General features: G+C 43.1%; 3 protein-coding genes and 1 long non-coding RNA gene across 6 annotated transcripts; 2 read left to right on the top strand and 2 right to left on the bottom strand.

Moving 5' to 3' along the window:
- Positions 1-14,546: 14,546 nt before the first annotated feature.
- Positions 14,547-46,578, bottom strand: WDHD1 (WD repeat and HMG-box DNA binding protein 1). 3 transcript variants are annotated; one of them, XM_072116118.1, is made up of 26 exons: positions 46,425-46,578; positions 44,560-44,647; positions 42,683-42,794; positions 42,280-42,431; positions 41,719-41,830; positions 41,436-41,486; positions 41,260-41,355; positions 39,639-39,731; positions 38,735-38,841; positions 38,289-38,430; positions 37,610-37,793; positions 37,288-37,463; positions 33,047-33,231; positions 31,813-32,054; positions 31,494-31,631; positions 29,683-29,839; positions 27,678-27,792; positions 26,818-26,949; positions 24,804-25,030; positions 21,311-21,450; positions 21,012-21,068; positions 20,823-20,866; positions 20,096-20,260; positions 18,903-19,030; positions 17,421-17,556; positions 14,547-15,549 (listed from the first exon to the last, which is right to left on the bottom strand). In XM_072116118.1, exons 2-26 carry the CDS (start codon positions 44,634-44,636, stop codon positions 15,355-15,357), a joined length of 3,363 nt encoding a protein of 1,120 aa, XP_071972219.1. In that variant the 5' UTR covers positions 44,637-44,647; positions 46,425-46,578; the 3' UTR covers positions 14,547-15,354. The 3 variants fall into 3 exon arrangements, with proteins under 3 accessions (XP_071972219.1, XP_071972220.1, XP_071972221.1); XM_072116119.1 differs by having other exon boundaries at positions 44,560-44,639; XM_072116120.1 differs by having other exon boundaries at positions 44,560-44,660; positions 46,425-46,573.
- A 15,731-nt stretch (positions 46,579-62,309) lies between these two features.
- LOC140069891 (uncharacterized) lies at positions 62,310-86,377 on the bottom strand. The gene is made up of 4 exons (XR_011848873.1): positions 86,265-86,377; positions 83,709-83,879; positions 62,718-62,817; positions 62,310-62,629 (listed from the first exon to the last, which is right to left on the bottom strand). It is a non-coding gene; the product is annotated as an uncharacterized lncRNA (long non-coding RNA).
- Positions 65,618-83,742, top strand: SOCS4 (suppressor of cytokine signaling 4). Its single transcript, XM_072116121.1, has 2 exons — positions 65,618-65,770; positions 81,106-83,742. Exon 2 carries the CDS (start codon positions 81,145-81,147, stop codon positions 82,426-82,428), a length of 1,284 nt encoding a protein of 427 aa, XP_071972222.1. The 5' UTR covers positions 65,618-65,770; positions 81,106-81,144; the 3' UTR covers positions 82,429-83,742.
- Positions 86,378-114,747: 28,370 nt separating the features above from the next.
- On the top strand, positions 114,748-126,445 carry MAPK1IP1L (mitogen-activated protein kinase 1 interacting protein 1 like). The gene is made up of 4 exons (XM_072116117.1): positions 114,748-114,903; positions 119,924-119,951; positions 120,241-121,385; positions 124,692-126,445. The coding sequence occupies exons 2-3, from the start codon at positions 119,928-119,930 to the stop codon at positions 121,345-121,347; spliced, it is 1,131 nt and encodes a 376-aa protein (XP_071972218.1). The 5' UTR covers positions 114,748-114,903; positions 119,924-119,927; the 3' UTR covers positions 121,348-121,385; positions 124,692-126,445.
- The last annotated feature ends 8,409 nt before the right edge of the window (positions 126,446-134,854 follow it).

Raw genomic sequence — 134,854 nt, 5'->3', positions numbered from 1 at the left:
TTACTTCCAGTGGACAGAAATCTGACCATGGTCACACAGGTGCACGGCTCGTTATATCATAAAGAGTGTGGTGTGGTATAACGAGACGTGCTCCTGTGTGACCATGGTCAGATTTCTATCCACTGGAAGTAAACAATTATTGTTCCTATAGCAGGACACCAAGCAGGGATCTAGAAAACTGTGAGGAATTGATACCCATCAAGAACTTTTCACCATATAAACAATAACCTTAATTTGGTGAAATGGGAATATCCCTTTAAGTCAACAGGTAGATATCACCTAATAATATTAGTGATTAAACTATCACACCACTCACTATTACCACATACTTCTACAATTATATTCCAAAATTATGGGTTTTACAAAGTTACTCAATTCTGTGAAAAACCAGCACAAGTTTCATCTTGTAGTTCTATATCTGTTTTAGTCACTAGATGGCTCTCTACTAGAAAGTGTTTATAGGGAATAAAGTGTTTTTATGAATCAGTACATGGATGTAGTAGAGTGGTAGGTGTACTTTTGTGAACTTCAGATATTGTGGTAATACATTAAGTTATACCGAACTGCAACCTTAAAGGGAACCTGTCACCAGGGACTGCATTTTCACTAAAGACAGGTTCCAGAAGCCCATTACAACTGAAGTGCAAATATGTACTTTTGCTTTCTCCGAGCATTTGCATTACAATATGCAACATCCCCCACCGGGGCCTAGGCTTTTCTTGGAGCCTGGAGGCAGCCGGGGCACAGAATACCGGAGTGGTTGGCGATTGCGGCCTTGATGGCGCGCTGATGTAACGGTGCTTGGTATGGGGGACCGGGGGGGGGCTGTCCTACAGCCTGGCAGGTCTCCAGCAGGTGGTGTGTGCAAGAAATATGGAGGGAGAGACTGATGTACTTGTTTCTACCTGGGGCAACCCCTGAGTGTCTGTAAGATAGGTCCCTGGGTAATGGATTGGGGAGCCTGTGGTGGTAGACAGCCGTATCTAGGGATCAGACGGAGGCAATGTTGTGCAAATCAACTCACGGTTCTTTATTGAACAACAGGTAGCAGGCAACGGGCGTAAACAGTCAACAGCAGATTCTGGTACTGGAGTGGTCATCGAGAGTGGTCCTCAGGAATAAAGCACTAGGCTGGGATAATTGAGATGGAGCTGTGTCCAAATTGTGGAAGCTTCAGCTCTGTATTAGAGTCTCCTGACTCCTGGAATTAAGGTGTTCTATGAGCAGCACTAATGGTGTGCTCAACACTGACTCTGCTCACTCTTGTCCATGTGCTAAGATCAGACCTTGTGGTAAAGACCTAGGACCTAAGAGACCTGTGCTCCCACTGCACAGGGGGTTTTATATTCCCTGGTCAGGCGGTAGAACCTCTCCAATGACACTCCAGTTTACAATACAGCCACATATTTGGATAACATCTTACACCCATTTAACCATAGCTCCCAACCGTCCCGATTTTGACGGGACTTTCCAGTTTTTCTTACCTCTGCCCCGCGTCACGGGCAGCTATGAGATTGTCACGGATTTTCCCCCCAGGTCCCGGCGCTGTGTCCCCATAGTAAATACTTTGAAAGCCTGAACTCACAGTACAGAATGGCTTCTACAGACATCGGGAGGGAATCCTTTTCAGAGAAGTGTCGGGCTTAGCGGAGAGCAGGGACCACATCATCAGCTTCAGATCAGCATCTGTCCATATATGGTCACTGCATCTCCTAGGGTTCCCCAGAGCAGACATCGGGCAGGGAATCCTTTTCAGAGAAGTGTCGGCTTAGCAGAGAGAGCAGGGACCACGTCATCAGGTCAGATCACCATCTGTCAATATATGGTCGCTACATCTCCCAGGGCTTCCCCAGACACAAGCTCTTTATTTAATTAAATAAAGTTTTGGCCAGGCTGAGATTCAAACCTGGGACCCTCTGCACCATAGACAGGAGCTTAACTCACTGAGCTATAAGCCCAGTGATACAGAGCTGAGGATTTCTGGTAACTAAGAAGTGTTATCTGCCATTTACACTGTGACACAGAGATTATTATTGTAATTATTGAGACTATTATTATTATTATTATTATAAATTTTATTATTTTATTATTATGGAGATGATTATTAATAATAGTAAAAATAATAATAATCATCTCAATAATAATAATAATAATAATCATCTCCATAATAATAATAATAGTCTCAATAATTACAATAATCTCTGAGAAGATCCCTCTCTATATACCAAGGCAGTAAATCTGTGTCACAGTGTAACAGTAGTCATAGTTCTTAGTTACCAAAATTCTACACCTTGTTAATCACTGAGATTATAGCTCAGTTGGTTGGGGCACTGTGTCATTATTGTACATGGACACTGCAGGTTCTGAGTTCAAATCCCAATGAGGATAATTTTTTTTTTTATTAAGATGATTTTTATTATTATAATATGGCTAAAATTTGGGGCGTGGCCAAGGAGTGATTGGGGGTATGGCTTAGGGGGATCGCCGTGGCACGCTACGCGTGCCGCCATTTTGTCCCTCTTTCCCTTTCACAAATGTTGGGAGGTATGCATTTAACTATTGCCTTTCCAGACAGAATCTACATCTGCTATTACATAATGACCAGGTTCTAATACCTTCATAGAGGGTTCATGACTCCTTCTAATAGCTCCTGACCTGGAGAGGGCACTAATCACAACTACCAGCCTGTCTATGTATTGGCAGGGGTGTTGCATATATACCTTGCACCCTGACAGAATCCACTGTGTAGTCCTAGGGGTTGGCTTTGGTTTGGAGAAGGGGGCATGATATTAGGTAATTTACCAATATGCATCTATTAATTGTTCTGCACTGCTTTCTTGATAGGTAAAGTGAAGCCTCCTGTCTTTTACCTCATCAGCCATAAGGGTCATGTGGTCTCTAACTGTCCATGAACAATCACCCTGCCAGGACCTTATATTAGTATTCATAAATATATGTTCAAGCTCCTAGCACAGCGATGGTTCATGGACAGATAAGATCATATGAATCCATCTGCTGACATTTTATGGACGTGAATGTCTGGCTGATGAGGTAAAATACAGGAGGCTTCACTTCACATATCAAAAAAGCAGAGCAAAACTTTTAATAGATATCCTGCCCCACACACTTACACACACATTACAAAAAACATGAGGTAAATTGTCCAAACCATTTACAGATACATGTACCGACATGTACTGGAATAACATGATTGGATAGTCAGATCTCCATATGGCCTCACGGTTAGTCCAGTTGAAAGCAGCATCTAGCGTATTCCCTATGTAGTGGTCAGAGCAGGTGACTGAAAAACATTTCCCATCCATTAGGGTTAGCTTTCTGCCTCCTGTACAGCTTTCTCTATCATCTACTGGGAACAGCTGATCTCATTGAAGACCGTTCCTCAATATTTTATTCTGGAAAGCTTCTTCCATGAACACTGCTTCTAGAGTGGCTTAATTTTTTATTTTATGCATTAAAACAACAAAGAAAGTTTGCTATAATGCACATTTATAGTTGTCACACTGCATATGTGTAAAAGATTTGAAGATCAAAAATGAAGCAGAAATTGCTGCAGGCTCTTCAGGAGAAATTCCGGATGCCGAGCAGTAATATCAGGGTTTTGCGCTCAGCTTCTCAGACCAGAGAACGTTAATTTGGGAATAAACGCTGTTGTGTTCCTGCATCTGTTTGCTTATTTATTAAAGCCGCCATGAAGTGTTAATCAATATTGTTGTCCGTACAAGAGACGTTGTATCGTAGCAACACTGTCAGATCCTGTCCTGTAACCGTCCAGACATTACAGCGTGATTGCTTTGATGCATAAGTGCGTCTTCAGCTACCCAAGGCGCCATTGTTTTTCTCATATTGATATATAAATTTGTACACAAGTGGAAGTGTGGCAATTTCTAAACCCAGATGTAATGTCATACACAATCACACTGCTGTTACACGGATTATACGCCGTATCCTGCAGATACTGAAATTACAAAAACTGTTCAATACGAGTGTTTATTAGCAGATCAGAAGCAGAATCCTAGGTACATAAAGTCACTCTGCGCTCTGAGGTTTTATGTATCTGAACATAACCTATAGCAATTGTGTTCTGTATTACTTTATTAGCCTCAGCTGTTATATAGATTGGATCACATTTGACTCTGGAATACTTTAGTACAGAGAAATTTATTGTGGCATAGATCAAGGTTTTGCAGCCAGATCTTTTTGCAGTGAAGCAGCTTATTTGGTACCTAACCTTTAACCGGTTAAGGACCGGGCCCTTTCCCGTTTTTTCATTTCCATTTTTCACTCCCCACCTTCAAAAATCTATAACTTTTTTATTTTCACACGTAAAAAGCTATGTGACGGCTCATTTTTTGCGTAACAAATTGCACTTCATAGTGCAATTGCATTGAATATTCCATGCCATGTACTGGGAAGCGGGAAAAAAATTCCAAATGCAGTGAAAATGGTGAAAAAACGCATTTGTGTTGTATTCTTGTGGGCTTGCACACAGGGAGCGGCGATCCTCGGAAAGATGGCGCCGCCATCAGTTTGAAGCCGCCGGCAGCTTTGCCGGCGGCGATCAGCAAGAAAACACCCGCGATCGGTGCCGGCACCAATCGCGGGTGTTACCGGTAAGCCTTTGCTGCAATATGCAGCAGAGACTTACCGGCTATGGAGATGGCTCGGCCCGCGAGCCCTCTCCATGCATCGGAACACGACCGCCGCCGTGAATACACGGGGGGCGGTCGCGAACCGGTTAAAAAGCATAAAAAAGCAAGTGTGGGAGCGATTGGAGAGCAGGAATAATCCTTAGTGTGTGCAGTATCCAAAGTGTGATTTAGGATTAAAGGGGTATTCCCACGGAGACAAGTTTCTTATATGTACTCAGCGCAATAAAATAACAAATTCTCAAATTCACTGTTATTAACATAAATGTAGCATTTCACAGATATAAATCCAACCTGTCTCTACCAGTCCTGCTGTACACAATTTCAGTTTCCCCTATATCCGACCATGTTACTTCTGACTTATGCTCGGGCCGCCATCTTGGATTTCTGTGTCTTGTGCCTGTAGCCATGCCCCCTTCAGTCCTAGAAGGGAGCTCACAGACACAGACACTGATTCACTTCCTGGCAGGAGATTGTGAGGAGAGACAAGCTGCAAACTTCAAGCTACAAGGAGATAAGTGACCCTGGGGGAAGGGGAATACAGGCACATAGCTGTGAGACTGAGAACAGAGGTGTAGCAGAGCTGACTCTGATCTGTCTCATCTCTCTCTATGCGTCAGTGTGTTAGTATGTCAGAAGCCAGATGAAAGTGTATATACACCTTGCCTTTTCTAGGGGCCTGGAGGCAGCCGGGGCCCAGAATACCGAAGTGGCTGGTGGTTGCGGCCTAGGCACGCTAGTGTCACGGTGCTTGGTATGGGGACCGGAGGGCTGTCCTGCAGCCTGGCAGGTTTCCAGCAGGTGGTGTGTGCAAGAAATTAGATGAGGGAGAGGCTGATGTACTGGTTCTCCCTGGGGGAACCCCTTAGTGTCTTAGAGTCCCTGGATGGTGAATTGGGGAAGCCCTTGATGGTGACAGTTCTTTGTTCGAACCAACAGCAGGCAACGGCCTAAACGATTCCGTACAAATGGCCGGATTACTGGGGAGGGTCCCGGAGTACTGGAGGTGCTCATGGAGAGTGAACCACAGGAGTTGGGTCACAAGTCTGGTTGCAGATGCAGGCTGGGATGTAGCTGTGTCCAATGCTGGAAGCTGCAGCTTTAGTCCTGGTTATTCTGTGTGAGCTCACTAGAGGTGTGAGGCACACGCTGTCTCTGGTCACTCAGTGTAGAGTTGCTCCTGTGTCAGGAGCTGGGCCTAAAGCGATGTGCTCTCTAGGAGAGCTGGGTGAGAGGTGGTGGTAAAGAGAGCTTGTCATTTCCTGTCCAGGGGTCTTGTTACTCCCTCTGGTCAGGTGGTGGCTCACTCTCCAATCACACTCCAGTTCACAATGAAGCATGTAATTGGACAATAACAGTATAAATAATATTAACTAAGATTAACCCTTTGCCTATCCAGGCAGACTCTACATATTACCTCTTGGTGTACTGAATGGTACAAGGGGTTCATTCGCAACCACTCATCTGCCTCTGGAAGCCCAGATTCTGGAGCTAAATGAGCCTGTTTCAAGGCTGCGGGCAATTGACAATATGGATCGAATTTTGCTGCTCCTGGAGCACAAACTCTCTGGGGAAGATGGGTGTGGGAAGGGAAGTATGGAGGTGCAGAGTGAGGGGGCAGCTAGTTGGGTAACATGTAGAAGGTGGGGTAGAGGGAAGAGTTGTAGAGAGTCTAGTCCTGATCTGGTGCACCCCAATAAGTTTGCCAGGCTGGCGGATGAGGGGGATATCAGCTTTGGGGTAGCAATGCTGCAGCAAGACATGGCCTCTAGCAACCAGGGGACTGTCTGCTCCAGTAAGAAGGGTAATGGGAGCACAGGCAAGGTCAGACAGGTGCTGGTAGTGGGAGATTCAATTATTAGGGGAACACACAGGACAATCTGTCACAAAGACCGTGCATACCGAACAGTGAGTTGGTTGCCGGGTGCTCGGGTTCGGCATGTTGACCGATTAATGGGATTCTGGGAGGAGCTGGTGAGGATCCAGCGGTCATGCTCCACATTAGCACCAAAGACAAAGTAAGAGGTAGGTGGAAGGTCCTCAAAATGATTTCAAGGACTTAGGCCATAAGCTCAGGGCAAGGACCTTAATAGTAGTTTTCTCTTAAATACTACCTGTACCACACCAGAAAGGCATGAGTTCTTTACTGTATGAGCAGTGAGACTATGGAACTCTCTGTCGCAGGAGGTTGTTATGTACGTGTTCAAGAGCCTGTTCGGAGAGCAAAAATATCACGAGTTATGGGGAAACAACATTTGTTTGATTCTTTAAGGTTGGACTTTAAGGACTTGCGTCTTTTTCCAGTCTTGTATACTAAGCTATGCAATTCACATTTTTTGAGGCAACCTTTTTTTTCTGAGTACTGTATGTATTATTCTCAGTATGTCCAGGAAACACTGGATGAAAAAGTCAGAGGATGTATCCAACTATATGAATGTATAGTTGGACACATTATAGCCCTCCATTGTAAAGATACATACGGAATCCTCCCGACATATCCTTACAATGGAGGGAATAAATGAAGTGTGAGCGTAGCCTTATATTGTGGCAGCTGGTTGACTACCTTTTCAATTCTACATTTATACATAGACTGTATGAAAACTGTATGTTGCATAAGCTGCTAAGTAAAGAACTCTGAAAATACATTTTGCATTAAATTATGAGTGTATCATATTTCTTGGTATAATTTGTTAAATCTTCCCACACTAATTTTCTTCCATTAGCCACACTGGTGTTATTCATGTTTTAACCCAAAATAGTCTTTGCTAATTCATAGAATGCGTCATCCAAAAACCACAATGAATCCAGTGCAGCTCCTGATTTACTTTTTATAACTACTTTTGGTTGAGTTCAAAGTTAAGAAGGGTCTTTCTTGTAAATTACATAAAGTTATGTGATCTACATCTACATTTATTCCTAATTGTTGTATGTGGATTCACATTTTCTTCTCTATTTTTGGGTAATTGAGTTTTGCCTCTCCATCTTCTGAATCATCACTATGAATGGACAGCGATTGAAATAGTATTGAAAAGTCACCAATTTGCTAAGCAAATACATACAGGCAGTCCCCGGGTTACGTACAAGATAGGGACTGGAGGGTTGTACTTAAGTTGAATTTGTATGTAAGTCGGAACTGGTGCATATGAAGAAGTACAATCTGCTGGTATTGGAGGTTGTGAGTAAAAGGAGGGGTTAAATCGTGAGTTCACATCCATAACCACACCTCTGATACTAGCGGATTGTACTTCTTCATGCACTTCTGTACAGAATAGCTGTAGCTGCCCAAATATGTAAATTGCTGCATTTAGTACAGCCCACGGATGGCTGGTAACTAAGGAAGCATTAGCTGGTGCGATCTCACGCTTCCTTAGTTACCTGCAATCTCTGGCTTGCAGTTCTTTTAGTGTACTGGCTGGTAACTAAGGAAGCGTGAGATCGCACCAGCGAACGCTTCCTTAGTTACCTGTACCCCGCGATACAGCCGGCAATTACTTACAGCAGATCCCCATCACCTCCATTGTGCTCCCCGTCACCTCCATGGCGGCACCAGTCTTTAGCTCCGCCCAAGGAACCCCGTCATCACCCGCCCGCCCAATGAGAGCGCGCTGCACGTCAAGCAGCGTTACGAAACCAGGAGGTGGACCCGCCCGCCCAATGAGGACGCGCAGCCTGTCAAGCAGCGCTACTAAACCAGGAAGTGGACTGCGCATGTGCAGCGTTCCGAGTGCCCCGTTCGTATCTACGGGTTGTCCGTAACTCGGAACGCCGTAAGTCGGGGACTGCCTGTATATACAGGTACTATTAACATGAAATTCTCACCTCATGTTGGTAAAACCCCATTCAATCTGCAACTGACAAAGAAAGCAAACCATATAATATGTGTAATAATGATAAGACAATGGAAAAGTATTTAACAAATGCATTTATTACTTTGTACAATAACCTCTGTTGCAGATGCTTCAAGTATTGAGAAACTAGTCCCATGTATTGCTCAGGAAACGATTTTGGTCCACAGCCCTTCGAATCCAAAAGGTTCAGTGGGCTCCTTCTGTGTGCTCGGAGCTTCAGGCCTTATTCACACGGCCGTGTGCTCACCCAGACTGGATACTGAGCATAGCAAACGGCAAGTGAGAGGTGAATGGCCGTGCAACAAATTCCCCCAAATGTAGGAATAGATTTTGCAGCGTGACTGTCCACCTCGGTCATGGGGTGGTGATACACCATGTGCTCACCATAACCGTGATCTGGCTGCAATTTCTGTGGGCAGATCATGGAGACAATTACAGCCGTGTGCAGGGGCTGTAATTGCATCACCCATGAGGCAAGTTGAGGTGGCGCCCCCTGGTGGATGATAGAGGGCGGCAGAATCATATAGGAGTGGGACACTGTATGAGCTTGGTAAGCCAGGACATGCCGCCTTAAAATAACTATGATGGCGGCATATCCTGGCTCTGGGGCACCAGGCTGAAGGGACGCAGTGTAGAACCACTGCCAGTGCCTGCCTGCTGACTGGTCGTATTACAGCTCCCACCAGCAGCATGACACTCTTCTTGGATTAGGGCTATTGCAGAGATAGACGCCTGCCGTGGATTTGCTGACAGCAGGGACTTGTTCCTCTTCCCTGCTGTCGGCCTTCCCCCTCGGCATCTTGCAGCTTTAGAGCTGCAGAGGTACAGACCCAAATTAGCTCCGCCCCTACAGCACGTAGCCCCGTCCCCACAACATGCTTCCATGAGAGAGACAGCACTAAGGCTAGAAGACATTTATAAGCTGAGGTAAGGGTGAGGTGTCCGTGGGGCATGGGGAGTGAGTGTGATGCCAGGGAGGATGAGGGTGTTTGTATGTTGTCAGTGGGATAGAGATGGGTGTCGTGTCGGGGGGGGGGGGGGGGGAGGGGAGGGGGTTATATGAGACTTGTATAGTGTTAATGGGGGGGGGGGTGTAGTCGTGACAAGGTGCAGTGCTTTTTGGTGGGGAGTATGTGCTATTATTAATAGCACTAGAAAGTGGATATTTTTTTTTTTGCTGCACCAGATTTAGCTTTACACATGGATATTTTTGTCACATTTCTATTGTCTGTATTGCTTTCGGACATAATGTGTACTATGTGCGCTCTGCCCCATAGCGATGCAATATATTTGCTCTGCCTGATTGTGATGTAATATATGTGCTCTGCCTGAGTTGGATATAATAATAAAAATAATAATTCCTTTATTTATATAGCGCACCCATATTACAGGGTTGCTGCACAGAGTTTGCCAAATCAGTCCCTGTCCCCAATGGGGCTCACAATCTAATCAACCTTTCAGTATGTTTTTGTTTCTAGTGATCCTCCTCAGTTAGGGTGCGTTCATAAGTGACATTAAAATGCATCCCACAAAGTTTTTGGACAGCTACCCCCTTAGGGTTGGGCAGAAGTGGGAAAGGGACGTAGGTAATATCACGGATGAGCAATGGGAGAGGATACTGGAGGAGATCCCGTCTATGTCCATTAGTGAATCGGGTAGATTATCTCAAATCTATATTTTACACCGCGCTTATCGTACGCCCAAACTATTGCATGATATAGGTATCCGTCCTGATGATAACTGTCCAAAGTGTGGGGAAGCTCCCGCAGATATGGCTCACATGTTGTGGACCTGCACACATCTGTCATCCTTTTGGTCAGGAGTGCTGGATCTTCTTGATAAGGTTTTCTCTACACCTTTGCCTAGGAACATACTGCTGTGTGTGTTGGGATGCATGGAGGAGGTGCAGTTGACTAAGAGATGTAAAACGGCGGTTGGCCGCATACTCTTGGTCGCGCGGAAGACTATTGCTGCCCACTGGATACAGTCCGTTTCGCCCACTAAGGCGGAATTCCTTACAAAAGCGAATGGGCTGTTGCTAAACGAACGGGAGGTATTCCAAAAAAGGGGGAAACCGGAGAAATTTGAGAAATTGTGGAGTGAGTGGTTGGATACACCGGGGCTGGCATCACAAGCATTGCTGAGAGGTAGGATTAGCGTGAAGGGTACGAATGTCGGGGCATGAATGATTTTGTGGGTCTGGGAAGGTGCTGAAGGGCTGGGGCATTGCTCAACTTATTATGAGTAATAACATTGGGCATACAAGGTCCATCCCAGAATTGCTGAAGGTGAAGCTTTCGGGGGCCGGAACCGGGGGGGGGGGGGGGGTTTTCTTTGGTTTTCCCCAATTGGGGTACTGTTGGCACTGTAATGTTTGCCTTAAAATGTAAAAATAAATAAAGATCAATCTGATTTAAAAAAAAAAATGCATCCCAGAAATGCATGTGTCTGAAACACATTTTTACATTGTTACCATGCGTTTAGCTGGTTTGAAAGGAGTTTCTCTTCATTGTTAGAAGTATAAAAACATCGGTTAACATTTTCAAATGATGCTTACACTTCCAGCAATGATGAAAATCGCTTTCAAGCCAGCTAAACGCACAATTATATGTAAAAATGCATTAATTTCTGAGATTGCAAATACCATGTGTGAATGCACCTTCATGGAACATATACATGGTCTGGTCACCATGCCATGCATAAGTTACCAAGGATCCGCCAATACTCAATACATTTACACATCCCCCTTGCTAAAATGATCCCATACATTTACTGTAGACATCTCCATGCCATTGCCTTCTCTGCCTCCAGACTTGATTTATGCTCCTCAAAGTAAAAAAAATTCTAATGCACTCCTATTGCCGATGACTGATTAAAAAAAATAAAGAAATAAAATCATAAACATGTTAGGTATCCTGTCCCATAGGTCCCGATCTATTAAAATAGAACCTCACAAAGGTTAAATAGCGGCCAAATGTCCAAAACGGCAAAACTTTTTTTCCATCCAAAAAATCCAAAATTTTATGAAAAGTTACCAAAAGGTCATACAGTCCCAAAATAATGAATCAATAAAAAAAGATCATCATGTCCCGCAAAAAAACAACACCTTACACAGGTCTATTCAACGATGTATGAAAAAGCTATGTGTCAGAATAGAATATTAAGTACAAAAGGTTTTAATTTTTTAAAATCTAAAACATAATAAAACGTACATCGATTTGGTATCCCCGTGATCATACCAATCCAAAGAATAAATCAAAGGTGTCATTTGGAGCGTACAGTAAAATCATTAAAAACTGTGTCCAAAAGAAATTGGCACAAATGTTTTTTTTTCCAATTTCATCACATTATAATTATTGAACCACGGGGGGCATCTTTCTATAGTTCGCCTTAGGCAGCAGGGAGACTAGGTACACCCCTGGCCATGTGATTAAGGCTTTAAAGTTTGTATCGGATTCAGGTCAGATCATTGGCCGTTCTATCAGCTTTGTTTTCTTTTCCAGAAACTAATCGAGAGTTTCCTTCATGTTGCTTAGATGTTCACCCTCATTTCTCCCTCATAATCTTGGTAGATAGCAGCAGATTTTAACCAAGAATGTATCACTAAATGTTGTTGAGCAAATGTTATGAACACTTTAACATACAAGCCATGGGGGTGAGTGCATTACTGATGTACCTAGTGATTCTCAATCCTTTTGTAGCTCTCCACAGGTGATCCTGGGCTCTAGGAAAACTCTTCTCATAATTTTTTGAGTCCTCTGAAATATTTGCAGGGAGAAGCTGATTGAGGCCGGTTTATGGTGAAATTATGTTATTTCCACTTCCGGATTATGGCCCCAACAGTGCTAATTAGTAATGAAGAAATTCTTCTGTAACCAATTCCATTAGCATTTTGTTTGACAATAATGTTGCAAAGGTCTCAAGACCACTCACTGAATTTTTACCCATCATCTAGTGTGGCAAGATGGTAATGAGAGAAAAGCAACAAAAGTTTTACCAAGTGGTAGAATTGCTATGTAGTTACCGTATATACTCGAGTATAAGCCGACCCAAGTATAAGCCGAGACCACTAATTTTACCACCAAAAACTGGGAAAACCTATTGACTCGAGTATAAGCCGAGGGTGGGAAATGCATTGGTCAGTAGTCGTCCCCCCCAGTATATAGCCAGACAGCCCCCTATAATATACAGCCTGCCCCCTGCAGTATACAGCCAGCCCAGCCTGCCCCCAGTAGTATACAGCCAGCCCAGCCTGCCCCAGTAGTATACAGCCAGTCCCCAGTAGTAAACAGCCTACCCCCAGTAGTATACAGCCTGCCCAGCCTGCCCCCAGTAGTATACAGCCAGCCCAGTTTGCCCCCAGAAGTGTACAGCCAGTCCCCAGTAGTATACAGCCAGTCCCCAGTAGTATACAGCACAGCACAGCCTGCCCCCAGTAGTATACAGCACAGCCCAGCCTGCCCCCAGTAGTATACAGCCAGCCCAGTTTGCCCCCAGTAGTATACAGCCAGCCCAGTTTGCCCCCAGAAGTGTACAGCCAGTCCCCAGTAGTATACAGCCAGTCCCCAGTAGTATACAGCCAGTCCCCAGTAGTATACAGCACAGCCCAGCCTGCCCCCAGTAGTATACAGCACAGCCCAGCCTGCCCCTAGTAGTATACAGCACAGCCCAGCCTGCCACTAGTAGTATACAGCAAAGCCCAGCCTGCCCCCATTAGTATACAGGCCAGCCCAGAATTTAAAAAAAATAATAAACTTATACTCACCCTCCGGTGGCCCTGATGTGCAACGCTGCTCCCACGATGTCCGCGCGGGTCGTCTTCTGTCACATCGTCAGAAGACATAAGATGAGCCGCGTGGACATCGGGGGAGCAGCGCTGCACATCAGGGCCACCGGAGGGTGAGTATAAGTTTATTATTTTTTAAGCTCGTTGTGCTGTATTGACTCGTGTGCTGAAAAACTTGGCTTATACACGAGTATATACGGTACTGAAAGATTTAACATGGTGTCAGGACTTTCCTTTTTATTTATTTTTTTGCATCTCTCTTTTTTCAGGTGTTCAATCCTTTTTTCGGGTGCATTACCATTATTACACTAAAACTTGATTTATGGATATATAAGGTTTGATTTCTTTCCAGTGTAAAATGGATGTGTTGTTACCAGCATCTGGATAAAGAAAACCAAGTGTGACTGATGCCCCTGTACGGCTTTCTATAGTATCAGTAAATGGGTCTATGAAGCTTTTACAAATATATTGTATTGTGTTAAGACTGTGCTGCAGGCTAGCAGGTTTAACAAGACAGTCATTGCCACTAGATGTGATATTTTGGGTACTGTGATGTCAGCAGGGACTGCTGTCTGCCTCGGTTGTAAAGATTAATAATTTTCTTCAATGCCTACAATTCTTCCTGTCATTTTGCAGGCTACATTGACAATTTCCAGACATTCTTGAGATGCAATTATGCTCTTACACCTGCTGTTTACATTGATAAGGACACAGGATGTTTAGCCTCTAGTTGTTTTATTACACTTATTTACACCTCAGGCCACACCGGACGGAAGCATAAAGGACATAAAAAGGATGAAATACCCATCATGCCACTGTGAACCCACCCTAAGGTCCTACATTTCTCTCACCGCACTACCCTTAGGCCCAGTTGTGTGACCCATAGGCAAATGAGACCTGTAGCCATTTAATAAACTATTCTTAAAGGAAATTTTTAAGGCAACGATAGTTTATTGGGGAAAGGGCGTATAAACTTTTTGAAGAGAGAGCAGTGTAGGAGTCATGGGCATATAGACTGCTGCAAACCTCTCCAACTCCCCCCCCCCCTCACCTCCTTTCTCACAACACACTGATGTCAGGGAGCCAGGTAATATAAAATTAACAAGTACTGAAATGATTTGAAATACTGACAAAGGCATATTAAAATCAGCATAGCATAGGCTATTGGAACCCGGAGCCGTGTCACCAGCTAAAAATGACATATCTGGTGACAGGAAGACTCGAACATTTATAGAAATTCAGCAGTTCAGTAAAGGGTATACAGATCTTTATTTACAACACATTGAAACTGTACAAACGCTAGTGTATAAAATAAACCTACAGCGAACATGTAAAACACAACATTACATTATACAAAACTTGTATTCAAGCCACAACTACAATTTAAGAAGGTTCTCCTTGCTGTAACCCACTAAACCCTCAAAATCTCCTGTTACTTCATCGTCAAGGCTACAAGGAGACTGCAGCTGTAACCCTGTAAAAATGCAATGAGTTTTGGGCAAATGCAGACCCTGAATAGTTAAAATCAATTAGTTGTGCATCAGAAAGTCACATTGTAGCTCAGATCTAAGAGCTTATGGCAGCCCTGGGTAATGATTGCAGAATTGAGATCTAGGGGGTGACGAGTGCATGTATAAGAACAGCGCATACATATAAGGGCTCCATGTAAAGAAAGTGAAATCTGTTATTGAAGACAGTATCACTATATCTGCTATGCTCCCACGGCAGTAAACAACAACATTTTTTTTTAGCCTTGTGCCCCTTTTACACAGATGTTTCATCTCAAATGTAATAAAGGTTTCACAGTAGTGCAGTGATAGAGCTGGTCAATAGTCTTCCAATGAATCACTAGCCAGGTGGACTCTGTCCCTAACACAGGAAGATTTTGGCCACATTTTTAGCAGATAAAAGTTTTTTTATCTGCTAAAGTCATTTATGGACCATAGGTAAATTTAAAAAGGACCCATAAGCTCGAGCAGCATCTTTACAAGAATGAAAGGGCCACCGGCTATTTCTTGCTTACAATTCACAGAGCTGAGGGGAGGAGGTCGTTTCACTCTTTCTTAAAGGCAAATGCTGAAAGCTTGTTATTTGCGGACTGCTCAAAAGGTTTACGTTTTTTCGCAGCGCCACTGTGATCCTGTGTCTCGTCCTCAGGATCTTCCTGAGATTTACAATTTTCTTGCTGTTCTCGTTTCCTCTTTTTCGGATCAGCAGAATCGTCGCCTTTGGCTTTTTCTGTCCACATCTAATTAGAGAAAATGACATAGGATGTTCAGCAGCGCTCGCTCTGCACAATTACACACATACGCTGTTCCTGTAGGGGCTGTGACAATTGCTACATTTGGAGAACTGGCGGCACTAGAACAAAACCTGAAAGCACAAGAACTTCTACCATCATAAATGAGGACAAGGGAAATTGGTCTTAAAGCTAAAAATGTACAAAAGTAAACAAAGACTTTAAACTTACCAGGTGGAATAAATAACATGGTGACATTTCTCAGGATCAGTAAAATCTACTGCTTGTGTACAACTTACAAAAAATGTAAACCACACAACAGAACTGCACGAGGGTTCACAGAAGCGCCTCTGACGGTCATAGTATTGGTGGGGGGCTGTGTTAAAAGAAGAAGCCCCTTCCCAATTGAATGGAATAACTAAGTGTTATATCAGCCATATGGATTTAAACGCCACCTCTCATGAGTGTTTATCCACACAAACTGGAACAAATCTATTATTCCTGGAAGCTTTAGCTAGAAGGTGAATGTTGTAGTCAAATGATCTGCAGAGCGTCTTGAGACAAAGAAGGGTCATTATATGATGTGATTACGTATATATATATTCGAGTATAAGCCGACCCGAGTATAAGCCGAGACCCCTAATTTTACCACCAAATACTGTGGGAAAACTATTGACTCGAGTACAGGCAGTCCCCGGGTTACATACAAGATAGGGTCTGTAGGTTTGTTCTTAAGTTGAGTTTGTATGTAAGTCGGGACTGTATATTTTATCATTGTAATCTCAGCCAGAACTTTTTTGGTCTCTGTGACAATTGCATTTTAAAAATGTTGGGTTGTCATAAGAATCAATATTAACACTTAAGCTTCATTACAGACACCTGTGATAACTGTTACAGCTGATCATTGTAGCCTAGGACTAAAGTACAATAAATTACCAATATGCAGAGGTCCGTTTGTAACTAGGTGTCGTATGCAAGTTGAGTGTTCTTAAGTAGGGGACCGCCTGTATAAGCCGAGGGTGGGAGATGAATTGGTCACAGCCCCCCCCCCCCCCAACTTTAAAAAAAAAAAAAAAAAAAAAAAAAAAAACTTACATACTCCCCCTCCGATGCTCAGCGCGGCTTCCCGATGTTGGCGCAGCTAGTCTTCTGTCTTCTTTAACAGCCGGCATGGACGCGGCCATGTTTTCTTCCAGCAGGCGTATACTATGATGACACCGCTGCTGACGTCATACTATGTGCCGGCTGGCCGGAAGATAACATGGCCGCATCCATGCCAGCTGTTAAAGACAGAAGAAAGAGGAGCCGCGGGGCGAAGAAAGAAGAGGAGCTGCGCCATCGGGAGCCACGTGGAGCATCAGGCCGCCGGAGGGCAAGTATACAAGTTTAATTTTTTTCTTGACTTGTGTATAAGCCGAGGTGAGGTTTTTCAGCACATTTTTTGTGCTGAAAAACTCGGTTTATACACGAGTATATACAGTATGTACCTGAACTATGGGGACAAGTCTAGCTGTGATGATGGGACACGATTCAAGCCAGGAGAGGCCAGGATAGTGTCATTCTCTAAGTGCTCTGCCCAGTGACTCCTTATATGCAGGTTGTACACAGTGTCCAAGGTTATTTTTCTCTGTTATACTGTGTAAGAGTTTTCTAGAATAAAGGACATCTCTGTGAATCCTATCACTTTGCTTGATAATAGGTTGGTGACAGATTGTGGGTCTATGTCCTTTTGACATAATCCCTGTAAGGTTTTTATTTTATATTATTTTTTTTTTATAAGAAAAGATAAAAAATTTATGGATCTCTGTAATGCCTATATGGAAAAATGCTTTGTGTGAGCAGACACACTTATCCTCTGTTCAGAAGTATATTTTACCTACCATTCTTTCTTCATTTGTTAGTGCTCTGAAACGGCTCATGCCCTCCTTAATAATTTCAGACTCATCAACATCAGGATTCTCAGACAAGATATCCTGGCGATTATCATCCAACCACAGCTGGAATCCAGTTTTCGTCCTGAAATGAAATTTGAGATTATAAATGTATATAGATAAAATATGGTATATAGTAAAATTAAAGTCATATTTAAGGGGAAACATCTACCTCGATAAAGACTAGAAAAATGGATCACTACCAAGGTTAGAAATCTCTTTGATCTACTAGATCAGTGATGGCAAAACTTTTAGAGACTGAGTGCCCAAACTGCAATCCAAACCCACTTATTTATTGCAAGTGCCAACACAGTAATTTAGACAGTAACTTATTGCAATCTTTTTGCTCCGCGCTATACAACAGCTTTCAACGTTACTGAGGAAACCAATATTGTTGACAGAGCGAGGGAAATTCGGATTGCCTTTGGAGCTTCCCTTGACAACCAAGAGCAGGAGCTTCGATGATAATCTGACCCGTCTATACCTTCTCTCCCTGCAGTCCCAGGTAGACCCGGAAACTTCAGGAGTATCATTTAATCTCCTATCTGGTGAATTCTGTCCTGGGGCAACAGCCTGAGTGCCCACTGAGAGGGCTCAGAGTGCCACCTCTGGCAGCCGTGCAATAGGTTCGCCACCACTGAGCTTTGGTTTACAAGTATAAAACTTGTATTGAATATTGAACTTGTTGGACTTTGGTCTCTTGTTTTAACCTACTAGTTATGCAACCATGACATCAATGTAAGAGCTGTATTCAACATCCCTGCTGATGCAAGACATGAAGACGATGCCTCCTTCTGGCCTTTGAGGTTTCTATTTGTCAGTATTTTAATGTCAATATGCAGACTGTTCTAATTATCTGTGATTACTACACGTGTGTAAAGCCCATCCAAAAATCTGCTCCTCATTACAGTGAATACAATTGTCCTGTTTTTGAACAGAAGCAGAAGTCTGGAGTGTAAGGCAAATGTATTTTTGTAGATTTGGGAAAAATGTGAAGACCAGGAGCATAAAGAAGTTTGATCATCTTTATAGCCAAATATAAAGTTGGGGACTTTCATACCAGCGGTGTATAAAGATTTATTTTTCAGGCAATTCTTCATGTGTTTTGCAACCCCCTCCCCTACAATAAGGACAGATAAATGTTGCTGTTTTGTCCCTCCATCAAAATCTAGTATATTACATAATGTACAAACGCACATACTGAATAGATAAAAACTTAAATAAGACAAAGGTCATGAGGAGGCTCCCTCTGGGGGCGTTGTCTAGCCAATGGAAATCCAGGATTTCAGTCCTACCGCTTCTAAATAATTGCTCAAACCACATCCCTTGTTACTGTGCATATACGTAATCAACAGAGATATCTGTCAAATATTGTATAAAACAGAAAAGGATCAAAGGCCAACAGTAGTAAAGTAACAATCACAGACTCACTTTTTGGGCTCCGTTTTCTCTGGCATAGTATTGGTATCAGGCTGCGATGATGGATTTTCTTTTTCTTGTGTTTTCTTGCTATTTGTTGAAGATTTAGGTTGTATGTTTTGGAATAGCGTGCCCTGACCCTGAAAAATAAAAGTTTCTATATTATTTTTCCAAAAAAGTCTTGATTTGTTTATTTAAAGTAAGCACTCTTATCATCACCCTATCCACAGGAGAAGTGTCTGACCGTGGAGCCATCAAAAAAAATGGTGCCCCCAAGAGCCAAGTCTGCTCAACTAGTTCTATATTCACTTGAATCTAACCAATCACCATTTATAGGGAGGACTAGTGCGCCCCGTTTATCGTGATGGCTGGGTGTCCAAGTGTTTGGATCCATGACAGATAGACGGTATAGGATCAGGGAGAAATGTTATTAGCCACATAATTCCTTCAGATAGGATCTGTCCAGCCTATTGTTCAGTTTTATACAAATAATAAATTATACAAATTGTACTCCTCCTGAGAATAGAACTTCTTGCACACAAGTGTATGGGGCCCCATGATCCGGACTGCACAAACACCCACCAGATCATGGCCCTCAAAGAACTGGGACTTGATCACAGTGCGGTGAGCACACCATGTCTCACCAACCAGCAATCCAGATGGACCTTCACTTCAGAACCCGACTGTGTGCTACAGGTTATGGCCCTGGCAAGTACCTGGCCATGTGCACAAGGCCTTTAAACAATTTGCAAGATTTATCAAGAGGCTAAAAGTCATTAGGCACAAGTTTGATAAATCTGGCGCTGCACGAGACCAGTCTAAGTGAGTAATGCATACTGATTAATGTGGAAATGCCATGGCCTTTCATAAGCCGCACTCGTCAGTAAAGTGTCTAAAGCCTTAAAATAAATGTGGTAGCCTGCAATGTAGTTTTTTAGGTCAACAAAATGTTCCTCTTTGTGACGGCTGGAACCGTAAAGTTAAAATTTGTAGCCTTTTTTTATTCTTGGCTTTCCCAACTGTTACTCCGCCGATATCATATTAAATGCTAATGGAGCTTATCAACACAACCAATAGTTAAGATAGAAAATTTATTTTAGGATATTTTTCGAGATATCTATTTAATAAAAAAAGCAAGACTTCTGCAGCGTTTATTTCCTGGACTGGGAACCAGGAGATCACACCTCTGATGCATAATAAGTTACCTGTTTGGATTTCGCTCTCGGAGCCAGAGGCTTTATAACCAGGGAATCAGATTTTCTTGTGGCCTGGTTTCCAGCAGTAGGTGTTTTCTTTGTTAATTTACTCATGTTATCTAGGATTCGGGATGAGCTGCCTGCCAGGGCTGGGCTCCTCTGACTTGCAGAAACCTTTTAAATATAGAAATAACAGGAGCAGACTTCAATTGTAGTATATACTAATGGGGAAAACTATTCTGGGGAAAAAAAAAAAGTTTAACAAATTCCATGTGCTATACTGACAAGATCACTGACGTGTCTGGACGCTCCAATATGAGATTTCTTGACCATGACAGCATGACTCACGCCGTCTGACATTATCTAATCTAATAACATGAGACGTTATTCCCCGGTACACAAATCCAGCGGTCACAGTTCAGAGGATCAAAGCTTTACCCATCATACTGTTCTAGAAGACAATACCCCACTGTAAAAGCCATCCCATACTTTCTGGTAATTTCTTTAGCATTAGGATGGATATTTACAAGTTTCAGGAGATAAATTGGATAGTCACATAACCTCCTGTACAGACCTGGTGCATGTGAATATTCCCTAAAGATGAACACCCAGGATCAAATTAATTTATAGCAAGATCATCCTCTCACCTCCCTAAAGCCTTTACTGTTTACAGTCTATAAAAAGATGATAAAAGTAATAACATTGTCGTAAGGGTGAGGTATAGACAAGGTCATACCTTAAAAGGGTTCACTCTGCCTTGGTTGCTTGATACAATTGCACCTGTAAAGGTAAAAAAGAAAGAATTCATCACTGGATACGGCATTATCCATTAAGTTGTGTTAATAATAATAATAATAATTAAAAAAATCAAACAAAGACAACACAAGCATCAATGTTGGCAAAGGTTTAAAAGAACAGTATTTACCGGATTTTGAGGTAGGTTGTTCGGGTGAAGTGATATTCTTTCTAAATGGATTTGTTGCTGCAGAAAAGACAAATATATTAAAACATTTCCCTTTTTTAATAGGGTCTCTAGTAAATTTGACAAAATAGGTTATTCAGTCTTCATTCCTGAAACTTCAGCTGTTTGAGAAGAAAACTTCTCTCGTATCACAAATTGTAAACCAACATCACTGGAGAATCTATTCTGTACTATAAACTATTAAGACACAAAGTTATTCCATTTGTAAAATATAAGTATCATGTCTCTATGGGGAGACATACAAGTCTTTTTATTCACGCTGGGAGCTTCAGGTTGCTGATCCTCTTCGGTTTCTTCGTCGCCACAATCCATTTCCACTTCCTGTTCCTGTGCCGCTGCTCTGGAGCTTGGCCTCTCCCATTCAGTGGAAGTTCTGCTGTACCTGGAACAAAGCACACACCAAGTAGCTTAATATTCTAAATAAATGTGTTCAATTAACCATATACAGCTGAAACCAGAATATATACCAAACTATATACAAATACACATATACATGTTTTTCTTACCATCTGACATGAAATCAGAATAAACCTTTCCCATATTAGGTCAATTAGGATTTCCAAAATTATTTAAATTTGGCAAATGCTAGACTAGTAAGAGACAGAATTTTTAAGGAATGTCATTACATTCTACATAATACATTCGTGTTTGGACCATTGCCCTTAAACTGTATGACTTGGGTCAAACATTTTGGATCTCCTTCCACAAGCTTCTCACAACAGTCATGTTGTAGCCGCCTTGCTCACACATGTCTTTTCAGCTTCACCCATAAATTTTCCATAGGATTATGATCAGGGCTATGTGATGGCCACTCCAAAACTTTGACATTGTTATTCCCAAGCTATTTTGTAACCAATTTGGCAGTAGCTTCGGGCCATTGGCCATTTGGAAGACCCATTTGCTCATAAGCTTTACCTTCCTTACTGATGTCTTGAGATGTGGCTTCAGTATTGCCCCATAATGGCCCACATTTCCTAAAAATCAGTGCAATCTGCACTGTGTAGTGAGCATAGGGTGTCAGTTTCAGGATTTCTGCTCATGTTCTTCATGAATCTGCCCCCCCCCCTCTCTGCACTGCTCCAACAAAGTGAACCAAACTTCTTTCGGGCTTTGCATGATAAATGTGGCACATGGTCCGACTGAGCCCCAGAACGCCCATTTTAGTGCCGAAATTTGTATCACATGAAGAATAGTGCAACTGCGCCACAAAACAGTAGCAAGCGACACAAAATGCAGCCGGGGTTTTCCTTAAATACCTGTGCAAGCAGTTTGCACTGAAAAGAACGTGCAAAGTCCAACAGAAAACTGGTGCACAGCTCTTAGTAAGTTTGGGCCAATGTGCTTTTCTCTTGATGCATATTTTATCTGATGTGCACCAGTCCATCTATCACACAATGCTGCAGTGTGCAGACAAGAGAAGCTATTCATGAGAAGAATCGGACCAGTCAGAAGATTTACGGTCGTATTCAGGGGCAATCAAAATTGTAAACACCAGGACTGATAGAGACAGGTTGAAATTAGCATGTGAAATGCTGTTTTTTTTTTTGTTAATAACAGTGAATTAGAGAATGTGTTACTTTGATATCCTGGGTCTCATCTTCGTGGAAATAGCCCTTTAATACCCCATAGGCACTGTTCCATTAAAAAGGTTTCATGGTTTTCCAAGAATGAATGGCGCACAGCCAATTTTCACATCTGTTGTGTGCATCTGCCAGAAATCCCTTATGTCATCTATAACTGTAAGGGCTGTGAAGTTGGTGGCCATTTTGGTGGAGTCAGAATAAGATATAATATAATAAATTGTTACAATTAAATCACTGCCGTATGTGCTGAATTTTTTTTAATAAGAATTTGGAGAAATTATGGAATGTCCTATAAATGTCTGTTCTATTCCTGATCATGCTCGGTAGTGAAGTTCTTCCACAACACATCAGAGGGGAAGCAATGTCAAATTATTTTTATAACTGCTAGAGTGATCAGGAAAACTGGATTAAGTATGTTATGTATGTCCTCTCCGTATACTCCCTTCATGTGTCAGTTTCCTTTTCACGAGTTCTGAAGGAGTTTTAACAACATGATAGGCCATAAATGTAAAATATAACTGAACATGCGAAATAAGGATAAGAAATAGGTCCACATTGCAAGGACATAAATCTTAAGTAAAATTGCAACAGAAAACATACAATATGCTTTGAAGACCCAGGATACCATCTCATAGAAACAGTAGGCGGCATTTAATGCCTTCAACATGCAGAAATTACATACAGAGCTACATCCACCTGCTATGAACGTGTTATCACTGACTACACACTGTAGAGCGCCACCTAGTGGTGGTAGATAGAAACTACCAATAGCATAGCCATGGGCAGACTAAAGATGTCATTCTCTCTCAATGATCCCACATCGAACATGTTCAATATTTAAGAAATCTTAACCATATATCAAACACTCAACTAGAAAAATAAATATTCTTCAAATAAATACAATTATTGAGTGTGACTATCAAGGCCAGAAAGAATTGTAAAATTATTTCAAAAGAAAGCGAATACCTATTGCACAGTTGTTGAATGCATACCTTATTCTGTAGCATATACTGAGAGAAGAAATGTCCTGCTAAATCCATGATAAATATTATGGCTTGCAGAGAATAAGGAGACTATTGCTTTGATTAAGGATGGTGTAAGTGTTGACATGTGAGCAGAGATTATTACTAATCCTCAATCTCCTGAAAGCAGGACCATGACGCTCGCGTGCAGTGTTAGGTGAAACAATACTCTTTTCTTGTTTGTAGAGGTCTTCTTAAGAGGAGTTAATCTAATAGCCTAATCTTATCAACCACATCTAGGGATTTCTGCAGAACAACTTAGAGATTTGCAGAGACTGATAACCAGCAGGACGTCCCACACAATAAGAATGCGTTATACACCATTACACAGGGTAGAACTGTTATATTCCGCCCTCATGTTTAATATAAAGGTACATTTTTCATTTAGAGTTAAAAACACAAAGCAGCCTGTGAGCCCTCTCCATACACACGTAGCCGACATGTGACGTACCGATAATTCACATGTCGGTAAGGGGTTAAAATCAGCGTAGCATAGGCTATTGGAATCTGTCGCCAGCTAAAAATGACCTTCCTGCCGACCAGTTCACCTTCAAAGGGACCTATCAGGGCGATTTGGGACACAAAACCAGAGCTCCTTACAGATTGGTGGTTTAGGGTCCCAAAATCGCTATTAAATCGAGTCCCTCCGTGGCCGCCATTAAAATAAAAAGCTTAGTTCTTACGTTGGGCCGGTGCCCCATGCATCTGGACCATCACGCAATGAAGTTGGCAAACTACATAAACCTACTCTTTTATCGAGGCAACAGAGGGACATGATAAAGGGCGATTTGGGACACTACACCAACAGTCCATTAGGACCGGAACTGTGGGGGGTTGAGTGTCCCCAATTGTGTTTCCCTGTTAAACAGCAAAAGCCCTGTGCTCTTTACATGATGGATAACTATGATGTTCAATAGCGACATCAGCATTCTCCCATCTCCAACCACTGACGTTTTCAGCCCAGGCAGAGGTTAACACGGTTAACTACATGAGAACTGTATGGGAGCTAGCTACAGACAGCTGTCAAATTTTGTGATGATGATAATATTGAGAATGTATGTAAATGTTATTTTGCTTAATCTTTACTTATCTGTTTCCGGTATAAGGTATGTAGACCAAACAATATTTACCCAGCATTCAACCTGCTCCGGAAATCATCTTCCTCTTCCGCCTCATCTTCCTGCTGTTGGGCTGCTGCCAATTCAGCCGCTTTCTCCAGAGCCATTTCACTGAGCCTCTGGGCCAGAATGAGTCTTTTGGAGCGTGAGGCATATTTAATAGCCAGGTTCATCACGTTCTGAGTCATAAGCTCAGCCAGCTCCATACAGCGGAATTCACGCTCCAGTTTGCAAGACAACTGCAAAGGTAAAAAATTAAAAAACAATGAATGAAATAGAGATGATATATATATATCTATATCACAAACATTAATACAGGCATATATAGTATGGCATCTGTATTGTTAAAGCAGTATTATTGTATAAAGCTGAAATATTGCTATGTGATGTGAATAAAGGACCTGAATTTTTACACTTTATTAGGAAAAAAAACAGAGAGCATTCCTTAACCCTTTCACGACCCGTGACGTAATAGCACGTCACGGGTCGGCCGCGGGTGCATGGAGAGGGCTCACGTGCTGAGCCCTCTCCATAGCCGGTAAGTCTTTGCTGCATATTGCAGCAAAGGCTTACCGGTAACACCCGCGATCGGTGCCAGCACTGATCGCGTGTTTATTGCCGGCGGCTTCAAAATGATTGCGGCGCATGGGCGCCGCTATCTTTTCGAGGATCGACACTCCCCGAGACGTCATCGGGAGCGGCGATCCGTCGCCATGGTAACCTCGGGTCTCAAGAAGACCCGAGGCAACTTCGGGTTAACCCATGCATTACAATGTGCCATCAGCACATTGTAATGTATGAGTAGTAAAATACACATATACTGCCATACTGTAGTATGGCAGTATATGATAGGATCGTGCAGACACCCTAGGGTTAAAGTACCCTAGGGAGTCTGAAAAATACTAAAAATAAAAAAAAAGTAAAAAAAAAAAAAATTATAATAAAAAACCCTAAAAACTCAAATCACCCCCCTTTCCCTAGAACTGATATAAATATAAATAAACAGTAAAAATCATAAACACATTAGGTATCGCCGCGTCCGAAAATGCCCGATCAAAATATGATAACGGTTTTTCACTGCGTTTAATCCCGTAACGGAAAATCATGCCCAAAGTCGAAAATGGCACTTTTTTTGTCATTTAAAAAAATGTTAAAATTCTATGAAAAGTGATCACAAGGTCGAACAGTCCTAAAAATGATAGCATTGTAAACGTCATCAAAATCCGCAAAAAACGACACCACCCACAGCTCTGTAAACCAAAGTATAAAAAAGTTATTAGTGCCAGAAGATGGCAAAATCCCCCCAAAAATTTTTGTACAGGAGGTTTTAATTTTTTTAAATGTATGAAAACATTATAAAACCTATACAAATTTGGTATCCCCGTAACCGTACCGACCCAAAGAATAAAGTAGACTTGTCATTTGGGGCTCACAGTGAAATCCGTAAGATCCAAGCCCACAAGAATACGGCACAAATGCGTTTTTTAACCAATTTCACTGCATTTGGAATTTTTTTTCCCACTTCCTAGTACACGGCATGGAATGTTCAATACCATCTCTATGAAGTGCAATTTGTTACGCAGAAAATAAGCCATCACACAGCTCTGTACATGGAAGAATAAAAAAGTTATGGATTTTTGATCATGGGGAGTAAAAAATGAAAATGAAAAAACAAAAAAGGGCCAGGTCCTGAAAGGGTTAATTTAATCATCAGAGTACTCTCTGCTGTCCACTGTGACCCCTTATGAAGCTCTCTGGATGTTACTATAGTCCAAGGCTGCAATGATCAGCTGTGAGGTGTCTGTAATGAAGCTTTATTGATATGCATCTGTCCCATTGCAGCTAAAATTTTGAAAAGGCAATTGTCACTGGGGCAAAAAAAAAAATAAAAAAAATTTTGTCTGGAGCTACAATTATAAAATATACAGTTTCGACTTACATACAAATTCAACTCAAGAACAAACCGATGGACCGCATCTTGTACGTAACCCAGGGACCGCCTGTAAACAGAATCCTATATACTCACAGCAAACATCTTCATTAACAATTCTTGCTGCTCCTTTTCAGCTTCTGTTTTGACATTTTCATCACTTTCATAACCATTTTTAGCCAAATAATCAAGATAACTAGTGAAGATATGAGATCTCCAGTATTGCTCCTGTGAAAATGGAAAAAAAAAACCAAACATTAAATGCCAATACATATGAAATGCATATAATACAGCAACAGGAGCTGAGCTGATTTATGTTTAGTTTTATGGGAAACTGAACTACACCATTATATTGTGCTGCCTTTTAAGAGCAACTTACATACATACGCCCGTGCGTGCGCCGGATTGTAAAGTGCTGGAGAGCCGGTTACGTCACCGAGCTCTCCGACACACGCACGCCTGCGCAAATTAGCACGGCCTGTTTCCCCGTGCTAAGTTGCGCAGGCGCTCGTGTGCCAGAGAGCTCGGTGACGTCATCCGCACCTAAAGGGGTGACCGTCATCCGCACCTAAAGGGGTGACCGTCATCCGCACCTAAAGGGGTGCCCGTCATCCGCACCTAAAGGGGTGCCCGTCATCCGCACCTAAAGGGGTGACCGTCATCCGCACCTAAAGGGGTGACCGTCATCCGCACCTAAAGGGGTGACCGTCATCCGCACCTAAAGGGGTGACCGTCATCCGCACCTAAAGGGGTGACCGTCATCCGCACCTAAAGGGGTGACCGTCATCTGTGTCTAATGACAGACAGAGGCACCCATGTGGGGTTCAGGCGGGGCTGCTTGAGCCATGGTTAGGACAGGCAGGTGTCCGAGATTTCAGTCACACCGTACTCCCACCAATTTGTGTAACCCATTATCTTGACGCAAACAACATTGCAATGTTAGTAATATTTCTTACCTCCATCTGTCCCTTTTCTGTAGTAATTTGACAATAAGGAAGTTTAAAAGGTAAAATGGCCATAGCTGGCCGAGGAAGTGTGGGGGGAAATCTTGAACCTTTACATGGGATACACCTTCAATTGAAAAGAAAAGTGTGTATTACAGTATATTTCATATTTTTTCTCAACGTTTTCTGTGCAATAAAGTAGAGAACATGCAACAGAAACACCACCTGCCCCCACATCTCAAGAAAAGTTGACACCAAAAAAATCAACTCACATACAAGACATACAATAACCGGTAAAGAGAGCAGAGGAGGGTCCAAATAATGGGCACTATAGATAAAACCCTTCTGAGATTAGGTCCATCACTCTCCGGAACCCCCTCCCGTTTCCATCTGAATTGCAAGAAGAAACATATTGGGCAGCCGAGGAATATTGTAAAAAAAAAAACTTTAATTATCTGCATCTCCCTGATTTTCACAATCACACAATGTTACACAATGTGAAAAGTGAGAGGGGGAAAAAGGTACTAGATAGGTCAAAAAATCTTTCCTCAAAAACTTCATACAAAATGGTCTGTATTATGATATCCCTTCATAGGGCCACCGCCAGACCCGCACCCTCATTCTCCGTACTCAAACGTTGAAGCTAGGGCGCCCAAAGAAAAGAAATGCCCCAGAGTTATAGAGCCAGTCCCCCATTTCCTTTGCCTCTTTGTAGCATTTCCAGACAAATCTGGGCCCCTTTCCCCAGCCTTATCAGACCATGAAAAAGTCTATTGTGTAGGTAAAAAAAAACCATATCAGGCAATTCAGTACAGATGTTGTGGTATTCAGATCATTGATCAAATATATCCGGCGCCCTACAGAGGCAGGAAAACTTCTCTCTAAACTTGACTAACAAGGGCATTCGTTTCTAAGTTTCATAATCTCCTGGGTCATCAGTACCTCCAGGTAAATTTGTTAATTACTAATTTGCTAACCAAACGGAGTATATTCTCCTGTAAAACCAGGATCATTGGAAGCAGAGTACATTTCACCAGTTTAACCAGAATATAACAGTTTCAGCAAATGAGTGACATGATAATAAGCGGAAAAAAGGATTGGCACAGAGTGACACTATTCCATGGAATCCATTCAAGGATTCACAATTCCTAATAGTCACAGCCAGGGGTTGTAAATCAGGGGCAACAGGGGACATCTCTGCCATGTGCCTTCACCCACTGCTAGTGGTGCTGAGAGAGGACCACTGTCAAGGGATCTAGCAGGAAGGGCCCTATACCAGTGATGGCAAACCTTTTAGATACCGAGTGCCCAAACTGCAATCCAAACCCACTTATTTATTGCAAGTGCCAACAGAGTAACTTAGACAGTAACTTATTGCAATCTTTTTGCTCCGCGCTATACAACAGCTTTCAACGTTACTGAGAAAACCAATATTGTTGACAGTAGGAGGGAAAATTCGGATTGCCTTTGGAGCTTCCCTTGACAACCAAGAGCAGGAGCTTCGATAATAATCTGACCCGTCTATACCTTCTCTCCCTGCAGTCTCAGGTAGACCCGGATGCTTCACTTTGAAATAACGCTGAGCGTGTCACGTCCTGGGCTACCTGGGCCAGCAGGAGTATCATTTAATCTCCTATCTGGTGAATTCTGTCCTGGGGCAACAGCCCGAGTGCCCACTGAGAGGGCTCAGAGTGCCACCTCTGGCACCCGTGCAATAGGTTCGCCACCACTGCCCTATACCCACAAAATAAATTGGTCCCCCAAAGTAAGCCTTCTAAGCACCCCCAGAGATAACCCCACACCACACTATGTGCAGTTGTAGTAAAATCCTGCAATTTTCTGTAAAACATGGTTTCCCCCAGAATGTGTATGATGGGGAACCTCAACAGGACCCTTGTACTGGCCAGAAAAGTGACATACAGGGGAAAAGACTAATTACTCTGCATTTAATGATTAAATGATGAATTCTGATTAAAGGCAATAAGGTAGGTGCAAATAAAAAAAAAACGCTACTTACCTTAACTGCTGTGGATTCTCATGAACACCGACAACCCAATAGTGATCTGATTTTCCCTTGCAATGTTCCTTAGTGTTGCACACAGGGGTCCAAGTATATCCAAGGGATCGGTTCAGCAGCCGCACAACCCCCTCTGAGTCTACATAACAGGGGCTACCTGATAACACAATGTAAAAATTCATGTGAAAATACAGAGGCATCTGTAAAATCTACACATGCTTACCTATTAGATTTAGGAGATTAGGGGCACCTTTTTTGCAATCAAATTTTATGCATCACAATTGCATAAAAAGGTGCCTATGTCTATATACCCTTTAAAGTGATTGTCCGAGGCTACCGAAAAATAGCGTGGGGTCCAGTACTTAACTTGTTTACAGATGCAAAGAAGCTTCGCTCTTGGAGCTTCCGGCCGGCTTGGCATGCCCACCCATCACCATGTCACAGCACCCGATACAAAGGTGGGACAGTGGTTGCGTGGGCGTGCCAGGCTGGCCAGAAGAGCAGAGCTTCTGTGCCCTTGTATACAAATGGGGGGAGGAGGGGGCACAGCACGGAGAGTGTGGCATGGAACACCAGACCAGGTAAGCAGTAGTTAATGTATTTATGCCGCTCACCCCTGGCCACCTCGCTATTTATAGGTAGTCTCTTAGAAACTCTTTAATGCAATTATGAAAATGGGGCAAAAGTCTGCGTTCAAGATGATACATGGTTTGTTGGGGTTTAGTACAATTCTCTATGCTGTAATTTCAGTTTTATTTGTACACATCAAAATGGTAAAAATTGCTCTGGCCAATAACGCAACAAAATATCCAAAAATACAAGATAGGTTCCTTGGGTTTGTACTTAAGTTGAATTTGTATGTAAGTCAAAGCTGTATATTTTAGAATTGTAGTTCCAGACAGAATTTTTTTTTGTCCCAGTGACAATTCGATTTTCTACATTTTTTACTGTCATGGAAACAAGGATTATCAATAAAACCTTTATTACAGACACCTTAAACATGATCATTGCAGCCTGGGACTAAAGGAACATTCAGAGAGCTTCACCAGAGGTCACAATGGGCAGAGAGGTCTGTCTGTAACTAGGGGGCATCTGTAAGTTGGGGAACGTCTGTAATATTTTATCGCTTTATAATAAGAAAAACATTAAAAAATTCAATTTTCAAAATTTTTTTTAGTTATTTGCCTGCTACTTCTATGTAAAAATATTAATAAAACAATTCTACCAAATTAAAGTCTCAAATGTCATGAAAAGTAAATATTGAGAGCAGAAGAAGAACAGTACTGCGAACATTGACCTGAACATTCAGGCACCCATTACCCTTGGATTTGAAGGGGTTAAGTAGCTGGTATTAGGGTATAGTGAACAAAAACAAAATGTTCTGCAACATTGTAAATAAATTAAAATGCAGTTGGCCACATCATACCGCCAAAACGAAACGGTAAATTAATCAGATGCATTTAATTAAAAGGGGTGGACCAGGAACAGCCTACCGGATAAGGCCACAAGCAACATGATCCAGAGCATCTTCTGTCATTATTGCACAATTGCGGTTTTTCATGGAAACCATTTGTAATGTCAGACAGTTAATGAATGTCATATGATAACTTTACCAAATAAAACTAGAAGCAGAAAATGTTGTTCTGTGAATCGCTTTGCGCCACCTTGTGGCTAACTGCAAAACTACACTTACAATCAGTAACCGACCATATTTATTATGACCATAACATAAAAAACTTCTTACAACAGAGAATATTTTCATGAATGACATGGAACAAAAATTCAATGCTTTGATAACAGCCGGACATTACCTTCAGCACTGAATCCTAGCCAGGAGAGAAAACTTTTCTTGGACAGGGGAAGGGGGTTTCCATGCAGGACTTGCCTCTTTCGTTTACCCAGCTCAAGAAGCTGTACTCCAAGACACTGATCTCCATCAAAGCCAGTGGCTGTAACACATCAGACAAGGTGGATTACTTCAACATTGTTTCTAAATAGAAAGCTAACCAAGTCCAGTATATACTCCAATATATAGTAACAAGAACCTAATCCCTCCTGTGGGCAGAGAATAGGAGAAAATACAATTACAGACCACGATAAATATGAAGACTTTATAGATAATAGACCAACCTCTGTGATAAACAATGAGCAGCTGCTCTCCATGACCTGCCATACAGACAACTGGCCCGAGAAGACTGAAGATCTCCTTCTGAACACCACCTACAGTAAAGACGCGAACTAAAAAGGCGGTTGTAGCGCAGGCCACCCATCCCTGCCCCAGGCACACTGCCTGTATGTCCTCTCCTTTGGGCATGTCAACCATCCATTCCTTGCTGTTGTCCCAGGAGCTGAAGTGCAGGCACTGAAGTTTACTGTGTCAATAAAAAAAAGAAACTTAAAAAAAGTATAATAGACGAGTATAAGATCACAAAAGAATATAAACATATAAAACAACATTTACTGAAAGGTCACACTGCCAGATTTTTTTTTTTATTGTAGTGACTTTGAGAGACCCACTTTTAACTAAAAATTGTTCCTCTCAGATTCCCAAAATTCAACTTTACCTGGTATCCAAGGATGTCTATAGACGCCCACCTCGGGCTGAATCCAGCAGCTCCTCCCCATGCTTTATCAGCATGCAAGAGTAATGTCATATGACCAGAATGAGATCATCGCAGGTCCTTTAACCTCTTAACATTAGCAAACTGTACACCAAGCATATATTTCACAGCATATTAAAGCACATAAAATTACAGTAGCCTGCATGGTAGAAGTCCATGCATGTCAGATATGTGCTTGGGGTAAAGTTTTCTAGTGTTAAGAGGCTAAAGGACCTGCGATGATGTCACCCTGGTCACATGACATTAGACCACAACCCCTCCCTCACTCTATAGATGCATAGATAACAAGCAAGTTTATAACTCCGATTTTAAAGTGGAATGAGGGAAACAATTTTTAGCTAAAAGATGGGCGTTAGTTAGTTACTAGGGCTCTATAGAAACCTGCCACTAGCCGTATTTGTAAAAATGTGGTGACCGGTTCCCTTTAAGGACCTCCTCCAGACTTTCTTCATTTCTAGATCAAGTTGTGCAGGATATTTATGAGGCAAAACAAAATATATTTCTGGATTATTATTACCTGTAAATTCCTCAATGTTGCAATGGCATGTATATTACCATCAACAATCTGACAAACAGGGTTGGTCTCATTGGAAAGAGAGTAGGACATAATGATTTGTTTGATTGGATGACGTTTGCAGATATCAGTTCTTTTTCCAACATATATTTAAAACATCACAAGTATGTCTATGTGGCCTCCCTATAAGCCAAGCAGAACCAACAGGAGGCACCGTGTTAACCCTCACCTTGCCAGTTCTTCTATTCCTTCACAGGCCAGTAAAACAGCCTCCTGAGACATATCAGCTATAGTGTGGTTAAGAGTATTGGTCAAGTGCATTGCATGGTGTATGGATGTGTCATGAAACTCTACATCAATGGCATTGTCTTGTTCATCGTTGTAGCAGCGTATAACACCGATGGAGTTCCACATCTGAAAAAGAAAAAAAAAAAAGAAAAATACCACCAACACAGAAATGAAAATTATGCAAAAGTATTTTAAAATATCAGCTTGTCTCAACATACAGAACAGGGGCATCCTTACCGTGGGTACAGAAAGTGTTCAGGTCCCTTTACATTTTTCACTTTGATTCATTGAAGCCAATTTTTTTCTCATTAATGCACAAGTGCTGCTTCTCAGTAAAAGACATAAAATGTAGATATTTTTGCTTATTAAACAAGAAAAACTGAAATACCACATGGTCATAAGTATTCAGCCCCTTTGCTCAGTATTGAGTAGAAGCAGCTTTAGAGCTAGTACAGCCATGAGTCTTCTTGGGAATGATGCAAGTTTTTCACACTTGAATTTGGGGATCCTCTGCCTCTTCCCTGCAGATCCCCTCCAGTTCCCACAGGTTGGATGATGAGCATTTGTGGAAGTCATTTTCAGGTCTCTGCAGAGATGCTCAATTGGGTTTAGGTCAGGGCTGTGGCTGGGCCAGTCAGGAACGGTCACAGAGTTGTTCTGGAGTCACTGCTTTGTTGTTTTAGCTGGGTGCTTAGGGTCAATGTCTTGTTAGAAGGTCGAGGGTCCAGAACACTCTGGAAGAGGTTTTCATCCAGGATATCTCTGTACTTGGCCGCACTCATCTTTCCTTTAATTGCAACCAGTTGTCCCATAGCATTGATCCTGCCACCAGCATGTGTCACTGTTGGGGTTATATTTGGCAAATGGCAGATAATCTTTTCAGACCAGAGAAGATTATTTCTCATTGTCAGGGAGTCCTCCATAGGGTTTATCAATACCTAACTCACTAAGGCTCTTTTCGCACGATTACTTAGTTTGTTTGGATGGCCGGGTCGAGGAAGAGTTGTGGTCGTCCCCAGATTGTTCCATTTAAGTATTATGGAGGCCATTGTGCTCTTAGGAACCTTGATTGCTGCAGAAATTCTTTTTTGAGTTAAAGTCAGCATGTTAAACATGAGTGTCACAGCAAATGGTCTGTATACTTACGACCAAGAGATATCACAGTTTTTCGTGTTAAATAATTAGCAAAAATATCTACGTTTATGTTTTCCTCTATCAGAGTGTACATTAATGAGCAAAAAAAAAAAAAAGAACTCTTGATCTTACCAACTGGCTGCACTTAAACAAAGAGTGAAAAATGTAAAGGGGTCTGAATACTTTCCGTACCCACTGCACATAAAGTAGTTTTCACTAGGACAATAGGTACGTATTATGACTTCCATTATTCACTTAGAGTACTGTTAAGGAGATCGCACTGGTTTCGGACGCCATCTTGACTACTGTCCGCCAGACATGTTCACTGACCACTGTCCAAGTAAATTCATAATTCAAACTTCAGTTCTTTTTTATTAAAGTCTGCCTGTAAGGATTTCTCCTTGACACTTGTTATACATAATTGTTCTCCTTCTTATCTTGTTCTCTACATTATATTATGATTCTGGAGTCCGCTTATCTTCTTCTTCTCAGGAAATTAGTATAAACATTATCTGTGTACAAGGTCCCTGAGAACTGAGCACAATTAATTAATTTTTTCCCAGAATGTGCTGATGACCAATAGCTTTGCAGTATACTATTCACGCCTCTTTGATTACTCTTCTGTCTGTGATATTATGCATTTGAGAAATTAAACGGGAGAAGATCTTTACATACACTAAGAGACTGACGTGTGTCTTGGTTTTATGTCCAAGTTCCTGATAACAGGACAACCATGAAATGGTTAATTAGGACTCACCTTACAAAAGTCAAGAGGGCTGTTGGTGCCCTGCATAAAAAATCCCTATCAGTACCGTATTAGTCTATTTTGGCACCCCAAATCCACCCTCGCAGCTGAAGCATCATGCATTCACCTCTAGCAATAGAGAAGAGTGAATTTATAAAGATTTTCTTGATACAAATTCTCTCTCCATCTGGTACATTGATAAAAGATAGGAAAAAAAACAATACTCACCATCTAGTCAAGATTTCTTTTTTATTAATTGAAAAGCATACTCTATGACACTATCGAGGCTGGAAGAAGTGCCAGAAGGGGCAAAATGGCTGTTGCTTCTGGTGTAGACAGGCTCTGTTATGCCGTGTTCCTCCCCCCACCATTACACTAAATGTTTATCACAAGTGTTTGAGTATGCCTTTCATTTAATAAGAAAGCAATCATGATAGACTAGATGATGAATACTGTTTTTCATACCTGGAGTCAATGTACTATTTGCAGCTGTACTATATGAAACAGAGCCCAACCTATGTCTAAATGAGCCCTCTCAGTGCCTTAAATGCGCTTTACTGTACAGAGAAGAAATGTAAAATGGTCTGGAAATAAGAGCTATTTCTCTATACCATTTGAATATCTCTTCATCTATCTGATCTATTGAAACCTGCAGCACAGTCCCGTGGTGATTCGTGTCTAGTTGGCAAGTCAAATTTTCTGTTTGACACAGTGTCTCCCCTCAGGGTCGCTCATTGAAATTTCATGTAGGCCCCTTTGCGTCTGATTCTCTTCATAGTATGATCACATCTCAGATTTTGGGAAATCCACAACAAAATCAAATTAATGAATAAAATCAGAAGCCACTGTAGGGTCTTCTTGCAACCCGCTTTGTCCACTTGATGTTGAAAAGTAGCGACACAGCTTATATTCTGTGCAGATTCCAACATGTAAATACACACTCACACTTCACAGTTGAAGAAAAAGTAGAATGGCACTCAGCATATTTCTTCTTCCTTTATTAGTAAATACTGTAAACACGGGGAGGGTAGGAAACATGCAGGAAATCACATAATTACAAGTGAACTACAACCATTTCATGTTTACGTCGCAAGTCAACCAGATGAAGCGCCTCAAGTGTAAAAGGCTGTAGTTCACTTGTAATGTGATGTCCTGCATCTTTCTTAGCCTCCCATTGTTTACTTTTTAGTATGTGAGTATTGTCTTAAAAAGGATCAAGTACGAAGAATTACGGTGAGTCCCATTCAACTTTTTCTTCAACTTAGAAATGGACATTATTTTACGTTTGGAAAAGAGCACCACCATTACATTGCATGTCCTGATATGAATGACAAGAAAAGGGAAATTTGCAGGCTTTTTAGGAGTATATATACGTAATTTCCACAGGCACTCTATTTTCTCTTCTTTTCTCACTGGGGGGAGGTTTATCATTAGATTTTGAGCAGTTGTCTATGTTAGACTGGCAGGTTTCCACCAGTCTGATTTATACTGTATGTGTATGTGTAGTGTTATAAATGCCTTCATCTGCGTGTGCTCTATGCGAATAGACTGCACCAGTCATACTTATGTTTAACATCTGCTCAATATCTGCCTTTTTGCAATGTTTTAGCACAGGAAATTGTCAGATACCTCAAACATAAAATTGAGCAAAAACTTCCCCCTGTAGTAGCAAAGGACCCACATACACCACCTCCTATGTGGTGTAGTTTTGTGATTAAATTTGCGTTCTTTTGAAAATTCTCAGTTGATAAATGTGGGGTTCCCAACTTGTGGTGTATTTTTCTGCCATTGCGCAACTTAAGAGCTGCAGTTTTAAATACAATTATATATATAAAAAAAAAAAGAGCTGCAGTTTTTTTCTCGCAAAAAAAAACCGAAAACCCAAAAATTTGTGACTATTATACGCCAAGAAGCTACATAGGACTATTGATAAATCTTCCCACGGTTTTCTGTTCCAGGAGGCCGTTTTATGCACAACATTCCTACAGGAGTTTGCAGAAAAAGAAGAAGCGGGTGCACAGGCAAATGAAATAGGAATCAAGCCTGCAGGGAATACATACAATTGGCCTGCCGTAAAAATATCTACTGCATTTCCTATAGGTAAACATGGTTAATAAATATAAAAGTGAGGTAATTTAGAAGCAAACATAAAAGTGTGCTACAATTCTAATGCATTTCCATAAGTTCTAATCAACTTAGACAGAATTCTGCATTTAATGAGTTACCTTTTTAGGTTGCCAAAGACCAAGTCAAGCATATAATGTTCTAAATCTTTTACAATGCTGGTCCTCTCTCATACTTACCATGAAGCGGTGTAAAAGGTGTGAGGGGGTAGAGCCCGACTGGAAAGGCTTTTGAGGAGGTGTTGGCATTGGCCCACTATAAGAAGGTTTGTAAGGATAAGCTTGCGCCTTAATAGACTGATCGTCATCTACTCCTTCAGGTTTCTCAGCATCACTGGCTTTTAAGGATGGAACATCTAAAAACAAGCAGGAAAATGGTTGGCCGAAATAAGTTTTGCAAGCATACATGCAACCCATTGTAACCCATTTCAATTTAGGAATACACCAAGACTAACATTTCCCATAGTTATAACTGAAGGAGTTGCAAATGTAGGCATTTCACCTAAAGAATTATCATCATCCAAGATGGCTCGTTTTTTTGCATGACCAGAAACCGGCATAAAGTTGTCATCGTCATCATTTCCTTCGGAAGCCTGATGATCAATCATATCTCCATTTAAGAAATCTTCATTGTCATCATCACCATCAAAGAGGTCGTCATAATCTTTTGTTGCAGCACTTGAAACCTACATAGCAGAATTAAACCAAGATTTAACCATCACCCAATTTAAAATTAAATGTGTCATTATTAAACCCAATGGAGCCTCTGAATATAGCTGTTGTATTGTGCGCCTGTGGGCTGGATATCAAGTCTGACTAAGGTTGAGGGTGCAGTCACACGTTCCGTCAGCAATGCATTTTCAAACACAGTGCAATCGGAAGGGGAAAGGCTTGTGCCTTTCACATTTGCGTTCCCTCTGATCGGTCGGTAACTAGCACCATATCTTTTGCAATGTTTACATGCACAAACATGTAATGCTCGTTACCAGACGCATGCATTTCCTCTGAAATGCAGATGCAATTGGCACTGTTAAGATTACATTGCGTTTCAAAAGGCATCGCTGACGGAAAGTGTGACCATACCCTCTATGCAGACTTTATAACCCCCCCCCCCAATAGATTTTACATTTTATCCACAAATTGCAGTACCTACAACATCCAAACAGATGAGCATAACTTACCTTTGTGCTGGCTGACACACCACCCCCTTGGCAGACATGCTCCAGAACTCCTAGATTGCCCTCACTGTCAGTATAAGCAACTTGTGGCAGCTTTGGGTGCCATGAGAGACAACAGACTGTAAACCCCTTATCATGTTGCACCCTGGTGAAACAAAAACACAGAGTTGAAGATGGATATAAAACAGGTATACTATAACAGATAAAAGCTTTATAAAAGCTTGGTGTCACTGAGGATAAAATAAAATAAATAAAGGTATTGGATATGGACTGTAATATATCTAACAATCAGCATAGTAAAAAGTTATGAGGAGTTTATGCACTTACTAGTGGTTGGGATGACAAAAGTAAAAATCCCACTGCTAGGAACTTCATTTTATGAAATGGAAACACCTAGATTGAAGCTCTTATGCCTTTAATAACAGGAGAACATATAGGTACTGCATTACCTTTCCAAGCAGGCTTTGCTCGACACATTCCAAGCCACAATTCGGCCATCAATACTTCCAGCTATAACGAACTGTCCACATGGAGACCAGGTCACCACATTGAAAGGCTGAAATATTATTTAGAAAAAGTTCCGATTTAAATCGTGTGCAGTTAACACAGCGTCTGTGCTCTCAAAATGAAAAACAAAACAAAACAAGAAGCACGCCGCAAGCATAAACTGAGCCTGAGTTTTTCTGTCAAACACTATGAGCAGTTTCCAGGGGTTTTATATGCACAAATTTGGTAAGCTAATAAAGTGAACCCAACTCTGCCCTGCGCTCTCCTCCACTATGAGGGTGACAGTGTCAGCTGGTAGTCCACAGTGTCAGAACCCACCATTCTGATATTAATGACCCTATTGAAAGGTCATCAGTATACAGGTAAATTTTGGCTGCAAGTTGAGCATATGCCAGCCAACCTACAGAAATGTAACCCCTTCCTGCCAAAGCCTTTTTTTGTTTTTGCGTTTCCATTTCTTACTCCCACTTTCAAAAAATTTCTTAACTTTATTTTTTCCACTAATTGTGAAAAAAAATAACAATAATAATTTTATTAGATAGAGAGATATAGATAGATAGATCTCAGAGAGTGTGGCAGCACTCAAGATACGGCTGAGAACAACTCAGGTGCACATCCCAGGACCTAGACCAGGGTCCATACACATACAAAAACACAAAAAAAATGGAAGCACTCCGAGATTCAAAATGTGGCAAAAAACGTACTTGTTTATTCACACGTGTCAAGGCTATACCCACACACATATTAAGCACTAATATATACCACAATACCAATATTCCTGTGTAAGACTAAAACAGGAGACACGCCTTTTGATCTATGAAGAAATTAAAACAACGTAGATTTTACCTGAGTTACAAAGTCATCAGATAAGGTAAAACTCATCATCCAAGCATCCCTCTCATAAAACTGAATTGTTTTATCAACTGGTACAGCAAGCAACTATCGAGATAAAATGTAGTATAAAAAATTTAAAAACACGAAGAACCAAAGACAAACAAAACAATGCAAATCTTCACCATTTTTTATATTTTTTTATATACAGTGGTATGAACCTTTTATGAATTCCTGGATGGCTTATAGCATTGTATTGATGTATATGGTGATATTGTTATGTTACAATTAAGCACAGCTACAGACAGGAGAGGGACATTACCAACTCAGGTATTTATGACATATCCATTTCATATATGAATTACACATACCTCAAGAACAGAGGTCTATTGATTTCCCCATCACTCATTTTTAACCCTTTAATGACCTCACCCTTTTTTTTTTTCATTTTTCACTCCCCACAATTAAAAATCTATCATTTTTTATTTTTACACGTAGAGTGCCATCTACTGGAAAGCGGGGGAAAAATTTCAAAATGTTGTGAAATTTGGGGCGTTTTCTTGTGCGCCACAAATGACATGTCTTCCTTATTCTTTGGGTTGGTGCGCTCACAGGGATACCAAATTAGTATAGGTTTTATAATGCTTTCATACATTTACAAAAATTAAAAACTAGAGGGTTTTTTTTTATATCTTTTGGCATGTTTAAAAAAAAAAAAAAAAACATTTTTTCATATTTACTTTTACTATTTTTCATACTCCCTAGGGTACTTTACCCCTAGGTGGTCCGATTGATCCTACCATATACTGCCATACTACTGTATGGCAGTATATGGGGATTTTCCACCTCATTCATTACAATGTGCTGATTGCACATCATAATGAAAGTGTTAAAACGAGACAGCCTCGGTCTTCGGAAGACGGGGAGCAACGATCCTCGGCAAGATGGCGGCGCCCATCTTAAACCCGCCAGCAGCTTTGCGGGCCGATCGCGCGAGCCCTCTTCATGCACCCGCAGCCGACCCGTGCTATTACGTCACGGGTCGTGAAAGAGTTAAATAGGAATGGAGAGTTTGGTTTGTACGACCACCACTATCACTGGAGCACCAAACATAGCCAAAGATGTTGTGATCTGAATGGAGTGTGAATGGTCAGTTCAACCCCCAATCCATTCAAAGAGAGTCAGATTTCAGATCGGGACCACATCTTTATTATAACCTCAGCACTGGCAGGGGTTTTCCCACAAAGAAACTTACTGATCAGTGGGAGTCTCAGTGAGACCCCTACAGATCACAAAAACGAGGGGTCCGATGGGGTCACACGTACCTCTGTCGGACCCTTTGCTGCTTCATCGGACTAATGAAGCAGACGGCCGTACATTAATCTCTAGGGAGCAGAATAGTCATGCACGGCCGTCTGCTCCATTAGTCTGATGAAGCGAAGGACCGCTCCTTTTCGTAATCTATGGGGGTCTCAGCACTGAGACCCCCACTGATCAGCAAGTTAGGCCTTATCCACGGGATAGGGCCTAACTTTTCTTTGTGGGAAAACAACTTTAAAGCTTTGGTGCTGCGAGGAAGGTGGAGAAAGAAGGAACCGATATAGATGCCATTTTTAGAGTGCCATTATCAACTCACCTTTCCATTCTTTGGTTGCCACGACAGGCGGCAAATTGTCTTGGCATTGATAACATCATTACATTTTGGTAAAAGGGACAAGTTTACTTCGCAAACCTAAAAAAGTAATGAACTAAATTAGTTACACTATAGGATCTTTCCAACTGTGAAGATGTTATTTCAGTGCACACACTGACCTCTTCTTCAATGTTCCAAATTCTTACTGTACCATCACATCCGGCAGAGGCCTAGAGATTAACAAGCTTATTAATATCATATATACACATATCCATAAATAACACACTATTTTACCATTTTATGTATTCCATAAAATGGCAATAGACATTGATGATGGAAAGTGCAAGGGACTTCGATTCTACATCTCCTAGCAGGAGATAAACCAGGACAATCTAGTTTATTATTGCTGTAAAGAAGCTGTAAACTACAGGTTTCTAGTGTGAATAACAATTTAGTACACACCAAATACTCATCCTTGGGATCAAATGCAACACTTAGGACAGGGGCGTTATGTCCACGTAGAGTCTTCTGTACACTACTGTCATCCACCTGCACAATTTTGATCAAGAAATCCCTACAATAATAAATTGGAAATAAAAATTACAGTTACTCTATAGTTCCTATTTATAGACATAAAATTATGCAAGACATTGAAGCATGCATACAGCACTGGAAAGTTTTACTACACGGTGACCACAAAACAACATTCAACAGAACATAATTAAAAAAAAAAAAAACACAGGCACATAGGGGGGGCATTTATTTTAGTTTTTTTATATTTATGATGTGTCAACGCCAAAAATGTGCCTCCAACACTTATTTGGGCGCAATTTTTGGTGCATATTTAGACCAACTAAAAGCTGCTCTACCAAGTTCTATTTCACCTTCATGAATGTGAATTCAAGCACTTTTCACTTTTCTATATATAGGTAATAACAGAAGAACAATGAACAGAGTTATAACAACTGTCTATGGGGAAAGCAAAATAATATAAAATAATTGAAGACAGGAAAGTATTATTACCCTGAACCAGCTGCAATTTTGGTGCCATCAGAGTTGAAGACCACATGATTGGCATTGGTGGTGAAGCGCGTCAAAATTCCATCTGGATCCCCATCTGGGAACGTGTGCATCTGAACTGCATTGTCGGAAGATGCAGTTACCACTTTTCCATTCTGACAAAAAAAAAAAACCTATATTACAAGAATATATATAACATTGTCTAAAAGTGCAACAGAGAACAAATGCTGCTTTGGTGTCCCAGTGGCATGAGCAGCGGGGCGTTTTCTTACATTCACTGATATAAGATGTCATTTTCCTGGAATGTCTTGTCTTAGGACTATGGGTTACAAGTGATACAATTACTAACTTGGACACTTAAGTAAATAATTGGTTATAGCAAAGATACAAATTAGAATAAGCTTACTTTTACAGCAAATGAATAGGCCTTTTCTCCAACGCTGATGGACTTTGGGTCATCATCCTCTATATTTTCCCAGACCCGAATGTCTCCATCACTGCCGCAAGTCACTAGATAGCTGAGAAGCGTGCATACAAAATCTTATTATCTGCAACACAGTCATCTCATTTACATGTAAACTATCCCCAGATAACAAATGCACTAGGTCACTGATGTGCCTAGAACAGACTGAAGATACATTTCTGTGCTGAAAGAACAGTGTAAGGGTGCTTTCACATTGGGTTTGTTTTTTCACATCCGGTTTCATTGATTTTAGTGGATGCCTCCCTGAGCCATTGATTTCCGTAGATGTTTTTACACTGCTTCAAACGCATCCGTTGTGCATGGAAAAAAGTTTTGAAACCTGTTCATTGATTTTCACTGATGCGGATCACGGAGGGCAATAGAAGTCCATGGGTCCGCAGGAAAAAAAAAACCTGTTGAAAGGTCAGTGTTTTTTTCACTGATGAGGCTGAGAAACCAGATGTTTCCAATAGTAAACCTTTTTTTTTTTTATTGTGGACGCAGACACAAAATGAAAGCAAAATGGAGACAAAACACAACGGATACTGAGTGTCAACTCCTTTGTGAAACCACCCTAAGTACTCTTCTGGATACCTCCAGCTACAGCTTTTTGGCATCTGAGATCAACGTCCAAGGAGAAACTCAGATTCTAAATGGACGTGAAGGCTTTGGAGACAAAGTATATTTTCAATAGTGTATTGCAACTGGTAGAGGTTATGAGAGATATAAAGAGAGAAACCTACCAATAAAAAGCATGTTGGAATTAATGGGCTGACCACGATTGACTTTCATGATTGACATGAAGTTCCTTTGTGTAAATATAAACCCAGGGTCACTATCAATTGCAGCCATGTCAAATGTGACAGTGCAGAATAAATACCACTGTAATGGAGGGAGAAAATCCCTTTTACACAAATGTATGCCCGGGTGACCCCTCCCCTCTCCATAGAGATGCACACGGGGAAAGATAGGACATTTCCTATGTTTTTCACATGTACGGAGAGGTACAGTGCCACACGTGTGTAGCATCGTTTCGCTCCGTACGGCAACTGCCGTCTATGGGGGACAAATATACAGCCATATGTCCCTCATACATTCATGTGAATTGGGCCTAAGCTGCATTCACACGAGCATGTGATTTGTCCAGGCCTGTATTTCCGTGCTGTATGAATCTGAAAATATGTGACTATTTTCATCCATATGGGCTGGCAAATGATGGCTGCCTGACTATTGGCTGGCTGATAGAATGCACTTCTCACTAGTTCTGGATACTGCACGTATATACGGAAGCATTTGATGCATAACTGTATGCAGCCTGTATTTTACATGTTCTGCATGCTCCCTAGAAGTCTATGGGAACAGAAACACTGGAGAAAATAGGACATGCTCTATCTTTTTATATGGCTTGCTTACGGTACAATATGGTGACAATATGGCCATATAAATGAACGGCCGTATTGCCCATTGAAATGAATGGGGCTGTATGCTACCCGTATACACGGCTATTTTCATACATTCGAGTGAATGCAGCCTAAACCCCAGGTTACAGTATAAGGTTTCTATCATACACCGGTTATGATCGCCATAAGCTAGCCACAAGAACAGTCGTCATAGAGCCCAACATGTGTTATACCATATCTGGAAAAAGGCTAGAGCATGCTCTATATTTTGCCATCCGTATGGCAGGGCTATACGGCTCCCTACGGAGAGGGGAGGGAAGCGGCGAGGAGAGGTCACCCCACCCCTTCTCCAGCAGGTATGTACGAAAGGGGTCCAAGCAAGATTCTTATTAAAATACACCAATAAGTCAATTTCTTTACCTTCCCGTTTCATTAAAACAAACGTCCGTGTGACCTTCGAGGTGGGCATAACGCATAGGCTTCTTCTCAGCAGGCATATTCTACAAAGCTACAAAAAAAAGCTATCAGAATACAACAAATGTAGTTTCTATACTGTACCTACAACAATCACACTGCTACATGTAATTTTTTCACCAAAGATCACATGGCTGCTTGTATTACAGCTAATAAAAGTGAACTTGGTTGTATTGTCATCTGCAACTTGCTGAGAGCAAAAAGAAGTACACTCCTCGGAAATCCAGCAAGCCGGCATTTCTGTTGACTATAATGTTGTTATATCTTCCGTATAAGGTTCCAATAGACCCTTATTTACCGGCATTAGCTGTGATGCAAGCACCCGTGATGTTTGTACAATTTGATTCTTAATCTGGGGATAGGGGTAACCGATTGGTGTTACATATGTGTATCACTGGTAAATGCAGTCCTCTATTCTTCAGATCATTTGGGGGGGTCTTGGCAGATCAACTTCCCAACAATTCATTCATCTACCTATACTGTAAATAAGGTAAATGTAAAACTTTATGAACTCCCTTGAAGGGGTTTCCAATATTGATCAACGACTCTTCATAGTTCATCAATTTTAAAACAGAACACCCCTTTTGTAAAATGTGCGAGTATGACTTGTACCAAATATTAAAGGACACCAGTCATCAGGTCTGTGTCACTTGTCCTGTCACTACTACCTGTTGGAGCAGCTCACAAGGATCCCATCCCAGCCTTTATCTAGTCAATTCATACATTAATCATTGTAAAATCATCTTTTCATTATTATGTAAATGAGGCTGATGTCACCCCTGTTACCCCTCCCCTCGCTCATGTCTGTGTGTAATGTATAGTAAAGCATAGTGTCTGTGCTGTATCTGCTGAGTTCTCCTATACACATGTGTGACATCAGACATCTACACAAGTACCTGACATGTTCTGCTATACACATGGCTGCCTGGAGCGGTTGTATCTCTCTTATACACATAAGCTGGACAGCTTGAATATGATAATGACTCATTGAACATCTCACAGGTCATTTGCAAACAGGCATGTAGAGGGACAATGAAGGGATAGAGGTAATGCTTTCTAATGGCAGTTTATGAAAATATATTTAGTTTAGGGGGTTAATTTGCCTGACGAGTTCTCTTTAAAGGAGTTTTCCCAAAGGATACGGCCTAACCTGCTGATCGGTGGGGGTCTCAGTGATGTGACACAGATCACAATGTACCCCCATCAGGCCCTTTGTCACTCCCCATCAGCTGTTCCGCTCATCTCATGAAACAATGAGGGGGTTGACGGGGGACCATTGAACACCCCTCCATTCTTGTTATCTGTGGGAGTCTCATCACCGAGATCCCCAGCGGCCTAACTTGTGGGAAAAACCCTTTAAGTCTTAAACGGGTAGTCCAAGTTATTCAAGTTTCCCCATATCCATGGCGGGGGTCCCAGTGTAGGTATTCCCACAGATCGATAGAACAGGGGTCCTTGTACCCCAAATAATCAGAGCAGCCGGTCACACATATTGCTGTTCTATTTATCACTATACAATCAGATATGTCTGTCAGTTCCAGGCAGTGAATGGCACTCCACTCATTTGGAGAACTCGAGTTCTCCCCCATCCAGTAGCCTGGGATAACATGCTTTGACTGGACAACCCCTTTAAGTAATTTCTTCAGGATATTCACCCATGAATAGAAGCGTGGAAAGAACTTTTGACAAGTGACATCATATACTGCAGAACGGCTTGTAACCTAATACATAATTGCAGAATAACATATATGAGATATATGTCACACCAATACTGCACAAAACCCATAACAGCAGCCATACAGGACACCTACCGGGTAACTACGGATCCTCACTCTGCGCTTTCAACTTTCGCGGGTGAATTTGCAGCTGCTGGCGGGAACCTGTGTGACAGGGAACCGGAAATGCGTTCCATCGTGTAGCAGCGGAGCGTTCCAAACCTCGCTCCCAGAATCCACTGCCTGTATCCTGCCAGAACGAGACACCAGTCAGGGATGGGAGTCCTGCGCTGTTAACCCTGTAATTGCTGAGCACAGGTTTTACCAGCGGTTTCTACAAGGGGTCCACTGTCTTCTGCAGGATGTCATGGCCTCAGAATAAATTGTGCTTTCCTTTATATTTATCATTTATTTACCTGTCGATCGATTATGTAAGTAACGTGCAATCGCAAGTTACAGATACATGTAAAAGTCCTTAGATTATTGAGCCTCTATAAGAAAAATAATGCAGAAAGTCTTTATTAACCCTTTATTGATTTTGCATTTACATTTTAGCTGCTCTACTCCCATAGGATGCGATCACACGGTGCGTTCTTGATGTCTTTTCAAATGTATTGAAAACGCACCAAGAATGCACTGTGTGACCGCACCCATTGGTGGCGCTTTAGAATGAAGGGAAGTCTGGATACTGCACTTGTAAGAGCAGTAGATTTTCTTCTATCTAGGGTAAGGGCTGCTGTCAGCTGTGGGGGCAGATACTCGGCTTTTATTTACTTATATCTGACACCTAATAATAATGTTTATTTATTTAGCACCATCAAATTCCGTGCTTTACAAATCATGGGGGACATATACAGATATAACAATACATTACAGAGTACAAACATTCATATGGAACAATAGGAGAGAGGGCCCAGATCACAAGAGCTTACAGTCTATGAGGATGAATGGGGGATACAAAAGGTAAAAGAGCTTGTATAATGGTCTAGCCATTCTGGTGTGACTCGGGAGAAGTCCTGGAGATGTACATGAAAGGTTTGAATTAAGGTTGAGATTAATCTAATATCACTGGCCAATCTAAGAACGTGGGTTGGGCGATAGAGGGGTGCAGACACTTTCCTCCTATGCCCCGAAACCCAAATTACCTACGTCCTCTATGTTGTTAAGATACACCTGTTTTTTCTCTGATGCACTTTGAGAATAATCATTAATTGATATATATTACCTAAGTGATCTGCTTTTCCTTACAATACAGTAATTACAGTACAATATTCGTGAAAGTTTTAGGCCTATTGCCCATGAGTAAGTTTGATGTATTGAATTCAAATTGCATGCTTGCTGTAATGTCCAGTTTCTAAGAGGTTTAGCCAGACACGGCATACAATTCGAGGGCAATGGGCTATAACATTGCTGTGCAGCTACTTATTTTCAAATTGGATGTGATGTAACGACTAGCTATCAGGTCCGCAATAACCTTGGGTCTCTGATGGCTCAAGTATTGGGTCTAACATTAGGTCTGTGATGGCTCAACAGAGCATATGCCAACAACAGAATAAAAGATTTGTTAAGGTGCGGTTACACATACCCCTAGGGGTGCTTTTACATGCGGTATTCCTGCCGTGCGGACAAACCGCCGTGTACTGGAGATGAGGAGGAGGTGACCCCTCCTCCCTCCATAGGAAACAGGGGCGCACGGCCACACACTCGCCGAAAGATATAGCATGCTCTATCTTTTTACGGTGTGGGGTGCGGATCGGTGCCACACACCGTATCCTCCCCCATGCCGCTATTGCCGTCTATGGGGACGTACATGCGGCCGCATGCACTTCCCTGCAGACAGCCGTTTGAATGAGCCCTAGCTCTGCGGTTTTTATGTAATCGCTAGTGATTAGTAACCAGAAACGGATGTCTTACATTTATACAAGACATTTATGCTCTGGTTACCAATCCAAGTTGTTGGACCTCGTTCTAGGTAACCAATAAAATTTATGTTTGACAACATCTATTGTTTTTACTCATGAGGGACGAGAGGTGAAGGCCTATAAATGGCATTTGGCAGATGGGGAAGAGTAGCACAGATTTTGGATATAGAATTATGGACTACTGAATACAAATAAATAAGGTTGAGCCAAGGAAAGGACAAAGAATATGCAATGGATAAGTTACTCAGATTGAACTGTTGCATGAGTAAAGTACACCACATGAAAAAGCACATGCATCTATTTTTCATTATTCCTCATAATTCTTTTTTTCCTGTCACAATTAAAGTCATAAGGTTTCATGTCCCATGATATTTAACAATAACTGACTAAGAAGTCTGTTGTCCGTCAGACTGGTACAGGCCAGCATAATAGACTAATATTACAAAAATATATACAGTTGCAAGAAAAAGTAAGTGAACCCATTTGAATTACCTGTAGTTCTGGATTGATTTTTAAAGAGTTTTTCCAGAATAAGGATACAACAGTGAGTGTATTCGGCGGTCAAGCTACATTCTCTGTGTAGTGGTCAATCCCAGGAACTGCAGCGGATCTCCGTTCTCTGTTGACAATCCAGTGATGGGCCATTACAGTAAGAAAACAATGGCATCCTTAAAGGGGTTGGACACTCTTTTACATAATTCACCCATTTGCTTTTCTGGATAGTCCCTGAATGTTCCAGTGGTTCTGCAGTCCTGCTACTTAATGTTGTGATGTGTTCAGATGTCTTTGTCACTGAGGACTCACTGTGAGTAGAAAGACACAATAGTTGACACCATTAGGACGTCCTTCAGCAGTGAGAGAGAGGAAGTTGTATATACATGCAGAGGGCAGCATGGTGAAAACAGGGAAAGGCTGAGGGCGCATTCACCTGATGAGTTGTGTCACGTTTTTTGATGCATTTTTGACGCATTGCAAAGGCTTCAGCCTTGATCACATGCTAAGGTTACATTACGTTTCCACTGCCTCTGCTAAAACGCAATCTAACCTCAGCAAGTGATCAAGGCCGAAGCCTTTGCAATGCTCCAAAAACGCATCAAAAAACGCAACACATCTTGTGAAAACGCCCTTAAGCTTTCAAATGAGGCAAAGACACAGATACACATATATGCAGACACATGTCTAATGGAATGTATTTAACTCTCCCAACATTGCTCTTTATCCCTGTAGCGGCAAGGCCATGTTCTGGGAGGTGGCTCACTGCCATCTCTGACCCAGTATTCCCAGTTCCTCTTCCTGCTCAAGTCACCAGATTGACCCCTTACAGGCAAAGCATGGGTTAAAAAGGGGATTGTTTGCAGCCTGTGTAAGAGGCCTTGCACACAAATGTTTGTTGTGGCCGTTGTTACAAAGATAACACACAGCCCCATATATATCTAATATGGGTCCACACACACAGCTGTGGTTTCCATCATCCACATCCATAAGCCAACTGTCCCACACTTGCGAGTGTGATTAAATGAACTCGCATCACACTCGCAACACGTGCTGCCAGGATCTCCTGGCCTGAACACTGCAAACCGGGACTGGACTCAGCGTGTCAGTTCGGGCCGGAAGATCCCGGCAGCACGCGTTGCGAGTGTGATGCGAGTTCATTTAATCACACTCGCAAGTGTGGAACGGGCCTTAACCTTGTTTGTGGCTCAGGCAGTCTCTTTCAAGAGTGGACAAGTAGTTTAAGGGCTTTATCGGATGTTGCAATTTGCAGTAATTGCAGTAATGGTACATCAAAAATGCATCTTTTTTTTTTTTTTCTGGCTAGATTTGCAAGTAAAACACAATGGGGGACATTTACTATGGCGTTTCCGCCAGTTTTGTGGCGCTCTCACCACATGTTCTGCTCTCCGACCTATTTATTAGCTGTCGGGGACAGAAAAAATGCCTTTTTCCGTCTGCTCCGACTCTTCTCCGAAAAGGGGCGTGGCTTTGGCGGAGTGGAAACTCAGACACAATTACTATGTGTCGCAGCCCTTTTTGGGCGGTGTAAACTGACGGAAAGTAGACCAAAAGAAAACTGGTCTAGCAGGGACTGTTGGACACATTTCTGGTGCTCGGGACAGATTTTGTCCCAGGGACAGAAAATGGTCTCGGCGCCAGAAATGTCTCTGCACAGCTCTACAATATTAAATGTGTGTCTTCTTACCGAGAGCAGGTCGGTAACAAAGCCAATGCAGACACCGACACTGTAAGTAAATGTCCCCCAATTTGTTTTACCCAGAAAGTCAAGAAATGCATCTGAACATTCCCAATTAAAGCATTAACTCCCTAGCCAACCACCAGATGGCGGAGCATGAAAATTTTCTGGTAATTTCTTAACTGGACAAGTTTCATAGATATACAAGCAGGACTGAGGAGTCGGTAAGTTCTGACTGATTCTGGCTCCGATTCTACAGCCTTGTTCTCGATTTTATTAGGAGATCTTATTATTATTATTATTATTATTATTATTTTCTGAGGATACAGTGTTCATAGATAATAGACATAAACCCCAGTGGACTAGGATTTTTGGCCCCTCTTTACTAATGCATTGAAATACTGTGCAAGTGGAAGGATACAGTTTAGATATGGAGCAAAGATGCAGATTACTCTTTATTTACTTAAAAGAATGACAAATACAATTAGACTGTGACAATTACATATAATTCACATCTATGGGGCGCAGTTTTTCTACTCCTACCACCTTGTATCACCATATGTCCTTAGAAAAAGATTTACTTTAATAAACGCTTCAGAAATCTCACTGCTGTCTTCAGGTGTTTGAGGAATATAGAGCTTCTCCATTTACATTATCTACAGTCCTCCTGTCGTCTACGCTAGGTAGAAAGTGCATGGGTCTCGCGTGTACATGATATACATTAAACTTATATTTCTACTGAGCAAAATTTATAGCAATTAAAAAACCCATAGATTTGTAGCCCTTGTTTTTTCTGTAATGTTGACCTATAAGTTCCAAAGTGACAATTGCAACAAAGTGTTCGTACAACATACTTATATCAGCAATAGAGATGAGCGAACACTAAAATGCTCGGGTACTCGTTATTCGAGACGAACTTTTCCCGATGCTCGAGTGCTCGTCTCGAATAACGAACCCCATTGAAGTCAATGGGAGACTCGAGCATTTTTCAAGGGGACCAAGGCTCTGCACAGGGAAGCTTGGCCAAACACCTGGGAACCTCAGAAAAGGATGGAAACACCACGGAAATGGACAGGAAACAGCAGGGGCAGCATGCATGGATGCCTCTGAGGCTGCCTAATCGCACCATTATGCCAAAATTATGGGCAACAGCATGGCCATGACAGAGTGACAGAATGAAGCTAGATAGCATCTAAAACATCCAATAATTGACCCTGACACTATAGGGGACGGCATGCAGAGGCAGCGGCAGCAGCGGCAGGCTAGAGAGTGGCATGGCGACATACCCTAAATGGACTCAGGCTTCAAACCAATGGGTGGCAGAGAGGAACCAAAGGAGGTGAGCAAGAAGCGCTCAAATAATATCGCTACATGATAAAAGTTTGCCAGTATATTTTGTGGATTACACAGCAGGGTGGCGACAAAGTTAACATGGAAGCCATGAAAACAACCCCAAATTCTGCCTGACACAGCTCGTTTGATAAGGGGACCATGTATGCTTACAGTTCATGCCAGTCGCTGCACTTGCTGCCAGTCTCCTTTCGAATAGTTTAAAATAATAATAACCCTCATCCATAAAGCTCTGTATAATGCTGCACCCCCCTACCTCTCCTCTCTTATCTCAGTCTATCGCCCAACCCGTGCTCTTAGATCCGCCAGTGATCTTAGATTAACCTCTACCCTAGTGCGGACCTCCCACTCGCGTCTCCAAGACTTCTCTAGAGCTGCACCAATTCTATGGAATGCTCTGCCCCGGACTATCAGACTAATACCTAACCTCCAAAGTTTCAAACGTGCTCTTAAAACCCATTTCTTTAGGCAAGCCTATAACACTCATTAACTGCATGAAGTTTTAACTCTTCTACTAACCCGTCCTGTGTCGTCCTCCCATCTGTTATCCAGCAACCAACAGGCACCAGACTTCTCTGCAGTCCCATTCACCCTGGACCTGGTATATAAGATGACGGCTGAGTGTTTCAAGCGACAGCAATTCCATTTATTATATTTTTTTCTATTCCCTAAGAAGAATGGCTTGACCATTAAATATTCTTTTACCTCGTGTTACCCCATCATCTTCATAAACCGTAAGCTCTGGCGAGCAGGGACCTCACTCCTGTTGTTCCATACAAATGTTGTGCTCTGTTACATTACATTTGTATTTGTTTCCTATGATTTGTAAAGCGCTGCAGAATATGATGACGCTATATAAATAAAGATTATTATTATTATGGAGGCAGTGAACTAGTAGTAGATTAAAGGTGCTGCAACTATGTTAGTTGGATCTTGTGATGGAGCTGGCGCTCTGCAGCCAGGCGAGCTTTCACCAATCCAAGCCCCTGTTTCTAGGCTACTCCCCAAACAGCACTTCTAAGAACCTTTTGTATAAGATCAAGTGTAGTAGCGTTCTTATAAGTTTAGGATATGCCGGGTGAGGGGAATGTAAACAGATGCGCAAGAAGCGCTGAAATAATATCCCTAAATGGTAAAAGTTTGCCAGTATATTTTGTGGATAACACAGCAGGGTGGCGACAAAGTTAACAACTTTGATGTGGAATCCATGAAAACAACCCAAATTTCTGCCTGACACACCTCGTTTGATAAAGGGACGATGTATGGAGGCAGCTATATGGACGACTTTTGGAGGTAGCAATGGAGACAACGTGTGGAGGCTGCTATGGAGACAATTTAATTTGGATAGTGCCTGTATGTGGCAGTCCCAAACATTTTTCAAACCAGAGGAGCAGGTAGGTGGCCCTCCAGTAAAATGGAATAGATTGAGTGCCTGTATGTGGCAGTCCCAAAAATGTTTCAAACCAGAGGAGCAGGTAGGTGGCCCTCCAGTAAAATGGAATAGATTGAGTGCCTGTATGTGGCAGTCCCAAAAATGTTTCAAACCAGAGGAGCAGGTAGGTGGCCCTCCAGTAAAATGGAATAGATTGAGTGCCTGTATGTGGCAGTCCCAAAAATTGTTCAAACCAGAGGAGCAGGTAGGTGGCCCTGCAGTAAAATGGAATAGATTGAGTGCCTGTATGTGGCAGTCCCAAAAATGTTTCAAACCAGAGGAGCAGGTAGGTGGCCCTCCAGTAAAATGGAATAGATTGAGTGCCTGTATGTGGCAGTCCCAAAAATTGTTCAAACCAGAGCAGCAGGTAGGTGGCCCTGCAGTAAAATGGAATAGATTGAGTGCCTGTATGTGGCAGTCCCAAAAATGTTTCAAACCAGAGGAGCAGGTAGGTGGCCCTCCAGTAAAATGGAATAGATTGAGTGCCTGTATGTGGCAGTCCCAAAAATTTTTTAAAACAGAGGACCGGGTAGGTGGCCCTCCAGAAAAATGGAATAGATTGAGTGCCTGTATGTGGCACTCACAAAAATTGTTTCAAACAGAGGACCGGGTAGGTGGCCCTCCAGAAAAATTAAATGCATGAAGTACTATAGCAAGAGCCAGTGGGCCCTGTCAAAAAATAGCCATTTTCCTCTGCTTTACTGTACAAAGAGGAGGAGAAGGAGGAAAATGAGGAGGAGGAGGAGGAGTGGATCAATTATTCAGGTTGAGCTTCCTTCACCTGGTGGAGATTGGAAATTCTGAGAAATCCAGCCTTTATTCATTTTAATAAGCGTCAGCCTGTCAGCGCTGTCAGTCGACAGGCGTGTACGCTTATCGGTGATGATGCCACCAGCTGCACTGAAAACCCGCTCGGACAAGACGCTAGCGGCAGGGCAGGCAAGAACCTCCAAGGCGTACAGCGCCAGTTCGTGCCACATGTCCAGCTTTGAAACCCAGTAGTTGTAGGGAGCTGTGTGATCATTTAGGACGATGGTATGGTCAGCTACGTACTCCCTCACCATCTTTCTGTAAAGATCAGCCCTACTCTGCCGAGACTGGGGACAGGTGACAGTGTCTTGCTGGGGTGACATAAAGCTGGCAAAAGCCTTGTAAAGCGTACCCTTGCCAGTGCTGGACAAGCTGCCTGCTCGCCTACTCTCCCTCGCTACTTGTCCCGCAGAACTACGCACTCTGCCGCTAGCGCTGTCAGAAGGGAAATACTGTTTCAGCTTGTGCACCAGGGCCTGCTGGTATTCATGCATTCTCACACTCCTTTCCTCTGCAGGGATGAGAGTGGAAAGATTTTGCTTGTACCGTGGGTCCAGGAGAGTGAACACCCAGTAATCGGTGCTGGAATAAATTCTTTGAACGCGAGGGTCACGGGATAGGCAGCCTAGCATGAAATCTGCCATATGCGCCAGAGTACCAACGCGTAAGAATTCACTCCCCTCACTGGCCTGACTGTCCATTTCCTCCTCCTCCAACTCCTCCAACTCCTCTTCTTCTGCCCATACACGCTGAACAGTGAAGGACTCAACAATGGTCCCCTCTTGTGTCTCGCCAACATTCTCCTCCTCTTCCTCCTCATCCTCCTCCACCTCCACCTCCTCCGATATGCGCTGAGAAACAGACCTCAGGGTGCTTTGGCTATCAACAAGGGAATATTCTTCCCCCGTCTCTTGTGACGAGCGCAAAGCTTCCGACTTCATGCTGACCAGAGAGTTTTTCAACAGGCCAAGCAGCGGGATGGTGAGGCTGATGATGGCGGCATCGCCACTGACCATCTGTGTTGACTCCTCAAAGTTACTCAGCACCTGACAGATATCAGACATCCACGTCCACTCCTCATTGTAGACTTGAGGAAGCTGACTGACCTGACTACCAGTTCTGGTGGAAGTTGACATCTGGCAGTCTACAATCGCTCTGCGCTGCTGGTAAACTCTGGATAACATGGTCAGTGTTGAATTCCACCTCGTGGGCACGTCGCACAACAGTCGGTGAGCGGGCAGTTGGAGGCGGCGCTGCGCTGCCCTGAGAGTGGCAGCATCTGGGCTGGACTTCCTGAAATGCGCACAGATGCGGCGCACCTTCGTGAGCAAATCAGACAGATTGGGGTATGTCTTGAGGAAACGCTGCACTATCAGATTTAACACATGGGCCAGGCATGGCACATGTGTCAGTCTGCCGAGTTGCAGAGCCGCCACCAGGTTACGGCCGTTGTCACACACAACCATTCCCGGCTTGAGGTTCAGCGGTGCCAGCCACAGATCAGTCTGCGCCGTGATGCCCTGTAATAGCTCTTGGGCGGTGTGCCTTTTGTCGCCTAGGCTCAGCAGTTTGAGCACCGCCTGCTGTCGCTTAGCGACGGCACTGCTGCTGTGCCTAGAGCTACCGACTGATGGCGCCGTGCCCACGGATGGTAGTTCGGAGGAGGAGGTGGAGGAGGGGTGGGAGGAGGAGGAGGCATAGTAGGCCTGAAACACCTGGACCGAGGTAGGCCCCGCAATCCTCGGCGTCGGCAGTATATGAGCAGCCCCAGGGTCAGACTCGGTCCCAGCCTCCACCAAGTTAACCCAATGTGCCGTCAGCGATATATAGTGGCCCTGCCCGGCAGCACTCGTCCACGTGTCCGTGGTCAGGTGGACCTTGTCAGAAACGGCGTTGGTCAGGGCACGGATGATGTTGTCTGACACGTGCTGGTGCAGGGCTGGGACGGCACATCGGGAAAAGTAGTGGCGGCTGGGGACCGAATACCGAGGGGCGGCCGCCGCCATGAGGTTGCGAAAGGCCTCGGTCTCTACTAGCCTATAGGGCAGCATCTCCAGGCTAAGCAATCTGGAGATGTGCACATTAAGGGCTTGGGCGTGCGGGTGGGTTGCACTATATTTGCGTTTCCGCTCCAGCGTCTGGGGTATGGAGAGCTGAACGCTGGTGGATGCTTTGGAGGATCGTGGAGGCGACGATGGGGTTTTTGTGCCAGGGTCCTGGGCAGGGGGCTGACTAGCAGCTGACACAGGGGAAGGAGCAGTGGTGTGCACGGCCGGAGGTGAACGGGCTTGTTGCCACTGAGTGGGGTGCTTAGCATTCATATGCCTGCGCATACTGGTGGTAGTTAAGCTAGTAGTGGTGGAACCCCTGCTGAGCCTGGTTTGGCAAATGTTGCACACCACAGTCCGTCGGTCATCCGGTGTTTCCTTAAAGAACCTCCACACTTCTGAAGATCTAGCCCTCGCCGCAAGAGCCCTCACCACGGGAGCTTCACTAGTTGACAGTGGCGCTGATGCACCAGCTCTGGCCCTGCCTCTCCGTCTGGCCCCACCACTGCCTCTTCCAACCTGTTCAGGTCGAGGACTCTCCTCCGTCTCAGAAGCACTGTGTTCACCCGGCCTCTCAACCCAGCTTGGGTCTGTCACCTCATCATCCTCCGATCCCTCAGTCTGCTCCCCCCTCGGACTTCCTGCCCTGACAACAACTTCCCCACTGTCTGACAACCGTGTCTCCTCATCGTCGGACACCTCTTTACACACTTCCACTACGTCAAGAAGGTCATCATCACCCACAGACTGTGACTGGTGGAAAACCTGGGCATCGGAAAATTGCTCAGCAGCAACCGGACAAGTGGTTTGTGACTGTGGGAAGGGTCCAGAAAACAGTTCCTCAGAGTATGCCGGTTCAAATGGCAAATTTTCCTGGGAGGGGGCAGACTGGGGGGGAGGAGGCTGAGGTGCAGGAGCTGGAGGAGTGGGGATTTCGGTGACATGGGTGGACTGCGTGGAAGACTGACTGGTGGTGGACAAATTGCTCGAAGCATTGTCAGCAATCCACGACATCACCTGTTCGCACTGTTCTGGCCTCAACAGTGCTCTACCACGAGTCCCAGTAACTTCAGACATGAACCTAGGGAGTGTAGCTCTGCGGCGTTCCCCTGCTCCCTCATCAGCAGGTGGTGTCTCACCCCGCCCAGGACCACGGCCTCTGACCCCTGCAGTAGTTGGACGCCCACGTCCCCGCCCTCGTCCTCTACCCCTAGCCCTCGGGTTAAACATTTTTAAAATGAGAGTTATAACTTTTTTTTTTTTTTTACTTCTTTTTGTTTTTTTTTGTGTTTTTTTGTGTTTTTTTTTTTTTTTTTGAGTTTTTAAAACCAAACAATCCTATCCTATTGCTATGGCTATTTTCTAGCCAAGTATCAAAGGAAGCACACTACTATGCCAGATGAGATGACACTGAGTTATTGCCTAATAGAAATCCAACCCCTACTGAATTTTGCCACTTCGGCCTTTGCTATGGATATGTGCGCCACTAAGCGCAGAACACAGCGGTCGCAAGTCTCACTACAAATTGCTCAGAATTGGCAAGTACATGCACTGCAGAAACTACAGCCACCAGCAGATCAACCAGAAATCAAATATATAGAACGCTACTGTAGGCTTCAAGAAGCTGTTTGTATTCTCCTATGGCTATTTTCTAGCCAAGTATCAAAGGAAGCACACTACTATGCCAGATGAGATGACACTGAGTTATTGCCTAATAGAAATCCAACCCCTACTGAATTTTGCCACTTCGGCCTTTGCTATGGATATGTGCGCCACTAAGCGCAGAACACAGCGGTCGCAAGTCTCACTACAAATTGCTCAGAATTGGCAAGTACATGCACTGCAGAAACTACAGCCACCAGCAGATCAACCAGAAATCAAATATATAGAACGCTACTGTAGGCTTCAAGAAGCTGTTTGTATTCTCCTATGGCTATTTTCTAGCCAAGTATCAAAGGAAGCACACTACTATGCCAGATGAGATGACACTGAGTTATTGCCTAATAGAAATCCAACCCCTACTGAATTTTGCCACTTCGGCCTTTGCTATGGATATGTGCGCCACTAAGCGCAGAACACAGCGGTCGCAAGTCTCACTACAAATTGCTCAGAATTGGCAAGTACATGCACTGCAGAAACTACAGCCACCAGCAGATCAACCAGAAATCAAATATATAGAACGCTACTGTAGGCTTCAAGAAGCTGTTTGTATTCTCCTATGGCTATTTTCTAGCCAAGTATCAAAGGAAGCACACTACTATGCCAGATGAGATGACACTGAGTTATTGCCTAATAGAAATCCAACCCCTACTGAATTTTGCCACTTCGGCCTTTGCTATGGATATGTGCGCCACTAAGCGCAGAACACAGCGGTCGCAAGTCTCACTACAAATTGCTCAGAATTGGCAAGTACATGCACTGCAGAAACTACAGCCACCAGCAGATCAACCAGAAATCAAATATATAGAACGCTACTGTAGGCTTCAAGAAGCTGTTTGTATTCTCCTATGGCTATTTTCTAGCCAAGTATCAAAGGAAGCACACTACTATGCCAGATGAGATGACACTGAGTTATTGCCTAATAGAAATCCAACCCCTACTGAATTTTGCCACTTCGGCCTTTGCTATGGATATGTGCGCCACTAAGCGCAGAACACAGCGGTCGCAAGTCTCACTACAAATTGCTCAGAATTGGCAAGTACATGCACTGCAGAAACTACAGCCACCAGCAGATCAACCAGAAATCAAATATATAGAACGCTACTGTAGGCTTCAAGAAGCTGTTTGTATTCTCCTATGGCTATTTTCTAGCCAAGTATCAAAGGAAGCACACTACTATGCCAGATGAGATGACACTGAGTTATTGCCTAATAGAAATCCAACCCCTACTGAATTTTGCCACTTCGGCCTTTGCTATGGATATGTGCGCCACTAAGCGCAGAACACAGCGGTCGCAAGTCTCACTACAAATTGCTCAGAATTGGCAAGTACATGCACTGCAGAAACTACAGCCACCAGCAGATCAACCAGAAATCAAATATATAGAACGCTACTGTAGGCTTCAAGAAGCTGTTTGTATTCTCCTATGGCTATTTTCTAGCCAAGTATCAAAGGAAGCACACTACTATGCCAGATGAGATGACACTGAGTTATTGCCTAATAGAAATCCAACCCCTACTGAATTTTGCCACTTCGGCCTTTGCTATGGATATGTGCGCCACTAAGCGCAGAACACAGCGGTCGCAAGTCTCACTACAAATTGCTCAGAATTGGCAAGTACATGCACTGCAGAAACTACAGCCACCAGCAGATCAACCAGAAATCAAATATATAGAACGCTACTGTAGGCTTCAAGAAGCTGTTTGTATTCTCCTATGGCTATTTTCTAGCCAAGTATCAAAGGAAGCACACTACTATGCCAGATGAGATGACACTGAGTTATTGCCTAATAGAAATCCAACCCCTACTGAATTTTCCCACTTCGGTCTTTGCTATGGATATGTGTGCCACTAAGAGCTAAACACAACGGTAGCAAGTCCCCCTGCTAATTCCTCACAAAATGGTAATAGATGCAAATTAAAATAAAAAAAGTAGAACGTTATTGTAGCCCTAAGAAGGGCTGTTGGGTTCTTTGAGAATCACTCCTGCCTAACAGTAAGCTAATAGAACACCCTAACGCTTTCCCTGACCAGCAGCAGCTCTCTCCCTAGCGGCATCCAGAGACAGAATGATCCGAGCAGCGCGGCCAGCGGCTAGTCTATCCCAGGGTCACCTGATCTGGCCAGCCAACCACTGCTATCGACGTGTAAGGGTACCACGTCATGCTGGGTGGAGTGCAGAGTCTCCTGGCTTGTGATTGGCTCTGTTTCTGGCCGCCAAAAAGCAAAACGGCGGGAGCTGCCATTTTCTCGAGCGGGCGAAGTATTCGTCCGAGTAACGAGCAGTTTCGAGTACCCTAATGCTCGACCGAGCATCAAGCTCGGACGAGCATGTTCGCTCATCTCTAATCAGCAACAATCTTACTATTCCTAGGAAGAGCAGATTACACTATGAAACATAATAGAGGTCCTACTGTTGCAGGTATATAACCACAAGCACAAGTCACTGTGCTGCTGACAAATGCAGATTTTTATGTCAACCTTGTGTTACCCATTTGTAATTGGGGTACACGTACCACAGATTGCGAATCACTGGTCTGTACATGGAAAAAAAAAATAGCTCTGACCAGTGCATTGTGGCCAAGATTGCTCAATAAATTCTCAACAACTTGCTGTCCATATTATAAGTTATGTGAAATGTGCAAACTCCAACAAGTAATTTTACAGGATATTATTCTCAAATATTTCCTGATGTTCTTGTATGAGGGTTTGTGTTTCATGGTACAAGTTGTGTTTTTCAATTGCTCCATTAACCACTTAACGAGCTGAGCCAACTTCATACAAGGTGGGTGTTTTCAGCATATACATGGGTGTGCAGAGTGCTCCATGATCTGTGCCGGCTCAGTGCGCATGCGCGGCATCCTGCTTAGCATTGAGTTTGCGTATCGCTGTCCCTTGCCTCTCTGTCAACACTTTGTTACTGGAATGAGTGGCAATCTTTATTTGTTGGTCATTCCAGATTTGTATCGCTGTAAGGTAGCATGACTTTTAATGGGGTCACTGTATAATGTTTATTCAGATCTATCTACATACGTTCCTTTACAATGGTGGGTGGGCAAGTGGCTGGCATTACAGTGTGGTGGGGGAGGGGGCCAAGTGGTTGGCATTACGGTGTGAGGGCAGGGGACCAAGTAGCTGGCTTTACAATGTGTGGAGACAAGTGGCTGGCATTACATTGTGGGGGGAGGGGGCCAAGTGGCTGGCACTTTAGTGAGGGGGGGAACAAGTTGCTGGCATTACAGTGTGGGGGTGGAGGGACAAGTGGCTGGCATTACAGTGTGGGGGTGGAGGGACAAGTGGCTGACATTACAGTGTGGGGGTGGAGGGACAAGTGGCTAACATTACAGTGTGGGGGTGGAGGGACAAGTGGATGACATCATAGTGTGGGGGAAGGGGCCAAGTTGCTGGCATTACAGTGTGGGGAAGGGGGGACAAGTGGCTGACATTACAATGTGGGGGTGGAGAGACAAGTGGCTGACATTACAGTGTGGGGGTGGAGGGACAAGTGGCTGACATTATAGTGTGGGGGGAGGGGGCCAAGTTGCTGGCATTACAGTGTGGGGAAAGGGGGACAAGTGGCTGACATTACAGTGTGGAGGTGGAGGGACAAGTGGCTGGCAATACAATGTGGGGGTGGAGAGACAGGTGGCTGACATTACAGTGTGGGGGGAGGGGGCCAAGTTGCTGGCATTAGAGTGTGTGGGTCCAAGTGGCTGGCATTACATTGTGGGGGTGTAGGGACAAGTGGCTTGCATTACAGTGTGGAGGTGGGGGCCAAGTGACTGGCATTACAGTGTGGGGGTGGGGGGACATGTGCTGACATTACAGTGTGGGGTTGTGGGGACAAGTGGCTGATGTTACATTGTGGGGGTGGGGGGACAAGTGGCTGACGTTACAGTGTGGGGGTGGGGGGACAAGTGGCTGACGTTACAGTTTGGGGTGGGGGGACAAGTGGCTGACATTACAGCAGTGATGAGATGTGCTGTGATGGAATGAATGTAATGAGTAAGTATACATTCTTTTATTCTATTTACATTACCTGAGGATGGGTGAACTGAAAAAAAAATGCCATCCATTACTAGTTTAGCACTCTATTCCCATTACTGAATGTAATCTCACCATGGGAAAGTTACTTATTCTCATTTAATGTTCAGTAAAAGATGGTTGTCCTGGGAAAACTCTGTCTTCAGTCACATTTCAGATAAAACTTCACTGTCTTGGTTCTAGGTCTATTTTGACCACAATTTTCTGCCATAAAGTGTCATAAATATTGTTTGTTTTCTTGTATAGGTATTTTCAAATATGCCTAGAATTTGGTATGAAGCATCATACTGTAAATGTCCCTGGGGATGTTATGCCAAAACAGACTGTGTTACAAGTGTAAAAATACAAAATACAGATTTAACAACCACAAGTCACTGTACAACACAAGGCAGTGAGATCAGCAGCTGTCCAGCCATTGTTAGATAAAACCATGTTTTTATCACTGCCTCATAGGCCATACACCCTTTGTAAATTGTCTGTTGTTGGGACATTGAGTGACAGCTTGAATGTCAACATTTACAGTCATTCTTTCTTGTTATAGGAGATGCCCAACCTTTATTTTATCATTTTTAAAGGGTTGTCTAGATTTGATCATTTGTTACATTTCCTAAATGTACTAAAATAATATATTTATCTCATCTCTTATATCACATGACTGCTACGGCCGATACTCAACCAACTGGAATAATGCCAGATCCTTCTTTCCCACTTTTCATCAGTAGTGATGTCCAATTTGTCACTTCTGCAACCAAAGGCCTCAGCAGTGACCTTGGCACAAACAGCACATCCTCTGCTCTGCTTTGTTGACATCTTTTTTCATACAGTGGATGGAAACCTTTTCATGTCCTTAACTTGGTAGGAGAAGAAAAGAAGAACCACGATAACACTTCATGCATAGGAACCTATAATATAAGAGAACGTTTAGACTGCTCACCCTTGCGGGTTGTGCAATTCGGCACAACTCGTTAAAAGAGTAGGAATGCTGTTCTATTCCGGATCTTCTAGCGTCCATTTATTGGTAGTTGGCTGGAGATCTGGAGAAATTAAAAATTGTGAATTCACACTTTAAAAAAAAAACATAATTGGGTGCAGTTTTGTCACGATTACTCATTGGAGTAATTTAATATTAGGCCGGTTCTCCCGCCCCCTCCTATTCCCTTTTCCCTGTGTCTTATTCTTAAAGAAAACCTACCACCACGGATCTACCTAGTAAGGTAGAACCGGAGACAGGTTCCTCTAATCTAGAGTAGTATAGCCCTTTTTAGGGCTAATAAATTTGAATTCCCCAAATATTAAAATTTTCTAAAGAGGCTACTGGGGCATGGAATAGCCGGAGCTGAGGTTACACGGCGCGGCTACTCCACGACCCAGTAGCTATTTGCGTTCTGCCTACCCTGACATCTTCAGCTCGCAGCTCCTGGTAGCTGCGCGCACTCGTCTCCAAAGCTGGATTCTGTGCATGTGCAGTGGTGTTCCGTGGATTTTGTGCATGTGCTCCGGCTTCAGAGCCAGGACTGCACAGCCGGCGGCCTGCATTATCCGCATGCGCAAAACCCAGCTTCACAGACGAGTGAGCGCAGCTACCAGGAGCTGCTACCGGGGCATGAAGTAGCCGCGCCGTGTAGACTCATCTCCGGCTACTCCACGCCCCAGTAGCCTCTTTAGAGAATTTGAATATTGGGGGAATTAAAATTTATAAAAGTTATGGGCCACAAAATAATTAGCCCTAAAAAGGGCTATACAACTATACAGTAGAAGAACCTGCCACCGGATCTACCTTGATAGGTAGATCCGTGGTAGTAGGTTTCCTTTAAGTGTTGTAGTACATGTTAAGTTTATTCAGTGTATTTATTACCTTTTATTTTATAATGTTAAGGGCTGTACTACTAAACACAACAATTTATGATCTACATAGTGCATTACACCCTTTATGGTTTTTTCCCATGTTACTCCCTGCGAGGAAATATAGTAGCTGTGAGGGATTGTGAGGGTTATTCCCCTTTAAGTTTCTTAAATATACTCAGAATAACAATATAACAAATTCTCTAATGTTATTAACAAAAATATAGCATTTTACAGATACAATTCCAACCTGTCTATATCGGTCTTGATGTACACAATTCTGGTTGCCCGTAGACCCGACCCTGGATCTTCTGGGTTTAGGGTCAGCAGACATCTTACTCTTCTGCTCTCTTCCTCTGGCCCACACCCTTGTATTCCAGGAGGAGCTCACACGCACTAACTTCCTGCTGACTATCAAACAATGTTTGGAGAGAAAAGCTACAAGCTTTAGACAGGTCAAAGGGGGAAGGGGAAGGAGGTATATAGTAGAACTGTATAAAAGTGTATATAAACCTGTACCCTGATAATCTAGCGTTTAGGGCAGTGTTGGCAAACCTTTTAGGGACCGAGTGCCCAAACTACAACCAAACCCACTTATTTAAATGCATAGGGCCAACATGGCAATTTAAGAAGTGACATATTGCAACCTGTTTTGCAACGGCTTTTAATTGTATTGGCATCCTGAAGACACCAATACAATTAAGAGAAAGAGGAGAAATTCTGACAATCATTGTAGCTTCCAGGGTCCCCTGAACAGGAAGAATTGTGGGGCCCAGAGCAGGAGCTCCAATAATAACGCAGCCTTGTCTGCACCTCCTTGCTCCTCCTGCAGTCCCAGGCAGCTAAGGATGTGTAACTTTAAAATAGCAGTGATTACAGCACATCCTGGGTGGCCAAGGACTGCAGGAGGTGGTTTTGAGTCCTGTCTGGAAAATCTGTTCTCGGGTGATGGCCTGGGTGCTCGGAAGGTGTGCTCCGAGTGCCACCTCTGGCACCAGTGCCATAGATTCGCCACCACTGGTTTAGGGGTATATAACCAGTAAGTAGGTGGCGCTGCTCTTATGAAGAGATCTGTGCTGCTTAATGCATGTGAATTGATATATAATTAGTCCAGCATATATAAATGACAAAGAACATTTATTGCATATACCAAATAGTTGACATAATCAATGAGAGGGGGCGGAGTTTGGGGCGATCGCATATGCGTTTCCAGAGAAACGCATGCAATCGGGTTATTAATCGCATGCGTTTCCCGACGATAGCGGAACATGTGAACGCGCCCTAAGGGTGATGTCACACATGGGGTTTTTAGGCCGTTTTTAGTTTTCAGATCGTAAAAAAACGCATGCGTTTTTTGAAAATGCATGTGTTTTTGACAGGTTTGACCAATTATCTTAATACAAACTGGTCAAAAACGCATGCGTTTTTCAAAAACGCATGGGTTTTTTAACGCATGCGGTTTTTTCCATCTGAAAACGCACTAACTAAAAACGGCCCAAAAACGCCACGTGTGTCTTCACCCAAAGACTTGTGCACAACATCTAATGTATACGTTATAGTGTATCCTCTTTATTTATTATTGATAATACAAATGTTATGTCTTGTTTTAATCCAAATAAAATAAGACGCTACAGAGTAATAACACAATCAGGTGAAACTATTTGATTCAGGGCTCTTCTAGAGAAAGCTTGCAATTTACGAGAAATATAATTGTCACAATTCACCTCCCTGTCCCCTGTAGAGCTAACAATCTAATTTCTCTATTCCTCTCCACGCTTGTTGTCTTTCTAATAAGATCGCTCGCCGTTATGCTAAAATGTATCCATCTCAAATATATCATATCTAACTTCTATTATAATTCTATCCATCATTGCTCTATCTATCTATCTATCAAACAAGTAAAAAGCCAAAGATGTGCAAAATCAAGCAAGTAAAGGGTTAAAAAAGAAGTGCCTGCATGCCTGCAGTGCATTGTGGGAGCTGTGGGCTGCCTGAGTCTGGGTAATGTAGTTGTGTGTACAGGAAATGGCTGCTAGGGCTGTGAACTGTGGCTGCATCTCTCTGGCTGGCAGCACATATATCCATTCTATTGTTCCTCTGGCTACATAGCAGCAGCAGGATTGAATACTGGGGCCCAGACACAAGGTAAGGGGTGGCACTGATCTGTGGGGGCTGCTTCTGGTTAGACATGATAGGTGTGTTTCCTGGGTCTGCTCTCTGCCTGCCCTTGTGCTGTATAATGTACTGTAAATTATCATCACATACTACAGAGCCCTGCATGCCTGTGCCTGGACATAGGGATCCAGAGAGAGCACCCATGTCCTCTGCATTCTGTATGTATGTCCTGGAACTCTACTGCACTTCTTTAATCAATTCAATTATTTTGTATTCTTTCCATTTTGTACACCTATGTATTATTATGTGTTAGTATTACCATTGTATTAGTAGTTGTTATTATCATCATTGTTACATTTAATAATATTATCCATAGATACTACCTATCTGAATAATAGTGTGTTTTAACTATCTACAGTGTTCAATGTTCATTTATTTCTAGTTGTTTTTTTCTGTCTATAAAATAAATATATATCTCACACTATATAATCATAATTTCTCAGAATGTAACAGTTGTTATAATTAGTAACATTAGAACTTTATAAATAATAATAATAAAAGGATATGCTTGATTTTGTTTTATTTTGTTTATAACTGACCTCCTGTACCTTTAGGTAATTACCCAAACTAGGGACTTTCCAAAAGGGCTTGTTCTAAAGGGACAAGCAGACCTTTAAACTGTACACTCGGGCAAATCACTATGTTAATGTATGTGTATGGCTCCACTTCATACAACCCCACACATGCCTGAGCTAGAATTTACCTTTTATGTGACTAGTTTATGGGCTATGAATGTGAAAGTGAATGCACAGATGTGGAAATAAAACTAGATTATTTTAAGCTGTAAATGGAAGCATTGACTACACTTGAGGAACCACAGATGCAAGATTTCATGTCATTTACCAGCAATGGCATCGGAAGTTACTGATGAATAATTTAGTGTGATCAAAGTGGAGCCAAAGGCAAAAATATACATTGTCTGAGCAAGGAGGCTGCACTGCGTGGGTTTGCTAGATTGTTACAGTCCATTTACAGTCTGAATCCGTTATATGGGGGTTGTTCATCAGACTTGTTCCCTTGTCTATGTATTATAGAACATTTCTCCTTAAATGGGTGTTACCATATTAAAAAGTACTGTCATATTGTTAGAATACCCCATTGGGCTCTGACAGATGAATCCCCTTAGGTGGGTTCATATACTGGTGGTGTATGGCAGAGACCACTTACTCTTCCTCATACCAATATCTCAAACATCCTATGCATTGGCCAGGGTTATGAAACTAGCTATTCCTAAAAGAAATTAGTTTTTTTATGAATTTGTAAATGGGAAAATAATACTATTTGCATGTACCTTTACAGTTCAAAACAGGTCCCTGAGCAACCCAATATAACAATGAATATGTTACATTCTTCAGGTTACAATATAATAGTGGGGTTTATTGGGGCGATTACACAGGTAGTTTTGTTCAGCAGTGGGTAAAAATTCTGGTCTCCACAGGATATACATCATAGAGGTTATGCCATATGTTACTAATGCTATATATGGAGTATATTCTACATCTTCAAGTGCATACAAGGATGCAATTTATTAGTGAGCCAAAAGGATAATGAATGGTTTCTATTAGAGATGAGCGAACATGCTCGTCCGAGCTTGATGCTCGGTCGAGCATTAGGGTACTCGAAACTGCTCGTTGCTCGGACGAATACTTCGCCCGCTCGAGAAAATGGCAGCTCCCGCCGTTTTGCTTTTTGGCGGCCAGAAACAGAGCCAATCACAAGCCAGGAGACTCTGCACTCCACCCAGCATGACGTGGTACCCTTACACGTCGATAGCAGTGGTTGGCTGGCCAGATCAGGTGACCCTGGGATAGACTAGCCGCTGGCCGCGCTGCTCGGATCATTCTGTCTCTGGATGCCGCTAGGGAGAGAGCTGCTGCTGGTCAGGGAAAGCGTTAGGGTGTTCTATTAGCTTACTGTTAGGCAGGAGTGATTCTCAAAGAACCCAACAGCCCTTCTTAGGGCTACAATAACGTTATACTTTTTTTATTTTAATTTGCATCTTTTACCATTTTGTGAGGAATTAGCAGGGGGACTTGCTACCGTTGTGTTTAGCTCTTAGTGGCACACATATCCATAGCAAAGACCGAAGTGGGAAAATTCAGTAGGGGTTGGATTTCTATTAGGCAATAACTCAGTGTCATCTCATCTGGCATAGTAGTGTGCTTCCTTTGATACTTGGCTAGAAAATAGCCATAGGAGAATACAAACAGCTTCTTGAAGCCTACAGTAGCGTTCTATATATTTGATTTCTGGTTGATCTGCTGGTGGCTTTAGTTTCTGCAGTGCATGTACTTGCCAATTCTGAGCAATTTGTAGTGAGACTTGCGACCGCTGTGTTCTGCGCTTAGTGGCGCACATATCCATAGCAAAGGCTGAAGTGGGAAAATTCAGTAGGGGTTGGATTTCTATTAGGCACTAACTCAGTGTCATCTCATCTGGCATAGTAGTGTGCTTCCTTTGATACTTGGCTAGAAAATAGCCATAGGAGAATACAAATAGCTTCTTGAAGCCTACAGTAGCGTTCTATATATTTGATTTCTGGTTGATCTGCTGGTGGCTGTAGTTTCTGCAGTGCATGTACTTGCCAATTCTGAGCAATTTGTAGTGAGACTTGCGACCGCTGTGTTCTGCGCTTAGTGGCGCACATATCCATAGCAAAGGCTGAAGTGGCAAAATTCAGTAGGGGTTGGATTTCTATTAGGCAATAACTCAGTGTCATCTCATCTGGCATAGTAGTGTGCTTCCTTTGATACTTGGCTAGAAAATAGCCATAGGAGAATACAAACAGCTTCTTGAAGCCTACAGTAGCGTTCTATATATTTGATTTCTGGTTGATCTGCTGGTGGCTTTAGTTTCTGCAGTGCATGTACTTGCCAATTCTGAGCAATTTGTAGTGAGACTTGCGACCGCTGTGTTCTGCGCTTAGTGGCGCACATATCCATAGCAAAGGCTGAAGTGGGAAAATTCAGTAGGGGTTGGATTTCTATTAGGCACTAACTCAGTGTCATCTCATCTGGCATAGTAGTGTGCTTCCTTTGATACTTGGCTAGAAAATAGCCATAGGAGAATACAAATAGCTTCTTGAAGCCTACAGTAGCGTTCTATATATTTGATTTCTGGTTGATCTGCTGGTGGCTGTAGTTTCTGCAGTGCATGTACTTGCCAATTCTGAGCAATTTGTAGTGAGACTTGCGACCGCTGTGTTCTGCGCTTAGTGGCGCACATATCCATAGCAAAGGCTGAAGTGGGAAAATTCAGTAGGGGTTGGATTTCTATTAGGCACTAACTCAGTGTCATCTCATCTGGCATAGTAGTGTGCTTCCTTTGATACTTGGCTAGAAAATAGCCATAGCAATAGGATAGGATTGTTTGGTTCTAAAAACTCAAAAAAAAACAAAAAACACAAAAAAAAACAAAAAAAAGTAAAAAAAAAAAAAAAGTTATAACTCTCATTTTAAAAATGTTTAACCCGAGGGCTAGGGGTAGAGGACGAGGGCGGGGACGTGGGCGTCCAACTACTGCAGGGGTCAGAGGCCGTGGTCCTGGGCGGGGTGAGACACCACCTGCTGATGAGGGAGCAGGGGAACGCCGCAGAGCTACACTCCCTAGGTTCATGTCTGAAGTTACTGGGACTCGTGGTAGAGCACTGTTGAGGCCAGAACAGTGCGAACAGGTGATGTCGTGGATTGCTGACAATGCTTCGAGCAATTTGTCCACCACCAGTCAGTCTTCCACGCAGTCCACCCATGTCACCGAAATCCCCACTCCTCCAGCTCCTGCACCTCAGCCTCCTCCCCCCCAGTCTGCCCCCTCCCAGGAAAATTTGCCATTTGAACCGGCATACTCTGAGGAACTGTTTTCTGGACCCTTCCCACAGTCACAAACCACTTGTCCGGTTGCTGCTGAGCAATTTTCCGATGCCCAGGTTTTCCACCAGTCACAGTCTGTGGGTGATGATGACCTTCTTGACGTAGTGGAAGTGTGTAAAGAGGTGTCCGACGATGAGGAGACACGGTTGTCAGACAGTGGGGAAGTTGTTGTCAGGGCAGGAAGTCCGAGGGGGGAGCAGACTGAGGGATCGGAGGATGATGAGGTGACAGACCCAAGCTGGGTTGAGAGGCCGGGTGAACACAGTGCTTCTGAGACGGAGGAGAGTCCTCGACCTGAACAGGTTGGAAGAGGCAGTGGTGGGGCCAGACGGAGAGGCAGGGCCAGAGCTGGTGCATCAGCGCCACTGTCAACTAGTGAAGCTCCCGTGGTGAGGGCTCTTGCGGCGAGGGCTAGATCTTCAGAAGTGTGGAGGTTCTTTAAGGAAACACCGGATGACCGACGGACTGTGGTGTGCAACATTTGCCAAACCAGGCTCAGCAGGGGTTCCACCACTACTAGCTTAACTACCACCAGTATGCGCAGGCATATGAATGCTAAGCACCCCACTCAGTGGCAACAAGCCCGTTCACCTCCGGCCGTGCACACCACTGCTCCTTCCCCTGTGTCAGCTGCTAGTCAGCCCCCTGCCCAGGACCCTGCCACAAAAACCCCATCGTCGCCTCCACGATCCTCCACAGCATCCACCAGCGTTCAGCTCTCCATACCCCAGACGCTGGAGCGGAAACGCAAATATAGTGCAACCCACCCGCACGCCCAAGCCCTTAATGTGCACATCTCCAGATTGCTTAGCCTGGAGATGCTGCCCTATAGGCTAGTAGAGACCGAGGCCTTTCGCAACCTCATGGCGGCGGCCGCCCCTCGGTATTCGGTCCCCAGCCGCCACTACTTTTCCCGATGTGCCGTCCCAGCCCTGCACCAGCACGTGTCAGACAACATCATCCGTGCCCTGACCAACGCCGTTTCTGACAAGGTCCACCTGACCACGGACACGTGGACGAGTGCTGCCGGGCAGGGCCACTATATATCGCTGACGGCACATTGGGTTAACTTGGTGGAGGCTGGGACCGAGTCTGACCCTGGGGCTGCTCATATACTGCCGACGCCGAGGATTGCGGGGCCTACCTCGGTCCAGGTGTTTCAGGCCTACTATGCCTCCTCCTCCTCCCACCCCTCCTCCACCTCCTCCTCCGAACTACCATCCGTGGGCACGGCGCCATCAGTCGGTAGCTCTAGGCACAGCAGCAGTGCCGTCGCTAAGCGACAGCAGGCGGTGCTCAAACTGCTGAGCCTAGGCGACAAAAGGCACACCGCCCAAGAGCTATTACAGGGCATCACGGCGCAGACTGCTCTGTGGCTGGCACCGCTGAACCTCAAGCCGGGAATGGTTGTGTGTGACAACGGCCGTAACCTGGTGGCGGCTCTGCAACTCGGCAGACTGACACATGTGCCATGCCTGGCCCATGTGTTAAATCTGATAGTGCAGCGTTTCCTCAAGACATACCCCAATCTGTCTGATTTGCTCACGAAGGTGCGCCGCATCTGTGCGCATTTCAGGAAGTCCAGCCCAGATGCTGCCACTCTCAGGGCAGCGCAGCGCCGCCTCCAACTGCCCGCTCACCGACTGTTGTGCGACGTGCCCACGAGGTGGAATTCAACACTGACCATGTTATCCAGAGTTTACCAGCAGCGCAGAGCGATTGTAGACTGCCAGATGTCAACTTCCACCAGAACTGGTAGTCAGGTCAGTCAGCTTCCTCAAGTCTACAATGAGGAGTGGACGTGGATGTCTGATATCTGTCAGGTGCTGAGTAACTTTGCTGAGTCAACACAGATGGTCAGTGGCGATGCCGCCATCATCAGCCTCACCATCCCGCTGCTTGGCCTGTTGAAAAACTCTCTGGTCAGCATGAAGTCGGAAGCTTTGCGCTCGTCACAAGAGACGGGGGAAGAATATTCCCTTGTTGATAGCCAAAGCACCCTGAGGTCTGTTTCTCAGCGCATATCGGAGGAGGTGGAGGTGGAGGAGGATGAGGAGGAAGAGGAGGAGAATGTTGGCGAGACACAAGAGGGGACCATTGTTGAGTCCTTCACTGTTCAGCGTGTATGGGCAGAAGAAGAGGAGTTGGAGGAGGAGGAAATGGACAGTCAGGCCAGTGAGGGGAGTGAATTCTTACGCGTTGGTACTCTGGCGCATATGGCAGATTTCATGCTAGGCTGCCTATCCCGTGACCCTCGCGTTCAAAGAATTTATTCCAGCACCGATTACTGGGTGTTCACTCTCCTGGACCCACGGTACAAGCAAAATCTTGCCACTCTCATCCCTGCAGAGGAAAGGAGTGTGAGAATGCATGAATACCAGCAGGCCCTGGTGCACAAGCTGAAACAGTATTTCCCTTCTGACAGCGCTAGCGGCAGAGTGCGTAGTTCTGCGGGACAAGTAGCGAGGGAGAGTAGGCGAGCAGGCAGCTTGTCCAGCACTGGCAAGGGTACGCTTTACAAGGCTTTTGCCAGCTTTATGTCACCCCAGCAAGACACTGTCACCTGTCCCCAGTCTCGGCAGAGTAGGGCTGATCTTTACAGAAAGATGGTGAGGGAGTACGTAGCTGACCATACCATCGTCCTAAATGATCACACAGCTCCCTACAACTACTGGGTTTCAAAGCTGGACATGTGGCACGAACTGGCGCTGTACGCCTTGGAGGTTCTTGCCTGCCCTGCCGCTAGCGTCTTGTCCGAGCGGGTTTTCAGTGCAGCTGGTGGCATCATCACCGATAAGCGTACACGCCTGTCGACTGACAGCGCTGACAGGCTGACGCTTATTAAAATGAATAAAGGCTGGATTTCTCAGAATTTCCAATCTCCACCAGGTGAAGGAAGCTCAACCTGAATAATTGATCCACTCCTCCTCCTCCTCCTCATTTTCCTCCTTCTCCTCCTCTTTGTACAGTAAAGCAGAGGAAAATGGCTATTTTTTTGACAGGGCCCACTGGCTCTTGCTATACTTCATGCATTTAATTTTTCTGGAGGGCCACCTACCCGGTCCTCTGTTTGAAACAATTTTTGTGAGTGCCACATACAGGCACTCAATCTATTCCATTTTTCTGGAGGGCCACCTACCCGGTCCTCTGGTTTGAACAATTTTTGGGACTGCCACATACAGGCACTCAATCTATTCCATTTTACTGGAGGGCCACCTACCTGCTCCTCTGGTTTGAAGAATTTTTGGGACTGCCACATACAGGCACTCAATCTATTCCATTTTACTGGAGGGCCACCTACCTGCTCCTCTGGTTTGAAGAATTTTTGGGACTGCCACATACAGGCACTCAATCTATTCCATTTTACTGGAGGGCCACCTACCTGCTCCTCTGGTTTGAACAATTTTTGGGACTGCCACATACAGGCATTCAATCTATTCCATTTTACTGGAGGGCCACCTACCTGCTCCTCTGGTTTGAACAATTTTTGGGACTGCCACATACAGGCACTCAATCTATTCCATTTTACTGGAGGGCCACCTACCTGCTCCTCTGGTTTGAAGAATTTTTGGGACTGCCACATATAGGCACTCAATCTATTCCATTTTACTGGAGGGCCACCTACCTGCTCCTCTGGTTTGAAAAATGTTTGGGACTGCCACATACAGGCACTATCCAAATTAAATTGTCTCCATAGCAGCCTCCACACGTTGTCTCCATTGCTACCTCCAAAAGTCGTCCATATAGCTGCCTCCATACATCGTCCCTTTATCAAACGAGGTGTGTCAGGCAGAAATTTGGGTTGTTTTCATGGATTCCACATCAAAGTTGTTAACTTTGTCGCCACCCTGCTGTGTTATCCACAAAATATACTGGCAAACTTTTACCATTTAGGGATATTATTTCAGCGCTTCTTGCGCATCTGTTTACATTCCCCTCACCCGGCATATCCTAAACTTATAAGAACGCTACTACACTTGATCTTATACAAAAGGTTCTTAGAAGTGCTGTTTGGGGAGTAGCCTAGAGACAGGGGCTTGGATTGGCGAAAGCTCGCCTGGCAGCGGAACGCCAGCTCCATGCGCATCATGCGCTTCTTGCGCATCTGTTTACATTCCCCTAACCCGCCATATCCCAAACTTATAAGAACGCTACTACACTTAACTTGGTGCAGGCTGGGACCGAGTCTGACCCTGGGGCTGGTCATATACTGCCGACGCAGAGAATTGCGGGGCCTACCTCGGTCCAGGTCTCAAAGGCCTACTATACCTCCTCCCACCCCTCCTCCACCTCCTCCTCCTCCGAATTACCATCCGTGGGCATGGCGCCATCAGTCGGTAGCTCTAGGCACAGCAGCAGTGCCGTCGCTAAGCGACAGCAGGCGGTGCTGAAACTGCTGAGCCTAGGCGATAAAAGGCACACCGCCCAAGAGCTATTACAGGGCATTCCACATCAAAGTTGTTAACTTTGTCGCCACCCTGCTGTGTAATCCACAAAATATACTTGCAAACTTTTACCATTTAGGGATATTATTTCAGCGCTTCTTGCGCATCTGTTTACATTCCCCTCACCCGCCATATCCTAAACTTATAAGAACGCTACTACACTTGATCTTATACAAAAGTGCTGTTTGGGGAGTAGCCTAGAGACAGGGGCTTGGATTTGCGAAAGCTCGCCTGGCAGCGGAGCGCCAGCTCCATGCGCATCATGCGCTTCTTGCGCATCTGTTTACATTCCCCTCACCCGGCATATCCTAAACTTATAAGAACGCTACTACACTTGATCTTATACAAAAGTGCTGTTTGGGGAGTAGCCTAGAGACAGGGGCTTGGATTGGCGAAAGCTCGCCTGGCAGCGGAGCGCCAGCTCCATGCGCATCATGCGCTTCTTGCGTATCTGTTTACATTCCCCTCACCCGGCATATCCTAAACTTATAAGAACGCTACTACACTTGATCTTATACAAAAGTGCTGTTTGGGGAGTAGCCTAGAGACAGGGGCTTGGATTGGCGAAAGCTCGTCTGGCAGCGGAGCGCCAGCTCCATGCCAAGATCCAACTAACATAGTTTTAACTGCAGCACCTTTAATCTACTACTAGTTCACTGCCTCCATACATGGTCCCCTTATCAAACGAGCTGTGTCAGGCAGAATTTTGGGTTGTTTTCATGGCTTCCATGTTAACTTTGTCGCCACCCTGCTGTGTAATCCACAAAATATACTGGCAAACTTTTATCATGTACCGATATTATTTGAGCACTTCTTGCTCACCTCCTTTGGTTCCTCTCTGCCACCCATTGGTTTGAAGCCTGAGTCCATTTAGGGTATGTCGCCATGACACTCTCTAGCCTGCTGCCGCTGCCTCTGCATGCCGTCCCCTATAGTGTCAGGGTCAATTATTGCATGTTTTAGATACTATCTAGCTTCATTCTGTCACTCTGTCATGGCCATGCTGTTGCCCATAATTTTGGCATAATGGTGCGTTTAAGCAGCCTCAGAGGCATCCATGCATGCTGCCCCTGCTGTTTCCTGTCCATTTCCGTGGTGTTTCCATCCTTTTCTGAGGTTCCCAGGTGTTTGGCCAAGCTTCCCTGTGCAGAGCCTTGGTCCCCTTGAAAAATGCTCGAGTCTCCCATTGACTTCAATGGGGTTCGTTATTCGAGACGAGCACTCGAGCATCGGGAAAAGTTCGTCTCGAATAACGAGTACCCGAGCATTTTAGTGTTCGCTCATCTCTAGTTTCTATCCATGTTTCTATAATATAAGGAGAATATTCTGGACAATGTTACCAGTAGCACCCATTTGGTATGTATAGTTGCTGGATGCATTTTAGTCATGCTGAGTGTCCTACAAGTGTCTCATAGGAACACAATGAAAGTCTATTCCTTGTCAGATGTTTAACAAAGTTGTCTGGCCGTGGGTTGCGATTTCATGATTTCCTGCGTTAAATCTTGTTCTGTAAAACAAACTCTCTTCTGTAGATGGGTCTGACTCATGAATAGGCTTTTGTGGTTTAAAAGCAGCATTGTATTAGGCCTTGTATCGCGAGATAGAAAATACACTGTCACTACCTTCTAGTCACCAATCCTGGCAGCCCACAGAATCTCCTAGGCAATGATGAGAGGTTGTGTAATGGAACGCCAGTGGCACTGCCAGGTGTAGTCTCAATATATTAATCAGCAGTCAGATACCTATCATTGAGACACCAAAAACGGCAAGGCAACGTGTCGTTTGTTCAAGGCTTTAAAGGTTGCATCTATCTCTTCTATAGTAACCCTTTACCACTATCATAGTTTGCCAACCTGGCATGTTATTTCATAGGAGGTAGAGATAATTGCTCACCAGATATTTAGCATCACGCCAACTAGTTGGATTCTTCTAATCACTCAATGGTGACTTTTTGTCTATCACTCCATGGGGCACATTTACTTACCAGTCCGCGAACTTCACAGAAAGTGCATTGTCCGATGGTGCCGCGATTCACTAAGATTGTGCGGCCGATATTCTGCATGTGTTGCTTCCCTGCTCAGGTCTGCCGGAGTTCACCTTATCCTTCCTGGTGCATGTAAGTGCATTGTCTTCAACAAAATTTGAATCATAAATCCTGCACTCAGTCCGAATCAGTCGGATCGTCGACGGCTTGCCCCCCAATTTGTGTTGCATGGAAGCCGGCGCAGCTGCGGCAAAAACCGATCACGTGCGACATAATCCCAGAGCAGGCACCTGTTAAATACCTGACAAAGCTGCGCAAAAGCCCAAAAGTGGCGAACAGTCCAACGAAAGTGCGATCCGCGACCCTTAGTAAATGAGCCCGTATGTTTCTATTTAATAGAACAGCTGTTGCTAGGGGTCCCTCACTGGCATACAGTTGGGTGGTATATGTTGGCCTCTTTGAATAAGTTACCACCTATATACAGGGTATCATATGTGTTGTAGAGTTATACAGGGTATCATATGTGTTGTGGAGTAGCCGCTGTGGGTTTGCTAGTGACCGATTTGCGGAGTTGTACAGTGCAGCAAACTTGCTAGAAGCAAATCTCATTCGTAGAGCACAGCAGAAAGACTTGCACTGCAGGTTTTTAAGGTGGCTTCCACCCATTGTAACAAGCCACTGCCAATTTCCTGCAAGGGAAAATCTGTGGCGGACACTTCCCTAGTGATCCCAGACTTTACAGCATCAACAAATGTAATATTTATGGCAAGTATAAGCTGTTATATTCAACAGGCACCAAATGATCCTTTGAATAGTTATTTCCCCTTACACTAATCATTGTTGTTCTTCTTGTTCTTGGCACATTTTTGGGGAAGAAAATCCTTGTAAAAGAAAAACAAATCCCTTTGTGGGTGATGCCACGCATGGCATTTTTAGTCCGTTTATAATTAAGATAATTGTGAAAAACTGATGCATTTTCAAAAATGAAAAATCACATTTACTGTACCTTTAATCAGTCATAAATCTGTATAGAGATCCATATATTCATGGTCCCTGTCTGTCATTAGGTGGCCTCATTGACATTCCCTGCACATTCTATCTTGCATGAAGTCAGCATAAAGATGAATATTATATGACTGTGGATTGTGTAGGTGACTGGAGCGGGGATAATGGCTTCTTCTGCAGTACAAGATTTTATGAATGAGCTCTGGAGTCATTCACAAGATTTTCTCCATTCAAGGAGATGTGTTTTGTCAGTCGGTCTCGGGGCTTCATTGCCACAGACATGCGGGAAACGTTTTATTGTACGATGTGCTTTTCGGGAACATAGAAGTATTTATTGCTTGTGTACATTGCTCCTTCTTTCCACTGCTTTTTTTTTCCCCTTTTTTGTCTTGCTTGAACTTGTCTGGACTTGTAAGGCTGATCATTGCTCATAGATATTTGCATGACCATTCAACACTTTTGTTAGGGGCTAGTTAAATGTTTGATTGGAACTTTGGACCCCAATTGAAGGGATCAATGGGCCAACAGCAAAGATACAGTGGATACAAAAAGTCTACACACCAGGATTTTGTCATGTAAAAGAAAAATCTGAAAAAAATTATTTCAGAGCTTTTTTTCAATTCAATTGAAAAAAAAAACTTACCGTATATATTCGAGTATAAGCCGAGGCCCCTAATTTTACCACAAAATACTGGGAAAATCAATTGACTCGAGTATAAGCCGAGGGTGGGAAATGCATTGGTCACAGCCTCCCCGGTATATAGCCAGCCAGGCTCTGCCCCAGTGTATATAGCCAGCCAGACCCTGCCCCAGTGTATATAGCCTGCCAGACCCTGCCCCAGTGTATATAGCCTGCCAGGCCCTGCCCCAGTGTATATAGCCTGCCAGACCCTGCCCCAGTGTATATAGCCTGCCGCTGCTGCCGGACAGATCGCACAGAAGATATACAGGGGTCGCCAGAAAGGTGAGTTTAGATATATTTATTTTTTTGACTCGAGTATAAGCCGAGTTTGGGTTTTTCAGCACATTTTTTGTGCTGAAAAACTAGGCTTATACTCGAGTACATAAGGTAAATTTTTTAAGATAAAAAATAAAAATAGCTAAAATAATGTGGCATCAGAAATATGCACACCCTTAAACTGAGACTTTGGTGAGGTATTCTGGGAATTTATTTTAGTAAGGCAGGTCTAGTTTTGGAAATCTTTGTATTCAAAATCTGTCAGATTGTGAGGGAATCTCCTGTGTACAGCCAACATCAGGTCGACCCACAGATTTTGTATTGGATTCCAATCTGGGCCATTACAGAACCTGTCCTGGAGAAGTATTCTTTGGAATCTGGAGGTAAGCTATGGTTTGTTGTCATGCTGTAAGGTAAAGTTCTTCATCAACGTTAGCCTCCTTCTGCAAAACTGTACCAATATTTAGTGCCACAATTGACTAGTATTTGGATCTGTTCAATTCCCTCCTACTTGACCAATAACATAGTGTTGCCTCCATCTTGCTTCAGCGTGGGTATAGCCTTTTGCTGATGCACAATGTTGATTTTCGCACCAAACAATCATATTGGAATTATGCCTAAAAAGCTCCCCCTTGGCTTATCACACCTGAACACGCTTCCCCACAAGTCTTTGGCATATTTTGGCAAAGCAAGTGGCCCTTGAATGTTTTCTTTGTAAGAAAAGGCTTCCATAATGCCACCAACTCCTGCATGTGGTACACAACAAGTTCTACCAGAAATTCCTACAGCTTCTAATGTTACTGTAGGCCTCTTGGCAGTCTCTCAGACCAATAATTTGCTTATCTTTTCTTCACTGTTTTACCAAATTCTACTATTTTTAATTTTTTTTTTTTTTTACTGTGTTCCATGCTATCCAATACTTTTTTTGTACTCTTTTCTTGACTGATATCTTTGCACAGTGATATCTATTTGAGTTGAGTTGTAAACACGAACATGGCTTTTGTTGTAACATCAACTCAGAAAACAGTTTATTTGAGATAGCAGGTTAAGGGCCACAATGAGGTTGAAAATTGAGATGAAACTATCTACCTTGGTCTATATTTGGTTTTACATCACAAAAAAACTCTCATCTAAAAATGAAGTGTGTATACCGTTAGATCTACAATACATATGATGCTGCCAGTTTTGGTGATTAGACCCATGGTTGGGATGGGATTTTTCGGAATAAAACCTTATTGTGCTAGCTTTAGTCCTAAAGAATTGAACTATTATACAAGGTTAACCGGGCCAATCCTTCATTGCTTTTAGTTTTCCCATGCCTAATGACTGAAGGTCCTACTTTTCCTATTTTTGTTTTCTCCTTTTGGCTACTCTATAGGAGTGCTGTTCTTGGGCCGTTTTTAAACGGATGCATTTTCAGCGTTTTTTAATGTTTACCATGCGCTTGGCTGGTTTGAATGTGTTGATCTTTATTTCTAGAAGTGTAGGCAGCTTTGAAACAGATTAAAAATGGCAAAATTCATGGTAAACATAAAAAACTGCATGGCTTTTAAAACGCACCAAGAACGCACCGTGTGACGGCACCCTTACCGGTGGGTGATACCCCTGTTCCAGGAATGTATTTCTTAGCTAGTTATTTCCTTTCACTATCTTCAGGACAACACCATCATCTTCTGACAAATCTTTTGATTTTGTAAACTTAGATTTTTTTTTTGTTTGTTTTTGTTTCAAGCTTTCGCACATAAGGTTCACTCAGTTTATTACTGGAGCTTATATGATTCTAAGCTTTGTGGGAACACTATAAAATTAGTTCACAAAACGTTCTTTCTCCAGTGGATTACCAAGTGAGTCATTTCCACAAGGATGTTGGGGGTTTGGGAGCTGGGCAAGTGCCCAGTGGAATCATTTAGTGTGTCCCTTTCAGCGCAGCAGCTTCCTTATTTCTTACTGAATTCTATTAATAACCCAGGGAAACTATGATCGTGATGGTGTTTCTCCCAAGGTGAGAATCAAATCACTTATCTGCTGTTTGACTCTGATCAAGAACAGTTTTTGTTTATACCAATCACTGGTTATGGATAATAGAACACCAGGTAGGGCTGTGTTTTTGGGGCATCCTTTGTAGGTAGGTTTCCCTCTTTTATGAATTCCAAAGTGTAAATAGACCCCTGGATCTAACAGCAGCATAACCAGGCTTTATTGTAGTATTTCTTATTGACCCAATCCAAACATTTAAAATATGTTGCTGTGTCCATCAGGAGATAGAGGTACATGTGTACAGACTCTTGGTAGGCTTCTAATGGAGTCTAGGTACTACCATAGAAAGTCCTGTTTGTTTGTCTAGATTACATACAGAATTGATTCATGGTACCTTTGATAAGTAATGCTAAAAACACTATATGAATAAAAAGTTCTCCAACATGGATATCTTCCATTTTTCTAAATTCCAACTTTGTCAGGGAACTTATTATTTCAAATCTGTTCATATATACTGTATTTCCATTCTCATTTTAAATGTACTTAAAGGACATCTACCACCGTTTTCTATGTGGTATACTGTCCTATAATGCACCCTTGTTACCTGCAGGGGATGACTGAGCCTTTTTTAGCTTCCTCCAGGGCCTTCGCCTGAGCGCCTCCTGGCTCCTCCGATACCTAATTTATGCACCCCATCCCACCATTCTCAGCGGCCATAAAGCTGGTGACGTCACAGACTATGACAAGGACAGTCTACCACCGAGAAAATGGTGGTAGATGTCCTTAAAGTTGTCTACATCGTAGGCACTGGTCTATGAGCTAAACAAATGGAAATCCAGAATGACATGTATTAAACCACAGGAGAGATATGGCTGCTGATATGTTTACTCATAGAAAATTTCTATACTGGACATGATCGGAGGAATAGGTTTGTATGCTGGACTAAGTGTACTTTTACAGTAAGCAGAGAAGGGGGAATTCATTGCAACACAAGTTATAGTAGTAAAAATACAAATATAGAAAGTAAAATAAAATGACCTAAATTTTTTATCTTTTTTAATACACAGATCCTGTTGGAATCCAGAACAGTGACCATCTTCTTAACCATGGCTGAAAATATTGAAGATAAACTTGGTGACCTTGATGTCAGGCCAAAGAGTAGTCGTAGCCGCAGTGCTGACCGGAAAGATGGATATGTTTGGAGTGGGAAGAAGCTTTCCTGGTCAAATAAAAGTGACCATGTGGCTGATGGTAGCGCTGTACCTACTGCAGACAAGGCAGAAGAATCTCCAAAGAGTCAAGAGAGAAATCATAGTTGTTCCTCTATAGAACTTGATTTAGACCGCTCGTGTGGACATAAGCTCTTAGGACGATCTTTGAAGCAGAAGCTGCAAGATGCTGTTGGTCAATGCTTTCCCATAAAAACATCCAGCAGCCGTCACCAATCTGTATTGTCTTCCAAAAGGAAAATTCATATAAGTGAATTGATGCTGGACAAGTGCCCTTTCCCTCCTAAATCTGACCTGGCCTACAGGTGGCATTTTATCAAAAGACACACTGCTCCTGTGAGCCAGCCACACACCCAGTATGTGGTTAGAGAGGTTCCTAAGGTGGAAGCATTAGCCATGGATGAGGGGGAAGAGGACCGTTTGTCAGAAGGACAGGTCTTGACTTGTGAGATAAATATGGGCATAGTTGAATCAGTGACCACTAAAGCCTTAAGGGGTAGAAAGGAGGACAGTGACATTGATTCAGACGATGAAGTCCTCACACTTTGTACTAGTTCCCGAAAAAGGAATAAGCCCAAATGGGACGCAGATGATGAGGTATTTCAGGCTGCAACCCCACCTAAGTATCACACTCAAATAGATTATGTCCATTGTCTGGTTCCAGACTTGTTCCAGATCAATAATAACCCGTGCTACTGGGGAGTCATGGACCGATATGCAGCGGAGGCCTTATTAGAAGGAAAGCCAGAAGGGACATTTTTACTAAGGGACTCTGCACAGGAAGATTATCTGTTTTCTGTAAGTTTTAGACGTTACAGCCGCTCCCTCCATGCCAGGATTGAGCAGTGGAATCATAACTTCAGCTTTGATGCCCATGATCCATGCGTGTTCCATGCCCCCGATATCACGGGCTTGTTGGAGCATTACAAAGACCCCAGTTCATGTATGTTCTTTGAGCCTCTTCTCTCCAGCCCTCTGCACAGGACATTTCCCTTTTCCCTCCAGCACATAAGCAGGACTGTCATCTGCAGCTTCACAAACTATGATGGCATTGATGCCCTTCCAGTCCCTTCTTCCATGAAACTTTACTTGAAGGAATACCATTACAAATCTAAAGTGCGGGTCCGCCGTGTTGACATACCAGGACGGCACCATAAGTGATAGTTGGACATATTATTATTGTTTGTTTTTTTTATTGTGGTTTCCCTTTTACACGCCCAAGTAAGTTAATGACCCTCTGCCTCAAGTCAACCCTAACCATCAACCATCTAACGTTTAAAACCCCCCTACCCCATTATCTTGACAGATGTTGTGGAAGAGAAAAATTGGGGACATTTAATACCGATAACACCTGACACGTTGTTCTAGGAGGAGATAAACCACCATCAGAGATGTCTGATTTGAAAATATATGGGTGCTGTACCAAACTTAATGTTTGGCAGAGTCAAGAAAATAAGGTGTGTGGAGACCTTAAAGGTGTTTTCTAGGAATCTTGGAAAATCCTAGGGGGCCGGGATGGGAAAAGAAAAAAAAAATCATACTTACACCACACCGGCTTATGGTTTAAGTCTTGCTCCATTACTTCTGGAATTTCCAGGGACCAGCTTCAGACAAAAGTGTCCTCCTTGGATCAGGTCACTGTATGACTAAAGCAGGTCTGGTGACCACCCATTATCTCCAGCCAAACACAGAGTGATGCAGGAGTGAAGCATTCTTTTTTTCTTTCACATCCCAGTCTCCTGGAAATTCCAGGAAAACCCCTTTGAGTCTATGCAATTTACTGATATGCCACATTAGTAAATTAATTAAATGCTTCTCTGTTTGCTGATGCAAGCAGAGTGCTGCGAGATGTGAGGGGGAGGGGGGGGTCTTTGATGGCTATGGTCCTGCATCTACCTGTTTGGCAGCAACACAGGGTATTCATATAAAGCTGTATGCAGAAATATATAGGGATAATTGTGGTCTTTCATTTCAAAATGGTTAATCATGTAAGGGCTTCTGTTAATGTAGTCGTCTAGCTGTAGCAGAACTACAACTCCCAGCAAGCCCTTACAGCCATGTGATTGGCAACTGCAGTCATAGTTTGGTGATTACTATCATAGAATATAATGGGGCAGATCTATCAAGCTGTCTGAAAGTCAGAATATTCCTAGTTGCAACTAATCACAGCTCAGCTTTCATTTTACCAGTGCTCATGAATATTTTAAAGCTGAGCTGTGATTGGTTGCCATTGGCAACTAGGAATATTCTGACTTTCAGACACCCTAATAAATCAGCCCCAATGTCTGTAGGTAAGTGTGTATAGACATGATATACAGTGAAATTACTTCCATTAAGTACTTCATAGCCCAAAAATTCTCATAATCTACCAAAAACTCCATTACATTGACATTTGGTAGTGAATTTGATAGAATTTCAATGACCATCTGATAACTTCTTACCTATTTGTTCTTATTGAAGCCAAATTAAAAGAACTAGCTGTATAATCTCTCACTTCCTAATAGAGCGCATGTTACAAAACTGATGGATATTAGCAGAACATGGTATTTTTTTCATTCCTGCTAAACTTCTGAGTTATCCGATGTCCATACCCATGTAGCATCTTGATGTCACTAAAATGGCAAACAAGCATGCTTAGTTACTGATTTATTGAAGCTTTGTCCCCGCCCCCCCCCCCCCGATAACTCTGTGCAAATAAAAATATAAAGGGGTTGTCTAGCATTTAAAAATGTGACTGCACCACATCCTTCCCCTCTTGGATGGAACTTCAGCCTTTTGGCCTGCTTTAACTACTCCACAAGGAGGGTGTATGTGCGGTGTCTTATGTGGCGTGATGCAAGACACCGCATTCTGGTTACCGATTGCTTGTGTTTCTATAGAAATGCATATTCAAGCGGGCCAAGGCCCACTGTCAGTTTCTGTTGTCAAATGAAGGCTCTGTGGTGACGTTGCTCACATACCACTACAGCCAAAGGCCGCATAATGAGTTAACATTGGGTTATCATTGTGTTTACATTATGTTTAGATTGTGTTAACATTGTGGTCTGTTTAAAGAGTAAATGTAAAGTTTATTTTTTCCCCCACAAATCAATAGCTCTTGGAATGTAAAACAACTTTGAATATTATCTTTGTTAACTATATTCAAGTTTCCTTGCTATAGCTATCAGATTACCTCATTTCTGCAATAACTGCTTCCTCTCCATGTGCTGATAAGCCCTATGAATCCGTACTTTGTTTACACTTTGAGTTTCATGGGAGGGGAGGAGCTGCTGCTCACAAGGGAGGCGGTCATGTGACTGAGCTCTCTGTGTATGGAGCAGAGCTGGATGTGTGAATGCAGATGTCTCCCGCACAGAATAGGAAGGTACAAGATCTCCTTGTTCCCTATTAGTCCCTCCATCCCAGTCTGTGATTCTACAGAACTTTCTCTGTCTATCTCCTCTCCTTATGCTGCTCACTCCCCCCCCCCCCACTTGTCATGGGCAGTATCAGCTCTGTGCAGATATGCTATTAACCCTTAGTGCTCACACAGCACAGGCATAGACTTCATGTACTAATGATTTCTACCACTTATTATATGTTCCCTGCTCCTCCATGTGACGGAATCTGCCAGACTGTCACCATATACCGTATATACTTAAGTATAAGCCGACCCGAGTATAAGCCGAGACACCTAATTTCAAAAAAAAAACTGGGAAAACCTATTGACTCGAGTATAAGCCGAGGGTGGGAAATGCATTGGTTACAGCCTCCCAGTATATAGTCTGCCAGCCCCTGTAGCATACAGCCTGCCCAACCCCTGTAGCATACAGCCTGCCCAGCCCCTGTAGTAGGAAAAAAATAACACTGTACTCATCTTTCCGACGTCCCCCATAGGTCCTCTTCTGTCTCAGACTGTCTCAGACAGAAGAGGACATATGGGTGACGTCAGAAAGGTGATTTTTGTCTTTATGTTTTTAGTTGACTCGAGTATAAGCCGAGTTAGGGTTTTTGAGCACACATTTTGTGCTGAAAAACTAGGCTTATACTCGAGTATATAAGGTACATCCTGTATGTGCTCTCTGCAGTGTTCAGTGGATTTACTTGTGGGAAACTAAATGGATTTAATGCTAAATTACTTTGAGAGAGAACACAAGGCATCATGGGATCTGTGAGCAAGCTAATTGGCCTCTGCTTGAGGGCATAGACTGACAGACATGAGTCTCCGCCCACTTCACCTCTAGTGAGAGATTTTTGTCAAACACTTTCAGAACAGAAAATGCCATAAATTTGAAAAGAAAAGGATGAGCAGCACAAAGTAGGCATTGTTCTGTTTGTTTTCAAAGAGGGAATCACATACAATAATTTGGTAAAATCACTATAACTTTACAATTACACTAAAAACACAATCTTAACATAACGTAAACACCATGTTAATGCGTAGTGTGAATGCGGCCTAATAGAGACTTCATGCTGTAGCGCTTGTGTGCTGCTGTTGTGACGTCACCATTAAGCCTCTGTGATAACACAGTCACTCCTCTCCTGTAAGTATGCATTGTACACATCGCCCTTAGTAGGGGATTCCCTGTAGCTGTTGGGCCCCATCCACCACTCAGTCTACTAGTAGTACACGATTTACAGTATTTCCAACTGAAATCTGTATGGAGCGATTTATCTTTTAATTCAGTAAAACCATCAGATAAATCCTCAGTAAAGTAATGAAAACTACTTTATAATTTACCTTGTAAATGGAGAACAAACTATTTTTTAAAGTAACAGTAGCACATTTTATGCTAGATAATCTTTTCTGGTTGTCATGTATTTTGTTGTTCTTTTCCTAAATGTGCCTCATAATCCAACTTTCTTTATTTGTAACATAATCCAACATGGATTCAGTTAGTGGACTACAACTACCAGCATTATTGCATCTATAGAACTTATGAGCTTGAATTTCCCTCACAAACACCTTTATTAAAACGCCCTACATGCTTCCCATAATCTTTTGCAAGTAATCTTACCTCAGCTACTTTATGCAAAGTTTACACAAACTCTTACTCTGCTACTGGCCAGCACCAGTTTAAGAGTCACAAGACACGAGTTACTAACTAATCCTTGTGTGATGTCATTGAGACAAAGCTGAAGATGGCATTGCTGTGGAATACATGGAATATAAAGGCTACAATGCCCTGACATGTGCCAGGATACCTTGGTACCTTACAGATAAACCTCTTTATGGTTGATTCTGACCTTGTTCCATTGTGGCATTAACAGTGACTTGTGTACAAAATGTACTTACCTGAAAATCGATCAAAATAAATAACGTTTATTGTAATCTCTTGTGTTTAGTTGTAGTACTATCTTTGATTCTATATTGTGTCTCAGTCCAGGCATAAATTATTCTTAAGCAATTCTTAGCATAAGGGGGTTCTATGACGTCTGGATATTAACCAGCTGAACTTGCACCTCTGTTCTCTGAGCCAGAATCAACTTATTGGGGTAGGAGGGCCTGTGGGGGGCAGAGTGTCATAGCCCATTGATCACATATTCATGAACTATTCTATGCATAGGCCATCACTATATAAAGGATAGCAGAAGCCTTTAGGGCTGGATTCAGTATGGTTTCTACATTCACAGGATAGGGGCTAACTTGCTGATTCCTGACAGTGTCAGTAGTTGGACACCCATGGATCATGTGAACAGGGGTCCGTCCAGTGTACCCCAAATGAACAGAGCAGCCAGTAGCACATACAACCTTTTTGCTCTATTCATCTCTATGGCGCTGACAGAGATATAAATGGTGAATGGAGGGGGAGTATGTATGTCCAACCTGCCACTCCGTTCTTTTGGGATGCAAGAGGGATACGCCTGTTCTCATGAACCATTGGGATTCCTACCACTGATCAGCAAGTCAGACCCTCTCCACTTCTTTAAGAGATGTGAGGCTATGGATAATATATTTGCTGACAGTTCCTAATTTACCAGAATTGTCTCAACTTTTTAAATAAAATTCTGGCAAATCTGTCATGTTCTGACATAATTGTAAGTGCTTTATGTCATGAAAAGCCCTCGTGATCAGAGAAGACAAGCACTGAGCGATATTTCTTGAGTTTTATTCCAGTATAGCAAACGAGTTACATATCAGCCACGTCCTATGGAAGAGCACCGCAGCTTGCTCTACAGAACAAGGTCCACCAACAACAACAACTTCCGAAACACGTTTACAAAACAACAGCCCCACACCCCAAATCCCACCCCTCTGCTATCTGATTATCACCCAGTAGGGGGGGGGGATTTATTACCCTAGTACAGCAGACCCCCACTGGAGCTGTGGGGTCACTGAGACTTCTGGAGGAGTGTAGAAAATTCCAGGACTAGAAACTTCCAGAGGTCAACAAGTACACACAATTATATATGAATCACTATAAGAGAATACAAATGTAACATAGTACAAAATACCAGAAAGTGATATATATCATGAAATATGTCACGGTGTACCGTGACACTTTATGTTAACCCTATCAAAAAGTGGCTATTTTGGTGTGGTTCCCAATGATGGAACTTAGCAACTGCTAGATATATGTAGTGCTGCAAAACTCTATGGGAGACTGTATTGCTCTTCAACATTAATTCTCTTGGGATTTTATTGTCATGTTGTGGATTCTGCTTAGCTTTTATAAGGTTATAACCTCCGTGGGAGGAAATTATCTCTAGGGTCACAAATTCCACCTACAACCGGTCATTCCTGACTCATTCGCATTGCTGAATTTTAGAAGCCCTGACCTCAGAATAGACTGAGCAGAATAACCCAAAGGACATTAGGAGACCCTGGCCCTAGACGTTGTACATGACACATCACAAATATCTCTTTAGTGATGTGTTTTGTTGGATTTTTTTCATTTAAAGGGACAGTGTCTTGGTACGGTAATTAAATTGCTTGTCGTCATCACTCAAACAGAGGTTACTTTTGTGAAGTGATTGAGATTTATCAATACTAGAAAAAAGAAAAGTAACAACATATTCTATCAACCTGTCTAGTTCCCGATGTGGTTGAGTTTGCTAGTTAAAGCTATGTGGCTGTCAATGTATGGTTGTGTTTACATATTGCTTTTTGAGGTGCATATATTTTAATGATATAGCAGGACAAATAAAAAGTGTAATTGTGTAAACCCAGCCTAAAACCCCAGCTACGACCAACACGGGTGTCTATGACACCCAGTTATGGTGTGGTGCGCAACATGACCCAGCTGTGTCCTATATTTTGCTGGATATGCTCAGCTTTCAATGGGGAGAGCTGAGGAGCGCCTCCCTTCTCCACCTATCCGTGTGCTACACCTGGGATCCCGTCTAGGGGAGCACTCGGCCGTGTGATTTGAGGCCTTATACTCAAAGCATTCAAAACAAAGGGCACTAGTAAAAGATTCAACATATTAAATATACTAAATATATTGTATGTAGTATAGATACCATTATTGCAATACAATACAAGGCTATTACTACTATTTTGTAGGACTCATTTGCTACAGCAAGATGACATCACTTACGGTAAATGGGACCCTATCCTAAGGTGCAATACAGTACAATAAGCTAACGTGTTGCACCCAAAGTATATATCACCAATATTGGATTGGTGGGTGCCATAGATCTAGCATCCACACAAATCTGCTGTTTTAATAGAAAAGTATTGATCAGATCTGACGGCTCCGTTCTCTTTGTAGCAGCTAATGCAAGTCACTGCAGCTTAGTTCCTGTTCAATGAATCAGAGCTGAGTCTTGGAACCTGGTCTGGTCTCATGGAAAGAGCTGATTTGTGGGGGTCCTAAGTATTAGAAGCCACCAAACTGATATTGAGGACCTTATCCATGGATATATTATCAGTATCTCTACCCTTCAAGGCATATTTTGCTGCAGACTGTAAATGTCTTCATACTATTCCACTATCTGTACTTGTAAACTCGGCCTAGCATAAGAATTAGATTGTCCTCTAATAACAACTGCAGACAGTCTCCGTCCCAAGGGTCTCGCACACTAAATTGCACAATGCAGAAATTCTGACACGGATACAAGAGAAGTTCTGGGAATTTCCTACAACCCGATCCTGGAATATAAACATTACGAATGCAATCTCATGGGGCTCGGAGGAGAGGAAGCTTTCAGGGAATGGATTTATTGACTGCAGACAATTCAATAGTATTTCCTACATTTATTCCCCAACTATTGTGGCTTTTAAGAAAAAGGCTTTTGTTAGGACATTTAAGTGATCGTGTCCAATACAGGAAATCTGTTTTCTGCCTGACATCTTATCTGGGAAGAAGAGATTGTATTATCTCAGAACTGTTTCCATGAGAGACACAAGACTGTATGATGCCAGTGATTGGAACATGCTATAGCCTTTTAGCTTCTAGCAGAGGAATGGTATGATAAAAATGCTTACTCTACACTTTATTAAGTGCTGTAATTCCTTTGTATGCTGACTTTTGGGTCTGAAGGGTCGCCCAACACTGGTGCTTGGGGTTAGAAAAATGCTGAAGCAAATCATAACAAATGATTATTGGTTAAGATTAAAAAAAAAACATGGCGACACACCTCTAAAATATTTTGCAACAAAAATGTATGTCATCCATTCACTGCAACGCCCACTCTAACTTTTACTGATCCTGTACTTCTTAGTCACCGCTCAAAATTTAGAAAATGAAGGAAATACCTGCTCAGTCACTGTTGTGGCCAGTGTTTGGCTTCCATTTCTTTGTACTTGTTTTCCGCCCCCAGTAAATGGTCATCTGAATAGGTGGTTAAGCCACTCCAATGCGCCTATGGCAGTAACCTACCTATTGTAGGAACAAAGAATTGGGTAGGATACAATTCATGCTTCATCCATCCGCTCCCCTCACCAAACATTAACTGTTGGGGCAAGAGTCAGGATCCACATTTACATGAGAATTTCCATTTGATCTGCTAAAATAAGAAAAAAATCACTGGCAAGGATTAGGAATAAAAAATACTTTTTGTTATCAAACAAAAGAGATTAAGTACTGAATAATTGGGAATCAGGATTATTAACTATGAAATGGATATACGGGAATAGGGACTGTACTATATATGCACAAATTATACAGCCGGTCCTTTTCCTGTTTGTCTTTTTCTACTGAATTCGGCGTATAAATCGGATATAATGTACACATTGAAGTGGCCATGTTTGGATGAAATTCAGAACAACCCTTTTTTAATAAACTGAAGAAACTAGAATAGAGACTAATAACTGTCGCAACCAAAAAAGCTAAAAATAAAGCTTATATCTTTATTAATACAAGCAAATTCACAATAATTAAAATATGGGAACAGTACAGCACTGAAGGCACTTATGAAAATATAATATAACTATCAAAAATTATCACTGTTCATATGTACCGTATATAAAGTGACATATGCACAAGGCATCAACAAGCCTTTACAGCAATATGTGAGCACAGGTAATCTACATCCAACTTAACACTAAGAAGGTTTGCTATGATTTTTTTTATATTGCTGTAGCACGTCTTGTTGATGCCTTGTGCTTGTGCATATTTTCCATTGACTAAGCATTACCTTTTCATTTACTATTTACTACAAAACTTGGGCGACTCATCTTGGCTCATATGTATGTATGTATGTATTATATATAATAAATATTTATATAATATTTTAATTTTTTATTACCAATCCCAAGTGACTCCTCAGTGTTTAAACCCACATGTTTTCTGGACCAGGGCCAATGCTTCACTTATATATAGGATAGTGGAACAAGTCATGTGACTTCACACCCATTTAATTAACCACAAGCATCTAATATTTAAACATGAAACCATAAAATCGTATAAGGTTATAGCCAGGAGACAACAACATACGGCTGCATTACATGGCATCTTGTAGAATTTTATTCATGTGTACGGAGTCTAAGGGCTCATTCAGACAGGGGGGTTTTAACATCTGTATGCTACGGATATCACACATCTGCATATATATTTAGGAGCAAAAAGTCCTCCTAAAGCAGGTCAAAATGTACTATAATACTTTGCATAAATTTGTTTATGTAAATTCTGGGTCCTCAACTGGGCTACATGCAATATTTTTGGAGCCTTCTTCTAACAGTTAGCAGGTCCCCATGTATTTCTCACATACAACTGTGATTATGAAATTTCCTTTAAATGTCTGTTCTATTCCCAATCTAAGGATTTAGGCCATGGGTGGGCAGCATCCTAGATGCTAGATGCACCAAGACGATTGTACAGCACAAAACGCCACACCAGAAATGATAAATGCCACAGTACAGCAAAAAAAAAAAAACACACCACACCTGTAAAAAGGGAGAGACTCCCATAGCAGTCAAATACTAATACTGGAGTCCTCATAGCAGATAATACTGGAGCCCCGCCTAGACAATAAAACTACTAATACTGGACACCCCCAGGACACCCCCATTGCAGACAAATACCGGAGACCCCAAAGCAGACAAAAAAAATTAATAAATCCTCTTCTTTCCTGGCTCCCCTCCTCTTCCCTGACCACAATGCAGCAACTTCTCTCCTCCACATGCCGCTCTGTTGTGTCCCGTGCTGGTCGTATGTGCTGTATCAGGACCGGGAGCAGAGTTGTGCCAGGAGCAGGAGAGGATCCGGGAGCAGTACAGATGACAAGTACTTGCCACTCATGCTTCCTCTTCTGCTCCTGGAGCCATTTTGCTCATTGTCCATAACCTGATGCATACAAATCTCACTGTCAGGAGTTGAGACACATAACGAAACGGCAGGAGAGGACCTGGGAGTGGTGAGGACTTCTCAGCTGCACTCACTGCTACCCGGCATTCTGCATCAATGAACACTTCCATCAATTATGTTACATCAGTTATGGACGCACTCATTAGACTTTGACTGTCAGCATGGTGCAGACCGCAGGTGTAGCCTATCGGTGCAGGTTGTGCACCCCTGATCTAGACTTTTAGTTGAGATGAATGTGGCTGCACTTTATGTACATGCACAATTTTGAAGCTCATCTGCTAAAGGAATGAGGCACTGTGAAGGTATTCCCAGCACTGCTAGAGTGACCAGGAAAACAGGACTGTGGATTTGGAGTCATGACCATTTTGGTGGTGCTGGAGTTGGAGTCGAAGTTAGGGAAATTGAGGAGTCATATTTGGAAGCTTGGCATACCGACTCCACAGCTGTTTCCACACTATTATTTAAGAATAAACTGTTGTAATATAATTGTATCATTAAAAATCCAACTTATTACCAGGTTAAAAACCTAAAACCACCAGCATGTCATTATGCAGTTGGGTGGCGGGTCCCACACATGGCAATTTCCGTTCCTGCTGTTACTGCCATTGTCTTTAAGTTGGAAAACTCCTATAACTACGATCCTAGCCCTAAAAGGCAGCACTTCCCTGCCTATCTTTATCAATTGGCATCTGTATAATGCAGGACAGAATAGGTCCGCAAAACAAAGATATGTTCTTTGTAGCTGATATCCACTATTAGATTCATGTCTGACATACAGCATAGCCTGCGGTCAATTTTATGTGAATATGGAATTTGAGGATTATTTTCTTCCCTTTTTCAATTCTTTTACAGGAAGATAAATAACCTCCATGATTTATTATTTATAAAGTGCGTCCATTAGGATGATAAATTAGATTATAGTCTTCCTGACTTGCTGCCGTTACAATCATCTTTATGGATCAAGTAATGCAATGACAATTTCCTTCCTGTGAAACCATGACCTTTGGAGACCTCTCCATGGTAAATGTAGCCATGTTTCCTCTCTCTGCTGAGGAGACTGGACTAATTATCCTTTCTGTCAATCCCATCTGTAATAGCAAGAATGCGAAGTAATATGGTTACAGACTGTGGTGATATGGATATGTTCACTGTGACCATATGGGATAATAAAGGCCCAAGTCACAGCTATCTGTACCTAAATAAATGACACTGACAACAACTTTAACCTGCTAATGGGCTGTTAACCCGTTAGATCCCACGGTCAATGTAGTGACCATGGGATCGATGTACCATCAGAGGGTACATCCCCTCCCTCTCCTCACGGGGTGTATCTTTTCAGCCGCGCTGCCGGGGACCTAATGAAAAAAAGTGACACCAACAATTTTTTGGGGGGGTACAAAAGTTTTTAATTTTTGGTAAAATCTATTAACACCTAATAAAACCTATATAAATTTGGTATCCCTATGTTCGTACTGAACCAAAGAATATATTAGAGATGCCATTTGGAATGTATAGTGAAAGACATAAAAAGAGAGCCCACAAGAAAATGGCGCAAATGAGGGTTCTAGTCAATATTACTGCATTTTGAATTATATTTCCACTTCCCAGTACATGGCATGGGATATAAAATACCGTCACCAGGAAGAACAATTTGTTAAGCAGAAAACAAGCCCTCACTAAGCTCTGCACATGAAAAAATAAAAAAGTTACAGAAAGTAAAATGGAAAAAGCCTATCAGTGATAAGGGGTTAATATTATACCACTTGATAAAAAGTTTACAAATTCTCTGGGATATAGGTTTGTGGTACCTGAGGCCACGTTCACACGCTTGGAAACGCAATCGAAAGGCTCCACTCGTGATAACATATTTTGGTAAAATTGTGTTGTCAACACGTTAACTGAGCCCAAAGGAAAAGCAATCTAACCTCAACACGTGATCGCAGGTGGAGCATTTGGATTTGCATTTCAAAACGCAACCAAAAGCCACGCGTGAACACGGCCTCAGGGGCTCTACAAACATGTCCTGGCACCTGAAAACTATTCTGCCCTACAAAAGCTCAATGGCTCCTTCCCTTCCGTGCCCCACCATGTGCCCTGACAGTGGGTTACATCCACATCAGCCGGGCAGAATTCAGCCCGGGTGACAACAGCACCAAAACTTTCTTCCTGCCAAAACACCTCACAGGCATCTTATAGATGCTCATAATCCCATGAGGAACCCTTCTAAGGGTCGGGTTCCCAACAAGGGATTATAAAGGCCATGTCATAGCTATCTATCCCTAAATAAATGACACTGACAATAACTTAAAGAGGACCAGTCACCCTAAAAAAAGCCCTCTAGGAGCTGATTACTTTAGTAAGAAGCCCCTAGAGCGTTTTTTAAGAGTGCCAGGTCCTCTTTAAGTGGAAGATATATTGGCCACTGCCTTTATTTACTACCTTACTTTAAATAAAGCAAACTTTGTAAAAACATCTGACAAAACTTTATAACTTACTTTTATAAACAAATAAATACAATCTAAGCCTAAACTGCATATTAAATAATAAGGGAAATTTGCCCCACCCGGCCTAGAAAGGGGAAGTGGGCCCCACTCCACCATGGTCTGAAGATTCAAATTAAAAATATGGAGAACAATGTCTGATAAATGCATGTAGTGAGCAAAATAAAGGCCGGGCTAACCACCCTCTAAATCAACACATCGGAAGGAAAAACCCCAATAGAGTGGCAAAAACTTAGACACGTGTCTATTGACTTTCTTTCTAATTCTCCCAAAAAATTATAGCTTACTGGAGCACAACCACCCTACGGAACTACCTCAGAAAAAAACTATGCTTGCCCAAGGGAACCAGTGATGAATCTGTTGAGAAATGGCTTTCATCTGAAAGACCATGTCCATCATTCCGTTCCTGTTTAAATTATTGCCTCCTAAATGGACAATGACCATGCTGGAGAAAATCCTGCCACTTCATACCCCTCACATCTGACCAATAAATCAAAACATCCCTCGCTGGTAGAGAAAGATCACTGTATACCAGTGGTGGCGAACCTATGGCACGGTGCTCCACCCACGTATGAATCACCAACAATCCACACACAAAACAGCGGAAGCTTTATAAATAACGGAATTATTATTATTAATACTTGGTAGGAAGAACATACAAATGAAAGCAATCAGAAGACCATATGCCAATGAGTTTAATTTGTTCCAACTCAAACCCAGACGAAAAGCTTAAGTGGTAGCTCCGATCCTGGATGAATGAGAAGAAAAATAACGTCCACTTAAACAAAACTGAAACTGCGTTAGAAGTGAACCATCAGAGTGTATGAAAAATTGAGAAAATCCAGCAAAGCGAACTGAAAAATAGGGCCTACAGAGACGCATCGGGCATGCGGAGGAGGGCACTTCCTCCAACATAACCCTAACCCCCGTACCAGTTTAGTCTGTTTTTGACCTTGCAAAATAAATCTTAACCCCTACGGGACTCAGCCTCTTTTGGCCTTAAGGACGCGGTCCCGTTTTTCAAATCTGCCCTGTGTCACTATGGGGTTTTATCTTTGGAACGCTATAAGATATCCAGAGGATTTTGAGATTGTTTTCTCGTGACACATTGTACTTCAAATTAGTTTAAAAATTTGGATGCAATCTTTTGTGTTTAGTTATAAAAAAAACCTAAATTTGGGCACTCGGACCGGCATAGAATGGAAGGAGGCTCCATTCAGAGCAGATTTGCATTGTCACATTGTACAGGCTATAATTTATTTTTTATTTATGTGGACCTATAGGGGCTTATTTTTTTGCCACATGAGATGAACTTTTCCGTTACATAATTTTGTGGCATCTACAGCTAATTGGTGAGATTTTATTAACTCTTTGTTGGTGGAGGAAATGAAAATCATCAATTTTTTGGAAGATTTTTTTGTTTTTTTTTTGTGGCCGTTTACCATACCATAAAAATAGTATATTATTTGTGTTCGATGGGTCTCTACTAGAGATGAGCGAGCACTAAAATGCTCGGGTACTCGTTATTCGAGACGAACTTTTCCCGATGCTCGAAGGCTCGTCTCGAATAACGAGCCCCATTGAAGTCAATGGGAGACTCGAGCATTTTTCAAGGGGACCAAGGCTCTGCACAGGGAAGCTTGGCCAAACACCTGGGAACCTCAGAAAAGGATGGAAACACCACGGAAATGGACAGGAAACAGCAGGGGCAGCATGCATGGATGCCTCTGAGGCTGCTTAATCGCACCATTATGCCAAAATTATGGGCAACAGCATGGCTATGACAGAGTGACCGAATGAGGCTAGATAGCATCTAAAACATCCAATAATTGACCCTGACACTATAGGGGACGGCATGCAGAGGCAGCGGCAGCAGTGGCAGGCTAGAGAGTCTCATGGCAACATAACCTAAATGGACTCAGGTTTCACCAAAGGAGGTGAAATGATTTCCTATGTGAACAAAAGGTTGACGGTATATTTAGTCGATAACACAGCATGGTGGCGACATAGTAACCAAGTTCCATAACGTATCTGGTGAAACACCCGAAAAATGAGCCTGACACAGCTCTTTTGATAAGGGGACGACATGTGGAGGCAGCCATGGAGACGACTTCCATGATTAAGAGCGACAGTATGGGGCATTCATATTGCGCTGCTATGATTGCAACTTCAGGTCTCCAGCATGGCGGCGACAGATGGGCCGAGTTCCACTATGTATCTGGTGAAACACCTGAAAATTCTGCCGGACACAGCTCGTTTGATAAGGGGATGATGTGCTGCATATCCTCTCGTGCTCCAGCGTCTGGGGTATAGAGAGTTGAAATGAGACATTGGTGGACGCTGTGGAGGATCGTGGAGGCAAAATGGACAGGAAACAGCAGGGGCAGCATGCATGGATGCCTCTGAGGCTGCCTAATCTTGGGATGGAGCTGGCGGTCCACTGCCAGGCGAGCTTTCGCCTGTCCAAGCCCCTGTCTCTCGGCTCCTCCCCACCCAAAATGGGCCTGGGGGCCAGAAGCGTTTACTTTGAAAAAATTATAATTTTCAAATCAGGCCGGGTCGTTTGAATATTTCACCTAGGAATAATGGAATAGCATAGTGGTTCTATTTTTAATTGTTTTTACGGAAATGGTTCCATGATTAAGAGCGACAGTATGGGGCATCCATATTGCGCTGCTATGATTGCAACTTCAGGTCTCCAGCATGGCGGTGACAGATGGGCCGAGTTCCACTATGTATCTGGTGAAACACCTGAAAATTCTGCCTGACACAGCTCGTTTGATAAGGGGACGATGTATGGAGGCAGTGAACTAGTAGTAGATTAAAGGTGCTGCAGTTAAAACTATGTTAGTTGGATCTTGAGATGGAGCTGGCGCTCCGCTGCCAGGCGAGCTTTCGCCAATCCAAGACCCTGTCTCTATTCTACTCCCCAAACAGCACTTCTAAGAACCTTTTGTATAAGATCAAGTGTAGTAGCGTTCTTATAAGTTTAGGATATGGCGGGTGAGGGGAATGTAAACAGATGCGCAAGAAGCGCTGAAATAATATTGGTAAATGATAAAAGTTTGCCAGTATATTTTGTGGATTACACAGCAGGGTGGCGACAAAGTTAACAAGTTTGATGTGGAAGCCATGAAAACAACCCAAAATTCTGCCCGACACAGCTCGTTTGATAAGGGGACGATGTATGGAGGCAGTGAACTAGTAGTAGATTAAAGGTGCTGCAGTTAAAACTATGGCAGTTGGATCTTGAGATGGAGCTGGCGCTCTGCTGCCAGGCGAGCTTTCGCCAATCCAAGCCCCTGTCTCTAGGCTACTCCCCAAACAGCACTTCTAAGAACCTTTTGTATAAGATCAAGTGTAGTAGCGTTCTTATAAGTTTAGGATATGGCGGGTGAGGGGAATGTAAACAGATGCGCAAGAAGCGCTGAAATAATATTGGTAAATGATAAAAGTTTGCCAGTATATTTTGTGGATTACACAGCAGGGTGGCGACAAAGTTAACAAGTTTGATGTGGAAGCCATGAAAACAACCCAAAATTCTGCCCGACACAGCTCGTTTGATAAGGGGACGATGTATGGAGGCAGTGAACTAGTAGTAGATTAAAGGTGCTGCAGTTAAAACTATGTTAGTTGGATCTTGAGATGGAGCTGGCGCTCCGCTGCCAGGCGAGCTTTCGCCAATCCAAGCCCCTGTCTCTAGGCTACTCCCCAAACAGCACTTCTAAGAACCTTTTGTATAAGATCAAGTGTAGTAGCGTTCTTATAAGTTTAGGATATGGCGGGTGAGGGGAATGTAAACAGATGCGCAAGAAGCGCTGAAATAATATTGGTAAATGATAAAAGTTTGCCAGTATATTTTGTGGATTACACAGCAGGGTGGCAACAAAGTTAACAAGTTTGATGTGGAATCCATGAAAACAACCCAAAATTCTGCCTGACACAGTTCGTTTGATAAGGAGACAAGGTAGTGAGGCAGCAATATGGACGAGTTTTGGAGGCAGCTATGGCGATGACGTGTGGAGGTAGCAATGGAGACAACGTGTGGAGCCAGCTAAAAAGACGACATGTGGAGGCTGCTATGGAGACAATTTAATTTGGATAGTGCCTGTATGTGGCAGTCCAAAAAAGTTTTCAAACCAGAGGAGCAGGTAGGTGGTCCTCCAGAAAAATTAAATAAATTGAGTGCCTGTATGTGGCAGTCCAAAAAAGTTTTCAAACCAGAGGAGCAGGTAGGTGGTCCTCCAGAAAAATTAAATAGATTGAGTGCCTGTATGTGGCACTCCCAAAAATTGCTTAAAACAGAGGACCGGGTAGGTGGCCCTCCAGAAAAATTAAATACATAGAGTACTATAGCTAGAGCCAGTTGGCCCTGGCAAAAAATAGCCAGTTTCCTATGCTTTAGTGTACAAAGAGGAGGAGAAGGAGTTCAATGAGGAGGAGGAGTGCATACATTATTCAGGTTGAGCTTCTTTCACCTGGTGGAGAATGAAAATCCGGAGAAATCCAGGCTTTATTCATCTTGATAAGCGTCAGCCTGTCAGCGCTGTCAGTCGACAGGCGTGTACGCTTATTGGTGATGATGCCACCAGCTGCACTGAAAACCCGCTCGGACAACACGCTAGCGGCAGGGCAGACAAGAACCTCCAAGGCGTACAGCGCCAGTTCGTGCCACATGTCCAGCTTTGAAACCCAGTAGTTGTAGGGAGCTGTGTGATCATTTAGGACGATGGTATGGTCAGCTACGTACTCTCTCACCATCTTTCTGTAAAGATCAGCCCTACTCTGCCGAGACTGGGGACAGGTGACAGTGTCTTGCTGGGGTGACATAAAACTGGCAAAGGCCTTGTAAAGCGTACCCCTGCCAGTGCTGGAAAAGCTGCCTGCTCGCCTACTCTCCCTCGCTACTTGTCCCGCAGAAGTATGCCCTCTGCCGCTAGCGCTGTCAGAAGGGAAATACTGTTTCAGCTTGTGCACCAGGGCCTGCTGGTATTCATGCATTCTCACACTCCTTTCCTCTCCAGGGATGAGAGTGGAAAGATTTTGCTTGTACCGTGGGTCCAGGAGAGTGAATACCCAGTAATCGGTGCTGGAATAAATTCTTTGAACGCGACGGTCACGGGATAGGCAGCCTAGCATGAAATCTGCCATATGTGCCAGAGTCCCAACGCGCAAGAATTGTGACGAGCGCAAAGCTTCCGACTTCATGCTGACCAGAGAGTTTTTCAACAGGCCAAGCAGCGGGATGGTGAGGCTGATGATGGCGGCATCGCCACTGACCATCTGTGTTGACTCCTCAGAGTTACTCAGCACAGATATCAGACATCCACGTCCACTCCTCATTGTAGACTTGAGGAAGCTGACTGACCTGACTACCAGTTCTGGTGGAAGTTGACATCTGGCAGTCTACAATCGCTCTGCGCTGCTGGTAAACTCTGGATAACATGGTTAATGTTGAATTCCACCTCGTGGGCACGTCGCACAACAGACGGTGAGCGGGCAGTTGGAGGCGGCGCTGCGCTGCCCTGAGAGTGGCAGCATCTGTGCTGGACTTCCTGAAATGCGCACAGATGCGGCGAACCTTCGTGAGCAAATCAGACAGATTGGGGTATGTCTTGAGGAAACGCTGAACTATGAGATTTAACACATGGGCCAGGCATGGCACATGTGTCAGTCTGCCGAGTTGCAGAGCCGCCACCAGGTTACGGCCGTTGTCACACACAACCATGCCTGGCTTCAGGTTCAGCGGTGCCAGCCACAGATCAGTCTGCGCCGTGATGCCCTGTAATAGCTCTTGGGCGGTGTGCCTTTTATCGCCTAGGCTCAGCAGTTTGAGCACCGCCCGACTGATGGCGCCATGCCCACGGATGGTAATTCGGAGGAGGAGGTGGAGGAGGGGTGGGAGGAGGAGGAGGCATAGTAGGCCTTTGAGACCTGGACCGAGGTATGCCCCGCAATCCTCGGCGTCGGCAGTATATGAGCAGCCCCAGGGTCAGACCCGGTCCCAGCCTCCACCAAGTTAACCCAATGTGCCGTCAGCGACACATAGTGGCCCTGCCCGGCAGCACTCGTCCACGTGTCCGTGGTCAGGTGGACCTTGTCAGAAACGGCGTTGGTCAGGGCACGGATGATGTTCTCTGACACGTGCTTGTGCAGGGCTGGGACGGCACATCGGGAAAAGTAGTGGCGGCTGGGGACCGAATACCGAGTGCCGGCCGCCGCCATGAGGTTTCGAAAGGCCTCGGTCTCTACCAGCCTATAGGGCAGCATCTCCAGGCTAAGCAACTTGGAGATGTGGACGTTGAGGGCTTGGGCGTGTGGGTGGGTTGCGCTATACTTCCTTTTGTGCTCCAGCGCCTGGGGTATGGAGAGCTGAACGCTGGTGGATGCTGTGGAGGATCGTGGAGGCGAAGATGGGGTTTTCGCACGGGAGGTGTTTGGGCCGTGGTCCTGGGCAGGGGGCTGACTAGCAGATGACACAGGGGAAGGAGCAGTGGTGTGCCCGGCCGGAGGTGAACGGGCTTGGTGCCATTGAGTGGGGTGTTTAGCATTCAGATTCCTGCGCATACTGGTGGTAGTTAAGCTAGTAGTGGTGGAACCCTTGCTGATCCTGGTTTGGCAAAGGTTGCACACCACAGTCCGTCGGTCATCCGGTGTTTCTTTAAAGAACCTCCAGACTTCTGAAAATCTAGCCCTCGCCACGGGAGCTTGACTACGGGCAACATTTGGCGCTGATGCACCAGCTCTGGCCCTGCCTCTCCGTCTGGCCCCACCACTGCCTCTTCCAACCTGTTCTGCTATAGGACTCGCCTCCGTCTCAGAAGCACTGTGTTCACCCGGCCTATCAACCCAGCTTGGGTCTGTCACCTCATCATCCTCCGATCCCTCAGTCTGCTCCCCCCTCGGACTTCCTGCCCTGACAACAACTTCACCACTGTCTGACAACCGTGTCTCCTCATCGTCCGACACCTCTTTACACACTTCTTCCACTACGTCAATAATGTCATCATCACCCACAGACTGCGACTGGTGGAAAACCTGGGCATCGGAAAATTGCTCAGCAGCAACCGGACAAGTGGTTTGTGACTGTGGGAAGGGTCCAGAAAACAGTTCCTCAGAGTATGCCGGTTCAAATGCCAAATTTTGCTGGGAGGTAGACTGGGGGGAAGGAGGCTGAGGTGGAGGAGCTGGAGGAGTGCTGATTTCGGTGACATGGGTGGACTGCGTTGAAGACTGACTGGTGGACAAATGGCTAGAAGCATTGTCCGCAATCCACGACATCACCTCTTCGCACTGTTCTGGCCTCAACAGTGCTCTACCACGAGTCCCAGTAACTTGAGACATGCTGAACCTAGGGAGTGTAGCTCTGCGGCGTTCCCCTGCTCCCTCATCAGCAGGTGGTGTCTCACCCCGCCCAGGACCACGGCCTCTGACCCCTGCAGTAGTTGGACGCCCACGTCCACGCCCTCGTCCTCTATCCCTAGCCCTCGGGTTAAACATTTTCCAAATTAAAGTGTAAACTTTTAATTTTTTTTTTTTGTGTGTTTATTTTTTTTTATTTTTTATTTTTTTTTAACAAAACGATGCTATCCTATTGCTATGGCTAGTTTCTAACCTACACTGACAGCACACAACTGGATTTTGTGCTGTGCCTGATGACTTTGAGCTATAAAATGAAATAAAGGTAAAAATATCAGCAGACTCTGCCTAATTCTAATCAAACCCCTAATAAATTGTCCCACTTCGGTGTTTGAGGTGGATATGCGTGTCACTAAGAGCTAAACACAACGGTCGCAGGTCTCCCAGCAAATTCCTCACAATATGGTACTAGCTGCACTACTAATGCCAGCAAGCCCAGCCACAAGCAAACAAAAAAAAGGAAAATATAACGCTATTGTAGGCCTAAGTAAGCCGTTGGGGTTCTCCTATGGCTATTTTGTAGCCTACACTGAAAGCACACTGCTTTGCAAGATGAGTTTGAGCTATAAAATGAAATAAAGGTAAAAAAAAAATAAAACAGCAGACTCTGCCTAATTCTAATCAAACCCCTAATAAATTGTCCCACTTTGGTGTTTGAGGTGGATATGTGTGTCACTAAGAGCTAAACACAACGGTAGCAAGTCTCCCTGCAAATTCCTCACAATATGGTACTAGCTGCACTACTAGTGCCAGCAAGCCCAGCCACAAGCAAATAAAAAAAAATGTATAACGTTATTGTAGCCCTGAGAAGGGCTGTTGGGTTCTTGTACAATCACTCCTGCCTAACACTATTCTAATAGAACACCCTAACGCTTTCCCTGACCAGCAGCAGCTCTCTCCCTAGCGGCATCCAGACACAGAATGATCCGAGCAGCGCAGGCAGGGGCTAGTCTATTCCAGGGTCACCTGATCTGTCCAGCCAACCACTGCTATCGACGTGTAAGGGTACCACGTCATGCTGGGTGGAGTGCAGAGTCTCCTGGCTTGTGATTGGCTCTGTTTTTGGCCGCCAAAAAGCAAAACAGCGGGAGATGCCATTTTCTCGAGCGGGCGAAGTATTCGTCCGAGCAACGAGCAGTTTCGAGTACGCTAATGCTCGAACGAGCATCAAGCTCGGACGAGTATGTTCGCTCATCTCTAGTCTCTACGATTAAGAAAATACCTCTTTTATATAGATTTTTTTACTTTTTCCATATTTTACTGAATAAAAAGTAATTTGGCGATAATGTTAATTTTAGCATCACCATCTTTTCATATGCATAACTTTTTTATTTTTTGGCCGATGAATCTGGTTAAGGGCTTATTTTTGGCGAGAAGAGTTGTTCTTTTTAGTGGTCTTTTTTTAGAGTGTGTAACATTTTTTTTAAATCACTTTTTAGAGCATTTTTTGAAAGGGATTATTTTAAAATGATCTTTTATTAGGAACATTTTTTGTTTTTTTTTCCCTGACGTTTACCGTGCAGGTCCAGTAACAATTCTATTTTATTATACAGATTGTTATGGACGCAGCATTACCAAATATGTGGGGTTCAAGTTCCATACACTGCTCTACAATACTTAATCATTGTAAAGCAGTGTAAACTGTCTGAGCATGCATACGCATGCTCAGACAGTTTACAGTAAGACCCAGAAGGGATCGGACTGCCAAGAACATGCAGCCACGCGGTGGCATCGGAGCTCCGGGATCCGGCAGGCGTCAGGGCCCACCGGAGGATTCTCCGGTACTCCGGTGGGCCAGTCTGACGCTGCCTGTATATATGGACACAGCACAGTACCACTACTTTTATCCTGTATATATGGGTACAGATAAGTAATACTACTCCTATCTAGTATTAGCAATGATAAAGCCTGGTCGATTAATATAAATTGAAGATTTTCCTTTCATATCTGAACACGAAAAGAGGGGCTCCCAGAGGGAGCAGAGGATCAGGCAGAGGTACACCGGCCCGTTTTTTAGAGAACCCTTATCCACTCAGGAACCGAAATCCGAGCCAAGCTCCATCAGTTCCCCCCAAATAATTAATCTTTCAAAGAGGGACCTTAAAGAATCTGAAATGGCGATTCTTTCAAAGGGCCTCTCCTTTGTCCCTACCTCGGACTATGATGCGTTTACCTGGACAAAGGATGTCAACTTATTTGCCCGTAAACTCAAGTGGCAAAAATTCTTTATAAATAAAACTGAAAAATCAAGCAGAGAGCTAGGCATCCCTCCGGATATGGTAGACGATGTCAGGTTATTGGCGAGTCTGGCACATTCGGACCCGGTAGTGGAGGGCCATGGCCCCTTTACCACACTCAAGAACAAAAGTACCAAAATGCCCCCCCAAGGTGACATTTCTTGTATAGATGTTTTTGTGGAGTTAGTTTGTTCGGACCTTAAGAGGATCCAACCCAACAATAAGATCTTTAACTGCACTAAGGAGGAAATGATGGCCTTATGCAAACTTGAAAACGAGAGATCGGTCACGATTAAGCCTTCGGATAAAGGCGGTAATATCGTGATAATGGACACTCCTGATTATGCACGAATGTGTAGGTCCCTACTTAACGATACATCAGGCTATGAACTCTTGAAATCTAACCCTACCAACAGCTACCATAATGAACTTAGGGGTATTCTAGAGAAAGCCAGATCTCAGAGACTCATCAATGACGATGAACTCGAGTTCAGGTCAGCAAGTAAACCAGTAATGCCGACCTTTTATTGTCTCCCCAAGGTCCATAAAGGGATAAGCCCCGTAAAGGGGAGACCAATAGTGTCAGGCGTAAACTCGCTATGTCAAAATGTTGGAGTTTATATTGATACCGTGCTCCGTCCTTTCGTTTCCTCTCTACCCTCTTATCTAAGGGACACCTCTGACCTTTTACGCCATATTGAGGGGGTAATAACGGAACCTAATACCTTGCTCTGCAGCATAGATGTGGAGGCGCTTTACTCCTCCATCCCCCATGACAAGGGGCTGGAGGCAGTGGAGCACTTCCTCTCAACAAGAGGTACCCAATTCCGGGCACACAGTACATTCGTCCTTGATTTACTACAATTTACGCTTACTAGAAATGTGTTTCTGTTTGATGGCCTAATCTTCCACCAGCTCAGGGGTACGGCTATGGGGAGCCCTTGTGCTCCCTCATACGCAAACCTACTCCTGGGCTGGTGGGAGGCCACCCATGTGTTTGGGGACAACCCACCCGTAGGCGTTGAGCAGATCGATATGTTTTTACGGTATATTGACGATATATTCGTCCTTTGGAGAGGAGAGGCATCGGAATTCAAACAGTTTGTCGAAACCTTGAACCATAACCATATAGGGCTCCACTTCACATGTGAGAGTCACCCTATCAGCCTCCCCTTTCTGGACGTCCTCATTACAAGATCGCAGGATGGGGCACTTCATTCTTCCATTTATCGCAAACCGACAGCGACGAATTCGCTGCTTAGATGGGACAGTCACCATCCCTTCCCACTTCGGAGGGGAATCCCCAAAGGACAATATCTGCGAGCACGCAGAAATTGTAGCTCCCAGAAAGAATTTCAGAGACAGGCTAACGACCTCAGGGCTAGGTTTCGTGATCGAGGCTACCCAGATGAGTTTCTGAGGGAGGCCTACCATAATAGTCTGGGTGCCAATCGGACTGACCTTCTACGGGGATCACCCAAAGCTAAAATGGATAAAACTGAGAATATACGTATGATAGCCTCATTTGATAACGGTTCTAAGGAGGCTCGGGCCATCCTGGCAAAACACTGGCCCATACTAATGATGGACCAGGACATCAAGAACCTAGTGGGGTCATTCCCTCAGATCACCTTCCGCAAAACTCGTTCCATTAGGGACAGAGTAGTAAAGAGCCATTATGTGGCCCCAAAACCAGAAGGAACATGGCTTGATAGACGGCCCACAGGGAGTTTCCGCTGTGGTGGCTGTATAGCCTGCCCCTTCATTCAGACGGGAAAACTCTTTCACAGTAATGTCACTGGAAGGTCGTTCAAATTGAAGGACTTCATTAACTGCAAGAGCACTGGTGTCATTTATAAAGTAACCTGTGTCTGCGGTCTCGAATACGTGGGCAAAACCTTTAGGGAACTACGTAGAAGAGTGGGTGAACACCTAGGCGACATTCTGCACAAGAGGGACAAGCCACTGTCTAATCACGTGGTAAGGTACCACAATGGTGACGCCTCAGTGTTGCACTTTATGGGTATCGAACGGATCCCCCCCCCGGTACGAGGAGGTAACTGGGACAAGACCATCTTGCAGAGAGAGGCGAGGTGGATCTACACACTCGATACTGTCCACCCAGGGGGTCTAAACGAAAAACTAATCTTCACACCCTTTCTATAAATACGGATCACTTCCCTATCAGTGGTGTAAAATTCCCCCTCAACGTATTCCCCACCTTACTAGGTTACATTTAAATCAGTGCACTTATACCTCTGGTTTGATGTACTTGCGAGGTTGGGGCTAATGGTAGAAATGACACAGGTATTTGTTCCTCTGCCCTCCCTGTGCTTATTGTCTCTATATCCTTATGCTGTTTAAATCCTAGTCTGTTTGTCTTTCTTCTCTGTTACAAAGAATCGCTATGTTCCAAGTGGTTTCCCCGCCCCTTTGGAGACGGGCGGCTGAACGTTGCTAAGGCAATGCATTGTTTACTTAAACCTCCCCGCAGTTTTCGGCGCATGCGCGCCAAATATATGTCGCACTCCGGACAGAAATATGGGCTGTCAGATGACAGCATCTGTCGGGCGTTCTCACTGTGGTCCGCCTCACCTAGTGTGTCGCGGCCCAGGAGTATGCACCAATAGAAGTCGCAGCATGGCAGCGCGCCCAATTACAAGGTAGCTGGGCGGGGTTTTAGGTTTAAAAGACCGGAAGTGCTTTCAGGCCGGCGCGATTACAGAGCCAGCCTGCAACATGTCAGTCTCCTGATCCACCACCAGGATCGGAGACTTGCAGCCTTTTTTCCTGTTAAGTGGGTCAATTTGCTAACAGCAGTCCCACCTTTTCCCCTTTTTTATGCATGCCGCTGTGCGCTCGGTCTGCTAGGACGACAGCAGACTGAAGCATCCTTTGCATATACATTCCCTCTGAAGAGTACCCACGAAACGCGTCAGGGATTATGGCGTTTGATAGGGGGGCATGCTGAAGTCCAACAGGGACAGCTGTGGACTGCCCTTGTAAGGGCGGGAGTCTTAAAGGGGTTGTCTAGGGCCAGACCGGCATTCTCTCCTGGTACCCCCGATATTCCACCCCTAGGCAGGGCTTACGTCTGAACCACGGTAAGAGTATTGAATACATGATACCTTATCTGTTGACACTCTATATGTAGCATTTCTGCAAGCAGGTATGTTTTGTGACACAATGTCACTGTGATATACCTTAAATTTTAACATATTTGATTAAAAGTTATATTTTATTATTTAGTACACTCACTTATCTCCTAGGCTTTATTTATATTGATTGTTGTGAGTAAATCTTGTTACCCATTGGTTGCTCCTATATATCTGAAACATGGACAGCTTTGTAACATGGAAGTGTAAAACTTGTCAGGGAATCTGTCAGGTGGATTTGGGACACTAAAAAACCACCCAGAGGTCGTTATGGACTGGTGGTTTAGAGTTGCACATCAAGGGCTCTCAGCACCTGCACAGTGCTGGTAGTTGGTACACCTTGGCTTCAACGCACAAGCATTATGGGTACACAGCATGTACTATGGAGCCGGAGTAGTACACCACGGCTTCACTGCATAAGCGTTGTAGGTACATAGCATGTACAGTTCCAGGAAAGCCATAGTAGTGCACCACGGCTTCACTGCATAAGCGTTGTAGGTACACAGTTGGGGTCATTTACAAAGGGCCGTCGGGTTACCCGAATATTACTGTTTTGCGCCGATTTTCCTTAATTTCCCCGGGTTTTTGGCTCACGCAATCAAATTGTGGCGCATCGGCGCCGGCATGCACGCGTTGGAAATCGGGGGCGTTGGTGTAAGAAAACCTGACGGATTCGGAAAAACCGCTGTATTTAAGAAAAAAAAAAAAGTGTCGCTTGACATGCGCTTACCTGCACCCACGATAGCTTGGTGGACTCCAGTGAACTCCGACGGACTTCAGCGCAGCAGCGACACCTGGTGGACATCGGGCGCACTACCTTAGTGAATTGCCAGAAGACCCCAATCCTCCACAGAGAACGCAACGCTGGATTGCGACAGGACCCAGTAAGTAAATCTGCCCCAGTGTGTACTATGGAGTCGGAGTAGTACACCCCGGCTTTGCTGAATGAACGTTGTAGGTACAGAGTGTGCACTAAGGAGCCGGAGTAGTACACCCCGGCTTCATTGCCTAAGCTTTGTAGGTACACAGCATGTACTATGAAGTCGGGATGTTATTCCAGCTTCATTGAAGCATTGAGAAAGGAGGTGTCTAGAGCACCAGATGCGAGTCTGACTGAGGCCATAGATAACAAATATAAGAAGTTACTGGGGCAGATTTACTTACCTGGTCCTGTCGCGATCCAGCGGCGCGTTCTCTGTGGAGGATTCGGGTCTTGTGGCGATTCACTAAGGTAGTGCGCCCGATGTCCACCAGGTGTCGCTGCTGCGCTGAAGTCCGTCGGAGTTCACTGGAGTTCACCAAGCTATCGTGGGTGCAGGTAAGTGCATGTCAAGCGACACTTTTTTTAAAAAAATACAGCGGTTTTTCCAAATCCGTAGGGTTTTCTTACGGCCACGCCCCCCATTTCCGTTGCGTGCATGCCGGCGCCAATGCGCCACAATCCGATCATGTGCGCCAAAAACCTGGGGCAAAACAGGGAAAATCACCGCAAAACAGTAATATTCGGTGGCCCTGGCTTATCATGCCTGATTGTCTTTAATATTGCAATGCAAAATGTAATATATAAGTGTATCACTGAGGTCAGTCATATGGTGCACAAGTCACATTAAAGCTGAAATAGTGGAGGATTTATCAGGTGAGTTTGGGAAACAGATGTACTGTGTTCTTGTGCTTGTTTGTGACCCATCTTTCTAACAACCCCCTTATTCTGCCTATTATGTATACTGGTAGTCACGGCTGAGCCACTTAAGAGAAAGCACCATAAAACCAACCAGACACAATGCAATCTGCTATTGATTTATACTCAATTTTATTTTCTAGTACGGTATTCCAGTCCAAAGTGCTGAACTCCTTGGTAACATCGGTCAGGATCTTCTCCTCTTCAGGAAGATAATCTTCATCTATCAGTACCTATTGAACACCTCTCAGGCCTGTCTTCTTAGGACCCTAGAATGGGGAAAGTGATCACGGCCCCCATAGAAGTCTATGGGACCCTTTCACAGTGTGGTGAGCATATGCTGTCTAACTGTACCGTTGCGGAGCCGGGCGGCTGTCATGCATAATATAGGACTCGTCCTATACTATGTTGTGTTACAGCTTTTAATGGGGAGGGTGAGGAGCACTCACCCCTCCTCTCTCTGCACCTAGCTATCTGCGTATGTATGAGTATATTTTTGTGTACATGAGACCTTGGAATGATGAGCCTCAGCCATAATGCTGAGCATCACCTAACGGCATTGTGGTTACCAGAATACTGATCACCTACTGTCTGCAATTCTCTTTCAAAAATGCTGAACGCCACCTGTGCCACAATTTTCTCCAAGAAGATGTCCACTACCTATTATCCTTCTCAAGAAAGGACCATCTGTCAGCAGCATTGTTCCACCAATGTACATGCTCATATGAACCAACAGGCAGCCAGTTTCACCCTCTCAACTGATGACATCTTTGATAGGTTAAAGACACGAAACAAAGCTATTTATAAAGGTGCCTTTGTGGAAGTACGAAAAGGGCTCACAGGATAAAAGCAAAGACGATGATCAGACTCACATGAGGTCATTTGCATAGATGGTCAACTTTACAAACTGCTTTTGGAATTAAGGCACAGAAAGAAACCCTGACGTTGGCTGTGTGTGACCTCCCGCAGAAATTCTCTTCAGTGAGTCAAACACAGTCAGCATCTCTCTCATTCCTTAGGCAGAGGGTAAGTAAGGTATCTGAGCCACTGAAGAGAAAGCAAGCCCCTTGTCAGATTGAAGAACATGAGTATGCCTGACTTCAACTGAAAGACGCGGATCAGACTCATAGATGATGAGTCAGCCTTCCAAACTGACTATACAAGCATGGAGAGGAGCATTATATGGATAGTTGTACTGCTTTATATTGGCAGTTTTCAAAGATACCACAATGGACAGTACAGTAATACATAATAATATAATGGTTATGGGTGCATCTTCTATGGCACTACCAAAGATAGCGGAGTACAACACTTGGCTAACTCCAGCAGTACCATCAATGAATGCTGCTTATACTGCTGCTTCATTCTGACAGGGGAAAAGGGTTCCCATCCTTTTGATTTGCAGGGTTACCAATGCAGGGAGCTAGCTATACTGTTTCCACCTTATACAAACCTCTTTAAGAGACACAATTAAATGCATTTCGATGTATTTCTATGTATTAAATACTGCATTAAAATGACATTTCTTGCTTAATGAGTTTTTTTTTTGCCTAAAAATATTGATGTAGGATGGGATGACTACACCTGTCAAATTAGCTTTTCTCAGCAGCCTATAAACAAAGAATAGAACATATAGAGCATATAGCTCCATGCTCTGTGTAGTGGCTGAACTGAGTCACTGAACCTTAGCTCCTAATCAGATAAATAGGAGGGAATCTGTGGAAACATAGTATGACCGTTACACAGAGTTCAAAACGCCATGTGTGCCGCCGGCCTTAGGAGTTCCAGTTAAAGGGGTTGTCCGAGTTCTTGAAAAAAAGCTAAAAGTGGCCGGGACAGGGCTGCTTAAAAAAAATAAAGATGTACTTACCTTCCGGTGCCCTCCCGTATCCAGCGCTGCTGTCACTCCGGTCCGGGCGCCATGTAAACAAACATGGCCGCCGGAGCAGCGCTGGATTCAGCTTCCGGCCGGCCGTGGCCGGGCCCGCCTATCCGTCCCTATACACAGCATTGTGTATGGGGGCCGGAAGGTTGTTGGGTCCGGCCGGAACTGAGTCCAGCGCTGCTCCGGCGGCCATGTTTGTTTACATGGCGCCCGGACCGGAGTGACAGCAGCGCTGGATACGGGAGGGCACCGGGAGGCAAGTACATCTTTATTTTTTTTAAGCAGCCCTGTCACGGCCACTTTTAGCTTTTTTTCAAGAACTCGGACAACCCCTTTAATACAAGCACAGCGGTAAGCTATCTGCAGCAGTCCTATTCACTGTCTGTTTATGACACTCCCATAATATTGAACGAGTGCTCTGCTTGACACTTTCAAATAGTTATTTTTTTAAAATCAGATATTTTGTATTAACCCCTTCCCGCTCAGCGGCAGATATATCTGCCGTTGAGATGATGCCGGCTCGGCTCTGGATCGGAGCTGAACTGGCATCGGGAAACACGGGGTGCCGGCTGTAACACATGTGAGCTCCGATCGCGGGTGTGTAACCCGTTTCCCCCACGATCCCTTCCCCCCCCGAACCGTTTTCGGGGGTGCGCAGGTCGTTGCTGTGGCATCACTGGGGTACGATCTGGTGCCCAGTGTTGCCGTCAGGCAGTGCCAGTAAGATGGCATCTGTGACGTCATCTTACAGGCAGAGTGTCAGTGTTCATGTCCCATGGTAGAAAAAGTAAAAATGTGTAAAAAAAAAAATGTTATGCAATAAAAAAAAAAAGTAATAAATCAATAAAAATAAGTCCCATAACATATAAAGAGACATATAACCCAAAAGAAAAGTCTAAATCATAACAAAACCCCCACATATATAGTATCGCTGCGCCCGTAACAACCCGTAGAATAAAAGTTAATCATTATCGAACCCGTACGATGAACGCCGTTAAAAAAAACTGTTAAAAACCCACCAAAAATTATCAATTTTACCTATTCAATCTTACAAAAAAAGCAATAAAAAGTGATCAAAAAACATATATACTCCAGAATGATACCGGTGCAAAGTACAACATGTCCCGCAAAAAATAAGCCATCAAACAGCTCTGTAGCCAAAAAAGTAAAAATGTTATGCCACTTGGAAGACGGTAATGCAAAAATGATAGATTTTTCCCCACATTACGGTTTTATTTGACAAATTTAGTAAAACGTAAGAAAATATATTCAAGTCTGGTATCCCCGTAATCGTATCGACCTATAGAATAAAGATAATATGATTATTGGGATAAACGGTGAACACGAAGAAAAAAAAAAGTCAAAAATCCAGTACAGAATTGATGCTTTTCTACTCCTGCCCTCAAAAACTAGTTCTTATATTTTCAACAATAGGTGATACCAACCCCAAAATGGCAACAATGGAAAAAGCATCTCATCCCGCCAAAAAAAATACCATCACAAGGCTCCAATAACAAAAAAAAGCGACTGAGCCTTAAGCTACAAAATGGCTGCGTCCGTTTCACTGGAAATGCATATGCGATTGTGCTGAGGCCCAACATTCATGTGACCACAGCCTTACGGCGCATCCACACGTTCAATTTTTCAGATGCAGTTTTTGATGCCCAAACCCGGAGTGGAGTTAAAATAGAGGAGGTGCAGCACTTGCTAATGATAAGGCCGCAGTCACACGTACCGCTAGGCATCCGTTTATAACGCGACACTAGCGTACAGGGGGAGGTCCTCGGCCCGAACGCACATGCGTTTCCAGAGAAACGCATGCGATTGGCTTAACAATCGCATGCGTTTCCCTGGAAACGCATGTGCGTTCGGGCCGAGGACCTCCCCCTGTGCGGTAGCGTCACGTTATGAGGGACGCCTAGCGGTATGTGTGACCGCGGCCTAAGGGTGAAGACACACATGGCATTTTTAGGCCGTTTTTAGTTTGCGTTTTTGACAGGTTTGAGCAATTATCTTAACTCAAACTGGTCAAAAACGCATGCGTTTTTAACGATCTGAAAACTAAAAACGGCCTAAAAACGCCATGTGTGTCTTCACCCTTAGTCCTCACCTATTATAATCCACACCTTCTTTTGGTTTCAAAAACTGCATCTGAAAAACTGAACGTGTGGCTGCACCACAAGTTGCGTTTTGGTTGCGTTTTTATTGCATTTGAAACGCTTTACAACAGCTGTTGAGAGGTAATTTGCCTAATTACATTACCGTTTACGTTTGTTAATGCAATGTTAATGCATGCGTTAACAAAACACATACGTTAACTCATTGTTTTGTAAATGGAAATGTTAACAGTGATATAATTAGGCAAATCACCTCTCCTCAGCTGTTGTATATGCGTTTCAAACGCAATGAAAACGCAGGTTGAAACGCAACGTGTGAACGCGCCCTGAGGGCGTGTTCACACGTTGCGCTTTGGTTGTGTCTTAAAACGCATTACAACAGCTGAGAGGTGATTTGCCTAATCACATTACTGTTAACATTTGCATTTACAAAACGCATTGTAAACACAAATGTGTTAATATCATGTTGACAAATGTAAAAGTAATTGGGCAAATCACCTCTCCACCGCTGTTGGAATGCATTTTAAACGCAATGAAAACGCAACCAAAGCGCAACGTGTGAACGCGCACTCAGGGCACTTTCACGCGATGCGTTGTGTCTTGTTTGTGACGCATTTCAAAGGCTTCAACCTTGATCACATGTGTCCACTGCATCTGCTAAAACACTGGGGGACATTTACTTAAAGTGTCGGTGTCTGCATTGGCTTTGTTACCGACCTGCTCTGGGAAAGAAGATACACATGTAATATTGTGGAGCTGTGCAGATAAATTTCTGGCGCCGAGACCATTTTCTGTCCCTGGGACCAAAATCTTTCCCGAGCACCAGAAATGTGTCCAACAGTCCCTGCTAGACCAGTTTTCTTTTGGTCTACTTTCCGCCAGTTTACACCGCCCAAAAAGGGCTGCGACACATATTAATTGTGTCTGAGTTTCCACTCCGCCAAAGCCACGCCCCTTTTCGGAGAAGAGTCGGAGCAGACGGAAAAAGTCATTTTTTCTGGCGCCGCCAGCTAATAAATAGGTCTGAGAGCAGAACATGTGGTGAGAGCGCCACAAAACTGGCGGAAACGCCATAGTAAATGTCCCCCAGTGTAACCTCAGCATGTGATCAAGGCTGAAGCCTTTGAAATGTGTCAAAAATGCATCCAAAAACGCAACGCATTGTGTGAACGCGCCCTCAGGGTAAAGTTGCTTAGTGTTCACTTGATTAAATATTATTACCTTATAGGAGCTCCATCTTGTTTTTTTTTTTTTTTTTTTTGAAAATAGATACACCAAAAAAAAGGTATGGAAACATTTGCACCTCTTCTACGTCTTCAAATACTCACAGCATTGCTCACAACTGATGCTAAAAAACTGATGAAAATAACATAAGGTGTGAGCTGGCCCTTACTTGCAGTGTAACTACTTACTGTGCCGATCTCTCAGCTGAAATTACAACAAGATCGGCCATGCTGCTTATTTTTTCAGCTCATCAAAACACTCTGACTCAGCTTTCTGTTAAAATGAACAATCTGTGCATTATATAATAACTAACTACACATGTGCAATCAACTCCTGATTTTGCCTGCAAAAACTGTATAAAAACTGAATGCAGAAGCCCAGCCTGAGCATTATAGAGGCTTGGCTGTCATAAAAAACAAACAGATGTTTTTCTGTGGAAAAAGTTTCCCCATTAAAGAAGAACTTTTCCAGCATATGTCCTGCTCCTGGAGCTGCTGCAGTGTCGCACTGGCCTCTCCCCTCTCTATATAGAGAGATCCACTAGAGGGTGTAGGGTGTGACACATACTTCAGCCTTTGAACCTGGGCTGGGTGATGAGAGCAGGCTTCCTCTTCCTGGGAGGACCCACTCAACTTTCTCTCTCGGATCAGACCCTGCAGCAGAATACAGGAGACCCTGCTAGTCCTAGAGGTATAGTATCTGCTTGTTACATGTCCTGAGATACTACCCTGTTACAATGTATTCATCCTGTCAGCATGATACACAAATAGTAACAGTGTATATTGAGCTTATATAGCTGGCGGGGAGGTGCATATATCAAGGGTCTCTCCAAAACTGACGGCGCAACTAATTCCTATGTGAAAAACAACTTCTTAAAGGGACAATAAAGGCAATGTACTTAAAGTGATTATCACTAATCCTAGATTGTTTACTGCCAGAGTCTTACTACTGTCTATTCCCTTGATACAAGACCTTCAATGATACAGACCTTACAGATGTGCAAATATTTCCACTAGTAAGGACACCTAAAAGTAAATGCTACAGCTATTGTTCTCTGTTATCAGTTTTTTTAAAATGTTTCTTTTCCACTTATTTATGTTTAAATGCAGGTTTAGTTTCCATTACCCAGAGAACAGATTTCTTCTGGCTCTGTTTTATGTTGTATCTAGCACTGAAGTCTGCTGATCAGTAGGAGTATAGGTCATTAATATTGCTAACCTGGAAATAAAATGCTTGGAGTAAGTTTTGCTCAGTTGGTAAGGCTCTTGTTCTAAACCAGTACTTTAGTGATATAATGGGCTTTATAGTGCCCTGTGATCTAACACAATGACATAAGTGAGGTAATTGTGCCGACTGACTTGGAAATGTGGATTGATCTGCTTCCTCAGTATGTGGGTTTGAAAGGGTTAAAGTGTAGTGACAACACAGATTCAGGGCTAGTTAAACCTGTTGGTTGAAAAACAAATTCCGAGGTCTTGTTTAACAATACCTTTCCATTGAGATAAGGTCACAGCTCCTATCTCCAGTACCAGGTTAAAGATTGGAAAAGCCCTGGAAATGCAAACTTCCCTGAACCTTGTCCTGTGTCTCCTGGGCTGTATCTACAACATAAAGTCTCATGTAATGTAAACTTTACTCATGGATGAATGTAAAGTTTCTGCTGCCTGAGGTAGGCTATAAAACAGCGCCCCTTCAACCCCAATCAAAAGTAATATATCAGGTTATCACAAGGAGGTGAGTGGACCTGCTCTCTTCTCAGCAGCAATGAAAATGTATTATTGGATCCTTGCCACTTGTATTATACTGCCCACTAAGTTTAGCTTCCCAAGGGATAGTGTGGGACCTGCTGATTTTTGTACTCAACAAAATATTGTGACTTTACATAAGGCACTCGAATTGACCTTTTGTGAGTTGGTTAAACGTAATGAAGATGTCATTATTTTTTATTTTTATAAACCCAATCGATCCCTGAAAGTCAGACCATGTGCTGGTCACGGTAATGACTGAGCACAGAGCTTGGGAAAGGAGTCCTTGCATCATGGCAATATATGATGTAAGGAGTCCCTGCTGGCAGGCAGAACAGCAGTGCTGATCATTAATATGATCATTAATGACGTTCAATGCTGTCTGATGCAAGGCCTCCCATCTTGGGTACTGTGCTTGGCTCATCTAATCTGAGCAGCCGATGACCCAGCATAGTCATGTGCCACCGGCCTTGGCTCACTTGTATGGTATTTAATCTGCACACTTTCAGGGCTTCAGCATAAAATTATTTAGCCATCTTCATTGTGTACCCCTTGGGAGGGCTGCCTGAGATCTTAGACCAGTTTTCATGATTAAGTTTGGACTTTAGTGTATCTCCACCACTTCTTATCAAGTACTTGGTCTATGAGACGTATATTATTAGTTTAAGCACTACCTTGTTCGTTGATGCTGAAGAGTCAATGAGCCAGTCTGAAGAGTCCTGCATCTTTTCGTCCCGTGGGCATGGACTTGCTAGTGTTGGAAAGATCACACTACACATGAAAAAAAAATGTATTATCTGGTTACCCAAAGTAAACAAGGTGTTGTTGTTGTATGGGATTTCCATAAGATAATAAAGGATATTCTTAGAATACATGTCACTATGAAGATGGATTGCATGTAAACTTAAAGAAGTACTGATAGTTTGAAGCCTTCTATTTCTAGCATGTACTAAAGGTGCCCCACAAAAAAAAAAAAAGTTGCTTCGTGACATACCTAAGTGCGATATGTTGTTGACATCACTGCATTTACAATTAGATTCCGACCTACAGAGAGCTGCCATTTGTGCAAGGCTACACCCAGCCTGTGAATGATTACTCAAAAGACTGATAATACAGGCAGTCCCCAGGTTACATACAAGATAGGTTCTGTAGGTTTGTTCTTAAGTTGAATTTGTATGTAATTGGAACTGTGTATTTCATTCTTTTAGTCTCTTTGACAATTGGATTTTAAAAAATGTTGGGTTGTCATAAGAACCAGGTTTAACAATAAAAACTTAATCGCAGATAATTTCATAACTGTTAAAGCTGTTTATTGCAGCCTACGTACAGAAAATTATCAACATCCAGAGCTCTGTTTAACTAGGGGTCATCTGTAAGTTGGGTGTTCTTAAGTAGGGGACCGTCTATAGCTGGTGAAGGAGGGAACATTCTAGCGCTGGGGATAATAATAATAATAATCTTTATATAGCCCCATCAAATTCCGTAGTGCTTTACCAATAATAGGGGAAATATACAAATATAATAATACATTACAAAGAACAAACCGTCATATGGAACAATAGGAGTGAGGGTCCTGCTCACAAGAGCTTACAGACTATGAGGATGAGGGGGTGACACAAGAGGTTGTATAATGGTCCAGCCATTCTTTATAAGGGATCAATACAAAATAATTTAATAAATAAAAACTTCTGCTGCTTGAACCAGCCACCAGCCGCCATCTTATTTACAGGTTCCAAGGTGAAAGACTGCAGAGAAGCCTGGAGCTTGGTATATATCTGCTGTTTGCCGAAAAATAGACGGGAGATCGGACATAGGAAGGGAGAGTTGACGTTTCATGTAGTTAGCTAGTGTGTGAGGCTTGCCTAAAGAGATGGGTTTTAAGAGCATGTTTGGAGGGTGGGTATTAGTCTGATAGTTCAGAGGAGGGCATTCCAGAGAATCCGAGCAACTCAGGAGACATCCTGGAGACGTGCATGAGAGGTTCGAATTTGGGATAATAGGATCAGATGGAACAAAAGGTAGCATTTATAGAACCTGCATGCCATTGATGAGCATAAGAATGTTATCCTAGAAGCATGTTTGGAAATTGATTCTTTCTATAAATATGTGGTATTTGTAAAAAAAAAAAAATAACTTTTCCAAGTTTCCTACTTGTAGCATCATGCATCCAACTTTCTTGTAGATTCAATGGGGGAATTTTATTATAAATATTAATACATGTCACTCCACCATGCAGAACGAAAATGTAGTAGGTGCATGAGTAGGATGCCAATCCTTATTTCAATACATTGTATAAACTCAGCCCTCAGAGGTTCAATTGCAAATATTCTTCATTAAAGCAATACCGATTGGCAATCCACATCTATTATTTAGTTTCGGTCTATGTTAGACCTTCTTCAGAGACACAAATTTTGGTGGGTAGAGATGGAGAAAAGAAAGGCAGCCCAATTGTGATAGACAAGTGTCTTATGTATTGCAGCACCTCATAAGACGCTTATCTATCCCAATTGAGCTGCCTTTCTTTTCCCCATCTCTACCCACAAGCAATCGTGTCTCTGAAGAAGGTCTAACATAAACCGAAACGTTAATAAATACATGTGGATTGTCAAATCGGTGATGCTTTAAATGAACTACTACTGAGTTTATACCGTTTTTTTGGGGGAAATTTATTAAGACTGGTGTTTAAAATGGCAGTCTTAATAAATTCCCTCATCTATTAAGGGGCTCTGGCCTCTTAGAAGATAATACTATCATCTCTTCCAGGATGGACCTGTTTAGACCAGATCTGGTCTACTATAGTCCCCATCAGTTTTACAAAAAGCATAGGAATTGACTGTGATGGGGAGATTTGCTTGCCTTCTAACCAAGAATTTGAAGGATTAGGCATGACAAATCTCCCCCAGAATTTCTTGTGATTTCCTGCATAGCACAGCCCCTGCTGTGATCACCTATTGAAGTAAGATTGCGTGTACACCATACATCAAAATGCACAGAATTGTGCAATGCAAACGCCACGACCATGACCTCTGGGTTTTTTTTTGTAACCCATTTTATAAGTGGTCACTTCAGGATGATCTCTACTACATCTCAAGTAATACAGGATTGTCTATGTTGCTTGTAGGTGTAATAAATTTCATATCAAATTGTAATAATAATCTTTATATAGCGCCATCATGTTATCTAGCGCTTTACAAATCATAAGGGACAAATATAATAAAACATGACAGAGCATAAACATTCGTATGGAACGAAAGGAGTGAGGTCCCTGCTCGCAAGAGCTTACAGTCTATGAGGAAGAGTGGGGTAACACAAGAGGTAAAAAGACTATATAATGGTCCAGCCATTCTTCATAAGGGAATAGAACAAAATATAATATGCCGTATATACACGAGTATAAGCCGAGTTTTTCGGCACAATTTTGGTGCTGAAAATTCCCCACTTTGTTTATACTCGGGTATAAACTCCGTACTCACCATTCCGACGGCCCGGGCAGCTCCTCTTCTATCTTCATGTGCGCAGCAGGTCAGCGTCTCTTCTTTCTTCAAGCCAGCGTCAAGTCTGCGAAGGCTTTGAGATGTCAGCCGCTGATGTCAGCTGCTGCTATCTACTACACCTGGCAAGCCAGGCTATATACTGGGACTGTGACCTATGCATTTACCACCCTCAGCTTATACTGGAGTCAAAACGTTTTTCCAGGGGGTTTTTTGTGTGTTAAAATTAGGGGTCTCGGTCGGCTTATACTCGAGTATATGCGGTAATAAATAGAATTGTATTGGATATTGCAGCTACACTTCTTAAGAATGGGTGAATCACTAAAACCTTGGAATTCAAAGAAACTATCCTATCCCCAGATGCTTATTTTTCATTATAATTAATTTTTTTTGTTTTTGGTTAATCTTTTCTGTTATTGTTATGCAAGTAATGATAAATTAACAATTTAACATTTTTTTTTTCATGTCTTCTAGTGCAATGTCGGGAACAGATGACTTTTCGGTATGTGATGTTTGTTATGCAGCTAAACTGTTATTTGATGTAGTTTATTAATGTATATGGAAGTTTTATAATTCTCATATGTGTGTGTGTATATAATGAACACTTGGAGTTATCATACTATTTTCACTTACGTTAAAATTTGTCCCTGGCACTTGTGACAACCAGTGATGCCCTGAATAAATATGGGCAGTCGGGTATAGTAAACACCAAGCCAAACAGGGGCACTTAACTGCAGTGATGACATACTTTGTTTCATCTATGTAACAGATGTATCTTCCTTTCTCAATAGCTGGCAGATGCCTTATCAGATACTACTCCAGCAAAGTCTAAGAATGTAAATCAACCAAGTCCTTGGGGCACAAATCCATCTGCTCCTTCAGCTCCTGGTTTTGCACCTTACGGACAAGGCCAAGGAGTAGGACCATATTCTAGTGGTGGATCTCAGCCATCTGGTGCACCATCGCAGCCATACCCATCTGGGCCTCAGCCAGGAGCACCATCGCAGCCGTACCCATCTGGGCCTCAACCAGGAGCACCATCGCAGCCGTACCCATCTGGGCCTCAACCAGGAGCACCATCGCAGCCGTACCCATCTGGACCCCAACCAGGAGCACCATCGCAGCCGTACCCATCTGGACCCCAACCAGGAGCACCATCGCAGCCATACCCATCTGGACCCCAACCAGGAGCACCATCGCAGCCATACTCTTCTGGGCCTCAGCCAGGAGCCCCAACACACCCATACCCATCAGCACCTCAGCCAGGAGCCCCAACTCATCCATATTCATCTGGACCGCAGCCAGGAGCCCCAAGTGCACCTGCAGGTCCTTCTGGGCCTTACCCAGGAGCTGCTCCTGGACAACAACCTTCTGCACCAAATGCCCAATATCCTGCAGGTCCTACTGGACCCTATCCAGGAGCACCTGCTGGACAGCAACCAAATGCTCCATTCCCTTCACAGCCTGCTGGGCCTTATGCAGGAATGCCAACTGGGCCACAACCAGGGGCTCCCACAGGGCACTATCCTAATGCACCTGGGCAATATCCAGCTCAGTATCCTTCAGGGCCCGCTGGACTGCCAGGACTTTATCCTAACCCTTCTGGAGCTCAAGGTCCACAATATCCAAGTGCTCCAGGACAAGGTGGATCTTATCCTGCTCCTTATGGCCAATCAGGTCCTGGACAGGCATCATCTTGGGGCTCTAATCCATGGGGATCACAGGGTGGCCAATACCCAGCAAACCCAAATCTTCCGTACCCATCCTCTAGTCCTTTCCCAAATCCTGGTGCTGCTTCATCTGTGCCATGGGGTTCAGTGCCTCCAGGTCAGTGGGGACCATCCACTTCATTTCCTGGAGCTGGAGGATCAAATCCTAAACCTGGCTCATATCCATAAAAATGGCTGTTTCAGTGGATGTCTCCGAAACCCATTTAGTGAGTATGTTGTCCGTATGATATTGTCCTTTGCAATGTGTGCATTTTTTTTTTTTTTTTTTTTTTTCCATTAAAAGCAAGTAATCTGTTGTTATGTTTGCATGGTATGGCTTGTTGGAACTGCAAAGTATACATTGGATTGAGACTCAAGTTGGTCATACACATAAGTCCTTCAAATGAACTGAATTCTTGAGGAGTGGGTAACATGAATGACTGTTAGTGACGTTATCCTGTTTGACGCATGTACCACATGCTGAGCATTGCTATGTATAGGGGAGTCGGGTAATATGGCTGTTAGCCAGATATGTACAATCGTAAGGTTTTCTAGTCAATGCGGCACACGTATCCTTTGCGGGAAAAAAAAAAACTTCAGCTAACTCTGATTTGCGTGTGGTGTTTTTTTTTTTTTTTTTTTTTGTCCCCTTCATGAGTTGTAAAGATAATTATTTTATAATTCTAGTCAAGGAGCTCCAGCCTTTAAAGGGACCCTGTCAGCACACTAGCCCCCAAAAGTATCTTTATGTGTTATGCACATCGCCTCTACGCCTTTCTGTCATATTCATTGGGTTTCAATGTGCTTTTATTCTATTGTAACCTTCAGTCAGAGGGAGGGCTGCTCATCCAGGCAGTCAGCAGCTCCACCTGACTGCCTGCTCCCAGCATTGTGCTTGCCAGCCCTGCCTCCTAATGCCAAGTTCATTCTCCAGCAATCTAAGACTCCTGTGCCTGTACAGTGCACCTGTGACTTTGGAGCCACCACTGCATGCACTGTGCCAGCTTCACGGGCATATTGCGTGATACCGCATCACTCAGAAATTGGAGAATTACTGGAGCATTGGGGGGCAGGGCCAGGGCCGGCGCTATGGGTAGGCAAAGGTGGCAATTGCCCAGGGCCCCTTGAAAATGGAGAATCTCTTCTTTCAAATGAATTTAGAATTTTGTTTCTAGGTGCTATGGATCCAGAGCTATTCAGGTTTAAAGTGAGAATTTCAGGTGCCATTTTTATATATAAGAATCACTCCCAACGTCAGTTTAACAGTTAATATCTCCATTTTCCTGGCACTTAGAAACACATATTTGGATTCATTTAAAGAGGAGACTCTCTTCTTTCATAGGAAAAAACATGTGAGGTTCTGTGTCACAGAGCCAGAGATACAGCCCCCTCAATGTACCCCCCTCCAGATTCTTAGCCATCAGGCTACAGGGAGAATTTGCTGCACACAGGTGCTGCTGCACTTTATATATTACTACATTTTAAGAAGGGATAATATCAACTAATGTTCATGTTTTTAACCCTTCTCTATGCAGAACTATCTGAGAACACACTTTCTCTCTTACTGCCTTTTATTTTGTGATAGTTTTTTTTATTGGTAAAATTGACTGATACGATGAACATTCAATCCTCTTCGCCTAATGTGACTACACCGTGACCAGAACATGTCCATAAAGTTATATGTAACACCAAAAACACACATGTTCTGGAATAAAGTTTTTATTTCCCACCATCCTCCATTATTTACACCTATATTATGTTCTCACTCAAATTCTTATGAAGCGCGGAGGGATCTGTTATTGTGTGGATAATACATTGGTGCACATATAAAAGTGACTTTTATTATCTCATTAGCTTGGATTATGGATATATAGTTATTTATTTGGGTGACCATTGTGTAAGGGATCATACAGTGATAGATGTGTGTGACGCTCAGTGCAATTTTCTGCAGTTCCCTGTGCTGCATATTTTGGTGAATATCCACATGTGGGGTCTGTATGATCTCCTCACATCTTACTGGTTTAGGAAAGTATATTTTCTTTATATAAGTATCTGGATTTGTACATATTTTAGAGGAAATTTTGAATGTTAATTGCCAAATGCATCGCCTGGTTGTCTGATTTCAAAATTCTATAGGTTTTATGGCGCCTTTACTTTTTATTCTGTTTTATTGATATATTTTGCAGGTTGTGACTGTCTAAAAATTTCTAGCTGAAAAGCAGATATAGATTTTCTTTTTGGAACAAATTTTTTGCCATCAAAGTCAAATTTTAAGTATTTTTATAAAATGTTTCAGTTTGAATCAAAATTGCATGAAGGCGCCTATGTCTGTAAACTCTTTGATGCAATTTTGAAAACGGGGCAAGTGTCTGCTTTCAGACAATATCGGTCCCTGTCCCCAATGGGCCTCACAGTCTAATCCACCTACCAGTAATTTTTTGGAGTGTGGGAGGAAACCGGAGGAACCAGTAGAAACCCACGCAGACACAGAGAGAAGATACAAACTCTTTGCAGATGTTATCCAGCGCTGCAAGGCTGTAGTGCTAACCACTGAGCTACCGTGCTGCCCATCAATCTCCCTATCATCTATCTCCTATAAAATTCTCCAAAATTACATTTTATTTTACCTTATTAAAGGGAGCCTCTTGCTGACTGTGACTGCTCATAAAATAGTTTTATTTTGGGGCCCCACTTTTAGTTTTGCCCAGGGCCCCACTTTGTCTAGAACCGGCCCTGGGCAGGGCTGGCAAGCACAATGCTTGAAATGGGGAGAGCGAATGGCAATTGGAGTGTAGCTGCTTGACTGCATGTTACAATAGTATAAAAGCGGATTTCTCATGAGTGCTGACACCTATGAATATGACAGATGGTTGTCCGGGGGACTTGCATAATATGTAAGGTACTGCTATGTTGGTAGGCTTAGGGGGGAGGCTCGTGGGCTGACAGGTTCCCTTTAGATCACCCCTTTAGACCCCACAGAACACAAAAACAAGGGGTCCGATGGGCTTTGTTACTTTCAGAGAGTGACGAGGAGTCCGACGGAAGTAAGTGGGACCTCATTGGACCCCTTGTTTCATCACTGAGATCAGCAAATTAGGCCCTATACTGTGGATATGGCCTAACTTCTGTTTGTGGGAAAACCCATTTATGTCACTTATGACCATATGATATTTTAGTTTTTCTAATTAGCAAAAATGTCTGCATTTTTTTCCTGTCAACATGGGGTGTACATAAATGTGCAAAAAAACCTTTTGATCATAACAATTGACTGCAATGAGTGAAAAATTGAAATGGGTCTGAATACTTTCCATAACACTGTATGGATCATATATATATTGCATCACACATGAGAGATGACTGATCCTTTATGTATATTACACCATATGTGTGGTGGTGTTTAGGTTAAAATGATGCTACTATAGAACACATTAAATCAAAATATTTTTAGAGGAAGGACTAGATATTATATTTTTACTTAGTATATGTGGCATCTAAATATTGTGATTTTATATATTTTATTTTTTTTTCCCTAGATTTCCTTGTATTGAAGAAAAACTCCCCATGAATAGAATATGGATCCAGGTCGATGAATGACCAACAACCAAGATAATCAGATGCCAAAGAGAAATCTGTCCCAAACAATGGAGGATGTGAACCCAGCTACATCAGATCTGCTTTACTGTTCTCTTGTGCCAATATTGTAATGCTGTGGACACTCCTCCAATTTCTTTACATAGACACTATATTGCTTTTTGTACAGATTCTAAGAAGATATATTTGGATACAGAGATAATTCTGAAGGTTTTTTTTTGTATACCTTGTTTATGTTAGCCTTTTTTGGATATATGGTGACTAGAAATCCACTTACACCTTTTTCTATAAACCAAGAGGCTTTGGTGCTCTGTAGATGAACATCTTGTGGTTCTTGTTATTATTTGAAGCATTGTACTGGAGATGAACATGACTAGGTAGGATTACTGGACTTCTTGCTTTAGCCTCTTTGTTTTTGGAAATTGTGAGGGTTTAATATGGCTGACCTCCTCTAATAAAAAAAAATATATACATATAAACTGTATGGTATTCCCCATCTTTACCTTTTTTAAATTAGATTTACAGTTCAATTCATAAATTCTGTATCATTTATATCCAGGAAAAAGATCAAAAAATCCTTATTTGTCACAATGTATTTTTGTTAGATGCACCATCACAGGAGAGAAGGTGAATTGTACATTTTCCATTGAAATTAATGGGTTGTCTGTGTGCTTCATAGCTGATAGATGGGCACCTTCCTATTAACATATGATCCCCAAATATGATTTTGATTGGGGCTTTTCTATACCAGACACTTCTTTTAAAAATCCCCATTTGAGTTTTTTTTTTTTTTTCTTGTGATCTTTTTAGTAGTATAAGGCTCCATATGCCTAGAAATTAGAAATAATAAACTTTAAAAATAAAAGAAATACTTTTTGTGTTTTCAAACTCTATTTGATGTTAATACCAATGTTTATATCTATTTTACATATTTAGCCTCTCATGTTTTGTTTAGATCCTACGCTACATACAATAATAGTGCAATGGAATAGCCGTGCACACATTACACCTCCTTCTTATTGATTTGGCTGTGTAATACACCACATAGACTTAAATAGTCCAGTAAATGTTAATTTTTTTTTTTTTTTGTGTAGTAGGCATAACCTCACTGCATGAAAATATCACTGTATCCTAATATTGCTATTAATTGCATACTGTTGTTTCAAAGCTATATTTGGTTCAACAGAAAGTGGGTTAAAGGGTGTATATGTAATATATAGGCACATATATGGTTGTGTTAGAGATCTAAAATATTACCTGGCCCATCCCATATATTTATGAAAAATAAATCTGATTTAGCTCCTCTTGTCAATGAGTTGTATCTGCAATACCAGCTACGGCCATGTACACAAGAGGGGTTCTATTAATGCAAAAGAGTAGCTGCGCCCCCCCCCCCCCTTCCTTCCTCTGAACTTCACTACAGATCTACTGTGGGTTACTGGCAGGTTCACATCTCTCACTAACAAGTATTTATTGTGTGGTGTGAAAGAGGTTTAACACATTATATTATTGCTTTGTTATTACCTAGGTTTTATGGTTTATGTTCATATATATTTCTGGGTTTTAATATATTTAGTTTTTTGTGGGATTGTGTTTTATGATGGCAATAGAGCAATGAGAAATCTGCTTCTGCTGTACATGTCATGAATAGATTTAGTGGATTTTATATAAATAAAGGAACCAGAATTCAGCATGACATTCCCGTCTTGTTATCCTTTCTAGGGAGCAGAGTGGATTTAATGGGGTACTCCAGAGCTTTAATAGTTAATAACTTCTCATTACTTTTGAACATCATTGAGTTGGAATCTGACATGCAGACCTCTCACCAATTGGCACTGTGAAATATGCCTACAAAGCACAACAGCCTTTAAAGACCACAGGTACCCCCTCCCCCCCCCCCCCCTTGCATAGACCTATAGGAGAGATATTTCAGTCCATTAAAAAAAAACATAAGGGGCCAAAAGGGGGCAAGTTTTCAGAAGCCGGGATTCACAAGTGACTGACGTTCTGTGCCGGCACTTTCTCTAGCTTCGACTGCTATCGTTTTAATGGACTGTAATAAATGAAGACTTTGGTTATTGGTGTGTGCAGCTCTTTTTCTACTACAGACTGTTTTGCTATAGCTAAGCATTTCCTGGATTTATCTTGAACAACCTCATCTACTTCGTGTCCACGGTCAGTGTCCACGGTCAGTGTCCAGGTTCTACATTACTTGGTGCTTCATATATCTATATTCTGTTTGGGGTAGTAAGGGAATCTGTTTTGACCATGTTGTAGCATCTGTTTACTTTCTGTTTGAAGTTAGTAGCAGAATGACTTTTATAACGTGATTATTAATCCAGGTCTGCAGCTCATGCAGTTGTTAGTGTCACCACTGCTGTTCAGCTGGCAACATTTTACATGACAGAGATGGCAGTGGAAATGGCTTCCTACCACTCGCTCCCATTTAACCTTGTTGATTGTGACTACCACCCCCTTAATGAAAGAGAGAAGACATAAATAAAATGTGGACACACCAATGCTGACATTGCACATGTATGGGGTGGAGGTGGGGGGTTCTTATTATTGCATAGTAGTTGCATATTGAGGGGGCTGGTGGTAACTCCTTTTTAAGTTCCAATAGACCATTTTCTGATTACCAATATAACAAACTCCAGTAGTAATGTATTGTACTGTATTATGGAGGTCAACATGACAGTGAACCTACAATGTCCAGCTGGAGGCATAACAATGACGGTAGACCTATAATCACCACAACAGATTGACTACAAAAGCTTAAAGGTTTTACTGTATATTTTATTAACGTTGGAGGAAACTGGAGTACCTGAGGAGAAAGTATAAACTCCATGAAAATGGTGCCCCGAATGGATTGATACCCATAAACAGGACTACAGTGCTGGAAGGCCGCAGTGATGTAGAGTTGGCCACTGTGCTGATTGTAAGAGGGATTATCAGGATGGTAATGTCCAGGAGTAATACATCAGGAGGATGAAGATTACATATGCTGTAAGAAGAACACAATAAAAGATGTCCTAACAAGGACAGACCGCAAATAACCATGAGATACACATTGATCATAAACATTATTTCCGGGATTTGTTTAATTTTGGTTGGTATAACGGGCTACAGAGGCGCCCTTCGTACTTCATGTTGTAGCTGTCTCCGTCAGTAGCTAGTATGCAGGGCGGATTATGGGGCGGGCTCACAGGGCACATGCCTTTGGGCCCCCACCAAGTGTGGGCGCTTTTGGCCTCCCGGATCTCCCACTATATATGTGGGTCTGGTTCCCTGACTTCGCTGAACCAGATGCTAAAGCTGCAGCCGGACCAGAATACTGGGCGGTAGCCAGTAAACTTTCCCTTCTCTGCCGGAGACCACACACTGGGGGAACGGAATAAGGAAGGTTTTATTTTTTTACTTGGGCAATTTATATTGATACACCTAAAATAAAAATGGTTGGTGATATCTACTTCCTGTTTGTGGCACATTAGTATATGGGAGGGGGGAAAATTTGTTGGATTCGCATCTCCCTCTTATGGAGAAGCACAATAGGTAGTTAAAGGAATAGTATACATTTTACAATATTATTCCTGAGCTGAAATACTGAGGCTTTACAGAGGTTCTATGTATATGTTCTGTAATACATATGAACAATCTACCGTAAGTACCTGCTGTGTACATAGAGAGGTATACCTGTCAAATTTTAATGAATTTACTTTTTAGATACAGCAAACAGAGAATAGGGTAATGACAGAATTAAGTTAAAAAGTGCTGGCTGACACAATTACTTTGACAGGAACCATCCTATTTTTATAACACATTTACATTTTCATTTCCCTCTGTACTAACAGTGCACATCCCTGTGCTGCTCCTCATCACCCCGTTAAATGGAAGAATCCCACTAGAGGGCGATCATGCACTGCATGGTGTATGCGGCTGGACACGCACACTAATAGAAGAAAGTTGAAGTTGCTATTTACAGCCAGTGATTTTGGTATGGTAATAATTATTTCCAATGGAAAAAGATTTCAGAATGTAGTAACATTTCTATATATTTGTTTGGTTTGTCGTGCGTCACATTGTAGCCATACTGCTACCAGGTTCAGTACTCTTTTCCCATTGCAATTTTTCTATGTTTTTTTAGGGGGCTGGATCAGAACAAATATGGTGACATATTTTGTGGTTAAAAGGACAGTATATCTGGATATTATGGGGCATATTTACTTACCCGGTCCCTCGGAGTTCCCGAAAGTCCATTGTCCGTCCGGAATGCATTCAGCCGCAATTCACTTAGATTGTGCCCCCGATTTCCTGCATCTGTCGCTTCCTCGCTCAGGTTCGCCGGAGTTCACCATCTTCCTGTGGCTTGCGACACAATTTTGAAGTTAAATCCCGTGGTTTGTCCGAATCTGTCGGATCATCCGATGCCCCCCCCCCCCCCCCGATTTGTGTCACGTGAAAGCCAAAATCCGATCGGGTGCGCCAAAAACCCCTTTTGAATCCCTTTCCCAGCGGCGCAAAATGGAAATGTGAAACAAATTTCAAATACGTACTAGCCCCCAGAAGTTGTCTGACTGCTCCATACATACTGTCAACACGTGTGAGGCTAGAGGGAGTGGTACTATTACTACATTAGTATGGAAATAATTATAGATGTCATACAATGGCTTCATTCACACATACATAATTTAGTTACATGCTCATTTTCAGGAATGGATGATCACACGTATGCTGTTTTAAAGGGAATGAGGTCACTCATTTAAACCACATATTACTTTATTGTATTCTGTTTTTTTATTTTCTGTAGATATTTTAAATTTTATTTAGTAGTCAAAGTAGTGCTCCCATTGTAGCCAATAAAGTAACAATGCCCCCACAATAGACTCCAGTGTAACAGTGCCCCCAAAGTAGCGAATATAGTCACAGGGGTCAAATAGTAGCTAAAAGTCATAGTGCCCCCCTCCAAATAGCCAATAATCACATTGTCCCACAGTAACTAATGGTCACAACGCCCCTCACAGAAGTAAAGTCACAGTTGCCCCACTTAGTGGCCAGGTCACAGGCCCCCCCACTCATAGAAGCCAAGTAACGGGGCCCAACCCACATACTAGCCTTAGTTTACTATAACTACCCTCTAATAGTAACAGTGCCGATATATAAAAACAAATAAAAATACTCACCTTATTCCACCTGTTCCTCTTGCCCCATCTTCCTTTGGCGCATATATGACGACTGGCGACCTATAAGATGAAAAATACGTCTCGCAGGCAATGACTGATGACATATCCGCCTGTGCTGTGAAGCTCCAGCCATGGGCCTAAGAAAACCCAGCGCAGGAGGATGTGTCATCTGCGAGACATTTTCTCCATTTCATGGGTTGCCAATTTGTGGCCTGTGAGATTGATGTAGAGTAGCGGTATTGGGAGCCGATTACTAAGAGGGTGTAATACTGGAATTTCAAGTGTCAGGGCTTCCTCTCTTGGCAGGGCTTGTGACTGGAGCCCCAGTATCTCCCTCCCCACTGATGGCAGCCATGTGCCTTAGCTCTGTTCAAGAAGATTATATTCACCAGATTTAGTTTTCAGAATTGTAGCTGGACTGGGAGCAATACAGTGTGTGAACTCTTCAGTAAACTGCTCCACTGCAATCTGTTTTGATTGACTGCTGTAGTGATCCACCAGAAGTCTAATACAACTCTCACTCAGGTTGTATTTCTCCTGGTAAAAGCACATCATCACCTTGGGCCTTACACCCAGGGAGAGATATCATGCCAATGAGCATGTCTATTTCTGATTGGTGCAGGAGCCTGGGTAGTGATTACATCTTAAGGTAATCTTACCTATAGCTCTGCTCTAAATAGCGTCAAACAGAACAAGGAAGGACCTTGGAACGTTGAGCACTTGTAAGCTGCATCATACTACCATTAGGCACAAGAGAAGAGTGGTGCACGGAGCATGGATGAATGTTGAGAGTGGCATTAGCAAGAGAAGAGTAGCAACGCCAGGTAAGTGTTTATTTTTTTCTACTCTTGGGTATCCATTATTAAAAGTAGCCTGCTACAGGTCTCCATTATTATTAGTTATCTTCTTTGAGGTCTCCATCTTATTAGTAGTCTTCTCTTGGGTCTCTTGGGTACATTATTAATAGTTGTCTGCTCTTGATAACTGTATGCTTTGCACTATATTATTATTTTTTGCCTGGTCTGGGGTATTAGACTGGGGTCCTGTTTATGTATGTTACCAAAATGCCTTGTCCCAGCCCAGCACATCAAGGTCAATGGCTTGAGAATGCGCTAGGAAGCACGCAACGGCCCGTTGCCAGGCCCCGCTCCTTCCCTGTACTATGCACCCGTAATAAAGAATTTTGCACATATTGGTGAGTGCAGCATTTTTCTCTTCTACTACACATTCACATCACATATTTTGGATATGTTCAGCACATATGCCAGAAAAGCTTCAGGCGTATACAGTGAACATACCCATAGACATATACTGGCATAGAGGCACCCTCTTTTTCCTCCATCTGCACAGTATATGTCATATACGGGATGTGGCAGACGCGGCACTATATTAACCTGCTTCCTGCTAGAGAGCGAAGTAACGGCTCAGTGGAGGCCATAATTGCCTATGGGGACAGATTGAAATTGTATTGCATCCATCCACGGCCTCTGCTGAGCTCTGGGAGATCCCCTATTCATGTAACTGTCCATATAAGGACAGTTACATCACTCAGGAGACACCCTGAACATTGACAGTAACCAATCACTGGCTGCCACTGATGTTCACTCCTCCTCAGTGATGTATCCCACTGTATGATAATACTGTGGGATAGGGTGCAGTCTTTTGTTGCAAGGGTATTTCAGGAATCTGCCCAATGTATCTTTACAACAGAGGGCTTCAATGGGGCCCTTAGAGGGCCATTCTGACCAAGGTAACAAGTGAAACATTTTGTGAAAAGCATCAAAATTCTAAGGTACAAACTTCAACTTTCCCACTCTCCCTGCAGCATATTGCTAAGGTGTAGGTCATCCGTGACCACCTCTTATCCTTTTAATTCCAGTGTATCCTGGGGCATATTTCACTTATTTTATTGTATTTAACCACAAGTGTGGAATTAGTTTCACTCATAATGAGATCTCAAGTGTTCACATACAAGAACATCACACCGTATGTGTGCAATGATGTGTGCTACCCAATGACCTGTGTATCCAGCTCCTTGAAACTTTTTTGGTGAATTAGTCAGTGTATCAAAAATCTTTCATGTGTGTACTGTCACGTGAGCAATGTAAGCCTTTTATGCTGAGTTCCACTACACATATCCTATGTCAGTGGTGGCGAACCTATGGCACTGGTGCCAGAGGCGGCACTCAGAGTCCTTTCTGTGGGCACTCGGGCCATCGACCCAGCACATCAGACAAGACTCAAAGAATCTTCCTGCAGTTCCAAACAACTTAAAAGATGCTGCTTTCAGTCATATTTTGATACTTATTTTGGTACTTTGGACTGTAGGGAGAGGGAGAATGAATAGACAGGGCCGAATTATCTTTGGAGGACCTCCTGCTGGCCCCACGATTTTCTCTGTGTACAGAGGGAAACTGTAAAGAAGCTAAAATGATGAAAATCATCCATCTTTCTACTGTGTTGCCGTCCTCGGGAGGCCAATATGATTGAAAGTTGTTGAACAGGAAGCAATAAGTTACGGCTTTAATTTTTAGTTGGCACCTTGCGATAAATAAGGGGGGTTTTGGGTTTCAGTTTGGGCACTCGGCTGCTAAAAGGTTCGCCATCACTGTCCTATGTGATACTGTCTGCTGAAGATATTGTGTAATATTGTCTGATGAACATGTTTATTAAATATCAAGTCTGATACTGTTATGTATGATCCTTCTTGGTGAACCGCTATAGTAGTTAATTAGAAAACTATAGGCAGTGAGCTCTGGGAAGGGTTATCATAGAGAGGAGACCTTAAAGGGCTATGAGCTACAATACTTGAACATAGCTGTAAGGCTGCATTCGTATCACGTTTATGCCGAACATTGTAAGGAAACATTGGGAAAATTCCGACTTGTCCTTACAACATGGGGAACAGCCACTGCTCATGGCTTCGCCCAAGTGATATCACTGTTTTTATATCACCTACCTGAGAGTACACTTAACAAAGGTCGAGGGGGATTTAGTACTGTATTCAGTATTCGGTACAGTCTGAATACCAAACTGACGATCATTGCTTCTTCTTTTATTTTTTTGTCACTTTTTTCTTTTGGTTAATTTATCTCTAATATTATTGTTCTGTCATTGTTTGTACTGTACTCTCTCTGCTGCTGTAACGTTGGGAATTTCCCCACTGTGGGACTAATAAAGGATTTACTTACCTTACTGGTACCTCTGTCCCCCATAGCCTCTATGGCCTCTGTCAGTAGGATAGAAAAATGCAGCTTGCTTCCATCCTGTGTTTAGCACAGTATACTACATATACTGTACAGATGAAGGTAAAAACTATGCCTCCAAACAAACTTCACATGGGAAACTGCACATGGGAAACTTTCATTTTCCTTTATTGACGCATACGCAAAAGGTTATCCCTGCTCACTATCAGCTGTTCAGTCACCAGAATAAATGTCCTTGCATTATATTTCTATCCCCTGCTCTGTGTACAGCCTGTGGGATCGGGCCACCATACGGCATTTCCGTATACTTTTGTCTTCACAAAATGACACTGAGCTGGAATATAATTGTAGTGGTGGAAGACATGGACTGGGTGATGATTGTATACTAGATTGTACAATCATTGTCATTAAAAGTTACATTGTAATTTTACCTACACAACTATCCCCTCCAAAAATAACCTTGTCGTTGATGTTCTAATAATGAAGGGTTTAAATGATGTATAGGACTTTAGAGAACTGAAATGGTATAGTAAGCATGTCATGTACGGTATGTATTATGCAGTGTATCTAAGGCTGTCATGTGTAATACTGCCTGCTCAGTCTGTGTATCTAAGCATATTATTAGCTGATGGAACAAAGTGTGGCATGGATGATGCTGTTTGCTGAGCTGATGTATCTGAGACAATCATGAATGATAATAACTGTTGATTGGTGTATCTATGGTTATCTTCACATCTTCTGTTATGAGGTTCTATAACAGAACAGAGAAGCTACAATTGTGAAGGAGATGTAAATACAGAGTCACAGTATGTAACACGATTTTCTGTTGTCTGGCTTTTCAATAAAGTTTACAGTATGTCCTTTTTTTCACAAGTAGATTTGAGCAGGTACCCATAATAAATCAATAACAGATAGATTTTGGCATGGACTTTTCTTGCTGAAAATCCGGTTTGTGTTTTTGATGTGTAAGAAGTTTACATCCAGAGCTGGAATAATTCTTGGATGCCTTTCTTGGTGAATAAAATTCTTCTTTATTTAAAAATTATGCTACATTTAAGTGTTTTGTGCTTAAACTAAGCATTACATCTGGTTCTGTAAGGTAAGTATATAGTATCAGCCTATAATATGTCATCCAGTGCCACTCAGTACTACATTTCAGGATAGCGCCAGGTGTGTACAGACTGAAGACATAAGAGGGGTGATTACCTGAGAAGTCACCTTTTGTTTGCAGTTGCATGTAGACGGGAATCCTGCACGTCTGCAAAACCTATGAGTCAGCTGAAGGCAACATTAGGCAAGACGCAGATTCATTCCCTAGTATTATCTGCAGTTTACAGCTCAGCTACAGAGGGAACATGCACAATGCTACTGAGGAAGCTGCGATGTAGGGCACTCTACAGGTGACTTAATCAATAGGCATCTCAAGAAAGTGAACCCCTTCAAAGAAGGGGGTTCCTTGAATATGCAAAACTCCCAGGGGGATAGGGCAGGGGTAAAGAAAAGAAGAACACATACCTTGCTATGAGTCTGCGCCCAACCAGAGGTTCTGTGAGGTCATAAGATCTGCTTCAGCATCCTATGGCATCTCGGACCAGGGGACTACAGGGAAACAGTCTCCTGGAAAAGTGAAGAGACAAAGAACATTAATACAGCCCGCTCAATAAATAATAATAACGACTTCAGAATGGACAATAAATAATACAGACCCCCCAGACCAAA

Source organism: Engystomops pustulosus, chromosome 7 (genome assembly GCF_040894005.1).
Source record: "Engystomops pustulosus chromosome 7, aEngPut4.maternal, whole genome shotgun sequence".
Lineage (NCBI taxonomy): Eukaryota > Metazoa > Chordata > Amphibia > Anura > Leptodactylidae > Engystomops > Engystomops pustulosus.
The sequence above is the reverse complement of the archived record's forward strand: the minus strand, read 5'-3'. Positions and strand labels throughout refer to the sequence as shown.

Excerpts from the sequence above, each read along its gene's own strand:
- WDHD1 (XM_072116118.1), bottom strand. The coding sequence starts at position 44,636 with ATGCCTGCTGAGAAGAAGCCTATGCGTTATGCCCACCTCGAAGGTCAC. Across the intron at positions 42,795-44,559 it reads TGTTTTAATGAAACGGGAAG|CTATCTAGTGACTTGCGGCA; the intron begins GTAAAGAAATTG and ends CACGCTTCTCAG. Across the intron at positions 42,432-42,682 it reads CCTATTCATTTGCTGTAAAA|AATGGAAAAGTGGTAACTGC; the intron begins GTAAGCTTATTC and ends TTTTTTTGTCAG.
- SOCS4 (XM_072116121.1), top strand. The coding sequence starts at position 81,145 with ATGGCTGAAAATATTGAAGATAAACTTGGTGACCTTGATGTCAGGCCA.
- MAPK1IP1L (XM_072116117.1), top strand. The coding sequence starts at position 119,928 with ATGTCGGGAACAGATGACTTTTCG. Across the intron at positions 119,952-120,240 it reads CGGGAACAGATGACTTTTCG|CTGGCAGATGCCTTATCAGA; the intron begins GTATGTGATGTT and ends CTTTCTCAATAG.